The sequence below is a fragment of the Bubalus kerabau genome, chromosome 10 (assembly GCF_029407905.1).
Source record: "Bubalus kerabau isolate K-KA32 ecotype Philippines breed swamp buffalo chromosome 10, PCC_UOA_SB_1v2, whole genome shotgun sequence".
Taxonomy (NCBI): Eukaryota; Metazoa; Chordata; class Mammalia; order Artiodactyla; family Bovidae; genus Bubalus; species Bubalus kerabau.
Genome location: NC_073633.1, coordinates 87241767 through 87370654, shown reverse-complemented (window position 1 = coordinate 87370654; position 128888 = coordinate 87241767). Strand labels below are relative to the sequence as shown.

The 128888-nt window shown below is 44.3% G+C and overlaps 3 protein-coding genes and 1 long non-coding RNA gene across 7 annotated transcripts; 1 reads left to right on the top strand and 3 right to left on the bottom strand.

Annotated features, from left to right (window-relative positions):
* Nucleotides 1–7408: 7408 nt before the first annotated feature.
* On the bottom strand, nt 7409–77281 carry TTC9 (tetratricopeptide repeat domain 9). 2 transcript variants are annotated; one of them, XR_008699653.1, is made up of 4 exons: nt 76669–77281; nt 13659–14092; nt 9504–9609; nt 7409–8170 (listed from the first exon to the last, which is right to left on the bottom strand). XR_008699653.1 is itself a non-coding variant. In XM_055538491.1 (3 exons), exons 1-3 carry the CDS (start codon nt 77087–77089, stop codon nt 45744–45746), a joined length of 684 nt encoding a protein of 227 aa, XP_055394466.1. In that variant the 5' UTR covers nt 77090–77276; the 3' UTR covers nt 42470–45743. The 2 variants fall into 2 exon arrangements, 1 of the variants encoding a protein (XP_055394466.1); XM_055538491.1 differs by lacking the exons at nt 7409–8170; nt 9504–9609; nt 13659–14092 and adding exons at nt 42470–45823; nt 47808–47990 and having other exon boundaries at nt 76669–77276.
* LOC129621745 (uncharacterized) lies at nt 18535–43515 on the top strand. 3 transcript variants are annotated; one of them, XR_008699655.1, is made up of 4 exons: nt 18535–19107; nt 34457–34579; nt 38860–38918; nt 43338–43515. It is a non-coding gene; the product is annotated as an uncharacterized LOC129621745 (long non-coding RNA). The 3 variants fall into 3 exon arrangements; XR_008699656.1 differs by lacking the exon at nt 18535–19107 and adding an exon at nt 23719–23853; XR_008699654.1 differs by lacking the exon at nt 34457–34579 and having other exon boundaries at nt 18536–19107.
* A 27566-nt stretch (nt 77282–104847) lies between the features above and the next one.
* On the bottom strand, nt 104848–114838 carry LOC129622132 (keratinocyte-associated protein 3-like). The gene is made up of 2 exons (XM_055539023.1): nt 114678–114838; nt 104848–105371 (listed from the first exon to the last, which is right to left on the bottom strand). Exons 1-2 carry the CDS (start codon nt 114836–114838, stop codon nt 104942–104944), a joined length of 591 nt encoding a protein of 196 aa, XP_055394998.1. The 3' UTR covers nt 104848–104941.
* Nucleotides 114822–121944, bottom strand: LOC129622131 (deoxyribonuclease-1-like 1). The gene is made up of 3 exons (XM_055539022.1): nt 121829–121944; nt 115080–115542; nt 114822–114992 (listed from the first exon to the last, which is right to left on the bottom strand). Exons 1-3 carry the CDS (start codon nt 121942–121944, stop codon nt 114846–114848), a joined length of 726 nt encoding a protein of 241 aa, XP_055394997.1. The 3' UTR covers nt 114822–114845.
* Between the last annotated feature and the right edge of the window lie 6944 nt (nt 121945–128888).

Below are 128888 nucleotides of genomic sequence, written 5' to 3'. Positions count from 1 at the left end.
TATAGAATAACATTGGGGTGATGATTTTAGGAGATAAGTTCTAGGCACAGGACTTTTTTTTTCCTTGACCCCATCTCTGAGCAAATAATGTTGGGCTTCAGATGGTAAAGAATCTGCCTGCAATGCAGGAGACTGGGGTTCGGTCCCTGGATCAGGAAGATCCCCTGGAGAAAGAATGTAACAGTCCCTCCTGCCTTCCTCCCACAGCCTATGGAGCAATTGTTTTCAAAGTGTGGTCCGTTGACTCCAGAGGTCTGAGATCAAAACTTTTCCCAATAATATTGAACATGCCTTTTTGCTAATTTTGTTGTTCAGTCACTCAGTCATGTCTGACTCTTTGCAACCCCCTGGACTGCAGCACGCCAGGATTCCCCGTCCATCACCATCTCCTGGAGCTTGCTCAAACTCATGTCCATTGAGTCCGTGATGCAATCCAACCATCTCATCCTCCGTTGTTCTCTTCTCCTCCTGCCTTCAATCTTCCCCAGCATCAGGGCCTTTTCTAATCAGGGCTCTTTGCATCAGGTGGCCAAAGGATTGAAGCTTCAGCTTCAGCGTCACTCCTTCCAATGACTATTCTGGACTGATTTCCTTTAGGATTGACTGGTTCGATCACCTTGCAGTCCAAGGGACTCTCAAGAGTCTTCTCCAAAATGCAAATCAAAACTGCAATGAGATATCACCTCACATCAGTCAAATGGTCATCATCAAAAAGTCTACAAACAATAAAAGCTAGAGAGGGTGTGGAGAAAATGGAACCCTCTTGCACTGTTGGTGGGAATGCAAATTGATAAAGCCACTATGGAAGACGGTATGGAGATTCCTTAAAAACTAAGAACAAAACCACCATATGACCCAGCAATCTCACGCCTATGCATATATACCCTGCTGCTACTGTTGCTGCTGCTAAGTCGCTTTAGTCGTGTCCGACTCTGTGCGATCCCATAGACAGCAGCCCACCAGGCTCCTCCATCCCTGGGATTCTCCAGGCAAGAACACTGGAGTGGGTTGCCATTTCCTTCTCCAATATATACCCTGAGGAAACCAAAATTGAAACAGACACATGTACCCCAATGTTCACTGCAGCACTATTTACAATAGCTAGAACATGGAAGCAACCTAGATATCCATCGACAGATGAATGGATAAAGAAGTTGTGGTACTGTCAACTAAAAAATGATGTACAGCTTGGGAGTTGTGAGTTAAGTTTTATTTGGGGCAAAATGAGAACTGCAGCCCAGGAGGCAGCATCTCAGACAGCTCCGAGAGACTGCTCCAAAGCAGCAGTGGGGGAAAGTCAATATATAAGGTTTGGGTGAAGGGGGAGTTCAATACCATGAAGCACTCATTTTACAAAAGGTTTTTTGTTAGTCATGAGGGTCTGATGTCACCATGAAGGGATTTAGTACTTCTCTAGATATGAGATGTAAGGATTGAGGTCATAAAATCTGCTCCTAAAAACATCCAGTTATCTAAAGACCAGTCCACCAGATTCCCACAGAGTGCCTCACTCCACCCTGAACTCCCTCAGGGATTGTTGAAGGTGAACAGCTATAGCAGCAGGGGTTCAATCTCCGCAGAGGCAGATGGCAAACGCCTTTGTTGCTGGGTCGTTGGTAATGCTCTTGGTAAGTGCCAATTTGTAGTTGACAGTACATATGCACAATGGAATATTACTCAGCCATAAAAAGGAATGCATTTGAGTCAGTTCTAATGAGGTGGATGAACCTAGAGTGAAATAAGTCAGAAAGATAAATATTGTATCAGATCAGATCAGTCGCTCAGTCGTGTCCGACTCTTTGTGACCCCATGAATCGCAGCACACCAGGCCTCCCTGTCCACCACCAACTCCCGGAGTTCACTGAGACTCATGTCCATTGAGTCAATGATGCCATCCAGCCATCTCATCCTCTGTCATCCCCTTCTCCTCCTGCCCCCATTCCCTCCCAGCATCAGAGTCTTTTCCAATGAGTCAACTCTTCGCATAAGGTGGTCAAAGTACTGGAGTTTCAGCTTTAGCATCATTCCTTCCAAAGAACACCCAGGGCTGATCTCCTTCAGAATGGACTGGTTGGATCTCCTTGCAGTCCAAGGGACTCTCAAGAGTCTTCTCCAACACCACAGTTCAAAAGCATCAATTCTTCGGCGCTCAACCTTCTTCACAGTCCAACTCTCACATCCATACATGACCACAGGAAAAACCATAGCCTTGACTAGACGAACCTTTGTTGACAAAGTAGTGTCTCTGCTTTTGAATATGCTATCTAGGTTGGTCATAACTTTCCTTCCAAGGAGTAAGTGTCTTTTAATTTCATGGCTGCACTCACCATCTGTAGTGATTTTGGAGCCCAGAAAAATAAAGTCTGACACTGTTTCCACTGTTTCCCCATCTATTTCCCATGAAGTCGTGGGACCGGATGCCATGATCTTTGTTTTCTGAATGTTGAGCTTTAAGCCAACTTTTTCACTCTCCACTTTCACTTTCATCAAGAGGCTTTTGAGTTCCTCTTCACTTTCTGCCATAAGGGTGGTGTCATCTGCATATCTAAGGTGATTGATATTTCTCCCAGAAATCTTGATTCCAGTTTGTGTTTCTTCCAGTCCAGCGTTTCTCATAATGTACTCTGCATATAAGTTAAATAAACAGGGTGACAATATACAGCCTTGACGAACCCCTTTTCCTATTTGGAACCAGTCTGTTGTTCCATGTCCAGTTCTAACCGTTGCTTCCTGACCTGCATACAAATTTCTCAAGAGGCAGGTCAGGTGGTCTGGTATTCCCATCTCTTTCAGAATTTTCCACAGTTTCTTGTGATCCACACAGTCAAAGGCTTTGGCATAGTCAATAAAGCAGAAATAGATGTTTTTCTGGAACTCTCTTGCTTTTTCTATGATCCAGCGGATGTTGGCAATTTCATCTCTGGTTCCTCTGCCTTTTCTAAAACTAGCTTGAACATCAGGAAGTTCACAGTTCACATATTGCTGAAGGCCTGGCTTGGAGTATTTTGAGCATTACTTTACTAGCATGTGAGATGAGTGCAATTGTGTGGTAGTTTGAGCATTCTTTGGCATTGCCTTTCTTTGGGCATATTGTATACTAATGCATATATGTAGAATCTAGAAAGATGGTACTGAAGAATTTATTTTCAGGGCAGCAGTGGAGAAACAGACATAGAGAACATGGTGTTATGGACATGGGGAGAGGGGAGGAGAGTGTAGGATGTATATAGAGAGTAACATGGAAACTTACATTACCATATGTAAAATAGCCAGCCAATGGGAATTTGCTATATGTCTCAGGGAACACAGAGGCTCTGTAGCAATCTAGAGGGGTGGGATGGGGTGGGAGATGGGACGGAGGTTCAGGAGGGAGGGGACATATGTATACCTATGGCTGATTCATGCTGGGGCTTGACAGAAAATAACAAAATTCTGTAAAGCAATTACCCTCCAATTAAAAAACAAAAAAAATAAATTTTTTAAAGAGTCTTCTCCAGCACCACAGTTTAAAAACATCGATTCTTCAGCACTCAGCCTCTTTATGATCCAACTCTCACATCCATATCTGACTACTGGAAAAACCATAGGCTTGACTAGAAGGACATTTGTCTGCAAAGTAATGTCTCTGCTTTTTAACACACTGTCTAGGTTGGTCATAGCTTTTCTTTCATGGCTGCAGTCACCATCTTCAGTGATTTTGGAGCCCAAGAAAATAAAGTCTGTCACTGTTGCCATTGTTTCCCCGTCTATTTTCTAGGCAGTGACGGGACCGGATGATCTTAGTTTTTTGAATGTTGACTTTAAACAGTAATGGGTAAAATTGCCAGCATCTTTTAGCACCTGTCATGGCAGTGATAGCAAACTGGACAGAACTCCCTGTATTCTTCACCACCACGTACTCACAGTAATGGGGATGTCAGGTCCACAGAAGAACGTCCGTGATAAAACCGTGGATATCACTAACTTAATGACATCCTGACTGTGAAGTCCTCTTTTTAGCGTTCTGTATGATGACATGTGAAGTTCGCATAAAGCCGTATCTGCTGCCTGTAGACACACAAGATTTGTCTCAGGGAAGGCATACACGTGACTGAGTGGCCAGCTGAGCTGGCTGCTTCCTCTTCTTTTTTCATAGGACACCAGTTTTACTCATGAGAATGATCATCAAGACAACAACAATTAATCAGGCCTGAGTATTTGGTAGATGTTTTCTTGAAAATGAAAAAAGTGAGACTGCTACTTCAAGGAAAACAACTGACAGTATTTGTTTCCAATGGTAAAATTCAAACTTTCAAGTAAAAATTAGGATTCTGGAAAATCTTGAGTCTGTCATGAGCTCGACAGCCTGCTGACACTTAGGAGATTTTTCTGATGTGATTGGTAGCAATGTTAATGAGTGTGATTTCTTTTATGTCGTATAATGAAATCTGTCAGCACTTAGAAGTTCTACATAACTCAGTGAATCAAGACGTTCCATATGACAGTGGATGAAGTTACTAAATCAAGCATTCAGAAATCCATGCAAAGCTCAAGATAGACCAATGGATTCTAATACAGCATAGTATAAAAAGTTCGTGGTTGTGGTTTCAAATTCCACATTGCAGCTGGCATTTAAGAAACTATAGCTTGTTGAGTTTTGGTATAGTATCAGAGAAGAATACCCACGATTATCTGAAAAGGCTATTAAAATAGGCCCCTTTTTTCCAAATACATATTGGTGTGAGGCAAGATTTTTTTCATATGTTTAAACCGAAACAAGATGCTGAAACAGACTGAGGCAGAAGATATAGAGTTTGGCTGCCTCTTATTAATCCATACATTAGAAACACGCAAAAATGTAAAATAATGACTCTCTTTTCATAGAATTTTTTAAAAATATGGTTATGTTCATTGATAATTTGTGTTTACAATTTAACAAGCTTATTATTGTTATTTTAAATGAATCAATAAATTAAAAAATTTTTTTTCAGTTTTATCGAATACAGTAGATATAAAGCACATACATAAACAGGCACTCTTTGGGGGCGTCAGTAATTTTTAGAAGTCCTAGAGAATTTGAAAGTGAAAGAGAGTTGGACACGACTGAAGCAATTTAGCAGCAGCAGCAGAGGATCTAAGTGACCACCAGATGGCGCTGATGAGAATAAAGAGCGGACTGTGTGTGTTTGTGTGTGTGTGAGTAATGAGAGAGAGAGTAAAAGTGGGCTTTGCAGTAGTTTTAAGGTATGAGATTTCCTAACAGCACTGATATTTGTAGACTCCGAGGTAAGTAAGTGACAGACCCAGGACTTAATCAGTGCGTTTTCACAATCTAAATTAAATAGGCAGATTTATGCCAAATAATATATTGGATTTTTTTTTTTTTTAACTTCTAACAAAAGCCAAGCACATTCCTTGGAGAAGCTCCCTGAAGTCTTGGAAACTAAGCAGATTAAACCAAAAGAGCTCAGTCTTTTTCCATTTTGTGTTGTTAATAAGATAACATTAATCTCTGGGGTTTAGGAGTGAAATGTAGGCAGATTCATTCCAGTAAGGAGTGCATTGTAGTAACCTCACAGCCAGTAGCTCCTTCCCACAGGTCCTGGCAGCCCCGGTGGGGGAGGAGGTGACTGAGTTGGAGTTGTTGGGGTGGGGGTGGAGAGCGGGTCACCTTTGAGAGAGTTAGCAGGCTTCTGGATGACAAAACAGTATAAATGTCTGGGTTTTGTGTGATGGACTACAAATAGGCGTTGGGAAAACTTCAAGCCAAATATATTTTTCCTTTAAGAGGAGTCTGAAATAGCTGACGAAGGACAGAATTCTCTTCCAGAAGGTGAAGTGCTTATTGGCAATGCTCTTTTTTAAAGGTCACCAAGAAAAGGAACTAGAGTCTAAACTGGGAGCTGGCTCTCTGAATGGGCCTACGAGCTGCTAGAGAAATGGATGCAGGGTGGTGTCAGCTCTCCCCACCCTCTAGGCTGGGAGTTTTTGTGTTCCCTCCTCTGGAATTTATTCATCCATTCACTCATTCATAAACATCATTTGGAAGCTACCGTCCATGTGCCAGGCCTTATGCAACATGCTGGGTCTACAGTGGAGCCTGAAACAGAAGTGGGTCCTACCCTTAGGTGGGCTTATTTGAAAAAAAACAAATCAATACTGAAGAAATCTGCATATCTTCGTGCCACTACCCAGCATAGACTTTTAAAAATGTTTCAAAATCCACTAAGCTTATTCTCTAGGAAACTATTAGTGCAATCGGTCAAGTTGACTGGAAGATTTTCTACATAAAGATGAAGGTGGGCATGACAATACAAGAGGCTCAGAAACAGTAGGAAGAGATGCTGTTTAATCTTGGTTGCCCTTTCTTCTTTCCTTCTTCCTTCCTGTCCTTCTTTTTCCATGAATATTTATTGAGCATCTACTAAGTGAGATGTCTTATCCAGCAACAAAACTGGACAAGACATACTTGGTCTCTAACCTGGTGGAGCATCCAAGTATGTAAACAACAAAAACGCATTGACAGACTGTGGTTAGTGATGGGAAGGACAATGGAGCTGGAACCAGCTTGAGATAAAGACGGTCAGGGCAGGCCTCTCTGAGGAAAGGCATTTAAGCCAAGATTTCTCAGCCTCAGCACCACTGACATTTTAGGCCAGACATTTCTTTGTTTTGGTGACTGTCTTGCGTGTTGTAGAATGTTTGGCAGCATCGCTGGCCTCTGCCCACTAGATGCCAATAGCTGCACCTTCCACCCCCATTTGTAAGAACAAAAAAACAAATGACTCCAGACATTATTAAATGTCCCTCAGGACCAAAATTGTTCCTGAGTGAGAGCTGCTGATTGCAGCCAAGATTTGAAAGATGAGGGACCCATCAAAAGAGGACTGCACTGGGGGTCTTTGAGGCCATAGTAAAGCATTTGTATTTCATTCTAAGTAGAAAGAAATCATTGTTTTCAATCATGGGTGACATCATCTACTCTGAATTTTGAAAAGCTTCTTTAGGCTGTGGAGTGAAGGGTGGATTAACTAGGGTAGCAGAGACAGCCTCTGGCTGTCAACAGAGGCTGTTGTAGAAGTTGTCTGCCCAACACCCAGGAAAGGATGGCAGCTAGACTAGGCCGTGGTACCTTAGGTGCCTCTTGATGAAAGTGAGAGAGGAGAGTAAAAAAGCTGGCTTAAAATTCAACATTCAGAAAACTAAGATCATGGCATCCAGTCCCATCACTTCATGGCAAATAGATGGGGAAACAATGGAAACAGTGAGAGACTTTATTTTGGGGGGCTCCAAAATCACTGCAGGTGGTGACTGCAGCCATGAAATTAAAAGACCCTTGCTCCTTGGGAGAAAAGCTATGACCAACCTAGACAGCATATTAGAAAGCAGAGACATTACTTGGCCCACCACAAACGTCTGTCTAGTCAAAGCTATGGTTTTTCCAGTGGTCATGTATGGATGTGAGAGCTGGACTATAAAGAAAGCTGAGTGCCTAAGAACTGATGCTTTTGAACTGTGGTGTTGGAGAAGACTCTTGAGAGTCCCTTGGACTGCAAGGAGATCAAACCAGTCCATCCTAAAGGAAATCTGTCCTGAATATTCACTGGAAGGACTGATGCTGAAGCTGAAACTCCAATACTTTGATCACCTGATGTGAAGAACTGACTCATTGGAAAAGACCCTGGTGCTGGGAAAGATTGAGGGCAGGAGAAGGAGATGACAGAGGATGAGATGTTTGGATGGCATCACTGACTTGATGGACATGAGTTTGAGTGAACTCTGGGAGTTGGTGATGGACAGGGAAGATTGCAAAGAGTTGGACATGACTGAGCAACTGAACTAACTAACGAACTAACCTTAGGTGAAGAAAAGGAGAACACCCAGGTCCTACTGATGGACTTGATGTGGAGATTCCATCACTAAGGGTAGCTCCATGGGGCTTGCTTTGCTCCCTGGTGAAGTGGAAGCATTGGCTGGGATGGGAGGGGGTGGGGAGGTTGGGGAAATGTTAAGTTTCAAGCCCAACCCAATAGCTGCTGGTTCATAGCTCTCACGAGAATATGTAGTTGGGGTTAACATTTGGTTGGGATGATGTCTGGAACTGTGTGTTCTGGGTTCAGAGTTCTTTGTCCCCTTTGATTCTGGCTGATGGACGGCATCTCTTTAGCACTCAAGATTTATGCTCAAAAACCTGGAAAGGGAGAAAAAACAGAGCTGCTTAATGAATGGAGGCTAATCAAAGCTGGATGCTCAAGCCTCACTTTCAAAGCCAGTGATAATGCAAAATCCACTCAGCATCCTCAACTCAGTCCAAAGATCTTGTTCCTTAATGAGGAAAAAATGGAAACACAGTGGCCTGGCAGCTGGGGCTGGGAGTAAACAAAACTACTGTTTATGGCAGTAAACCATAGCTGAGCACGGGCCTCTTGTCTAAAGTCAGAGAGTGACGGGTGGGCACTGGAGGAACAGGGCAGGGAGGCTGTTTGGTGAAAAGCATTAAGTGTTACCAGGGACGTGGGAGAACAGCAGGAACAAACTAAGGAAATACTAGGGCGCAAGGAAGGACTGTTTGTTAGTTTGTTTTTAATTGCATAGAACACCGTTGCCAGGATTTTAAATTGTAGTGCTCTGGGCATGTGATTAAGCGAGAGGGTTTTGTTGGCGCCAACTGGGATACCAGGTTGTTGTTGCAACTTATGATCTTCTGATATTAAAATTTCAGGGGCTAAGTGTGTGTGTCCCTCTCCTCTTTGCACCTTTTTCCTCTGGGCCTCCAAGCTCCACGTAAAAATAATCAGCCTGCTTCATTTGTTTTGTTTTTGCTGCCTGGATGAAAACCTCATCTAGGTCTTGGTCTGTCCCGCGGCGATAATGTCAGCTGAGGGGGCTTCCAGACTGGAAACAGAGACGGATGATCACAGCCCAGCCGCGAGACGCCCCAGCCATTACAAAAGCCCCATGCAGTTTCTTCTTCTTTTTATCATCATGGCATTTCAGAGCTGACTATGAACTTGGCAATTACCTTCTCACTTTGTATATGAGAAATCTGAGGGCCAGAATTGTGAGCTGACTTCCTGTAGGTGATTCAGTGGATGGCTGGAATCAAGAAATGCCCAGACTGGAGCCAGGGCCAGGGTCCTCTCTGTCTGAACCTTGAGGCCCCTCCTGTAGCTCCAGGTCATCTCTTCTCCACCCTCCCCTTGCCCCAGCCTCCTCTGGCATGAACTCCCACCCTCCTGAGATACTGCTGTTCTGCCAGTCTTTTGGCCTGAAGTATGGCAGCCCTGCTGCAGATGTTTCATGGAGAGGGAAGAGGAAGGTCATGGCCCAGGGCACTGAAATGCTTTATGAAACGGTAGATGATAGTTCAGTTTTCAAGTCACGAGGGAACCATTTCACCTTGGCAAAGGCAACTTACTTAGTGGACCGTAATGGCCTGGAAGAGTTCCTGCCCCTCCCCAAAGTGAGCAATTTCAGCTCTGCCAGCACAGGCCCATTACATCATAAAGACACTGCGTGTTTACCTGGCAATTATCTGGAATGGGAACCAGCCTTTTCAAGAGGTTCTCTTTGATCCTTCCTAGCAATACCCTCAGGTGTGGGGGCCAGGGGCCGATGGAGGGCTTCTTCCTAGAGGATGAAAAGGGAGGCAATGCAGAAGGTCTTGAGAGGGATTAGAAATCAGGCCTGGGTCTCTGGGGCTCCTGGCCACCCTTTCTGCGTGCTTTCTTCTTGGACCTTGCTGCTACCACAGCAGATAGAGGATTGGGAAGTTTCCCCTTTCCCCAGTTTCTCCTTCCTCGGGTCAAGTAAAGAAGTTTCTCAGGTGCTCCTTATTAGGAGTGGATAAGGGAGAAATAGCTGAGGATCTTCAGGACTGAAAAGCATTTTTGCTTGTTTATGGTGATCATGTCCCGGATGTCCTGATTTCAAATATTCTGTATTTATACTTCCCGGAATTTATATTCTGGTTTGGGGTTCTGAAGATAGAGATATTACACATATTTTCAAGTGAAATTCTTCACACCCTTCCTGGTATCTGACTTTGAACCACAGGAAGAACAGAATCAACTCTCCCCCCACCCCACAATCACAGCAGCTGATAATCGAGGGAGCCTGTGTTGCAGCCGAGCAAGGCGGAGCGTGTTTGTGAGCATGGGTTTGGCAATTAGTTCTGGGTTCAAACCCAAGCTTCCAGAACCATAGTTGACAATATTTTTCTAAGGCTGTTTCAGAGCATTAGCCTCTGGGTTATCCTCCTAATCATTGCTTCCTGTCTCAGGGCCTTTGCACGTGTGCTTTCCTTTCTCTGGAATGCTTTTCCCCTAGAGACCCACATGACTACACCCCTGCCTCCTTCAAGCCTTTGATCAGTGTGATCAGGTGGAGGCCTTTCATGATCACTTTAAAACATGATCACTTAAAAGTTGTAAGAGTAGCTTAGAGGGTAAAGCATCTGCCTGCAATGCAGGAGACCTGGGTTCGATCCCTGGGTTGGGAAGATCCCCTGGAGAAGGAAACGGCAACCCACTCCAGTACTCTTGTCTGGAAAATCCCATGGACGGAGGATCCTGGTAGGCTACAGTCCATGGGGCAGCGAAGAGTTGGACACGACTGAGCGACTTCACTCACTCACTTAAAACTGCAGTCCTCGTACAGCACAAGGAACTCTACACAATGCTCTGTGCTGACCTAAAGGGGAAGGAACTCCAAGGAAGAGGGGATATATGAATACATGTGGTGGATTCACTTTGCTGTATAGCAGAAACTAACATGACATTGTAAAGCAACTATACTTCAATTAAAAAATAATAATCAAATTAAAATAAAATTGCAGTCTTCCATGCCCTCATTCCATCCCCTTCTTTGCTGTGCTTTCCCACAGCATTTATCACCACCCTCTGGCATATTATACAATTCAACTCTATTTCTTATTGTCTGTCTTCCCCAACTACAACAGAAGCTCCATGAGGGCAGGGATTTTCATCAGCTTTGTTTATTGCTTCACCCCCAGTATTTGGAACAGTGTCTGGCTCTTGGTAGGAACTTAACAGATATAAATGGATACATAAATTTGAGCAAGTCACATCTTTTCTGATCCTATGTCCTCCCTCCCTTAGAGGTTAGAGTGAGAATTAAGACAACTGTTGTAGATGAAAATAATAGCCAACATATATTGCATGCTGGCTTAATCGGTGTCAGTTTTCAAATGTGCTAAGTGCTTAATGGGGATTATTTTGTTTCATCCTCCCCCAAATCCTATGAGGTATTCTTTTCATCTTCATTTACAGAAGAGGAACTTGAGGCTTAGAGAAGTTGACTCATCTATCCAGGGTCACACATAATTCAGATCCATATTTGTTTGAGCCCAAAGCCAGTGCTCTTAACCCTGACAGCCCCATGCACGGGGCTTGGGGTGTAGCCAGGCCTCGGCCAGTGCTAATTCCCTTCCCCAAGTCACACAGTAAGACCTTTGTGGCCGCTCTGCCCCCCTTCTATTGTGAACCTGTCCCTCCCACTGAGACCTGACACCTTGGGGGCATCCCCTGACCTCAGGAGGCAGCGAGGTGTATTTAGCAGGGAGATGGTAGGTCTGTTGGTTGGGAGACCCAGGTTCTGGCCCCTCTTTGCCACTAACCCACTGTGTGATCTTGGGCAATTGTTTCCCCTTCCTGGGCCCCAGGTTCCACTGGTTTGATGAGCACTGAGGTTTCTCTCAGCCACAGCCCTCGGGACAGTGGGAGGACACCTCTGGGTTGTGTGGTGCATGAATCACGTCGGAAGAGCCTGCCCCCAGGCTGTGGCCTTAACCCCACTCTCCCCAATAGTACAGTCTATCCTGATTTGACAATGGCTGACCTTTCCCTTCCCACACCTCTAGAGTTTGAATTTCTGGCTGCTGGATTTGAGTGGGAGGATGGAGGAAGTGAAGCATCTAGTGATTTTCTAAGCACTTTTCTAGGGGTGAGACCAAGAGGAAGAAAAGGCTTGAGAGCCCTTTGCACCGATAGGCACTGCCTGAGACAAAGCCATCGCAGGACATGGACTTCCCTTGGGGGCTCACAGCGGACATGTACCTAACCCTCTGAAAACACTGCAAAAGAACTTTGGGGCTGCTTGTAAAAGCCCATCTATCTGCCCAACAGCCCCTTACCAATTAACCACCACACCTCCTGCCAAAAGGCCCCCGTATCTCTTTATTTGCCAACCCTAAAACTTTCTCACTTTAGTTCCAAATTCTAAACTGGGATTTCTACACTGTTCTCCTTATGAAATAGAGGTGAGTTGGAGGTTGATTAAGCCGAGTTAGTCAATGTTTTAGGTTGTTTTCTTCACTGAATCATTCACTTACTCATTCATTCATTTGACATTTATGTCCTAGATTCTTTGCAAGGGATTCAAACAGGAAACTAGTCAAGTCCTGGCAAACTTAAATTGGGTAATTGGTCATGTCATTTGAGGAGAGTTAATAGAGAGATGGGGAAACAATGGAAACAGTGAGAGACTTTATTTTTTGGGCTCCAAAATCACTGCAGATGGTGACTGCAGCCATGAAATTAAAAGACCCTTGCTCCTTGGGAGAAAAGCTATGACCAACCTAGACAGCATATTAAAAAGCAGAGACATTACTTGACTCACAAAGGTCTGTCTAGTCAAAGCTATTGTTTTTCCAGTGGTCATATATGGATGTGAGAGTTGGACTATAAAGAAAGAATTTATGCTTTTGAACTGTGGTGTTGGAGAAGACTCTTGAGAGTCCCTTGGACTGCAAGGAGATCCAACCAGTCCACCCTAAAGGAAATCAGTCCTGAATATTCATTGGAAGGACTGATGCTGAAGCTGAAACTCCAATCCTTTGGCCACCTGATGTGAAGAACTGAGTCATTGGAAAAGTCCCTGATGCTGGGAAATATTGAAGGCAGGAGGAGAAGGGGATGACAGGGGATGAGATGGTTGGATGGCATCCTCGACTCGATGGACATGAGTTTGAGTAAGCTCTGGGAGTTGGTGATGGACAGGGAAGCCTCGCGTGCTGCAGTCCACGGGGTTGCAAACAGTTGGACACGACTGAGCGACTAAACTGAACTGAACTGAATATTTTCAAAGATGGATAGAGTATAGGAAAACAGGGGATACTGTAGTTCCCTGGAACTAGAAACATCAGGATGGTATTATCAACCCTGGGCTGAAGGGATAAAAGGAGAGAACGTTTCCAAAATCCAGCAGGAGAGACCCCTGTGGAGAGGAACACCTGGCAGGAGCTGTGTGTGACCTTAGGTTGAAGGACTCATCTCTCTGGTGAAAGGAAAACCTTGATCTCCCTCACTTCCCTCTGTTAGGGAAACCACTGACCCAAACCACTTGCCCTGGCCAGGCAAGTTAGTAACTGCTTGCATGAGTTATAACAGGAAGTCCTAGTAAGGAATGTGGGACTAACAAGCTACCACCAACCGAAAGAATCTGGGGGAAGATCAAAAGAAGAAAGGAGATGCCAGTCCATATGTTCTGCCAACCTCCCAGAATCCTTCTCTCTAACATCCATCTTGGCTGAGCAATGTGTGCGCCACCAGGAAGGTCCCTGAGTCAGAGTGATTGGCCAGAGACAACCTGGAAACTAACCACATCACCATAAAACCCGAGACTGCAAGCCACGTGGCAACCCTCCTGGGTGCCCTTACCGTGCTGCTCTCTGCCCGGGTGCCCCTTCCCAGTCAAGTCTTGCTTAGTCAGCATGTGTGTCTCCTTGGACAATTGATTGATGTTGTCGGTATGAATCAGCTTCTTGGGGTTCACAGCAGGGCAGAGAAGAGCAGAGTGGGGATCTGGAAGGACAAGCAAGATTTCTAGCATAGAAATCAGACACAGCCTCTGTCCTCAAGGAGCTTGCCTATGAGAAGGGGAGACAGGAGTGCAAAAATCAATTACAGTGTGATAAATGCTTTAACAAAGACGTAAACAAAGGACCAGAGGATCCCAGGGGTTAGGAAACGGAATTCGCCAGGAAGGGTGTTCTCGGGTGTGAAGGGTGAGAGAGGAGGCCGGTTCCTGGAACATGGTTTGCAGACAGAGATGTTTCTCAAATGAGGATCAGGCTTCTTGGAGGAAGAAATATCTGAAAAAATAAATAAATAAATAAATAAAAAGAAAGAAATATCTGAACTGAGACCTAAAATACAAATAAGAATTGGCCAGGAGAAGAAAAGAAAGAAAAGGAGTCCAGGCAGAGTGAAAAATGTGTCTAAAAGCTGGAGGCTGAAGCAGAGTATAGAACTCTTTGGGAAACTGTAAGTAATGTAATAGGATAATGTAATGTAATAAAGTAATGTAATCGTGTTGAGGGGGATGGGTGAGAGATGAAGCTGAATATAGAAGGGCCCAGAGCATGAAGAAATTCTTTTGCCAGACTAAGGAATTTGCAATTTTTTCTAAAACTTCTTTTTCCAGACTAAGGAATAATTTGCAGTTTTTAGGTAAGTCCCTAAAAGGTCTTAATCAGGGGAGTGGTATCATTGTATTTATGTTTTAGAAAATCACTTTGGTTGAAGAGGAGAGAGTGGATTAAGGGTAGGGAGATTGGAAAGAAGGTCATTTTCAGTCCTCCAAGTGAGAGATGACAGTGGACTGAAGTCAACTGGTAGAAAAGGTGATGATAAGAAGTATTAAGAAGGTGAAGCTTGGTGGGATTTGGGAATTGGATGTAGGAGGAGATGGTGATAAAGTTTACTTAGGTAAGGATCTTTAGAGAAGAAGGAGTGTGTGTGTGCGTGTGTGTGTGTGTGTGTGTGTGTTGGGAAGATAGTGTGTCATGGTGGAGAAGATGGAGGGAGTTGATAGCTAATCCAGTTTGGGCATATTGAGGTGACGGCACCAGTAGGAAGACCAAATATAACTTGGTGCTGAGACTAGAAGAAAGGGGGCAGGGCATGACCATCAAAGAATGACACAACCATTAAGAAGAACAGAATATGATAAAAACCGGTTAGAACCTACTAGACCCAAGATGGCAGAAGACTCAACTTCCGGTACACCTGGAGCCTGGTTACAAGTGCAATGTAACACCTTAGCATACTAAGTGACATGCCCACAGGTGCCATGACAGTTCTGAAAAAGTGAAAGTCCTTCAGTCATGTCCGACTCTTTGCAACCCCATAGAGTGCAGCCTGCCAGGCTCCTCTGTCCATGGAATTCTCCAGGCCAGAATACCGGAGTGGGTAGCCATTCCCTTCTCCAGGGGATCTTCCCAACCCAGGGATCAAACCCAGGTCTCCCACATTGCAGATGGATTCTTGATGATAAAAGGCCAAAAAGTGAATGGTGCCCCAATTCCAGAAATCCCTGCCCCTTCTCCAAGATAGAACATTCCTCCCACTCACTGGCCTATGAAATTTCTAAGACCATAAAAACTAACCACTCCCACACCTCGGTTGCTTACATTTTTAGACAATCCCATGCCCTGAGCCCGCTGCTCTCACCTTCTGCTACTGCCCACACCTGGTATATGGAGTGTTGTCCAGTCACTGAGCGTCATGTCCGACTCCTTGCTATCCCATGGACTGCTGCACTCCAGGGTCCCCTGTCCTTCACTGCCTCCCATAGTTTGCTCAAATTCATGTCCGCTGAGTCAGTGATGCTATCTAACTTCTCACCCGCTTCTCCTTTTGCCTTCAATCTTTCTCTACATCAGGGTCTTTCCAATGAGTCAACTTTTTGCATCAGGTGGCCCAAGATTTGGAGCTTAGCTTCAGTGCGTATCTCACAAAATAAACCTGCTTTCACTTTACTATGGCTCACTCTTGAATTCTTTCCTGCTCAAAGCCAAGGACCCTCACATAGTAGCCCATCCCAGGGACTCACTCGAGACCTGGGACATGACCATCCTCTTGTTCAGAAGAGGTCTTGGTGGAAGCTATGGATGTGAGAACCATCAGAATGCAAGAGATGATTATGGCAATAGAGGATCTGAGATCACCATGGAAAGAGCTTAGAGTTAGGAGAAAAGAGCACCAACAAACACTGACTAGAGGATGATAGAAGTAGAGGAACTGATAAAGGAGATGAAGAAGGAGTGGCCTGAGAAGAAGGAGACAGGAGAGAGTGCAGTCATAGAGCCAAAGAGAGTATTGAGTTCTGAGAGGAGGCAAGAGAAGTGAACATGTTGGACATTTCTGAGAGATCCTGGGCACAGGAGTTGGTTAACAGCATGACTGTCCTTTCTCCTTCGATGCCTTTTAATCTGTAGATAAAAAATACTTCCTGAGCTTCCACAGTATGGCTGTTATAGGCTGAATTGTGTCCCTCCCCAAAAGATCTGTTAGAACCCTCACCCCTCTGTACCAGAATGTGACTGTATTTGGAGATAGGGCCTTTACGGAGGAGAACAGACCAGTCACTCCTAAAGGAAATCAGCCCTGAATACTCATTGGAATGACTGATGCTGAAGCTGAAGCTGATGCTTGCCACCTAATGTGAACAGCCAACTCTTTGGAAAAGACTGTGATGCTGGGAAAGACTGAAGGCAAAAGGAGAAGAGGGCAACAGAGGGTGAGATGGCTGGATAGCATCACTGACTCGATAGACGTGAACTTGGGCAAACTCCAGGAAATAGTGAAGGACAGGGAGGCCTGGCGTGCTGCAGTCCAGGAGTCAGACATGACTTAGTGACTGAACACCAATGGGTGGGTTCTAATCCAACAGGACTGATGTCCTTATAAGAAGATGATATTAAGATACAGACAGGTGCAGAGAGAAGGCCATGAGAATATGGCAATCTGCAAGCCTCTGGAAGAAACCAACACTGCCTATGCCTTCACCTCCAACATCTAACCTCCAGAACTACAGGAAAATAGATTTCGGTTGTTTAAACCACCCAGTCTGTGGCAGCCCTAGGGAATTAATACTGTGCTTTACATAGGGATTTGAAAAAGCAGACAGCATGGGTTAAGGCTCTCAAAGAACTTAGAACTCTTTCAGAAGAGAAGCAACACAGAGATTAGCAACTGGCCCTTCTAGCCAAGGTAAATCAGGTTTTTGTAATTAGATTGGTAACAAACCCTGCTGGAGGTTAGAGAAGCAAGCACTTGCTCTATTCCGGGGAGGGGGTGGGGCAGGTCATCTGGGGAGATTTCAAGGAAGAGGTGTTATTGAGCTCAGCCTCAAAGCATATGGGGGCTTCCCAGGTGCTCTAGTGGTAAAGGATCCGCCTGCCAATGCGGGAGGCATGAGAGACGAAGGTTCGATCCCTGGGTCAGGAAGATCCCCTTGAGTAGGAAGTGGCAACCCACTCCAGTATTCTTGCCTGGAAAATCCCATGGACAAAGGAGCTTGGCAGGCTACAGTCCATCGGGTCGAAAAGAGTCAGGCACGACTGAGTGAGCACAGCTTGGAAGCATGTGCAGGATTGAAATTGGCAGGGAAAGGGAAAAGAAACCCCAGTGGATGGACAAAGCTAGCAAAGGGGTGGAGAGGAGAAAGTGGGGGCTGCTGAGGGAGACAGCCATTGTTCAGGCTGGCTGAAGGGGCAGCTCCTTCAGTAGAACTGTGGGATACGGGGTATACACAGAGACTGAGAGCTACAGGTCCTCTCAAGTTCTGTTCTCTCATCCATGCTAATAGAGGGTTTAGCCAAGCACTTGGCTGCCCAGCCAGATAGGTCCTTTGCCGCTAGGTATGGTCATGTGACCGGGTTTCGGCCAATAGAATGAATGGAAGAAGTGGAGCAAGGCGGGCTACAGTCCATGGGGTCGCAAAGAGTCTGACATAGCAATTGAACAACAAAAGCAGGGCTTTTTAACTAGGGGCAGTTTTCTGCCCCAGGAGATACTTGACAGTGCCTGGAGAAATTTTTGGTTGTCGCAAGTTGAGGCTGAGGAGATAGAGTCGTGTTACGGGGTAATGCTGCTGCTGCTGCTAAGTCACTTCAGTCGTGTCCGACTCTGTGCGACCCCATAGACAGCAGCCCATCAGGCTCCCTTGTCCCTGGAATTCTCCAGGCAAGAACACTGGAGTGGGTTGCCATTTCCTTCTCCAATCTACGGGGTAATAGGAATGCACTAAACATTCAACAATGCACAAGACAGCCCCACCCCCACCCCCACCGCCCAGTAAAGGATGCTCGGGCCCCAAACATCAATAGTGCTGAGACCAACAGCCACTGAGGTTGGTTCTACAAAAAGCCCATGTTCTTTCTATTACACCAAATTGGGTGGTGGGAGTGAAGAGGGGGTTATAAAAAAAAATGATACGGTAGGATAAGGCAGTCATGAAAAAATTAGTTTAGGAAGGGTTAGCCTAGAGGGGTGCAAGATGAGCTGGAGGAGATGGGAGAAAAACTAAGAGACTAATGGAAACCACTGACAAGGTCCAGTTGAGAGGCGGGAAGGACCTGGAGGGGTGGGTGGCGGGACCAATAAAGGGAGGAGAATTTAAGTGTCGGTGGCAAGAACTTGCTGATGGAGCGTATATAGAGGATGGGAGAGGCAGGGAAAAGTGAGACAGGCTAGTCCTTGAGGATTCCATCTCATTAACCCCTCCCCCTTCCCACCCCCTCCCACCCGTTTTTCTCTTCCTCCTCCTCCTCCCCCTCCCCTTCCTCCCTCCTCCCATCTTTCCTTTCCCATCCTTCCTTTTCCCCTGCAGCCTTCTTTCCCACTAAGCCCTTTCCGCAAAGGTCTGCTGTCTTTACCCCTGACCCTCAGTTCTAGGCAGTGGGTCTCAGTTTCCACCCGCATCAAGTGCAACTTGGAAAAATCTGTTTCCTCAGCTTTATCCCGGTGAGAAGAACCGGCAACAGCAACGGACTCTGAGGCTTTTCCATCTTACTTCCTTATCCATTTCCTGCTCACAGGGTGGATTAAAAACTTGGTTACAAAACGCGGACTGGTGGCTCCTGGAAGAGCCCTGAGGGAATTTCTGACGGGCTGGAGGAAGGAAATCCTCTGTCTCAGTTTTGCTGGTTTTTTCCTGGAGTGTTTTCCAGAGGACGCCAGCCTGTGGACATGGCCCCTGAGGGCTTTGGTGGGGGTGGCCTTCCTCCCTTTCCTCACCCCTGGCCTGGCCTGGGCTGACAGCCTGCTTCAGGGCCAAGGAACCGGCAATGCCAGGCACTCCCTGAGCCCTGCTGGCCAAAAGGTTAGTGTTTGTTTTCCATCTCTGCATCCCTGGCTCTCTCTTCCCCAAGAGCTGGGAGCCCTGTTGGGGGTCTCTGGTGTCTCCTGTTTTTGGAAAAATTTGGTCAATAAGAGGGCTGCAGTGATGAACTGATTGCTTTCATTGTTGTTTCATCGCTCAGATGTGTCTGACTCTTTGCGACCCGATGGACTACAGCACGCCAGGCTGCCTTGTCCTTCACTATGAGTTTGCTCAAACTCATGTCCATTGAATGGATGATGCCATCCAGTCATCTCATTCTCTGTCACCCCTTTCTCCTCCTGCCATCAATCTTTCCCAGCATCAGGATCTTTTCCAATGTGTCCGTTCTTTGCATCAGGCGGCCAAAGGATTGGAGCTTCAGCTTCAGCATCAGTCCTTCCAATGAATATTCAAGGTTGATTTCCTTTAAGATTGACTGGTTTGATCTCCTTGCAGTCCAAGGGACTCTCAAGAGTCTTTTCCAACACTACAGTTCAAAAGCGTCAGTTTTTGCTGCTCAGCCTTCTTTATGGTTCAACTCTCACATCTATACATGACTATTGGAAAAATCGTAGCTTTGACTATACGGACCTTTGTTGGCAAAGTAATATCTCTGCTTTTTAATACAATGTCTAGGTTTGTCATAGTTTTTCTTCCAAGGAGCAAGCTTCTTTTAATTTCATGGCTGGAATCACCGTCCGCAGTGACTTTGGAGGCCAAGAAAATAAAATCTGTCACTGCTTCCATTTCTTTGGATTGCTTTCATGGCTTACAGTTAAATCCAGGGACCGTCTGGTTCTGCCCTGGATCTAGACTGGGGGCTCAGTACTGGTTCCCCAGCTCCTCCCATCATGCTTTTCTGACGTGCTGTCCATCTGACCGCTTCCCTTGGGTCAGCCTGCCTGCATTCCTTGCCTCTAGGCCTCCTCTGCTTGCTTATCCTTTTTTTAGGTCTTTAATTTTCTCCTCACTCCCACCCCACAGCCTACCATCTGCCATGGGAGCCAGGTCTTGGGAAACAGGGGAACAAATCTCAACTCCTCTTTGGCCTTTGACTCCGATCCCTTTTCTGAGTCCTTTTCCCTCCATCTTTCAGGTATCTGCCTCCTCTTATGCTTCTCCATCCACAACATCACCACCTGTTTTGAGGAAAGAATTGGGTACCAGTCCTGTGTACTTTTGGTGGCTTTGTAGCATGATGTTTTGGAAAAGGCTTGCATTTTCTGGAGTTTAATAACCTGGACTGGAATCCAGGCTCTGTTTCTTATATGCAGCTTTGAGTATCTCAGCTAACTTCTATGCACTAGTTTCCTTAGTCCATAAATTGGGGCCAACAATAGTATAGAACTTGCAAAGTTGTAAGGATTAAATGAACAATATACGTAAACATTTGGATAGTGCCTGGTACTTGAGAAGTTCTATTTAAAAATTAGGTGTTATTATTTATATAAATATGAATTGTTATACTGTAGCTCAACAAGAATCCTTCTACATGTAGAAGAGGCTGCCGTCTCGCCATGTTAAGCTGAATCACAGGCCATGATGGGCTGACCAGGCTACGGGGGTGGCCGGGTCAGTGTCTGCTGCCACTGGGGTGGCCAAGCCAACACTGGTGATGCCCAGGAAAGGCTGAGCCAAATCCCCAAATCAGCACCATTGGCTTGAGATGCAGGGGCGGCGGTAGAGAAGAGAAGTTGGTCAGGAACTGAAAGTGGGCTCTGCAGGAGCAGAGATGATGTCATTCCAGCTCACTGGCCCGTCAGGCCAGAGGTGGGCAGGGAACAGACAGCATATGCCACTGCAAGGAGAAGGATGGCCAAAATGGAAAACACGGATGCTTCCCTAGGAACCTGCTGCAGGCAGACAGGTGGGAGGCACTGCGTAATGAAGACTGATGTGCCAGTAAAGACCTCCCCCCCACCCCGTTATTTCTTTTTAAAAACATCTTTAAATTTTTATACAATTTTAAAACTTGTATTTATTATCAGTTATTTCTGACTGCTCTGGGTCTTCATTGCTATGAGGGCTGTCTCCAGTTGCAGTGAACAGAGGCCGCTTTGCATTGTCTTGCTTGTCTTGTTGAGGAGAACAGGCTCTAGGGTACGCAGGCTTTAGTAGTTACCGTGAACAAGCTTAGCGGCTCCTCGCAGAATGTGGAATCCTCCCAACCAGGGATCGAACCCATGTCCCCTGCATTGGCAGGTGGGTTCTCATCCACTGTACCACCAAGGAAGTGCTATACAAGTTTTAAAGGGTACTTTCCATTTACGTTATTACAAACTATGGCTAGATCCCCCGTGCTGTCCAATACACCCTTGAGCCTATTCTACACCTAATAGTCTGTACTTCCTCTCCCCTACCCCTATGTTGCAGCCCCCACAGCTGGTAACCACTAGTTTGTTCTCTGTATTTGTAAGCCTGCTTCTTTTTTGTTGTATTCACTAGTTTGCTGTGTCATTTTTAGATTCTGCATATAAGTGATATTATACAGTATTTATTTTTCTCTGTTTAAATTATTTTACCTAGCATTATGTTCTCCAAGTCCATCCATGTGGCTGCAAACGGCAAAATTTAATTCTTTTTTGTGACTGAGTAGTATTCCAACATAAACCATCTTCTTTATCCATTCATCTGTTGATGGACACTTCGGTTGCTTCCATATATTGGTAATTGTAGATACTGCTGCTATGGGGTACATGTATCTTTCCAGATTAGCATTTTTCTTTTTAAAAAAATATACATCCAGGGGAGGAATTGCTGGGACATATGGAAGCTCCATTTTTAGGTTTTGAGAAAACTTCATACTGTACTAAAGACCATTTTCACTGTCACGGCCCCAGACCCTCCATTTCCTGTGGCCCTTTCTCCCTTGTTCAGGTCTCTGCCGTTCATGGGCTCTCCTTTCCCCTCCCAGAGGAGGCCCCTTGGAAAAGCCCTGAAAGTCACCATGGCTTCAGGTAAATGGTAAGATCTTTTACGTTATCCTCTAAGTTTTCTCGATGGGAAGGATGGGAGCCTCTGACCTTTTTTAAAGAAATAATATCTCCACCCAGCCGAAGGGCGGATATCAGATGTCTAGGCTCCTGAGTCAGGAAGATCACTTGGAGAAGGGAATGGCAACCCACTCCAGTATTCTTGCCCGAAGAATTCCATGGACAGAGGAGCCTGGTGAGCTACAGTCCGTGGGGTCACGAGCAGTCAGACATGACTGAGCGACTAACACATACAGGCTCCTTCCAACTGCTCCCTGGGTCAAGGATGGAGCCACTTCCCAAGGGAGGAGCAGTATGTAGCACACAGGGCTGAAAGTCAGGGATTGGGGGCCCCATCCGTCCTGGAAGACCACTGACATCTGACCTTTGGCATCACCCCTTGCACCCTGGCTGACCAGAAGCTCTGTTTCAGAATCCCTTCCTCCTTGTTCTTGATTCTCTTTTGTGAAGTGCTGGGAGTTGATGAGGTGAGTGCGGGAAGTAGGAGGAATCAGATTGAAATGCAGGACTGACAGAGGCCATTGCTTGGGGCAGGAGGAGGAAGTTACAGCAGAGGCTAGAGCAACCCTCAAGCTTCCACCTCCTTTCCTTTCCCCTCCTGTCCTGCCTGGCAGATGATGAACTGGGCGCTGGGCAGGGAGCGGGATGGGCCGACAGATCCATCTCTCCACTAGTTCATTAGGAAGAGAAATGACTAAGCCAGAGCTGCCAAAAACCAACTCTTTGAGACTGGTTTTTTTTTTTTTCTGGCACCTTCCACAGCATTACCAAGCTAATGGAGGGGTCGGGGTGTCTGCTGGGAGCAACAGGAAAGCCAGGTGACTACAAGGTGAACAGTCATGTGTGTGCCCCGTGGGGTGGGCATGCCTCACGTCCTGAGGTGGTCCTTGTGATCCTTCTGGACCCAGGAAGAAATTGTCTTGGGGTCTGTACCTCCAGACTCCAAAGAACACAGTGGCACGACTGGGTGGGGCCGCCCTGGTGACTCAGCAGGAAGAGAGTTCCAGGCAATGCTAACTCTCTCTTGCAGGGATCCCTCCTGAGGAATGTCTGAGGCCAGAGTGCAGTGGTTGGGCCTGTTTGCTTTTTCCACACTCTTCAGCAGTGGCCCTGCCCGCCTCCCCCATTCATCGATATAATGGTTGTGTTTTTCTATCCTAAGAAAAATGCAGTACAAAAGCATCTTTCAGCCAAGTCCGCTAGCCCCAGGGGTGATTTTCAAAATAGTGCCAGACATGAGTCCTCTCATAGCAGGATGTCAGGGAGGTCCAGGGGTCCCGGGGAAGGGGCAGTGTCATTCACCATCTGAAAGGAGAGTATTTGGGGAGAATATTCACATTTTTTTCCCTTTTTGTCAGAAATACATAGTACTAAATTTACTATCTTAGCCATTTTAAAGTACCGTTCAGTTGTGTTAAGTGTATTTGCATTGTTGTGCAACAGACCTCTGGAACGTTTTCATCTTGCGAAACTGAAACTCTATACTCACTAAACATGAATTCCCCCCCTTCCCTCCCCCGAGCCCCTGGCAACCACCTTTCTACTTTCTGCATCTATGGTCTGGACGGCTTCAGATACTTTACAGGAGTGGAACCTGACAGTATTTGTCCTTTTGTGACTGGCCGATTTCACTTCGCATGATGTCCTCGAGGTTCAAAGCATATTAATGTTTTAACAGCCTGTGTTTACAGTCATGGGTTGGCTGAATGTCAGCTCTGCCCAGCCCCCACCTCAAGCTTAAGCCCTGTTGTGCGTAAGTCCTGGAAATTACTCGTGTGTGTGTGTTTGTGTGTGCGTGCGCTTAATCGTGTCTGATGCTTTAGAAATCCCGTTCTTCATCCCCAAATCTCTATTATCGTTCCTTCCCCAGTGAGTTCTAGGAGACTCTTGGAGTGTCAGAATCTCTCTGCATTGGCCAGTTTTTTGATTCAAGGCTTTATTTATTTAACACCACTGTGGTTTTTTTTTTTCCCCGCCTTTCTAGCTCATTCCCAACTATTTCCTTGCATATGCCACTTACTATCTAAATGGAACTTCTTGCTATTTTTTTAAAACACACCCTAAATGGTCCTGATCTTCTTGCCTTTGCTCATGTCCCCTCCTCTACATGGGGGGCTGTTCTCTCTTTTCTCATTCTGTCCAACTCCTATCCATCTGCTAAGTCCTACTCAAATGGTACCTCCTCCCTGAAAGTCCCCAAATATTGCCCTGTTCAGAAATGATCTCTCCTTCCTCTGACACCCTAAAACACTGTCTTTTAAAGCTTTAGTATGGCACTTATGTTAATAACTGTATATCGTCGTCATAATCATTTGGTAGTATTCACTGAGAATTTATTTTTATCATGAATATATTCTGTTCCTTACAGTCTTATTTGCTTTGCTGTCTTGTTGAATAGTTATTTAGGCCATATTATCTTCCTTTTCAGATTATAATAATTAAGCAAACGGGATTTGGCCTCAAACAGACAGGTCTGGATCCTAGTTCTGTTATTGGCCATAGGACTTTGGGCAAATTAGCCTTGTTAACCGGAGAAGGCAATGGCACCCCACTCCAGTACTCTTGCCTAGAAAATCCCATGGACGGAGGAGCCTGGTAGGCTTCAGTCCATGGGGTCGCTAAGAGTCGGTCACGACTGAGTGACTTCACTTTCACTTTTCACTTTCATGCTTTGGAGAAGGAAATGGCAACCCACTCCAGTGTTCTTGCCTGGAGAATCCCAGGGACAGAGGAGCCTAGTGGGCTGCTGTCTATGGGGTCGCACAGAGTCAGACACGACTGAAGTGACTTAGCAGCAGCAGCAGCCTTGCTAACCTTTACTTTTCTTGTTGGTAAAACCCAAATAATGGTACTTTGTATCAGGTAGTTGTATTGAGTGAAATAATAATAATGGTAAACATTTGCAGAATGTTTGTTATACGTGTGGCTGTGCTCCAAGCACCTTTTCTGTATTATCTTATGTAATTTAAGTGTTTTATAATAATCCTATTAAGTAAGTTTATGGGAGGACAATAAAAGATAAAGAAGGCTTGAGCCAGTAAGTGGAAGAACCAAAATAAAAGTGCTTACTATTTTCTAATTGAAGTATAATTGATTTACTATATTATGTTAGTTTCAAGTGTACAGCAAAGTATATATTCATTATTTTTCAGTTTCTTTTCCATTATAGGCTATTGCAAGATTAGAATCCTTCCTTTTTTTTTAAAGACTTCTTCCTCTTAATCCTTACCAACACTTGCCCCCCCAGGGTGGATAATGTCCAGCACAGACTCAGTAATATCTGTGTGATACTTCGCCCATCACTGGCAGGTGGCAACTCTTATTCTCATTCTTATTACTGAGGCTGCGGTTTTCCCAGTGCAGCTTTGTGTCCCCAGAGCACTTCATGGTGGTAATAATTAATATTTCCATGAATTTACATTTGCCAGAAATTGTAGGAAGTCTCTAGCCCTAGCACAATTAGCAAGTGAGTGATTAAATAAATGGATAATGGAAAGAGAGGACAAAAACTCATGACAGGCAAAGCCTGTCTTTTTGAAAAGAGGGGTCATCCTTGCCAGATTGGTAGCCAGCTGAGGAGAGGCCTCCCAGGGATGTGACTTATGCCCAATATTCATCAGTGTTTTCATTAATGACTCAAAAGATGGAGAGCAGAGTACGCTAATCAAATTGGAGAAGCCTGGGAGGCAGGATAGAAGCTGAGCACTTAGGAGACGAGCTCAAGCTCGCAGACAGTACTTGACAAATTAGAGAAATAAACAGAGTCAATAAACGGAGCTCCAGGAGCTGCAGACTTCAAGTGGCTCCAAGGGAGCAGCTACCTCTAATGGATCTGCCTGGAGAAGCCTTTGGCCCACTTTTTTTGTGGGCTTTGCCTGGCTTGATTGCATATTTGGGGGCAAGTCTGAATGCAGTTCTGTTCATGGGGGAGGCCTCATGAACAAAGTCACCGCTCCAAACACTGCCCCCAGGACTCCTTACTGGGCTCCCGCCTCTCCTCACATTAGCCATCTGCTTAGCCAGGTCTGATGGAGGGAAGGAAATAGTTCTACCTGTTCCCCCAAAGACCCAAGACTTGGTAAAAACACCAACCCCAGGATGTCTCCTCCTAACCCACAATATGGTGCTGCTCTTTTCTACTTGCTATGCATTCTCAACATTTATTTATTTGTTGTTATTGTTGTTCAGTCGCCAAGTTGTATCTGACTCTTTGCGACCTCATGGACTGCAGCACTCCAGGTTTCCCTGTCCTTCACCATTTCCCGGAGTTTGTTCAAACTCGTGTCCATTGAGTCAGTGATACCATCCAACCATCTCATCCTCTGTCACCCCCTTCACTTACTTTTTTTGGCTATGTGGGGTCTTCATTGAGCTGCACAGGCTCTTTGCTGCTGCATGTGGGCTTCTTTAGTGATTGGGGTCTACTCTTTGGTTGCAGTGTTCAGGCTTCTTATTGCAGTGACTTCCCTTGTTGCGAAGCACAGGCTCTAAAACATGTGGGCTCTAGAGCACACGGACTCAGTAGTGCGGTGCACAGGCTTAGTTGCCCTGAGATCTAGTGGGATCTTAGTTCCCAGACCAAACCCATGTCCCCTGTATTGCCAGGCAGATTCATAACCACTGACTGCCTGGGAAGTCCCACATTCTCATCATTAACTAACTTATTTCTCCATTTGAGTCTGCCCTGGAGTGATCTCAGTTTTCCTTGGGAAAATATGGTGGGTGTGAAAGTAGGGGCAAGGAGACAGTGTGAGCTGGTAGGGACGGCCCTACAGGCTGCCCTGCCTGCCTCTGGGAAGACAGAATCTGAGTGGTTTGGCAGTTACAGAAATGCATGAGCTTTGGAGGTTCAGCTTCATCCTTCTGGGGCCACGTGCTATTAGGTAAGTTATTTAACTTCTCTGAGTCAAGCCCCTTTGGTTCAAATAATTGAAAACCATTCAGTTTATCTTAATCAGAATAGAGCACTTAGTTGGAAGAGTAAGGGAGAGTCTCAGAAAACCTGGGAGCCCGGGAAAAGCCACTGTGGACCATGGTGTGACCTCTTTCTTCCTCCTCTTCCTTCCCCACAGTTGTGCTCTGCCCTTCTGATTTTCAGCACATCTGATTCTTACCTCTTTCTTGCTTGGACTTCATGGTACCCATGGCCACACCTGAAGTTCCAGTCCTCCCTTTAGGAAGGACCTTGTAGTAATGCCACTATAGCCACATCTATATTTCTGGGAAAAAGAAACTGACCCTGCAGCACTGGGGTCAGGTTTCTACCCCAGCCTGGGGAGTGTTGCATGCTTGGTATCAGCATGTCAGCAAGGACCCATCTCTGTGGGTAGATGGCAGGATCTCAGAGAAGAGAACGAGGTGAGAAATCACTCAGTTGCGTGTTCAGGGCAGTCTCTAAGCTTTGGTTTTCTCATATGAAAATGGGAATGGTATTACCTACCTGGTGAGGATGAAATGAAATACTGTTTGTAAAATGCTTATCATTGTGCTGACCTAGTAAAGGCTGCCCTTTAAACAACTGCTCTTAACCAAGTTGAAATTCACTGAACTTGGCAGGAAGATCTCTGAGTTGGATGGGCCTGAGTAGGAAAGGAGGATCAGCCTGAGGGACGGAGTATGGAGATATGAGGACTATGCCTTTATTCACCGCGTATTGAGAGAGACAGAGTTTTAAACAGTCAGAGATGGGGATGCTCAAATATTGTTATTTCAGGAGGCCTGACTCCTCATTCCCAGCTGGAAGGCAGGTCAGAGATGCCATGTCATGGGCACCCAAACAACTCTTTGCTTCATTCATCCACAGAAAGTTTGGTCAGAGACCTGGGGAAGAACTAGTCTATTCCTGAAGAGCCAAGTTCAATTTTTTTAATTAATTAATTTATTTTAATTGTAGGCTACTTACTGTACAATATTGTAGTGGTCTGACAGAATGTGGTCCTCTGGAGAAGGGAATGGCAAACCACTTCACTAGTCTTGCCTTGAGAACCCCATGAACAGTATGAAAAGGCAAAATGATAGGATACTGAAAGAGAAACTCCCTATGTCAGTAGGTGCCCAATATGCTACTGGAGATCAGTGGAGAAATAACTCCAGAAAGAATGAAGAGATGGAGCCAAAGCAAAACCAATACCCAGTTGTGGATGTGACTGGTGATAGAAGCAAGGTCCAATGCTGTAAAGAGCAATATTGCATAGGAACCTGGAATGTTAGGTCCATGAATCAAGGAAAATTGGAAGTGGTCAAACAGGAGATGGCAAGAGTGAACATCAACATTCTGGGAATCAGCGAACTAAACTGGACTGGAATGGGTGAATTTAACTCAGATGACCATTATATCTACTACTGTGGGCAGGAATCTCTTAGAAGAAATGGAGTAGCCATCATGGTCAACAAAAGAGTCCGAAATGCGGTACTTGGATGCAATCTCAAAAATGACAGAATGATCTCTGTTCGTTTCCAAGGCAAACCATTCAATTATCATGGTAATCCAAGCCTATGCCCCAAACAGTAACGCTGAAGAAGCTGAAGTTGAACGGTTCTATGAAGACCTACAAGCCCTTTAAGAACTAACACCCAAAAAAGATGTCCTTTTCATTCTAGGGGACTGGAATGCAGAAGTAGGAAGTCAAGAAACACCTGGAGTAACAGGAAAATTTGGCCTTGGGATACGGAATGAAGCAGGGCAAAGGCTAATAGAGTTTTGCCAAGAGAACACACTGGTCATAGCAAACACCCTCTTCCAACAACACAACAGAAGACTCTACACATGGACATCACCAGATGGTCAACACCGAAATCAGATTGATTATATTCTTTGCAGCCAAAGATGGAGAAGCTCTATACAGTCAGCAAAAACAAGACCAGGAGCTGACTGTGGCTCAGATCATGAACTCCTTATTGCCAAATTCAGACTGAAATTGAAGAAAGTAGGGAAAACCCCCTGACCATTCAGGTATTACCTAAATCAAATCCCTTATGATTATACAGTGGAAGGGAGAAATAGATTTAAGGGACTAGATCTGATAGAGTATCTGATGAACTATGGACGGAGGTTCATGACATTGTACAGGAGACAGGGATCAAGACAGTCCCCAAGGAAAAGAATTGCAAAAAAGCAAAATGGCTGTCTGAGGAGGCCTTAAAAATAGCTGTGAAAAGAAGAGAAGTGAAAAGCAAAGGACAAAAGGAAAGATATTCCCATTTGAATGCAGAGTTCCAAAGAACAGCAAGGAGAGATAAGAAAGCCTTCCTCAGCGATCAGTGCAATGAAATAGAGGAAAACAACAGAATGGGAAAGACTAGAGATCTCTTCAAGAAAATTAGAGACACCAAGGAAACATTTCATGCAAAGATGGGCTCGATAAAGGACAGGAATGGTATGGACCTAACAGAAGCAGAAGATATTAAGAAGAGGTGGCAAGAATACACAGAAGAACTGTACAAAAAAGATCTTCACAACCCAGATAATCACGATGGTGTAATCACTCACCTAGAGCCAGACATCCTGGAATGTGAAGTCAAGTAGGCTTTAGAAAGCATCACTATGAACAAAGCTAGTGGAGGTGATGGAATTCCAGTTGAGCTATTTCAAATCCTGAAATACAATGCTGTGAAAGTGCTGCACTCAATATGCCAGCAAATTTGGAAAACTCAGCAGTGGCCACAGGACTGGAAAAGGTCAGTTTTCATTCCAATCCCAAAGAAAGGCAATGCCAAAGAATGCTTAAGTACTGCACAATTGCACTCATCTCACACGTTAGTAAAGTAATGGTCAAAATTCTCCAAGCCAGGCTTCAGCAATAAGTGAACCGTGAACTTCCAGATGTTCAAGCTGGTTTTAGAAAAGGCAGAGGAACCAGAGATCAAATTGCCAACATCTGCTGGATCATCGAAAAAGCAAGAGAGTTCCAGAAAAACATCTATTTCTGCTTTATTGACTATGCCAAAGCCTTTGACTGTGTGGATCACAATAAACTGTGGAAAATTCTCAAAAAGATGGGAATACCAGACCACCCAACCTGCCTCTCCAGAAACCTATATGCAGGTTAGGAAGCAACAGTTAGAACTGGACATGGAACAACAGACTGGTTCCAGATAGGAAAGGGAGTATGTCAAGGCTGTATATTGTCACCCTGCTTATTTAACTTATATGCAAAGTACATCATGAGAAACGCTGGGCTGGAAGAAACACCAGCTGGAATCAAGATTGCCGGGAGAAATATCAATAATCTCAGATATGCAGATGATACCACCCTTATGGCAGAAAGTGAAGAGAAACTAAAAAGCCTCTTGATGAAAGTGGAAGAGGAGAGTGAAAAAGTTGGCTTAAAGCTCAACATTCAGAAAACTAAGATTATGGCATCTGGCCCCATCATTTCATGGGAAATAGATGGGGAAACAGTGGAAACAGTGGCAGACTTTATTTTTCTGGGCTCCAAAATCACTGCAGATGGTGATTGCAGCCATGAAATTAAAATACGCTTACTTCTTGTAAGGAAAGTTATGACCAACGTAGACAGCATATTAAAAAGCTGAGACATTACTTTGCCAACATAGGTCCATCTAGTCAAGGCTATGGTTTTTCCAGTGGTCATGTATGGATGTGAGAGCTGGAGTGTGAAGTAAGCTGAGTGCTGAAGAATTGAAGCTTTTGAACTGTGGTGCTGGAGAAGACTCTTTAGAGTCCCTTGGACTGCAAGGAGATCCAACCAGTCCATCCTAAAGGAGACCAGTCCTGGGTGTTCATTGGAAGGACTTATGCTGAGGCTGAAACTCCAATACTTTGGCCACCTCATGCAAAGAGTTGACTCATTGGAAAAGACCCTGATGTTGGGAGGGATTGAGGGCAGGAAGAGAAGGGGATGACAGAGGATGAGATGGCTGGATGGCATCACTAACTCAATGGACATGAGTTTGGGTGAACTCCGGGAGCTGGTGATGGACAGGGAGGCCTGGCGTGCTTCGATTCATGGGGTTGCAAAGAGTCAGACATGACTGAGTGACTGAACTGAACTGAACTGAGTGGTTTTTGCCATACATTGACATGAATCACATGGGTGCACATGTGTTCCCCATCCTGAAGCCCCCTCCCACCTCCCTCCCCATCCCATCCCTGAGGGTCATCCCAGTGCTCCAACCCTGAGCACCCTGTCTCATGTATCAAACCTGGACTGGTGATCTATTTCACATAAGGTAATATACATGTTTCAGTGCTATTTTCTCCATTTTTAAAAACTCATCTCTGGCTATTCAGCGAAGCTGATCATCTAGTTATCAGTCTTTATGTTTCTGTCCCTCATTAGACACTAGGTTTTCAAGAGCAGAGACCATGCATCTTTCTCACTTCGCATCCTTGATGATAAGCATACAATAGTGCGTGTGATCCACTAGCCTTTCAGAAATTAACTGTTGTTAACTGAATGCCAATTGTGTGCTAAATACCATTCTGGTTGCTGGAGAAGCAACAGTGAACCCTCGTGGTATTTGTATTCTAGTGGGAGAGGAAGACCATAAATAAGATAAATTAACCCTCATGGTCCAGTGGTTGGGACTCCGTGCTTCCACTGCAGGGGGCACGGGTTCAGTCTGTGGCCAGGGAACTAAAACCCTTGTGCCATAAGCAAAAAAATGTTTAACAAAAACTGATCAAAGAAAGATAAGTAAAATATGTAATATGTCACTGGCAGGTGCAAAGGAGAAGAAGTAAAATGGGGAAGAGATATAGGAAATATCACCTTCTGGGACAAGTGTTAAGATTTTAGATGGGGGTAGTCAGGAGGGGCCTTATTAAGAAGGTGTCTTCTGAGTAAAGACCTTGAAAGGTAGAGCTAGTCATGTTATTGGAGTGAGGGCATGGAAGGGGGGTTCAGAGAGAATTCTAGATAGAGGAAACAGTCAATGCAAAAGCCCTGAGGTGGGAACCAGCGATGAGTCACAGGGAGACTGGAGATGCAGACAGGTGAAGAAGTCAGAGGCTATAGATCCAGATACTGTCAGATCCTGTTGTTCATAGTAAGTGGTTCATAGTTCAGCTTTTACTCTCAGTGAGAGGGAAGCCATGGAAGGTTTTGAGCAGAGGAGTTACATGATTGGAATCAAGTTTTAACAGAATCACTTTGGAACACACTGAGGAAGTCAAGCACAGGGGTAATGGATCTAGTTAGTGTTGCTAAGAGGGTAGAGATCATGTCTCTGACCAGAGAGTTAGTAGTAGGAGTGGAAAGAGGCAGTCAGATTCTAGATATATTTTGAAATAGAACTGATGGGATTTGTTCAGCTTAACTACTGCTGTGCTCTTTTAGCAGTGACATAAATTCTAATTCCAAGCCAACTGTAACTTGGTGCATGGTCTTTCTTGCCATTCAATCCTTCCCATGCCTGTCTCCATCAAATGCTCAGGGGTCACTACCTTTCCATGGTGACCTAAGACATGGAGAACTGCTAAGACCTCTATGGTCAGGGTTGGAGAGCTCTGAAGCTCAGCCGCCCAATGAGGAGGCTTGAGGGAATTTTTTATTATAGTGGCAGCTCTCTTTCAACTCAGTGGCCTGACAGTGAATCCCCAAAGTCACTTCTTCCTTCTTTTCTTAGATTTGAGGTACAAATTGAGGGGTTCCAGGATGGAATTCCTACCCTAGGAAACAAGTTGCCAACCTAGAATTGCATGGAAGGCCCAGGGTCACTGAGAAGTATGGAGCTTGGACTCTGAAAGAAATGAATTTCAGTCCCAGCTCTGTCACCATGAGCCTCCCTCTCTTTATAAAAGGTTCAATTAGATGAGCTCCTTTTAAGCTCTAGAGGCCTGTGAAGTTTATGCAATAAAAGCATTTTGTTATCTGAGATAGTTACTTCTCTGCCTATGGTTTCTTCAGAGTCCTCATTCTTTTAAGATTTAGCCTCCTACAAATCAGAGCTCAGTGAATTACATTTTTCCAAAATGGCCTGATGACAGAGGACGCCTTCAAGCTAGATTGCCAGGCTAAGGCTTGGAAAGCTCATTGCCCTGTCAACAGGCCTCGCTCAGCAGCCTGAGTGGAAGATGCTCATCTCTGAGACAAGAAGGAGTAAGTCAGCAGAAAGGAGGGATGAGAGAAGGTGACGCTTGCAGAGTTTTGATTTCTTGTAGCCAGTTGTCTTTATCCTCATGTTTCATATGAATTGTCTTTCAAAAAGCAAATGAAATCCTCTGTCAGCTCCAGGGCTATAGTAATGACTGGTTTGCTGGTGACTCTGTATGGGGTTATCGGAGGAGGAGTCACAGACCATAGAGTTGGTTTTTCCCAAATGAGATTAAGTGACTCGACTGGTTAATCGAAGCCTTTTGCTTTGGGGGGCAAAGGCTGTAAGACTAGGCGACAACATGGGTGAAATGCAGCATGAGAGCAGGAGAGGCTGAGGGAAGACCAATTTCCATTAGAGCAACTTTAGGGCCTAGGTTTTCCTTTGTCTTTTTAAAAAAATTTATGTACTATCTCATATTTTAATTAATTAATTAGGCTGCATAGGGTCTTAGTTGTGGCAGGCAAGATCTGTGTTGTTTCCTGTGGAATCTTTCATTGAGGGGCATGGACACTCTAGTTATAGTCCCCGGGCTCAGTAGTTGTAGCACCTGGGGTTAGTTGCTCCAAGGCATGTGGGCTCTTATTTCCCTGACCAGGGATCAAACTTATGTCTCCTTCATTGCAAAGCAGATTCTTAACCACTGGATTACCAGGGAAGTCCTTTCCTTTGCCTTAAGTTTCATGCGGGAGTAGGTGGTGCAGAAGTATTTCTAGCTATTCAACTTTTTTGTTGCCCTTGATCTTTATTATGAATTCTTTCCCCTGACTATTAATTGCTTGAAGGCCGGTGGATCACTATAATAGCGGATCACACTATTATATGCCTATCATCAAGGATGCAAAAGCGAGCAAGACGCGTGGTCTCTGCCCTTGAAGACCTTGTGTCTAATGGGGACAGAAACCTGGAGATTGACAACTAGATGGTCAGCTTCACTGAATAGCCAGAAATGACTTAAAAAATTCAACCTAGCTGTTCATAGAATAAACTAGTTCTTTTCTAGGTTGTTGCCCAGGTATTCTGTGGATGAGAGTCTTTCTTGGTTTTACTAGTAAGATGTTCTACTGGTTAACATCTCTTTTCCCACACTTCACAATATAAAAGCTCAGAATTTTTCTTCTAAATATCTGTGCCATTCAGCTTGCTCTGTGTTCTTACAAGTAGGCCTTTATCAGCCAAGTGTCCCTGGCTCTCAACCCAAGAGACAATCCCCATTGTTTCAGCAGATGAGAAGAAACTGACTGTTTGGATCCTTGTTCCCTGACTCATACATATGATCGATCCCCTTTTGTCCCCAGGTGCCCATTCCTCACATTTCTATCTTCCATTCTGCTGCTGCTAAGTCGCATCAGTTGTGTCTGACTCTGTGCAACCCCATAGATGGCAGCCCACCAGGCTCTGCTGTCCCTGGGATTCTCCAGGTAAGAATAGTGGAGTGGGTTGCCATTTCCTTCTCCAAGGCATGAAAGTGAAAAGTGAAAGTGTAAAGTGAAAGTGAAGTCACTCAGTCGTATCCAACTCTTTGCAACCCCATGGACTATAGCCTACCAGGCTCCTCCGTCCATGGGATTTTCCAGGCAAGAGTACTGTAGTGGGTTGCCATTGCCTTCTCCAATCTTCCATTCTAGTCTGGTCTAATACACTTCCTTTCACTGGTGTACTAGCATCAACCAATTGCAAACCCCCCAGCTGCTTGAAATTTACCCCAAAGCTGCTTTTGCTGCTGTCTTCTTGCTTGCTTCTCTCTTAGAAGAGCAGTCACAGGTCCCCATAACTCAGGCAAGCCAAGGGGTTGGAGAGTGAGGGTCAGAGAAATGAACCACACAAAGAGAATGGGCAGAGCGGCCCGATCATGCCCTGGGTTGAACTGTGGTCCTCCCAGCAAAGTTCTAGAAAATTCTAGGTTCTGGTTCTTATCCCTGACAAGACTCCAAAGGTCAGAAGCCAGATTTCAAAGGATTTTACCATGCTTCTAGAAGGAGAAACTATGTAGAGGCTTGAATAACTAAGGGAGCTAGTGAAAGGGTAAAAAGCAGGCAACTCTAACCTGTTCCATTACAACAAATACCTTTGGTTGAAAGCAAGAGATTTCCTCTTGTTTAAGTGGTACCTGGTGGAATGGTTATTTTTACTTTTAAAATACTAAATTAAAGGAAAAATCAACCTACATGGCCAATAGAGGGGGGAAAACAATATGTATGAAGCATATTTTGTCCAACTCTCTTCTCTTAGAGTAGAATAAAGGTTCAGGAAAGGAGCCGAGATTTTTTTCGGAGAGATCCCTCTCTGGTCCCAGTGGACTAAACACACCCTTTTCTTCTTTAGCGCTTTGTGAACAAACATTGAGTGACTAGGATATGCAAGCATAGGTCCTCCTGCCTAGAATGTCCTTTCTTCTCCCACTTCCCTCTCCAGCTTGAGCCTAATCAACTGCCATTTATCCTTGAGACCTAAGCTCTCCTAAACTTTTCTCTCTTGATTAAGTGGTAAGGCTTAAAATGCAAACTTCCTCAAAAAACTCATACAGGTGGAGACACTGAGAAATATTTTCAGATCTTCCTCTGAAAGCCACCTTTGATGTGGAGAGAGTAGAGAACACAGGAATACAGAGGCTCTTGAAGTGAGAGGGAGGAGGGGGCTGTCAGACGGTCCTGTGGAGGCCAGCAGAGAGGGTCAGCAAGAAGAGGCTAGGGATCTCAGACATCAATCTGGCCAACTTCTCTAGTGTTGAAGATGCGCAAAGGTTAAGCCAGACTTTTAACCATCATTGTGATTTTGATTTGCATTTCTCTGATGATTTGCGATGCTGAGCATCTTTTCGCGTGCATTTTGGCCATCTGCATGTCTTCTGTGAAAAAAATAATCTATCCAAGTCTTCTGCCCATTGAAAAAATTGTGTTCTTTGTTTTCTTTCTGATATTGAGTTGTATAAGCTGCTTATAAATTTTAGATATTACCCCCTTATCAGTCATACCATTTGCAGCTATTTTCTCCCACTCAGTAATTTGTCTGTATTTTAACAATATCTCCAGGTGATTCTTGGGCACAGAAAAGCTTGAGAAGCACTGCTGTTCACCTATCCAGGTCCCCGACTCTCCATGGGGGATGTGTGAACTGCTGGGATTTTTAAACTCTATGCCAGGATATAATGCCATCAGCTGATGCTAAGAACTAGATTACATTCTACACTGAAATTGACTTTATACTTTAGTGGACTCATCTTCGAATAAATTTCTTGTATAGAGATGAGCAGCGAAAGGGAACCACATCACCAGTATGCCTTTGCCATATCAAACGTTCCTGGCTTTGGCATATAGACACAGTTTAACATCAGCAATATTTAGTATAAGTTTTCTTTTTTAAAAATCACCAGACATAATTCTACTATTCACTAGACATTTCTTAATGCATACCTTCTATTCATAGTCTTATTCAAAATTTTCTTATTGGTACCTGCCAACAAATGCAGGAAGCCAATGGAAGCAACTTCCGACAGTCCTAAAGACAAACTCTGAGGTCTCTGTGCAGCGAATCCCAGAAATGAAGACCAGGCTAGCAGTATTCTTGCTTTCATCAGTGCTCTTTGCCTCAGTCTCTCAACTGCAAAATAAGCAACCTGATTGACAAAAAGAGTTTTCGTTTCTCTCAGCTCCCTTTCCTCTTCTGTTTTACCCTTGGTTTTTCTGGATCTTAGAACACACTTCAATTAAGACCTTGGTTTCTTTTAACTAGAGGCTGGTGCAAACCTGGGCAGGTCTAAGATTAGACCCGGGCTAAGAAAGTAGGGCTTAGTGGCTTAAAGGTAGCTGTGGCTGCAAGCAGAAGGAGAATGGAAGAAGAAAAAGAATTCAGCTCTTCTACAAGTTCAGTGATGGCTCTGATGGTACCTAAGCGGCCTAAGTAACCTCATGCGTGCTCAAAGGTTTCAGTTGGATCCACTGGGGATGAAATGTCAGTACCTTGCTTATACTAAATTATGTTTCCCTGACCAGAGATTGAACCTGGGCCATGGCAATGAAAGCCCAGAATTCTAAGCACTGGGCCACTAGGGAACTCCCCTGGCATACCTTTTTAATCTCTTCATTTCCTTATCATAGAAGTTTTCATCAAATATCAGTCTACCATGAACTTGTAACCATGCCTGATGGTTAGACACTCCATCCCCACTGTCTTTATGTCTATCCCTCCATCTTCTCTAGAGCTCTGAAAAAGGAAAGCTTTCTCACCTTTGACCAATATGCATATTTATTTATTCATGGCTGTGCTGGGTCTTCGTTGCTGCGTGGGTTTTTTCCTAGTTGTGGCAAGAAGGGGCCACTCTCTAGCTGTGATGCGATGCTGTCTCATTGTGGTGGTTTCTCTTGTTGCAGAGCACGGGCCCTAGAGTGCACGGGCTTCGGTAGTTGCAGCACGTGGGCTCAGTAGATGTGGTGCACGGGCTTAGTTGCCCTGTGGCATGTGGGATCTTCCCAGACCAGGGATCAAACCTGTCTCCTGCATTGGCAGACAAATTCTTTACCACTGAGCTACCAAGGAAGTCCCCAGTATGTATACTGATTTATGCAAATTAATGAAACAAATACATGGACCAGAAAGGATCAATTCTGTTTGTGTTAGCTAGCTTTCCTACTACATATTTATAGACTATTAGAACTGTCAGAAACCTTTCAGGGAAGCCCTTTCAACAGCTCAGCAATTCCTAAATATGACTCTATGAACCACTACCAGAATTTTCTTGTTTTTGCTCACTCAGTCGTGTCTGACTTTTTGTGACCCCACAGACTGCAGCAAGCCAGGCTCCCCTGTCTTTCACCATCTCCTGGAGTTTGCTCAAACTCATGTCCATTGAGTCAGTGATGCCATCAACCATCTCTTCCTCTGTCATCCCCTTCTCTTGCCAGAATTTCAGCTTCTTAAAAATGCTGTTTCCAGGACCCCACCGTCTGTATTTTCTAAATGCTGACTGGGTGATTACGATATCCAGACAGGATTCTGACTTACCTTTATTAACCCATTTATAAATGAAGATAAAGTCATTTTCTCTGTTTATTTTTACCTTTTTAAGGCTATTAGAAAATGTAAAATTATGCAGGTGGCCCACATTCTATTTCTTATGGATAATGCTGTTCTAGAATAAAGAGGCTGAGATCAGAGGAGGAAAAAATACTGGAATATATCAAAGGTCCACGTGACATGATGCCTCTGGGGCTACATTCATGAAACCTAGTGTAGAATTTTCACCTACTGTGGAAATCACAAGTCTTGAAGAGCTTCTGATTGAGCTCAAAGATAACCGGTGTACTTGTCCCTACTCTGCACAGAGGGGGTTTAATCAGATAGAGTCTGCAGAGTTTTCTGTGACTTCCTGGGCCCTGAGCCTATATGGGCAGTAAAGTGTCGTTACCTGAACCGAGGCATGAAACCCAGAGAAAGGGTAAGGAAAGACAGTTCATAATGACAGCCCCAAATCTTTTCATATCGTATCCAGGAAAAGGAGTAACAGAGCTTTGCCATTGACCCTGGTCTGAAGTTGACTCCTCTTTTACCACTTCTGCCCCTCCGATTGGCACTCCCTCAGGAAAATATTCCTTGATCCTCTAGGATTGCTATAGATGCCTCTTCTCCATGAGCCCTGGGTGTTTCTATAACATTTATTACGCAGTTTTGAAGTTGCCTGTTTACTCTTCCTTCTTCCCTATAGACTGAGTTTCACAAGCGGAGACAATACCTTGTTAACCACCTATACTAGTGATGGGAATGGTAAGTACTGAGTGAGAGGATGATTGCATGAGTATTATTTTCCTTCTTTCTTTAGAAGAGAGTAACATCACAGCATTATATTCAAAGAAGAAAGATGCTTTGTAAATGTATGTTGGTTCAGTGGACACAATATAAATTTGTTGTTAGAAAAATGATGTGAGTTCTAGTTCTGGCTTTGTTACTTACTAGCTATGTGACCTTGAAGAAGTCACTTACCGTCTCTGGACTTGATCCTTCATCTATAAGATGAGAGGTTGAATTATCGAGCTTTAACATTCTTTCCAGCCCTAAGATTCTGTGAGATGTTGACAGGGCAAATCTGGCTTTCAATTGTTGGCTTTTTTCCAGACAAGCAATTCAACAGAACAGCTGAGATTCCCAACCTTTTGCAGGGCCCTCTACCTTCTCCCCCTCCTCTGTGTCTTAGCAAATATTAATAGCCAAGGGCCTCGCTGAATGTGGTTTTTAATAGAATCCAATTTCAGTCCATTTAGAGGGAGACTTTTCATGCTGACTTGGTAATTTGAACTCTGTCATGCCTGATGGACTGAATGCATTTTCCCAGTCTGTGCTGCCTGCCCTGGGCTGGTGGGGAGAGCAAGTGTAGGCAGTGGGAGTGGGCAGCAGGGGCATCTTAATCTAAGCAGCTGCAGATCAGCTATTTTGGCCTTGCGGCCAGCTTTGTCTTTCCTGTTCTGAGGCATGTGATGTAGATACCAGGGCACTGGAAGGAGACTGGGCAGCGGTTATCCTCTTTCCTGACAATAGCTTTCTCCTTGCAGCCTAGAAGCTGCCAGCCTCTGGGAGCAACTGCAGCAAGAAAACTATGTTGATCTTTGGATGTGACTAGGAAACACTCGGTTCTAGGAAACACATCATAATTACTCCAACCAATTGCTGTGGAGTCTGATATGCTTGGAGAAGGTGTGCGATGGAGGATGGGGCTTCCTGTGCTCCCCTAACCCCCAAGTAGCTGTTCTATTTGATCAGAGAGTAACCCAGGGGACTGTTGAAAGTCTCCTTTCTTCTAGAGTTCAGTCTGGGAAAATACCCAAGCTAAACATACAGGTATTACTAGCCACACTGGAAATGAGGAGGACTTCCCTGGTGGCTCAGACATTGAAGAATCTGCCTACAATGCAGGAGACTTGGGTTTGATCCCTGGGTGGGGAAGATCCCCTGGAGAAAAGAGTGGCAAACCACTCCAGTATTCCTGCCCAGAGAATTTCATGGACAGAGGAGCCTGGCAGGCTACTGTCTACGGGATCGCAAAGGGTCAGACAGGACTGAGCATAAAGCCAGGAAGAAAATATAAATGAGGAAGCTGAGGCTGGGGAGGGGGAGGATATTACTGTTTGTTTCATGTTTACTCTGTGCCAAGTACTGACCTAGAAGACAGGTATTTCTTAATCCTCCCAACAGCCTTTCAAAGGAAATGACAGTATCCCATGTATAGGTCAGGAAAATGAGGATCAGAAAAGTCAAGCAACTGCCCCAAAGTCACACAGCTAGTAGACACCAAACTGGTATTGAAACAAAGCTCCATCTATCCCTGCCAAAAGACATCCATGCTGAAAGATTGCATGATTTGATAGAGTGGAGCTGGGTGTTCTGATTTTCTGCTGGTCTACTTCGGCCCTGGCTCCTTTACCTGGCTGGCCAGCAGAAACTTTTTAGGATGTTAAAAAACTTGTATCTTGAGCATCATCTCCATGATTCAATGGATCTAAGGCTGAGACTGAGATAATGTATTTTTAAAAAAGCTGCTTCAAGTGATTCTAATGTTTTGGAACGCATAGCACTGGAATATGTAGCTTCTCTTTTGAACCAAGTCTCTTAAGATTTGTTCAGTTCTTAGAAGGACCAGTCAAAGTCTGCACTTACTTCAAGTGATATTTGCCACTGAATCCATCATTCATTTCAAGTTCAACGCCCATTGTTTACTGAACATTTACTATGTTTCAGGCATTGTGCTACGCATTCTAGCTGTGAAGATGAATAAACCACAGTGCCTGCCTTGAGGAACATCCAGGTAGTGGACCAGAGAAACAGAAATAGGAAGTTCTAATTCCTATTTGTAGCAAATGCTAGGCAGAGGTAGGCTCATGTTGTTTTAGGAATGCAGACTAAGGAGTCAAGGCAGACTTTCAAGCAGCGAGCCTTGACAAATGCTATAGGAATTAACAAGGCAGAGTGGGTTGGAGGGTGAGTCATAGCCAGCTAGGTGGCTTTGGAAAGCATGGAAAGGCCAAGAGACCCCAGAACAATGGGTTCAGCGAATCACAAGAAGCTATGTAGCACTGGAATGTAGGGAACTTTGGCAAGAGGACCAGGAGGTGAGTCTGTGTGAGAAATCCTTTGAAAGACCTTGTGTTTTATGCTGAGTTTGGCCTTTGTCCTAAAAGTGATGAGGAGTCAATAAAGATTTTTAAGCTGAAGTGACATAATCGGATTGGGTTTTGGAAGGACCGTTCTGATAGAAATGAGAGAGTGAACAAACAGTAGGCAGAAGAAGCTGGCAACAGAGGAACAAATTAATTGTAGAATTAAGAATTTATGTATGTCAAAAAGCACCATAAACAAAACTTGAAAGCAAAGCACTTGGAAAGCATTTTGGCAATGTTTCTTGCCAAAAACAATATTCTTAATAAAAGTACATATTGATAATAAAGATAAACATACCAATATCAGATAAATAGAAAAATCACAAATGGCCAATAAGCACATGAAGATGCTATTCACTAATAAAGGAGTGTGAATTCGTGTAACGTTGATACACTATTCTTTTCTTATCAAGTTGGTAAAGATTTGATAAGTGATAATACCCACTAGCCGTGAGGGTGCAGGGAACAGGGCACTCTCAAGCCTGCAAAAGAAGAGGACTTTGGTACAAACTTTCTGAAGGGCAGTTGGTAACATATATCAAATTTCTTAAAGATAGCCAAATAATTTCCTTCTTGGGTTTTACCCTAAGGAAATAGTCCTAGATATGTGCAAAATTTAGCTACGAGAATGTCTGTTGCAACATTATTTACAGTAAAGATTGGGAACCGGTGAAATAATCACTATTACAAGATTGGTTACCAAATGAAGGTCCACTTACCCAATGAGGATGCTGTTGAAAAAGCTCAGGAGATGCACAAAACGTGTTATGTTCATGATATTGTGAATGAAGTACCACAAGGGGCAGAAAGTGTGTCCAAAATGCTAGCAATTGTGACACAATAATACAGACATTTGAAAATGCGCACCTGTCTCTGCAAGGAGACACAAGTAATTGAAGAACTAGAGGCTGGCAGACAGGGTGGGAAGGAGATTTACTTCTGATGCTAGAGCTTTTCGTACTTCTTGAACTTTGTACCTGTGTATGTATTACATATTCTAAAATATAAATACACATTTTGAAAAGTAGGTTATTAAGGAGTATGTACAGTATGATCCAGTTTCTGTTTAAAAAGGATGTACATGTGTACATTTATACCAAAAAGAAACATTCAAAAGGATAACAATATCTGTCTCCAATAGTAGGATTATAGGGCAGAATTTGTCTCCCCCCCCCTAATATTTCTACCATACACATCTGAGGCTCTCATAATAATTACAACAAAAGTGTAATTTTTTTCTCCAAAGTCTCTATCACCAAAGTCCCAGCAGGAGTTGACAAAGCAGGTCAAATCCAGATTGAGCACTCCAAGTTCAGCTCAGTAGTGACATTTGCAAACAAAACATGTATTAAATGATAGTCCCTGTTTGGGGGCGGGATGAGGAGAAGGAAGCTGAAGGTTTGGTGTGGTGAACAAACCTCATGTTGCTTACCAGTTGTCTGAAGTCTCTGGACAAATGCACAGAAAATTCAGTCCCACTACCTCAAACATCTCCCCAGGCAGCTTCTTCCTTTGGGATCATTGAACTGTGGGTCACAGTGATGGAGTTCCCAGCATGCATATCTACGTCACTAGATAAGCAGACAGCCTGGTTACTTGCTCTATGAGGCCCCACAAGGTTGTCCTCACCTAGTTCTGGGAAGGATGGCAACAATCTTAACATCATCTGTCCAGCCCTGCCCCAACTCTCGGTGAGGCAAGACCCTCTCTTGCTCCACATTGAGAATAGCTCCCCTGAGTCCTTCCTCACTGCGTGAAGACCAAAGAGAGACCCTGCCAATTTGAACTGGTTCTGCAGGCCACCTCTGACCTCATCTTCATTCTTCAGATCCTAACGAGCAGTCTGCCAGCTCACAAACTTTCTGGGATGGAGGCTTGGAAAGGGGGGAGGTTTGCGTGTTTGTGTGCGGTAGCATGGTTTTGAGTTTGGGTCACGTGAAACCATTTTGAGGGAAGAGAAGAGAGAGGAGGATATGGTTGAGGTTGGGGAGAGTGTGGCAGCAATGACAGCTTTTCCCCTGTTTCCCTTCTCCAGAGGCTGAGCTACAGGCAAGCAGCTGCTAGCCCCTGGATATTTCTAGCACCTTCTTGCAGACCCCATTGGAAGCCTTTGAGGAACTGTGTGAATATAACCTGTGCTGCTGGCTTCTGGACCCTGAGCAGAGATTGGATCCTGCAGTGCTGGAGCCTCTCATTAAATAAATAACCCATAATTAACGTTGCGTTTCCTTTCATTCTCTACCTATAATTGTGACTCTTTCCCAAAGCTGGGGAGGGAGTGAGGAATGCTTGGTGGATTGTTGTGATACACATTGGCCCATCAGCAAGCAGAATGAACAATATACAGAAATAACTGCTGGGTCTCAGCTGTCTTTTCCACCACTAGGGAGTCAAGTGCTAGGGACCATTTTTCAACTAGGGCTAAACAACAAAAGGTGGCCCATGTACCATCATTGGCATCATCAGGGCTTGTCACACACACTGTCCTGCTAAGATCCCCTGGAGAAGGAAATGGCAACTCACTCCAGTATTCTTGCCTGGGAAATCCCATGGACACGGGAGCCTGGCAGGCTACAATCCATATGGTCACAAAAGAATCGAACACGACTTAGTGACTAAACAATAACAACTATCCAATATAATATTGAATTGGTCAAAAATTTCATTCCATAACATCTTATGGAAAATCCCGAATGAAACCTTTGGCCAATCCAGTACTTTTTAGGGCAGCAACTAACTACAGAGTAGTCAACAGCTGAAACTCTAGAGTCAGACAGACTCAGTTCAAATCCTAGCTATGCCACTGAAGGCCATGCAACCTTGGACAAGTTTTCTGTTTTTCAGTTTCCTTATCCATCAAATGGGAATAGTAGGGTAATTACATGAAAGAAATGAGATTATACATGTAAAGATCTGAGGAGAATGCATTTAATAAATGCTCACTATTAACATTATTGCATCTGTATATATTTAATTTGTACAATATTGTCTCACTGATCACACAAAAAATACATGAAAGTGCTTTGAAAATCTTAAAGCATCATATAAATTAAAGGTGTCATTGGTAATAATCTCCTATGACTATTTCTCAACTCTTCCATCTCCTTGAAGACCGGGACTACATCCTTCGTCCCAGGGCATATTGCACAATGACAGGCAAACAACAAGCCCTCAGTAAATGTTTCTTATTTGACTGAAGCTACATGGCATCGCAAAAAGAGCATAGGTATCTGGAGACTAGGCTGGGATAAAATGAGTTTAAGGCAGGAGAACCAGTCTGCAGTCATCATTCACTCAGTCAACAAATACCTGTTGAACACATTCTACATGCTAGATACTGAGTCCAGATAATTTCATCAAAAAGGGGCTTACAGGTTCCCACCAGCCAAGTCCCTGGGCGGTCTCCACAGTCCCAGCCTACTCCAAAAGCACAAAGGCGCAGCCAGCTTTGTACACCACTGGACAAGTGGCCCACTGCTCTGGGGGAAGCCCCATTCTGCCTGGCTGTAAGCAACTCTGACTGAGGGTTGGGGGAGGGAGTAAAAGTGAGGGATTGGGCTGCTTCCAACAGAAGTGACAGGGACTGCTGCCTGTTCATTTATTTTTATTCACACTTTACTTCGTCCATAGTTCAGTCTCGCAGTCTATACAATGCTCTGTCCCCTAGACATCATCTCTCCCTTCCCCCAGCCCTACGTGGTCAGTCCTTGGCCCACTCCACCCTGACCTTCTGCAGTCACAGCTGCCTGCTGGCTGGGAGTCTGGGGGAATGGTATGTGTGGTCACCAGAGGGCATTGAGAGTGGGTTTCGATGGCATGTGAATCCTGGCGGAGTCTCAGATCCCCAAGGGGGAGAGGAGAAAGCACAGAATGAGACCACGAGGGAGGGAGGGAGGCAGGGGCTGAGGGTTCTTGGGGGTAGGGAGCGGGTGTGTGTGTGTGTGCAGAAATCCAGTGTACAAATTCTCGGACTCTGTGGGCTTAACCGATGCTTCTGGTGTCTGTCTGGCTCCTGGATTCATCACAGTTGCCGTGAGATGCTCCAGTCTGTGAAGAAGCTGTGGAAGGGTCCAGCCCGTGGGCTCCATGCCTGACACCTCTGGGAGGGTCCACCTGCCGGGCTCTGCCTCTTGTCAGGCGTGCTGGCCCAAGTCGAAGCTGTAAGGGCACTCCCAACCTGTGACAGTCCTCTCTGGCTGTTCCCGCCAAAGCCAGGTCTCTTTCAGCGGTTGCCCCTACTGAAAGGAGGCTGTCTGCACTGTCAGGGCAACCCACCAGATTCCAAATCCGCGGGTCTCCTGTGCGCACGGAGAGTAGATACAGAGGTGAGGGGTAATAGGAGGAGGAAGTGAGGAGAAAGGACCAGAACCCAGGTAGAGGCTCTCCACCACGCGGTGCTTGGATGTCCTGGGCCAGGCGCGGCTCTAGAAAGGTGTTCTGGTCACATGGCTTCCTTCTCTCTCTGGGAGCATCTGCTGAGCTTCATCTCCGTCAGCTGGATATATCGAATCACATTGGTGTCTGTGAGGAGAGAAACACACCTTAGGGAACAGCTGGGGAAGGACTGGTGGGTCTACAGGGGAACAGACCGAAGCTGCATCTGCAGATCACGGACAGGGCAGGCTCACTCAGCCGAGGTCCAGGGCGACTGAGAAGGCAACTGGAGTGCAGTTCCTCTCCTTCCCTGCCTCCATGGGGACAGGTCCCCGTGACCCAGAGGACAGATGGGAAGGAGAGGAGAGGAGCGAGAATTTCTTCCCTTATTTCTATGCAGCAGCAATCCCAGTGGTCTTCAGTCAGCTCAGTGAGTGGAGACTTTTAGTTCACAGTTAGCTACTGTTTAACCTCAGGCAACCTACCAGTCTCTTTGAATCTCCTGTCTCGTCTTGCAAGAGACAACCTTCATTTCTGAGTGTCTACTTTGGGTCATGTTTTTAACTTTCATTGTCTAAATGAGCCCTCATTAGAATCCTATAAAGTATGTCTCATCATCCTGACTGTGATGAAAATGAAAACCGGAGAGATCAAGTCAGATGCCTGAGGAGATAACACATAGTCACTGTACCTGACTCCAAACGCTGCCTCTCCCAGGGACTGTAAAACCTTCCTCATAAAACTGCTGAGAGGATCAAAATAGATGTCTAAAAGTGCTCAATCCAAATGATCAGTAAATACTGACTGATTGTAATTTTTTTTTAATTGGAGAGTTTAAAAGGACTTGTGCTTCATTGTCCAATTTTGCTCTTCTAGGCAAACACCTGACCACAAATAGAAGTATTTCCCCCAATTCCAGTCCTTAAGTTAGTGAGTGGGGAAGGACAGAGAATAGCTGTTTAGCCCTATACACTCCAGAATATAAGAGTTTCAGGGTTGCCTGAGATGTTTACTTCCAGGAGTAGAAAGGAATGCTGTATAATATTCCAAAATGCCAGGCAGGGCATTCAGAATAGTACTGACATATAGCAGGTACTCAAGAAAATTCTGTTGAATGAGTCTCATTCTTGGTCCTCGAGTTGCTTATAGTGTAGTTGGGGGAACACAAATTATATACAGGAAACAAATCAACAATGGATAAAGAATTAGTGTTCTTTAAAAAGAAAAAAACAGTATGTTGGGTATTTGTAAATTCATTCTAACAAGATTCCTTGGAAGGAGAATTGCATTTTAAAAAAATCAGCCATATGAACAACCATGGCAACAGCAAGTCAAAGTCAATGTTTAAAACATGCCTCCTCAGAGAGGGTGTTCCTGACCACCTGGTCTGCAATAGCACCCACTTTAGTCTTGATCCTTTGACTCTGCTTTATTTTCTTTATAGCACTTATTACTATTAACTATTACATTATCAATCTGTCTGTTTACTGGACATCTTCTTCCATTATAACACAAACTCCTTGAAGGCAGCATCTTTGAGCATCGTTCCCTGCTATTTGCCCAGCACCTGGAAGAGTTCTTGGCCCTGCTTCAGTATATATCTGTGGCATGAATGAATGGTGGGGCTGGTGGCCGTGACTTAAGCGAATGGTACAGATAATGCATGCTCTGTTATCTGGGATCTGCCTGGAGGAGCATTCTTCCTGGAAGAATGTTGGGCTTACCCTCCAAATTATCCATTTGTATTCTGTCTCATCAACCAGAATGTGAACTCCTCACGTTTAGGGACTGAGTCTTCTTACCTACATCCCTGGCAGCCAGCACAAATCTTAGCACATAGTAAGAATGCAATATGGATTCAATGAATAAGTAAAGAGGGCTGGATTCTGGGTTGGAAAAATGAAGAAATCCACATCCTATTTAAACAGAAGAGGTGCCCAAGCTCCCTGGAACTCAGATCCCAAAGGCACGGACTCTATGTGCTCCAAGACGCAGCACACAGCTGACCCCTCACTTGCCATTTCTACCTTTGCCTGGCCCTGCCAGCCAGAGAAAGCTGACCTTGGCGGTGAGATGGTCTGGGAGCTGCCCCAGGGGGCTGTTGGTAAGAAAAGAGCGATCGCTGCCTTACCTGTTGGCTGTCGGGTTCTTGCCTCTTTCAGGTAGTAGAGCGCTTTGTCATAGTCCCCAAGGTGGTAGAAGGCCACACCGGACCGGTAAAGGGCCTTGAAATTCTCCCCTTCTTTCTTTAGGACTTTGAGGCAGTACTCCTTGACTCTCTCATAGTTCACCAGCTCGGCCTGGAGCAGGCAGGCTACAGAGGAAGGGAGCAAAAAGGGAAGGTGCCATCAACACAACAGCAGCAGCCTCTGAACGTCTCTCTTTGGTTCTTCCTCTCGGACCAGTAAAGGTATATATACTGCAGGTGCCAGGGCTTTACAGTGGGCTTCATGCCATGGAATTTGTCATCAAATAATCCTGGGTTCTAGGACGCAGCTTCATCTTCAACAAGCCGTATATACTTCAACAAGCGAGTGACTTGGCCTTGTATTATGGGTTGAGTTGTGCCCCCCACTGAGGCTGGCCAGTGCCTATGTGGGGCCCCTTCAGTCACCTCTGAGTAAACCATCTCCCCTGGAAGCTTTCTCTAACCAGCCATCAGTCGCAGGGCCAGGGTCAGAGTGAGGAAGCCTGCACCTGGAGACTGAGCACCCCGGGGCAGGGAGGGGGCTCATTTGCCTCACCCTAATCCCAGCCCTTCTGAGCTCCCTTGGCCTCTAAAGCAACCTCTACCACTAAAGCATTTAGCAAGCATTGATGGAAGACAAAAAGATGTGTTATACACACTGGAGGAATGTTTCAAAAGGGGGTGGGTGGTGTGGGGAACAGGGTACCTTCTTCAAAGCAAATAAAAGCAGAAACTTGGGAGGTCAAACTGCTGTTTCCTGCCAAGACCTGGCTGGGGACGGGGGAGGCTGCCGATGCTTAGGTCCTTTGCACTAAGGTTTCTCCCACCACGGAAGAACCATCCTCTGGATAGAGGCAAGTCATGGATTTTAATCTTTAGGGGGTCTAACTAGAGCTGTTTTGATTCCTTAAATAACTTCCCAGGGATCTGAACTGATTAAGAGACCAGATCTTCCGTCAAGCATTTTGGACCAAAAAAAAAAAAAACCCCAAACGAGAAACATCCTTTTGCAGACTGAGTGGAAGGTATGAGAACCAGGAAATGGAAGAAAAGCAATCCAGATCGGGAAACTGCCCCACCAGGTTCCACCAGCCACAAAAGCAGAAAGTCAGACTTGTTGACGGAAGCAGCAGGCTACTAATCCTGTGGGCATGGGCGGCGTGGGTGTGGGCGGCTGTGGTCACAGAGAACATGGAGCTGCTGGCATGCTAGGGTCCATCGTGCCAAGCTGATGCCACCAGCATGCTCCCCTCTCCTCCCTCTGTCATGGAGTCGAGGCCCCTCTGCCCCCTGCCTTGCCCCCACGCTGCTGGAGTCTGCCCTGGTGCTCACACAGCTCTGCAGATGGAGAAGAGTTCTGTCAAGAGCCTTGAACCTCACTGGCTGCTGGCTATCTGTGTGGGACTTGGCTCCAACCGCTGCCCCCAGGGCTAAAGGGGTTCCTATCCGAAACTTCTCTGCGTCCCATCTCATGTCCTCTGTTCTCTGCTGAGTCTTCTTCCTGTCCAGCCCTCCATTCTCAGACAGACACTTCTGTCTGCTGACCTGAGCAGTCAAGACAAAGGACCTTTGCTTCTTTTAAAAACAGGTTTGAATGTCTAAAATTGAGGGGGAAGCAAAAAGGCCTGAAAACAGGAAGTCCTTCCCCTCCCCACCTTGGGCAAAAGAATGATAGCAATCAATTTCCAGGTCTCATTCGGTGAAAATGTCTGGAATTCCCCTGCTGATTGGGTGTGGGCTGTGAGACCTGGCTGTGGACCAGGGTCCAGACCGTGTGGGAGGTGGGACCAGGCAGGTTACAGGGGGTGGAGTCCCTACTGGCATTAGAGGCAGAGCCCAGGAAGATGGAGGAATCTGGGATTCGCTCTAATTCAAATGGGCTGCCTTTCCAAACGTCTGGATGGAGATGGGGAATCAGGTAAGAAAGAAAGGGTGGCAGGCCAGAGCTCTTAAGAAGACCCAGGGTGGAGGAGGTAAGATAGTCTGGACTGCACTCAGCCCTACCTACAGGTAATTTTTGGGCACCTCTCTTGTTTGGGTGGGGAGTTATCTGGGGTGCATATAACAAGCCCATGGGATAAGTAAGATGAGATGTTGGTAGGCACATTTTAGAGCTGAAGAAGTCGAGAAAGACAGGTTGACTAGCAATCTCTTGATGTCCCTTCCACATTCCTCTTCCCGCTACCCAGGCCCTGGGGGCTACAGGAGACCCTCAGAATAGGTCTAAGGGTCTATTGTCCCCCTGCCTTTTCTTCCTCTCAATTATTCATCTCTTACCCTATGCCAGAGGTGGTACTCATCTTTTCATCTTCACAGCAACTCTAGGAGACAGGTTCTATGTTATGCTTCTTTTACTGATGATGAAATCCAGTTCCAGAGAAATTAAGTAACCTGATGGAGGTGGCAGAATTGTGATATCCTCCCACTTCCACCTGGCTGCCAAGACCGTGCTCTTGTCCAGGTATCTGTGGGTCTGCATGTGAAGCCCTTAGAAACCATGTCACTTGGTAAAAGACAGGGCCCCTGTGTAAACTGGCCTCCTCTGTGTCCCAGGATCAACAAAACAAAAAGTGATGCCTAACTTCACCGAGTACCGCATAGGGTGCTGGGATGAGGTGATGGACCTAACACTCTGCTCCATCCTGGAGCTGGTACACTGCAGTGGAAAGCAGATGGTACATTATCTCAAATACTGCCATGTGCCAAGTGCTATGAAAGAGAAGTGATGAGTAGGAGCCTCCTGAGGGGGGAGGGGCCCTAAACCAATATCAAGTGTCATGGAAGGGCTTCTTGGAAGAAGTGGTGTTTAAGCTGGGTTCCAAAGGTTGAGTGTCTCTCAACTTCAGCACTATCAATATTTTATTTTTTGTTAGTGGGCTGGGGGTGGGAAATGTCCTGTGCATTGCTGGGTGTTTAGCTACATCCTTGTGTTCTACCAACTAGATGCCAGTTGTAACAAGCAAAAAAATAAATATCTCCAGATATCACCAAACGTCCCCTGGGAGGGGCAGGATCACCCTTGTGTGAGAACCACTGATCTAGGTGGAAAGGAGAAGAAGGGAAGCCCTGTTCCTTTCTATAGGGAACAGGGCTTCCCTGGTGACTCAGACGGTAAAGAATCTGCCTGCAATACAGGAGACCCAGGTTTGATTCCTGGGTTGGGAAAATCCCTTGGAGAAGGGAATGGCAACCCTCTCTAGCATTACTGTCTGGAAAATTTCATGGATTTTTCATGGAAAAATTCCACATAGCCTGGCAAGCTACAGTCCATGGGGTTGCAAAGAGTTGGACACTACTGAGTGATTAACACACACATATGGAAGAGAGAGGGAGAAGGCAACGGCACCCCACTCCAGTACTCTTGCCTGGAAAATCCCATGGACGGAGGAGCCTGGTAGGCTGCAGTCCATGGCGTCGATGCAAGTCAGACACGACTGAGCGGCTTTACTTTCACTTTTCACTTTCATGCATTGGTGAAGGAAATGGCAACCCACTCCAGTGTTCTTGCCTGGAGAATCCGAAGGGACGGGGGAGCCTGGTGGGCTGCCGTCTATGGGGCCGCACAGAGTTGGACACGACTGAAGTGACTTAGCAGCAGCAGCATGGAAGAGAGAGACAAAGAGAGGGGAAAGGAAAAGAATGATAGGAAGGAAGGGAGGCAGGGAGAGAGGGAGGGAGGGAGGCAGGGAGAAAGAAAGACTGATTACACCTATTTGAGGAGCTTTGAGAGGCCATGCCCAGCTGAAGCAGAGAGACTGAAGGGAAGGGTAAAAGGGAATAAAGCTAGAAAAGCAAGATGAAACCAGGACACATGGAACCTTCTGGTTCATGTTGAGGATCTGGGATTTTATTCTTAGGGCAAGAGTGTATTTGAGTGATGAAATGATGGTGACTAGGTTGACTGAAATGGAGGCAGAAAGGCAGGAGAAAGGGATTAATATAAGTGGCATCCAGGAGTTAGAAACGACTAGCAATAGGAACCCCCTGAAATATGTTTCCTCTGCTGTTACACTCATGTGCTTAGAGCCCTTTATCCCAGGAGATTTTAGACTGCCATTTTGGATTCATTGATGATCCATGAAAAGTTTTCTTCCACATTGTAGCAACTTGATCTCTGTTTGAATTAAGGTTTAAAATAACAAGTCTCTGTGCTCTACTATGGAGAAGGCAATGGCACCCCACTCCAGTACCCTTGCCTGGAAAATCCCATGGACAGAGGAGCCTGGTGGGCTGCAGTCCATGGGATCGCTACGAGTCGGACACGACTGAGCGACTTCACTTTCACTTTTCACTTTCATGCATTGGAGAAGGAAATGGCAACCCACTCCAGTGTTCTTGCCTGGAGAATCCCAGGGACAGGGGAGCCTGGTGGGCTGCCGTCTATGGGGTCGCACAGAGTTGGACATGACTGAAGCGACTTAGCAGCAGCAGCAGCAGTGCTCTACTATACATCAGGGATCAATATGCTAAAGGGTGCTGGGCTGGGAATCAGAAGAGCTGGATTCTAGAATCAGAAGAGCTGGATTCAGTTTTACCACTAGCCAACATTATGCAGATCACTTTCCCTTTCTGGGCCTCAGTTTCCTACCTGTAAAACAAGGACTCAACTTCATTGAGTAATCTCTACCATGCATCTCAATCTAACAGCTTATAAATATAAACGCTTGCCACCTAATAGAAGGATGAAACTGTCTCACTGGTTCCTCTTCCAAAGGAATTCTGTTCTGTTACTTTGGGTAGGCATCTTCTGTTGGCAATGACCATCAGAACTGGTGGGAAGTGCAAGAAAGGGCTTGTCTAACACAATTCCGCCACTTCCCTGTGGAGATTTGTTTGGGCACAGAGACTGGATGATGTTCGGATGTGGTCTTTCCAAGCCAACACTCTGGATTTTTTCCTGCAGGATTTTTCCCTGCAGGGAATGAGCGCTGCCACTGTCGGCCAGTCTCCACAGAGGAGACGGTGGACTTGGGAAGGCAGGTCTCAGGCTGGATGGAAAGGGGGCTTGTCCTTGCCTGTGACCTCGGTGCATATTTGGATCTGAAGATGCAGTTATTAGGTGGGTAGGGAGACAGGTGGAGATGGGCCTGGGCTCCCAGACCACCTTATCTATTGATAGAAGCCCTTTTGAAAGAAGTATTTTGAACTTTCTGGTTTGGGGTCTTCTGACAAGTTTGAATAAATGCTGCATCCTGGAACCAGCCAAGCAGGGGAGAATTAAGACAAGCTTCCCTTCATACCTGGAAAGGAGTGCCTTCCCTGAGCCTAACCTGGTGACAGCAATGGTGGCTGGTGCAACTTACAAGAGACAGGCACATCTGGAGGACAAAGTTGGGGCTGTGAATCCTCAGTTACGCCTCCCATGTGGAGACTCCTCTTCCACTGCCAACCTTGGGAAGTTAGGGTATGGTTTTATGAAAAGAGCTTGGCAGGCTTTCTTAGCTCCATAGAGGAGTCTGCAGTAGGAGCATGTTAGAGAATCAGGAACTTGAAGAACCCTTTTGTACAAACACTCACACACTCAGACAGAGGAAATTGTAAGTTAGATGTTGCCCAAGGCAACCACGCCGAGACCTCTGGCTAAAACATGTCAGGCTCTCTTGGCTCCAACACTTGTTTTGCTTCTGTTTTTTCTGGTGCATGCAGGGCATGGTGACAGCCTGGGCAAAATGCCACTTGTTGGCATGAGATGAAGGGAACTAGATGGGAGGCGGAAGACCAAGTTCATGGAGCCTTTGGTTTTCTTCTGACAGTTGATTCACTGCTATTTGCCCTTACCTGCTGGACAAAAGGGGAGCATGGGCTGGATGGGAGGAAAGGAAAGACCTACCAAGGGCCAGGAGTGAGGAGGAGGAGCCCGCTCCCCAAGGCTGCCTCGCCATTAGGAGTTGAATTGTGTCCTCCCCACAAGGTATTTTGGGAGTCCTAATTCTCCGCACCTTAGAATGTGATCCCTCATGGAGAGATGGTCTTTACAGAGGTGCTCAGTTGCTTTAGTCATGTCCGACTCTTTGCAACCCCATGGACTGCATCCCACCAGTCTCCTCTGTCTGTGGGATTCTCCAGGCAAGCATTCTGGAGTGGGCTGCCATTTCCTTTGGCAACCTTCTTACATAGACAGTCAAGTCAAAATGAGGTCAGCGGGATGGACCCTAATTCAATATGACTTATAAAAAGGAGAAATCTGAACACAGAGACAGACCCACACAGGAGAGATGATGTGAAGAAATATGGGGAGAAGATGGCCACCTACCAGCCAAGGAATGCTGGAGGCCACCAGGAGCTGGAAGAGAGGCCTCGAACAGATTCTCCCTCACAGCTCTCAGAAGGAACCGACCCTACCAACACCTTGGTCTTGGACGACTAGCCTCCGGAACTGTGAGACAACGCATCTCTGTTTTAAGCCACACAGTTTGCGGCCTTTTATGATGGTGGCCTTAGGAGACTAATACACCTTGCTGGTCTCTTCTTTTGGAAGCAGGCCTGAAAAGTGGCTATTACATTCCTGGGGGAAATTTTCCCCAACCAAACGATCTGAGCCATTTTCAAATTGATTTCAAGGGGCGTTGGCATAGCAGTCAAGTGGAAAGAGCTTGGATCTGGAGAGAGGTGACACTCAGGACATTTCACAGCTGGTCTAGGTCACGACCACTCTGAACAGGCTCAGGGGACTGTGCCAGTCCTGGCTGCAGATTAGGGCAGCATCTGGAGACAGAGTTCTAGGCTGGAGTCCAAACTCCAACACGGGCTAGCCCAGGCCCTTGGGCAGGTTACTTCATCTCCCTCAGCCTCCTTCTCATGCGTTAAATGAAGATAATAATACCTACTTTGCAGGAACTCCTGTGATGATAAAATGAGGTAATTAACGTATGTTATATGCCTCACACAGCGCCAGGCACAAAAACTGATTGTCATAAATGCTCGTTCTTTAGGAAATCACTGGTCAAATGTGGTTTCCCCAGCAACATGTATGTTAATCAGAGAAAATCTCCATTTCGAATCCTGCACACACAGTGCAGGAAACTATAGCTTAATTTAAAGCAAATTTTCAAGAATAGGTCAGACACATATTGGAAGGTAATTTAGAGGGTCTTCTTTAGCATCTTGATTCCTTTTTTAAAAAAGGAATTGAGGTGAAGTTGACAAAATATTTCGTTGGTTTCGGGTGTACAACCTAGTGATTTGATATTTGTATACACTGCAAAATGACAGAGGGTCTTTCTATGGCATAGCAATGGAAATTTAGTGTGTGCAGTGAAATGATGGGCATTTTTACTTATTAGACTTCATACCCAGGACTGCTACGACCCACCCAATTTCACCTTTCCATAAAAATGCTGATTTTCCTCTCAGTGTACATGAATACTTAAGAGTTCTGAAAACAACTTTCTTCTCTTGATTCTTTTTTTTCTTTTTGGACATTTATGTTGCCTCTACATTTTAGATACTGAAGTAGCTTTATGATAAATATACTCATGGAGGTTTTGTTTATGGTAAATATAACCTATAATCCCAGGGTTATAATTACTAGGTCAGGGTGTGTGACTGCGTGGCCTTTGCCACGTAACACACAGATCTTTCCTCTCGACAGTGGCTGTTTAGTTAAAGCTTTGGGCCCTCCCAAATGCCTAGGAATCTTCATTACAGAAATCATCTATGTTTGGCTTGCTTTTATTTCACTGGGTTGTGGGGAGGGCAAAGAAGACAGCTGGGAGGAGATGGGCCATCTCCAGTTTGCCCAAAGAGATGTCTACTTTCTAAGGGGCACAAAGAATTTAAAAGCAGACCTGAGTTACTAGGGTGGAATCCTGTAATCCACTTTTTTTTTTTTTTTTTTGATGCTGACTACTCTTGGCCAGTTGTGTGGCCTTAGAAAGTGACTGGCCCTCTCTGAGACTTGGTTTCCTTGTCTCTGAAATAAAGATAGTGACTCTGTCAACCTCACTGGTCTGTTCTGAGGATGCAGTGAGAAACTGTGCCACACAGCTGGGTGCAGTGCTGTGCACTCAGTCGTGCCCAACTCCTTGCAACCCTGTGGCCTGCAGCCCGCCAGGCTCCTCTGTCCACGAGATTTTCTAGGCAAATATTCTTGAGCGGGTTGCCATTTCCTACTCCTGGGGATCTTCCCGACCCAGGGGCTGAATCTCCTGCGTCTCCTGCACTGCAGGCGGCTTCTTTACCCACTGAGCCATGAAGGAAGCCTGGGCGCAGGGCCAGACCCATGGCACATACTCATGGACATGAGCTGATTCAAAGATCAGCCAAAAATGCTCCACCCACAAACCTGTGCAGCAAGGGCAGAGCCCTACCCCAATTTCTCATTTTTCGTTTCCTGGTCTTAGATGTACATAAACTCACACTTGACCCAAACGTTTCCCATATCTAGGTTTGATGCTTAATCTTACTTACCGGTTTTCTTTTTGAAAGTGTGTTTGGGGGGGAGGTGGGTGGGTATACGCAGAGAGCATAATAAAAGCAGCTTTGTAGCCAGAAAAGGAGGCTTAGGGAAAGAATGGGGAAGGATTCTGGGACTATTTTCTTTTCACTTATAGATTAGATAGCCTCTGAATCCACAGTTGGTTGTACGCTCCCCCCTCCACCCATCTACACCCTTAAACTGCAGACAGGAATCCTGCCTCCTGCCTACTCTCAGCCCTTCTCTCACCACAAGTGGATGACTGGAAACCACCGTCTGTATTTCACTGATAGCTTTACGGATGGCGTAGCAGACAGACCCAAAGTTGCTGGGCTCCCCTGGAGTCCTAACAATTTGGAAAAGCTAGGAGCTCTGAAAGCCAGATGTGGAAGAAAAATGAACAGGTCTGGTTCCTGACTCTACAGAGCATGAGATGGCCTTTGAGGGAGGAGGGAAATATTTTTAGTAGAGAAGTGGCTGGCCAGTTTCGGTGCCTCTGAGTTAGCTGATTCAAGACAATGTCCCCAGCACTGGCACTCACCCAGTGTCCTTGGGTTAAAAGAGCTCGCCTCTCAGAGATTTGGTTTTGAATTGGGTAAAAATAAAGATCAAGCAGTAAAGAATCCACCTTTTAATGTGGGAGACCTAGTTTCGATCCCTGGGTTGGGAAGATCCCTTGGAGGAGGGCATGGCAACCCACTCCAGTATTCTTGCCTGGAGAATCCCCATGGGCAGAGGAGCCTGGTGGGCTACAGTCCATAGGGTCACAAAGAGTTGGACACGACAGAGTGACTAAGCACAGCATAGCACAAAGGTAATTACAGCTGCTGTCTACTTTGAGGGGGGGCTTCCCACGTGGCGCTAGTGGTAAAGAACCTGCCTGCCAGTGCAGGGGACATAAGGAACATAGGTTCAATCCCTGGATTGGGAAGATTCCTTGGAGGAGGCCATGGCAACCCACTTCAGTATTCCTGTCTGGAGAATCCCATGGACAGAGGAGCCTGGCGGGCTACAGTCCATAGGATCACAAAGAGTTGGACTGAAGTAACTAAGCATGCAAGCATATAGGCACACACACACACGCATGCACGCACGACTTTGAAGGCTTGTGTGCAGGATGAGAAAAGTCAGGGTTTCTCAAGCGCCAGGCCCTGACATCTGATGAGTGTTACTCATTAAATCATCCATGCTAACTAATCATCATTAGTTAACATGGAGATTCTCAGGCCCCATGTCCAGCAGTGCAGATTCTAAAGGTCTAGGGAAGAACCCTGTAATTCAGTTTTTCACTTTTTTTTTTTTTTTTTTTTAAATTCTGGCGTTTTTTTTTTTTTTTTTTTTTTTTTGCCATGTTGCACCGATGTGGGATCTTACTTCCCCATGGAGGGACTGAACCTGTGCCCCCTGTGTTGAAAGTGCGGCATCTCAACCACTGGACCACCAGGGAAGTCCTTGGAATCCACATGTTTAATAAGTCCCCAGTGGGCACCTGCAGGTGGGCCACCTCACCTGAGTTAGTGCTTTACATTCTAGCATTTTCAATGTATGTTTCCTAAGGAACATCCATTGTTAAACCATGAGAGTCCAGAATAGCTACTGGGAGCCCCAGGATTACCCCAAGGGCAAACAGGTCCCAGAAGACCTTCAGTTCAGTTCAGTTCAGATCACACCTAAGCAAACAATTGTTCTTAGTCAACATATGACATTAAGGGTTATTTTCTTCTTGGTGATTACAGACTTCTGACTGGTGAACAGAAGCCCAGGTCAAGGAAATGAAGAAACAGGGAGAAGGCTGACATGCTTCATGATGAGCTCTGGAGAATCCAGCCCTGCACCAGGAGATGGTATTCATCTATCCTCCTAGAAAGGGTAATAAGAGTAAGAGCAGGTAACCTTGATCAAGCATGAATGGGCCAGGCAGTATTCTGAGCATTAACTTGTTTAATCCTGACAACACCCTGTGAGGTAGGTTCTAGTATTTTAATCATTTTCCAGATGGGGAAACTGAGGCCCAAAGACGTTCAGTCACTTGCCAAAGGTCACAAAGCTAAATAAGTGTCAGGGCTGGGATTGATTCTAAGCTACCTGTCACTTAAGACCATGCTCTTAAGCATTACCCACAGTGCTCTCCTAGAATGTTCAACTGCCTATAATGAATTTTAATTCAGTTCCTTCATTAGGCAGCTTTGAGGCTTGAGTTCTGCTTCTTGTCAGGTGTAACTGTGGAACCCTGATGGAGACTGCGTTCATTTTATTTGCATACTTTATCTGTACGCACATCATTTGGAAGCTTCCTATGTAACTCTCCAGGACCCTCTACTCCTCTTGTTTCTCTGCCTTCAAAGACAAAAACAAACAAACAAAACCAAGTGCAGAGTTTCCACCAAGGCTTCTCTCTTTTATGTCCTAAAACCACCTGCATCTCCGGTTCCATTGAGAGTCGACTGTGATACTAATAGGGTCGATGTGACACGTCTCTGGTTTCTTCCTGAAACAACATCTATCTTAGCTGCCGCTGGCAAGACTAACCCCAATGATACTATTTTTTAATTCAAATTTTTATTGAGATAGTTTTAGATTCACACAGTTTGTAAGAAATAATACAGAGATCCCTCGCACCGCTTACCCAGTTTCCCCAATGATAATATCTTAATAAAACCACAGTATAATATATTGACCATCATGTTGACACTGATACAATCCACAGATTTTATTCAGATAGTCCAACCTTGTTGTTGTTTCTCAGTCACTAAGTCAGGTCTGACTCTTTGCATCCCCATGGACTGCAGCATACCAGGCTCCTCTGTCCACTATCTCCTGAAATTTACTCCAACTCATGTCCATTGAGTCAGTGATGCTATCTAACCATCTCATCCTCTGCCTCCCCCTTCTCCTTTTGCCATCAAGCCCTCCCAGCCATCAGGGTATTCTCCAATAAGTCAGCTCTTTGCATCAGGTGGCCAAAGTCCTGCAGCTTCAGCTTCAGCTTCAGCAACAGTTCTTCCAATGAATATTCAGGGTTGATTTCCTTTAGGGCTGACTGGCACAGACTGGTGTGTGTGTATGTTAGTTCTATGCCATTGATCACAAAAATAGTTTCCTCTGTCTATCCCCAAAAGTTGTTACAGAACAGTTTCATCAAGAGTCCCTCCTGTATGCCCACCTCCTTTTTCACCCCTGACAACCAGTAATCTGTTCTCCGTTTGTAAATTTCGTCACTTCAAAGTGTTATATAAATGGAATCATATAGTATGAAGTTGTTGGAAATTAGCTTTTATTCACTCAACATAACGTGCCTTGAGATGCATCCAAGCTGTTCCAAGTATTGATAGCTCACTCCTTTTCATTGCTGAGTAGTATTCAATGGTGTGAGTGGACCAGACTTTGTTAAACTGTTAATTTGTGGAAGGACAGCTGGGTCATTTCCAGTATTGGGTTATTATCAGTGATGCTGCTACGAAGAGTCATGGACAGCACTGTCTCTCACCATTTAGTATGATGTTAGCTTTAGTTTCTTTGGTAGATGCTTTTTATCAAGATCAGGTAATTTCCCTCTTTTCACACTTGCTGAGAAATAACTAGTTTTCTAAAACCTGTAAATTATAAATCACAGCACACCCCTGCATAAGGGTAACAACTTCACAGAACACGTGTGCTTTGTGCTTAGTCGCTCAGTTGTGTCTGACTCTTTGCGCCCACATGGACTGTAGCCCGCCAGGCTCCTCTGTCCACGGGGATTCTCCAGGAAAGAATACTGGAGTGGGTAGCCTATCCCTTCTCCAGGGGAAATTCCTGGCCCAGGAATTGAAATGGGGTCTCCTGCATTGCAGGCGGATTCTTTACCAACTGAACTACCAGGGAAGCCCAAAAGTGCAAGTCGACAGAACATGTAGGGAGGCCTTTTTCTAATGAAGCCAGATCTACGGGTATGATCAACAAGTGGAACCTTTCATTTTCCAAAGAGTGAAATCATTTTTTACAGCCAGAGACTCAGCTCATGCCCATCAGTGTGGTTATTTTGACACATATCTTCTTTGCCTTCCACACAAGCATGTGTAGCATCTTTGGGGGTTTAAAGCATCTTTAAAACCCCACACAGAAAAACTAAATCATACTGGTTTACATACATTGTATTCTCAGTAAGTAGCAATACCAAACACTTGTATAGTGTTTCACGACTCATCTGACCTTGACAGTGACTCTGGGAAAACAGGCTTATGTGTCTTGCATCTAAGAGCTGAGACTGAAAGTGAAGTGATTTGTTAGGGCCATTTGATTTTTAGAAAAAGAGCTAGGATTGTCTAAGCCCAAGTCCACATTGGCTCTGGTGGGCAAAGAGACCTAGACTCACAGATCCCCAAAGGTCTTTTCCAAGTCTAAGGCACTAAGAACATATGATAATGGGAAGCTGGCTGACTCAGGGAGCCAGGACCCTTCAGGGGGCAGTATCTTCATTCTCACCATAATTGCCCTCCCTGGCACCTAGGTAGAGTTCCCCCACTACTACTGATGCTGCTCTCACAACCACAAGTCATTTGGCTTTATTTCATGGGATAAATCTCCTAGGATTCCATTCATATTAATTTCTGACCTTGTATTTTTCCAGTTCTAGCACATGCTTTGGAGAAGGCAATGGCACCCACTCCAGTACTCTTGCCTGGAAAATCCCATGGACAGAGGAGACTGGTAGGCTGTAGTCCAGGGGGTCACTAAGAGTCAGGCACGACTGAGCGACTTCACTTTCACGCACTGGAGAAGGACATGGCAACCCACTCCAGTGTTCTTGCCTGGAGAATCCCAGGGACAGAGGAGCCTGGTGGGCTGCCGTCTATGGGGTCGCACAGAGTCGGACACAACTGAAGTGACTTAGCAGCAGCAGCAGCAGCACATGCTTGCCCTGGATTCAAATAAACATTGCCAAGTGTTTCTTGCATTTTGTTTTAGCAGCATTATTCTTGGAGGTCTCTTCTTTTCACCATTCCCAAGTTGCCCTTTTCCCCCTGCACTTTGTAGTCTTCAGATGGATGCCCCCAGTGTTCAAGGGCTGCTGTACGCCTCTCATGATAATCCTGGGTACAGACTCTTCATAAACTTATTTTATGAGAACTCATTCACCACAGGCTGTGCCAGGGCTTCATAAAGAAATGGAGATATTCAAAAGATATTGATATCTTTAGGGAGTTCATATTCTTATACCCTTATAGTCTTTATACCCTTGTTGACCAGTACTTGGCTTACAAAATGGCAAGCAGAAGAACGAAGGTGAAAAGACACTCTAAAATCTTATAAGCTAAAGGCTTATGTTGACAGTCCTTTAAGGTCCCCAACCTTTTTAGCAGCAGGGACCAGATTTACAGAAGACAATTTTACCTTGGACTTCGCGGTGGGGGTGGGGTGGGGTGGGGTTGGGGGGGGATGGTTTCGGGATGATTCAAATGCATTACATTTATTGTGCACTTTATTTCTATTATGATTATATCAGCTCCACCTCAGGTCATCAGGCATTAGCAGAGGTTGGGAACCCCTGTGATGGATACTGGAATCCACTCAAGAGTTGTAATGTCAAAGTCTGAGGTCAGTTCAGCCTTCTGTTGCCTGTCACGTGCTCCTGTTCATGAAGGAAGTAGACTTGGGTGCTACGGCATCTTATCTATGAGTTATCCCATCCCCAGCCCCCTCCTCTTACATGACTTCATTGTGGTATATACGCAGAGAGGAGTGAGCAGGAGGCAGAAGGTAGGCTAGGATTATTGTTTGCCTTCATTTGCACCCTGTCGGGTTAGAAGTGGACTCTGAAAGAACCAGTTGGGCCATTTGGAATGTGATGATGGGTATATACCCAGATAGATTCAGAAGAAACCCATTACCTGAGGTTATCTTTATCTTGTCAGCTCTGGCTAGTACCCATGTCATGCCCATTGGCAGGAATTCTGAATCAGGATGGGGGAAAAGAATCTCAGAAGCCAAAATGCCATCCTGTACTCTTTTTAGACTTTAAAAAACACCTCTCCTGTTCTGATCATCTCTCCCACCATTCTTCCATGGCACCAGATATGTTTGGGGATAAGTTAGTTAATAGGCACACATGTAGCAGAAAGAACACTTCTGTGGCTTCTCTGTGGCAGCATTGTGCATATTAGCAAAGTGTTGGAAATAACTTATAGATCCACCCGTAGGAGACTGGTTAAATAAATAATGGGGGCACTGGTATAAGAACATGACATGGATATTAAAATCACGCTGTAGAAAAACAGATAATGACACTGAGAAATGTTTTTAGTGGAAAACATTGGTGAAAAAACTTGTTAACATTTGTGCAACCCAAATATTGCACAACCAAGTACAACCCAAATCTTGTGAAAAAAAAAAAAAAATGTGTACTTGTGTATCAGGGGGAAGAATTTGTACTAACAGGCATCAGAGTTCATCTTAGGGGAGAAATGATCTTTTTTTAGAATACCCTCATCAACTGTGATTTTATTTTTTTAAAGAAATCACCTCTGCCCATTATGTCTTCAAAGAGAGCAGGGGGAGACCCTGGGAGGAGAGACGCAGTGAAGGCTGTTGAAGGGTTTCCTGAGCAGAAAGCACTGACTGTTCGAGAAGTGCCCATATGGAGAGACCCAGGATCACAAGAGGACCCGAGGCATCATGGCAGAGGAGTGCCTGTAAGCTGGGATTAAAGGGAGGCTCCAAGAAACAGGGCTTCCCAGGTGGCACGAGTGGTAAAGAACCCACCTGCAATGCAGGAGACTTAAGAGACGTGGGTTTGATCCCTGGGTCGGGAAGGTCCCCTGGAGGAGGGCATGGCAACCCACTCCAGTATTCTGGACTGGAGAATCCCATGGACAGAGGAGCCTGGCAGGCTACAGTCCATGGGTCACAAAGAGTCAGATGTGGCTGAAGCAACTTAGCACACATGCCAAGAAACACCTGCGAGGGCTTTTATTCCCAGGACCCCTGATCAAGCTCAGGGGCTTTCCTCATCTGACAGTGGAAGGCAGCTCAGTAAGCTGGCTTCAGCACAGGGCACCAGAGGACAGGCAAAGCGGGCATGAGGCTGCTGGCTTAGCACCCTCTCTCCCTCTCCCAGGGGCCTCGACTTCCTCCACAGCCTCCTCTCCCCAGCCCGTCAGTCCCGCTTTCTTGCTTGAGAAGCTCCCCAGGGAACCCAGCAGATCACAGCACGAATCTTCTCTTCCTGGAACATCCTTGCTCTCTGCTCTCAGACTCTGAACTGGTCTGACTTGTGAGAGAGTCCGAGGTTCTTTCTCTGCTAGTTCAGTTCAAAGAACGGGTCAGAGCATCCTGGGGCGGAGGATGGAAAGGGGTGGAGAACAGACACCATCTATCTGAGGCTTATTCGCCCGCACAATCTCAGGCCAGAGACATGTCTGCCTAGAACCCAGCAGTTTCTAAATGTTACAAGTCAATGGCTTGACTTATACCCTGAGAAAATGGAAGCAGGCACAAACCTTAGGGGTCCCATGGCCCTTGGTCCTGCAGGAGATCAGCTGCCTTTCAGAGGAAGCCTGGTGGATTATTGTTCACCCAGCCTCGTGGGCCCAGGTAGGAAACACCCACACCAAAGGCTGTCGGTTCACATCTTGCTCACCTCCTCTGCCCTGCAGACACTTAAGAGCTGAGACTTGCCCTGATCCCTCTTTTGCTCACTTGCTTCCCATATTCCCCCAGTCTCCTTTGCTGAGTCCTTTGTCCTCCCCTCTTGCCCACTTTCCTGCCACAGCACTTACTGGAGTAGGAGTTAGATTTACACATGAAAGAGAAAGTGAAGTCGCTCAGTTGTGTCAGACTCTTTGCAACCCTATGGGCTGTAGCCTACCAGGCTCCTTCGTCCACGGGATTTTCCAGGCAAGAATACTGGAGTGGGTTGCCATTTCCTTCTCCAGGAGGTCTTCCCAACCCAGGGATTGAACCCAGGTTTCCCGCATTGTAGGCAGACGCTTTACCGCCTGAGCCACCAGGGAAGCTAGATTTACACATAGCCATCACCTATTAAGCATCAGTTATGTGCTAGGCACTGTAGTGGGCATGCGTGCATGTATCCTTTAATTTCAATCATCACAGTCCGATCTGGTGCATATTATTGCTCCCATGCTATAATGGAAACAGAAGCTTGTCAAGATTGGGACTGTACCGAGGTTAATGGAGGAGTAGATGGGAAGTCAGGGGTCAAAGCCAGACCCTCTTATGCTAAGTAAAGTTCCTTTCCATTAGGCCTCCTTGCCCTTAGGTTTTCTGGGGTCTAAGTCTGTGCCCGCCTGTTTCTCTGTGCTTCCCTGCTTCCTCTCTTCACCCCACTACCCCATTTTCACTGGCACACACAGGGACACAGCCTTTCTCTCCCTGGAGGTGTCAGAGACACAAGTTTCAATGACCAGGTGGCATCTGCAATCTGAGGTTCAGGTCCATTTGAGAAAGGAGCTAAGTTCTGACTCCGCACAAGCAATAGGCCCAGAATCACATCCTGGTCCAGATGTGCTCAGGACCTGGCCGAGACTCCTCAGGGCTCTCCAGTCTTAAGCCAAGGGTAGCAACTCTCCGAGATGCTACAGCTTAGTTAGCAACTGTTTCCTGAAATGCTTGGCCCCACCACTCCCAGCTCATTTCTTAAAAGCCTTTTACGGGCTCCATCTGAACTTCCTGGTCTAAGGTAGCTAGTTTTGCCAGATTTCCTAGGGTGAATGACAGCCTGCTAAGAATCAAAGTCTGAATTTTGGAATAATCTGAGAAGATCTAGCAGCAATAGGTAATATCTGGTGCCATCACTTTAGATTCCATCGCCCAGGTAGTATTTTAAGGAGGCTTCCAACCCCACTCTCGTTCCTCTCGGAGACCCTCTGTCTGACTCTCACTCTGCAAGACTGTGGGTTCCTTTATTTTGGTTTACCTTCATATTTGCAAGGTTACCTTGGAAATCTTGGTTGAGATCTTTCATGCCTATTTGTCAGCACGTATCAGTAAACTAGAACAAAAGGGAGCTTGTTTCCTGTTTCCTTTCTAAATCTGCTTGCTTCCAGAAGAGAGAGAGGCTAGAGGAGAGTGGGGGTGGGGTGGGGACACTAGACAGTTTTCAAAATCCTAGACGGCTCAACACTTCTGAAAGGGGACTTGGAGGGCATCTGACCCAACACCTTGCTGTTTACATATGAGGAAACTGAGGCTCGGAGTGACGTGACCTTTCCAAAATCACAGTGCAAGTGAGCAGCAGAGTCTAGATGAGAACCCTGCTCCCACAACCCCATGCCATGTTTTGAGGAGAACACAGTGGGTTTGAGATTTAACAGCCATGGCAAGCATCCAATAAGGATCTGATGAGCCAGTGAGCTTCCTTCCGGGTGCTGTTTCTGAGCTACTGACAGGGCAGGATTTCCTAGACTCAGGGGCCGAAAAGAATCTTGGTCATGGACCACCGATACAGTCCCTTCCTCTACACCAGAGGCACATCACAACTGCTCAGGACCAGTCTGTATCACAAGCTCTGACTCAACTTTCTTCCCTATCTCACCAGCAGATTCACACCATCACTCATGTGCTGCCATCCCCCTGCTGTGGGGGTACCATGCTGCCAGGACCTAGCCCTGTGTGTGCTTTGGGGTGATGGGCACTGCAGAAAGGATAAGTCATAAGATGGGATAATAAGAGAAAGTTTGGGGCCTGGGATAATTTTGCTTGACATCTTATGTGTCACATTCTGACATGATTAGACAAGACTCAGGTAATATCCAGAACAGCATTAAAAATTATGTGTATAAGGTGGGCTTTTTTTAGGGGGAAAATAAAAGAAGCAAAACTATGCATAATCTTTCCAAACAGATAATCCTGTCATCGTTTTTCGTTAAAAATAAAAATAATAATGCATATACTTAGAAAAGTCATACACTATAGAAAGATTTAGAAGAAAAAGTTAAAAAAGGAACACAGAGGAACCTTAAATGCATATGACTAAGTGAAAGAAATTAGACTGAAAAGGCTACACACTGTACGATTCCAACTATAGGACATTCTGGAAAAAGCAAACGATGGAGCCAGTAAAAAGGTCAGTGGCTGCCAGGGGTTGGGGTGGGTTAAGAGATGACGAGGAAGCACATGGAGGACGTTGAGGGCAGGGAAAGCACTCTGTATGGCACCACTGTGACAGGGGCATGTCATCATACACTTGTCTAAGTCCACAGAATGTACAACAGGAGAGAGAACCTCGAAGTAAACCATGCACTTTTGGTGATCGTGCTGGGTCAATACAGATTCACCATCTGTAACAAACATACCACTCCAGGGCAGGTTAGGCATGTATGGGAGCAGGCAGTATACGAGAAATCTCTGTTCCTTACCCTCAGTTTTGCTATAAATCTTTAGGGTTAGTCGCTCAGTCATGTCCGACTCTTTGTGACCCTATGGACTGCAGCCTGTCAGGCTCCTCTGTCCATGGGATTCTCCAGGCAAGAATACTGGAGTGCGTTGCCATTCCCTTCTCCAGGTCTATAAACCTTTAATTGCTCTAAAAACAATGAAGTCATAATCATCAAAAAGAAAAGGAAAAACGTCCAGTTCTGTATTCAAACGAACAGCTTCACTTGCATAATTTCAGATAATCTTCTTGAAAGCAAATACTGTACTAGTGTATATGCTGATGCTAGTTTATACTTTTTAAACACTATTCTGCATTCTGCCTTTTTTCAAAAAAGGTTTTTATTTATTTATTTTTGGCTGAGCTGGGTCTTCGTTGCTGCATACAGGCTTTCGCTGGTTGTGGTGAGTAAGGCTACTCTCTAGTTGTGGTGCGTGGGCTTCTCTTTGCGGTGGCTTCTCCGGCGACAGAGCACAGGCCCTAGGCGTGCAGGCTTCAACAGTTGCAGCAGGTGGGCTCAGTAATTCTGTGTCTGGGCTCAGCAGTTGCAGCTCGTGGGCTCTAGGGCACTGGCTCCGTAGTTGTGGTCCATGGGCTTAGTTGCTCCGTGGGATGTGGAATCACCTCGGGCCAGGGATCAAACCCGTGTCCCCTGCATTGGCAGATGGATTCTTAACCACTAGACCACCAGGGAAACCCCTGCCTTTTCACGTAATGATAGATTTTGGAGACTGGTTCCTATCCATCCACATAGAGCTCTCCCATTCTGGGTAATGGCCACCCAGTTTAGAAAGAATGGAGAATTATTCTTTGCAGAGCGGGAAAGGACCTCCGATATTCTGGACTCCAACCCTCGGACATCAGAAAACTTGAGGCAAGATCCTTTGATTCCAGGCAGCTGACCAGTGAGAGACAGAACTTGCTGTCTGTATCACTCCATCAAGTCACACTTCTGCTGTGTTCTCGATGGGGACGTCTGAAGACAAGTGAGGGAACTTGGCCTGCAAAGAACGGCCGTCACATTCTTCTCATCAGAAACACTTTTGTTTTATTAGCAAGTGCTTTTCTTTTTGTGGATGACCTGCATTTGGGGAACTGTTTGAGTGTGTGTGTTTGAAACAAAATGGGATAGATACTGAATGTAGAAACCATGCATCAAGAGACTTTTCCTAGTATCTACTAGGGATACTATTCAAGGATCCCTTTGAAAATTGTTAGAATTAGTGGGAATTTCCTTCACTGGGCAGTTCCCACTTCTTATTTCTTTTTATTTTATGTCTATCTATTATTTACTTGGCTGCACCAGGTCTTCACTGTGGCATGGGATCCCGTTCCCTGACCAGGGATCAAGCCTTGGTCCCCTGGCATTGGGAGCATGGAGTCTTAGACACTGGACCACCATGGTATTCCCCTCACTTCTTTTTTTAAAAAATAATTTTATTTATTTATTTTTGACTGTATGGGGGTCTTCATTTCTGCGTGGACTTTTCTCTAGTTGCAGAGAGCAGGGGATACTCTCCATTTGTGTTGCACAGGTTTCTCACTGTGGTGGAGGCTTCTCTTGGTGCAGAGCATGGGTTCTAGGGCACTTGGGCTTCAGTAGTTGTGGCACATGGGCTCATTCACTGTGGCTCCCAGGCTCTCGAACACAGGCTTAAGAGCTGTGGTGCCTGGGCCCAGTTGCTCCACCGCATGTGGGATCGTCCCAGACCAGGGGTCGAACCCGTGTCTCCCGTATTAGCAGGTGGGCTCTCCACCACTGAGCCACCAGGGAAGCCCCCCACTTCTTTTTTCTATTTTTCTGTCTTTCTCCTAAACACCCCCATTGACTTCAAAGGCTAACTTATACTTCAATACTTTATAGTTTATAAAGTACATTCATACATTATCTTCTTGCTTCTCACCCTTACCCTGTGAGTTAAGCTGGCATGATTATACCCATTTAGCAAGTGAGGAAACTCAAGACTAGAGGTCTTGTGACCAGATTAAGTTCACGTATGTAGTGAATGTGCCACCAGCTGTCACATGAGTCTCCTTCAGTTCCCGTCCCACTATACACAGAGCCAACTGGACTGCTTACTGCTGGGGGAGGGGTTGTTTTCATTTCTTGGGACACAAGGTTTTGGATCCCAAAGTTAGAACTTATCAGTCAGTCACAAAAACACAAACTTAAAAATAAATACTACTTTAGAGGCTGTTAGGAGAGCAAATGTTCCATGCCACACAGAATAATATTGTGTCCAATCTCATTTAGCACTTAAACCGGAACATATTTTTAAATGATGGGATCATTACTCTCATGACATTAAAACTGACCAGGTCTGCAGTAATGTATTTGGACAAGTCCAGATGTTACTCTTCTAGTGGGTCATTTTCCTTATTGTATCCACAAAACTGATCACTGAAAAAGTAATGGCTGAAATGAATTCCTACTCTTAACAGATCCACTTAAATTTCTCAAGACCTCTTAACTAGAATTTACACACTCTGGATAGAGGGGCATAACACGGTTCATTAGAAATTGTGACTCATCAGATTCTTATTCCTCTCTGTCCGTATAAATTCAAGTCTCCTTCCTAGTGACATAGAACCTGGTGCAGAGTACAGGACACTTTCCCCTTAACCACCCAGGATGGTCATGAAATGGGAATCCTAAACATACAAGGCACATCACGGTAAAAAAAAAAAAAAAAAAAAAAAAAGTAGTGACTTTTTTTTCATTAAAATAAAAAAAGGAATAATTTACAGACGACAAAACTGGAGGATGGGCAAGCGAGTTGCCCTAAAAATGTCAAGGGTTTCCCTTGTTACACTGATGAGATGTATTCTGTGTTGCTTCAAAAGGTAGATAGACTACGAATGGATCGATAGAAATTTCCAGGAGGCAAATTTTTGTACCTAAGAAAGAAACTTCTAAAGATGGAGGGTGTGGGGTGAGTGTTTAGAATTATAGGCTTTCAAATTAGGGACCTGGCAGATGAGAAATTCCAGTTTGCCATATACAACTATGTGACCACGGGCAAGGGACTTAACTGTTCTGAGCTTGGATTTTCTGTCTCACAAAGTTATATAGGTATATATGTAAGTTCAGTGACCTTGTCTGTGTACCCAGCTCTCAAGCCCAGTGTCTAGCGCCTATTAGTTGCTCAATTAATATTAATGAAATGATTGAATTTCTTGGATCCTTTATATGAGACACATGCTGGGATAAGCATTTTCATTCCTTTCAAACACATTCATGGAAAATCTACTGGATGCCAGAAACTGGGCCCTCACGGCAGTCTTTACTGCCATTGCTGTGACTTTCATTATCATTGTAGCTGTTGTTTTGTGGTGGTGGTTGCTAAATAAGTCACTTTAGGTAGTGGTGAGTATCCCTATTTTTGGAAGTGTCTAAGCTCATGTTGATGACAAGGTGGTGATGTTGACAAGGAAATTCACACACCACTGTAAGGGTCATATCCAAATCTGAAATCATAATTCTGATTTTACATAACACTCAAGCTAGCTAGTTGGCACTTCCTTAGCACTTTCATTTTTTACACACAGACACACTGCAGAAGGGAAACCTTTGCTCCACAGTCTTCCTCTGTGTAATGTTGTCTGTAATTTGAGTGCTGTTTTAAACTCCTTTTGGCTGAACAAGAAGAGAAGGTCCACTTGGATACATTTCAACCCAAGACTCTTCTGATTCAAGTCAACTCTCCTTGGCACTACACATCACATTCTGCTTCCTTTTTTTTTTTTTAATTGGAGTATAGTTGATTTACAAATGTTGTGTTACTTTCAGGTATATGACAAAGTGATTCAGATATATATATATATATAAAATAATTTTTCAGTATAGTTTATTATAAAATTTGGGAACTGTTGGTTTTGAGTCCTACCAGACATGGCATCATTTTGTTGCTGATATGAAAATGTGTATGCATGCATAAAAGGAAGATAATGAGCTTTACCCTGCTAATAATAATTTCAAGGCAATATGAAATCCATGAGGAAGACTGTATGTGCCTGCTAAGTGGCATCAGTCATGTCCTACTCTTTGCGACCATACGGACTGTAGTCTGCCAGAGCTTCTCTGTCCATGGGATTCTCCAGGCAAGAATACTGGAGTGAGTTGCCATGCCCTCCTCCAGGGGATCCTCCCAACACAGGGTCAAACCCATGTCTCTTTCATCTCCTGCATTGGTAGGGGTATTTTTTACCACTAGTACCACATGGGAAGCCCATAAACACTTTTAATCATATGTAGTATTATCTTTGGCCTTTTTTTTTTTTTAAAGTACCTTCCCCACTGACACACACATCTCATACCGCATGGCTTGCAGAATCTTACTTTCCCAACCAGGGATGGAACGTTGGTCCCTGGCAGTGAGAACACCACATACTAACCACTGGACAGCCAGGGAATTCCCTTAGCTTTGGCTTTTTTAACATCTGGTACATTGTCCATGCTAGAGCCGTGGCTGCTGCTATGTGATTGGGAATGGACCACAGTATCATCTTAGTGACAATCTGGTCCCAGCATGGACATCTGATTTCCCAAAGCCAAATATCTGGAAATTAGGAAATTGCTGGTTGGTTGGGTGAAACACTGGGTTTTCATCCTAGTTGTATGCAGGAGGTACAACCTGGTGATGAAAGAAAACAGCTGGCAGGAGAGAATGTTCCATCTCATGGGTCACTCCCAACCTGTGAAGCTCTGGGAACAGTTTCTGGCTGCTGTACATCTTGGCCTTCCTGTCCACCCTGCAGCAAGTCCCTGTGACTTGGATGAGGCACTCCCCTGCATTTTGGCTATAAGGACTCTTACTTCAAGATGTCCTAGAGAGTTGCTGGCTATGAGCCATCCAACTCACTACTTTCGTAGATAAACTAAGGAACTTTAGAATCCACTTTAGAAACTCAGCCTGAAGTCTACATTTGGCATATTCTTTTCTTGAAAGCATTCTACAAGTTTAAATTCTCATATTCTTTCTTGGAAGATGATCTTCAAAGCCATGTTTACAGGCCTAAGATTTATTGGTCAAGGGGATGCCCGAGGACCAGCCTCGGGTCAACAATGGCTTGGCGGGTCAAGCTCTCCCATCCAGATGGCAAGATCTTGGCTGAGCATCTTAACATGAAACCTCTCTCTTCTTTCCCCTTCCTTTGCCAGTTCTTATCCCAACAACTCATCTTCTGGTTACCAGGTTACTGCTTGTCTCTAGCTCTTGACCTCTTCTTTTAACAACTGATTCTTGCATTCGTAATTTATCCATCTTCATGCTCAGTCCTTTGGTTCCCACACCGATTTCTGTCAGGTACCTTTTGTCTTAGAATCTGCCTCAGAGTCTGTATCTAATTTTGTCCACCTTAGATGCATGTGCTCAATCATCTACTGGTGTCCCACTGTGGGGTGGCTTCAAGGGTACAGTCACACAGGACCCATGTTCAGAAGGTCCTTGTATTTGATTTAATGCTCTGCTGTTGACTTCTTGAAATTCTTATTTTATCTTTGAAACTATGTTTTGGAAGGCTTCCCTGGTGTCTCAGAGGGTAAAGTGTCTGCCTGCAATGCCGGAGACCTGGGTTTGATCCCCGGGTTGGGAAGATCCCCCGGAGAAGGAAATGGCAATCCACACCGGTACTCTTGCCTGGAAAATCCCATGGACAGAGAAGCCTGGTGGGCTACAGTCCATGGGGTTGCAAAGACTGAGCACCTTCACTCTCTTTCTTTATTTTGTAAGTGAAGCCCAGTGGGATAATGGAGCATGAACATGATCAGAAGAGAGGCACAAACACTCTTTGCAACCCCATGTAGTACCTAGCATTCACAGTGCCCCATAAGCATACAGTGGTTCCACGATGAAGGGGAGTTCAGCAAGCATAAGGTAAGGGTGCTTGGTCTATAACTAAGTAAGCACCTACACTGACAGCCCAAAGAGGCCAGGCTTTCCATTCAACCCAGAAATTGCTTCAAATGCAGAAAGGAAGCAACAGTGTTCTACAAAACACAAATAACCTAAAACCCCAGCATATCCTTTCTTGCTTAAGTTACTTTCCTGTGCTAGCCAACCACTTAGGCTGAAAATGATGACAGAGAAGGAAAGATTTGGGTGGGAGTAAGGAATAGCTCCCTTTCCTTTCCTTACTCATCAGAAAGGCAAGATTGGTAAAGAGGGCACAAAAAAAGTATGCATATAAAAAGTGAAATAAAAGCAGTTGAGTTCATTTTGTCAGCATTTCCACAGTTCCAGCAGGAATAAAGTACATATGCGTGTACCAACTGCAGAATGTGAACTGTGGAACTTATGTGATTTCACATACCAGTTAAGTGCTCTTGTATTTCCACTTAAAACTGGCACTGCACACTATAAAGGTGAATGGCTAATTCATGCCAATCCTTTAAAATTATAATTTTCTCATAATGACATTAAATAGCAGATAAAAACACCATGTCGAGAGAGATCATGAAAGGGGAAAAGCTTTATCTTTTAAGACCTTTAAGGACAATTTTCTTCTGCTTTTTGAAGGAGGAGCCCACATTTTCATTTTCCATTGGGCCCCACAAATTATGTAGCTGGCTCTGGTTCTATGGCTTGAAGATAAAACAAGTACTGATAAAACTGACTCTCATCCAGGACTTTTTCAGGTGTGACTTATTTAGGCCGTGTCATTCCCCTCTCCTGGGACTTTTAATTCAATAGAAATTACCTGCCCCTTTGGTAAAACAAATAAAACCCCTCCCAAACATAGCTCTAAATGGATAGGAAGATGGATATAAAATAATGTGATAGAGACTTATACAAAGTCACAGGGTGTGCCAGGGATAGGGCCCTAAGCTGACTCTCATCTAGCCTTCAGATTCAATGCCATGGCCTGCCAGCATTCATCTCCACTGTGAGCATCTGAGTCTTGAACATCATTTGAAAATACCCACAAAGTCATACATTACAACCTTTTGATCACATCCCAGCTGGGGCCCTCACAATCCCACAGGAACAGATGTAAAGCAAAAGGCTCTGTCCTTCAAGACCATTCCAAGGCCCCAGGGGAGCCCTGTGTCTTGTTTGAGGTCAATGGGAGTCGATCAGTTGGCCAGTATATGCCTCTTTTGTAGCCTTGGTAAGAATTACATGTCTACATCTCCCCTGGCAGGTCAGAATATCTTTTCTAATCATTGTATCAAAATCATTAGAAATTCTGAAGGAAGAAGATGCTGCCTATCTTTTCCCTTGAATTTCTTAGAGAATAAGACATGCACAATCAAATCGAGAAGTCTTGCACCACTGGCCAGATCCCTACTAATCAGAAGGAAACTCTAAGCCAGAACAGACCACAACCATAGGCACCTTGCAAATTGCCTGCATACCCTTCAAATGGTCACTTGAAGTCATCTAAATGGATTTTTAGGTGACTATCTCTTAGCAGATTCTAACTGCCCACTTGCTCTTCTCTTGGGGCCTTCCATGCAGAGTGCAAGGACCACCTGAACCTAGATTTCCTCCAGAAGCCTCACAACAGTTTTTGTTTGGTGCTGAGTTGCCCTTAGCAACATGGCCTAATCCTCCAGGTATTTCTGAGCTAGTCCATGTTGCTTCTAAACCCCAAAGCTCTTCCTCTATGCACAGTTGTGTAGAAGGACAGATTCTTGAGAGGACCAACATCTTCAGACTGTTCCTACCTGGAGCCCACTGGGTTGCTCAGCCAGCACTGCAGCCCGGATGGAAGGGCCAGTTGCCTTTTTGCCAGAACAAACTTGCAGTTGCTATCTCTTCCCTTCAATCAGGCACAGGGGGAAAGATTATCTTACAGGCCACACTGCATTGCTCTGGTCTTAACAACAATAATAGGGACCATATTTCTTCATCTTTCCATCAAATGATCATTGTAAACACGTATTTAAAATTTTTAGGTTGCCCTTGAAAATAATCTTCACAAAAAGATTTTAGTGAAATGTAAAAAATGCTCTGATAGATACAATGGCGACTGGGCATAAAAACAGGACGCAGGAGGTCCTTCACTTTGTAAACAGTTTACATTTAAGTAAAGAAAAAGATAGAGGAAGGAAATATATCACAATGGATTTCTTTAGGTTGCTGTGACCATAGGTAATTTTGCATTTTCTAAAAGAAAATACATTTGATAAGCATGCATTACCTTTGCAATCCATAAATTATGAATATTAATAAGTGGTGAGCACTGGAACAAGCAGCAGAAGGGGAAATCTGCCGTTGCTACTTTCCATTCTCTCACCACTAAAGTTTTCCAGAGTGTGTGGGGGGGTGGGCGTGGACGTGGAGGAACTGTCCAGATCTTAGCCCCACCCACTGGGCTGGCCTGACCAAGGAAGACACAGCTTCAGTTTCACCATGGAAATGTAACCACATTGGGGTAGAAGGTAGGCTGTGCTAGCCATAGGCTGGCAGCCAATAGCATGGGGTGAGGGGCAACCCTAGAATGCCCATGGAAAATACTAAATAGAAGACTCTACTGCCAGTCTGAAATCACTGCATTAGTGATTTCTCCACCCATGGCCACTCTGCCCTTTACATTCATCAGGCAGTAGTGAATATGCCAGAGACTTGTGGGAAAGGAAGGGAATCACGATGTGCCTTGTGATTGACTGAAATACATCTATGCCACATTACTACTACTTTACCTGCTGCAGTTACCAGTAGGACTGCCATCAGCAGCACCATCCCCACCGTCGCTACTACTACTATTATTATTAATCCTTTACATGTGTAAACTACTTAACGAATTCCAAAGTGCCTGGCTCTGCCTGATTAAAGTTGACCCTGGATATAGCCTTATGGAAGCAGAGGTAGGCAGGCACTAGAGACATCCAAGGGAACAGAGCGGACTGGCACTTAGAAATAGAGCACAATTATCCACACATATTTTTCATCTCCCAATTGTCTGGCCTCCAGACAAATCCATCTCCAGCCACACCCATTCTCCTCACCTAACTCTGCGCCAACTGTTCAGAGCTAAAGAGTTTGGGCAACTTCAAGGGTTAGGGACCAGGAGTGATGGCCTTTAATTTGATCAGAGGAGGTGGGTCATTCCCAAATCCTACCAGATGGGGTGGGAGAAGACCAAAGACTGCTTTTCAAATATAAGGCCTCTGCCAACCTCTTCCACCTTCTCTCAGGAAGGCCCTGGAATGACCCAGACTCCTCCGTTTTTAGAGACTTTAAAATTTCCTGTTAATTTTTAAAAATGCCCGACTTTGACCTTAATCTCCAAAGTGTACTTGGGAATTTCTTATCCCAATAAAAGGACTCCCTTTTCCTCAAAGCCTGGCAGCCAGCTGGTGTGAGAACCAGTGCTAAACGGAGTGGGGGGCGGGGTGGGGGCGAGAATGGAGCACAGCTCAAGCCCAACCTTGAACTAGTTTCCCTTTGAGATTGCTCTCTTCACCTGGCAACCGAGGCCCCAGCAGAGCTCGGAGAGAAGAAAGTGCATTTTGGAATCCATTTTGCTTGAGATGCTGAAAGCATCGTAGCAAACTGCCCTTTGCCACTGGGGCCAAAGGGACTCGGGCAAGGACTTGACTCTGAGATGCGGTCAGCTGGGGGGAAGGTGAGGGCCAGCTCTGGTGTCAACGATCCCCGAGGCCAGCAGCCACCGGGCATGCGGTGGGTGCGGGTGGCCCACCCCGGGTGCCGCTTCCCGCATTTGGACCCGGGTCCACTGGTGAGCAGTAGTAGCAGCAGTCGCCGCCAGGCCGGCTGGGTCCCCATCTGTCCGTCCAGCTATTTATAGGCGAGATTTACGAGGATGCGGGGCAGGAATGCGGGATGACCACGAGTTTCAAAAGGTTTAATCCTAAAAGTCACACTTTTTCCAAAGCGTCCCCCCCTCCTGGGTTCTCCTTCCCGGAGCGGCACGGTCCCCGCGAGGGAGTGCGGGGCGCGGCGCGGTGACCGGAGGACCGGGGCCAGAGAATAGGGACCAGCTCCGGGCTGGAGCCGGGGAGGGCAGAGGAAGGAGGGGCCGGGAGCGCGGCGCGGCGCGGTGCAGCTCACCTGCCAGGCTGTTGTAGCAGTCGATCTCGATGGCTTCCACCGTCTTGCTCTGCTCCTCCGAGAGGCGACCGGGGTTGGGGGCCCCGGCCGGGGAGGCCCCGCGCGAGTCCCGTTCCCGTTCCCCGGCGGCCGGCAGCAGCCCCTTCAGCTCCAGCAACGCCCGGTGGTATTTGCCGATGGCTTCGCGGAATTTCTTATCCTTGTAGCACTGCGCCCCTTGGCTCTTGAACTCGTGCGCGCGCCGGATGAACTCGGCGGGCTCGGCCGCCGCCCCAGCCTGGCCCCGCGCCGGGGTCGCTCCGCCGCCGCCGCCACCGCCGCCGCCCGGGACGCACAGCGGCGGCTGGGGCCGCTGCGCCTCGCCGGCCGCGGGCGGACTCGGGTTCCCCTTGGCTCCGGCCGCCGAGCCCTTCCTCTCCATTCGGCCGCCGCCCGGCGCCGCCGCGCCCTCCCGGGTTTAAACGCGGCGGGCGCCGGCCCCGCGCCTGGAGAGCTCGGCCGCGGCCGTGACACCTCGCGGCGGTCCGTCGTCCCGCACTCCCATTCTCCTCGCCAGCTGCGGGAGGCTGCTCTCTCCTCCTCCTCCTCCTCGGATTGCCTTCCCCTCCTTCCCTCCGCCCTTCCTCCCCCACTCCCGCGCCGCCCGCCCTCCGCCTCGCCCTCCTCCCCTCCCGCAACCTGCGGTCGGCGGCGACCTGGCCCCGGCGCGCTCCGGGGCTAGCGGTGCCGGGGGTCGGGGGCCCCAGGGGCTTGGCGGGGATTGTCGCTGACCCGGAAGAAGCTTGGCTCGCCTGAAGGAGGGGAGGATTAGTGACAAAGACGAGCCCTTTCTTTCCCATTCAATCCAGCCCTCGGAGGCGCGCCTAGTCTGAAAGAGACGCATGGGGGAGGGTGTGTGTGTGTGTGTCTGTGTGTGTGTGTAGGGATGTATTGTGAGTGTGTGTGTGTGCGTGTGTAGGGATGTACTGTGAGTGTGTGTATGGGGGATATATTGTGTGTGTCAGTGTGTAGGGATGTATTGTCAGTGTGTGTGTGCGTGTGTAGGGGTGTATTGTCAGTGTGTGTGTGTGGGGATGTATTGTGAGTGTGTGCGTGTGTAGGGATGTATTGTCAGTGTGTGTGTGTGGGTATGTGTGTAGGGATGTATTATGGGTGTGTGTGCATGTGTAGGGATGTATTATGAATGTGTGTGTGCATGTGTAGGGATGTATTGTGAGTGTGTGTGTGTATGTGTGTGTAGGGATGTATCATGAGTGTGTGTAGAGATGTATTGTGAGTGCGTGTGTGCATGTGTAGGGATGTATTGTGAGTGTGTGTGTGTGTATGTGTGTGTAGGGATGTATCATGAGTGTGTGTAGAGATGTATTGTGAGTGTGTGTGTGCATGTGTAGGGATGTATTGTGAGTGTGTGTGTAGGGATGTACTGTGAGTGTGTGGGGGATATATTGTGTGTGTGTGGGGGGGGGATATATTGTCTGTGTGTGTGTAGGGATGTATTATGAGTGTGTGTGCATGTGTAGGGATGTATTGTGAGTGTGTGTGTGTATGTGTGTAAGGATGTATCATGAGTGTGTGTAGAGATGTATTATGAGTGTGTGTGTGTAGGGATGTATTGTGAGTGTGTGTGTGTAGGGATGTACTGTGAGTGTGTGGGGGGGATATATTGTGAGTGTGTGTGTGTGTGTAAGGATGTATTGTCAGTGTGTGTGTGTGTGTGTGTAGGGATGTATCATGAGTGTGTGTAGGGATGTATTATGAGTGTGTATGTGTGTAGGGATGTATTGTGAGTGTGTGTGTGTGTAGGGATGTACTGTGAGTGTGTGGGGGGATATATTGTGAGTGTGTGTGTGTGTGTGTGTAAGGATGTATTGTCAGTGTGTGTGTGTGTGTGTGTAGGGATGTACTGTGAGTGTGTGTGTGTGTGTGTAAGGATGTATTGTCAGTGTGTGTGTGTGGGGGGGGTATATATTGTCTGTGTGTGTGTAGGGATGTATTATGAGTGTGTGTGTGTGTAGGGATGTATCATGAGTGTGTGTAGAGATGTATTATGAGTGTGTGTGTGTGTGTGTAGGGATGTATTGTGAGTGTGTGTGTGTGTAGGGATGTACTGTGAGTGTGTGGGGGGATATATTGTGAGTGTGTGTGTGTGTAGGGATGTATTGTCAGTGTGTGTGTGTGTGTGTAGGGATGTACTGTGAGTGTGTGTGGGGGATATATTGTGAGTGTGTGTGTGTGTGTAAGGATGTATTGTCAGTGTGTGTGTGTGTGTGTGTGTAGGGATGTATCATGAGTGTGTGTAGAGATGTATTGTGAGTGTGTGTGTGCATGTGTAGGGATGTATTGTGAGTGTGTGTGTAGGGATGTACTGTGAGTGTGTGGGGGATATATTGTGTGTGTGTGGGGGGGGATATATTGTCTGTGTGTGTGTAGGGATGTATTATGAGTGTGTGTGCATGTGTAGGGATGTATTGTGAGTGTGTGTGTGTATGTGTGTAAGGATGTATCATGAGTGTGTGTAGAGATGTATTATGAGTGTGTGTGTGTAGGGATGTATTGTGAGTGTGTGTGTGTGTGTAGGGATGTACTGTGAGTGTGTGGGGGGGATATATTGTGAGTGTGTGTGTGTGTGTAAGGATGTATTGTCAGTGTGTGTGTGTGTGCGTGTGTAGGGATGTATCATGAGTGTGTGTAGGGATGTATTATGAGTGTGTATGTGTGTAGGGATGTATTGTGAGTGTGTGTGTGTGTAGGGATGTACTGTGAGTGTGTGGGGGGATATATTGTGAGTGTGTGTGTGTGTGTGTGTAAGGATGTATTGTCAGTGTGTGTGTGTGTGTGTGTGTAGGGATGTACTGTGAGTGTGTGTGTGTGTGTGTGTAAGGATGTATTGTCAGTGTGTGTGTGTGTGGGGGGTATATATTGTCTGTGTGTGTGTAGGGATGTATTATGAGTGTGTGTGTGTGTAGGGATGTATCATGAGTGTGTGTAGAGATGTATTATGAGTGTGTGTGTGTGTGTAGGGATGTACTGTGAGTGTGTGGGGGGATATATTGTGAGTGTGTGTGTGTGTAGGGATGTATTGTCAGTGTGTGTGTGTGTGTGTGTGTGTGTAGGGATGTACTGTGAGTGTGTGTGGGGGATATATTGTGAGTGTGTGTGTGTGTGTGTGTGTGTAAGGATGTATTGTCAGTGTGTGTGTGTGTGTGTGTGTGTAGGGATGTATCATGAGTGTGTGTAGGGATGTATTATGAGTGTGTGTGCGTGTGTAGGGATGTATTATGAGTGTGTGTGTGTATGTGTTTGTAGGGATGGGGGACACATGCAGACTCACCCTCAACAGATTTCTTAAAAACTAAAAGGACAGGTGCGGCGGGAAGCAGGGGCATAGGCACAAGCTGCAGCTCCTGGTTCTCTGCGGTAAGAACCAGGAGCTGTGTTAATATTTTTGTGTTAATAATTTTAAGGTGGCAAGGCCTCTTTTTTTGTGGGTGCAGGTTGTCACTGAGATGTGTCCCCGTGTGTGGCTGCCCAGGCGCCCAGGACACAGTGGGCACTTCACCCTGCAGGGCGTTGTATATTCTGAGAGCCGCTGTGTGCTGACGCCTGGGTGTGCAGGCAGCTGTGCAGAATGAATCACAGACATCAGAGATGGAAAACACCTGTTGCTGTTGGTCATCGAGGCTGGGCACGTGTCCTAGTGTCCACTTGCAGGACAGCTCTGCCCCGCCTAGGAAGGTTCCATCCCTTACTTCATTCATTCTTTCAGACTGCCCTGGGGATGTGCTGAGCTCAAGGGGCAAAGATAGTCCAGGAAGGGACTATCCTGCTCTCTAACTAACTCCCAGTCTACTGGAGGAGATAGACCACCCATCCATATACTCACTCTGCCAGGTAGAAATTGGTAAATGTCGCCAGAGGAAAAAGAAAGTCCTATGGAGCCCCAAGGAAGGGAAGCTTTGTGCAGGAAACATTTGAGGCCTTGAAGGATGGGTAAGATCTGATCCTGAGGAAATATAAGAAAATGTCATCTCAACCAGAGTGAGGAAACAGCAGAGGTCCTGATGTTCGGAATCTTGGGGATGTTTACAGCATTAGTGGTTTGAGTTTAATGGTCTAAACAGAAGTAACTGAAAATGATTGGGTTAGATTATGGAAGCATTTGAAGGGGTTGCATATGATTTTGCAAATGGAGGAGAAGGGTGGCCTGTTTTTTTAGTGCTCCTGCCTCCTTTATGATGCTGAGAAAAGATGTATATATTTTACATCATTGGTTTTTGAAGCACGGTTTCCAGACCTGCAGCATCAGTGTCACCTGGAGAATGGGAGATGGCGTTTCCAGGGTCCCGCTCCAGGCCTACTAAAACCAGCAACCCTACGCGTGGGGTCCGGCAGTCTGCGTTTTGACCCCCACTGCCACCTTGATTCAGATTCACAGTCAAGTCTGAAGACTCCGGCTCCAAAACCTAGCTACTCAAAGTGGAGGCCTTGGGCCAGTAGCATCCGCATCACTTTGGAGCCTGTTAGAGATGAAGAATCTGCAAAATCCCAGATCTGCTGACCCAGATCTATTCTCAAGATCACCAGATGATTCATATGCTTATGAAGAGTGTGAAAAACCCTGCTCTGGAGGATTTGCAAAGTACAGAAATGTACAAAGAAACCCCCCCACTCTATACTGACACCCAGGTATCTTCTTTGTTAATATTTCGATATAATTCCTCTCTGTTTTTTTCTGAGCATCTATATTTGTACAAAGTGCTCTTTTAACAAACATGAGTGGTATGGGATGATATATACAGTTTCCTGCTCTTTTTACTTTACGTTTTATGTAATTAAATAGCTTTTTAAAGTCTTGTCTTTAATGGTTTCATAATTTTTTTTTGTGTTTGTAGCATAGTGTATTTAATCATTTTTCTGTGGTCAGATAGATTGATTCCAAGTGTTTGCTATTATAAAGAACACTGAGATAATAAAAATAACGGATACCACTTATAATAATCCAGTGAAATAGGTGTTGTTATTATCCCCATTTTAGACACCAGGTCACAGAGACTCGTCCAAGGTCACATTGCTGATAAATAGAACTGGGGGACTTCACTGGTGGTCTGGTGGCTAAGACTCCTCGCTTCCAAAGTGAGAGGCTGGGGTTGGGTCCCTGGTAAGGGAACTAGATCCCCCATGCTGCAACTAAGACCCAGCACAGACAAATAAATAAATATTTTTAAAAAAGAAGTCGAGCTGGCATTTACATCCAAGCAATCTGGCTTTAGTATCTATGCTCTTAACTAACTCTATTCGTACTTAGTTTTTGTCCTAATTTGTATTTCTTCACAAGAAATTATGTTAATATCTAAAAATGTCTTGAAACATACTTTCAATTTGCTTTTAGAAAGATTGTAGTACTTGACCTCTCACCAGCAACATGCTAGTTTCCCAACATCCTTGCCAACAAGAAGGATTAAACTTTAAAAAATATTTTCTAATTTGATACATAAGACCTATGTATTGAATGAACTGGGATATCACCAATTTCAAGGGTGAACGTTTTTCACATGTTAGTTGCCATTTATATAGTATTGAGGGTTTTTATCTGGACACAGCCTTAATGTACTAAATTATACCTTATATGTTACAGCACCTTACTTTTCTAAGTGCTTGAACATCTTTAATCTTATTTAATCCTCCTCACAGCCCCAGAGAAGGAAAATGATTCTCTACTCACAGAGTGAGTTTGTAGTAGTTTCTGATCAGTGAGAGATCATACTAGTTTAGTGGTTAAGATTTGGACTTAGACAGGTATAGATTGGAATTCTATCTTTGCTGCTTCCTGGGCAAGTTATTCAACTTCTGAAAACTTCAAATATCCTTAGTCATTAAATAGGGATTCTGATTACTTCATAGGATTGTGGTGAAGTACATTGTAAGTACTCAACAGATTATAACTTTAATTATGACTCATTAAATTCCATCATGATTAGATTCCATAATAAATGTTATGGCAGACTCAGCCCATATTTGCTGACCCCTGGCCCTTTTCACTTTGCAGTATTGTGTCAGGTAAAGCAAAGAGAAGAAATTGGGAGTTGTGTACTCTGAGTTGTTGTTTTTTAAAATTTTTTTAAATTGAAAAAATGAAAGTGTTAGTCACTCAGTCATGTCCAGCTCTTTGCGACCCCATGGACTGTAGCATGCCAGGCTCCTCTGTCCATGGGATACTCCAGGCAAGAATGCTGGAGGGGGTTGCTATTCTGTTTTCCAGATCTTTCCAACCGAGGGATTGAACCTGGGTCTTCTGCATCGCAGGCATATTCTTTACTACCAGGGAAGCCCCTTTTAAATTGAAGTACAGTTGATTTACAATGTCATGCCAATCTCTACTGTATAGCAGAGTGACTATACACATATATGCATTCTTTTTTTGGTATTCTTTCCCATGATGGTTCATCACAGGATATTGAATAAGTTCCGTGTGCTATATACATTTTAAACTTCCTACTTAGGTAGGAAGAGCTACCGAAGGCAAATATTAGATGGAGATCCAGGCCTGGGGTTTGGTTACTGTCAGGAATAAGGTGTGAATTTGATCATGATAGTCACAATATTTAAATGTGAGAAGTATGTGTCCAATTTTTGTCTGTTTTCACTGTGTCCTGGCTTAATGGCCCAACATCTCATTCTTCAATGTTGGGTTTGAGACGGAGCTGCAAGGGACATGTAATACACATGGTAACTATTCTGTGTAGGAAACAGCTCAACATAAGAGCTTCAGACTAGATTGGATGAAGGAGAGCATGAGTGAGGAAGGCAGGGAATATTATGGGCGGGGGGACAGTGTGAGAGGAAACTTACTTGGCCCATCTGTCCCGCTCTGCAGAGCTGTGTGTGTATGTCTAGAATGGTTTTGTTTGCTTGTATTTAGTATGCTTCTGTCTCTGTCTAAACTAATCCCTGATAAGTGTGTGCTGGTTTCTCAGAAATGGCCTCCTCTCTTCAAATGGAATTAAATAGGTGCCAAAGAGAATTTCTCAAACACCCTTTTCATTAACTATTGAGAGAAGGCAATGGCACCCCACTCCAGTACTCTTGCCTGGAAAATCCCATGGGTGGAGGAGCCTGGTGCTCTGTAGTCCATGGGGTCGTGAAGAGTCGGACACGACTGAGCGACTTCACTTTCACTTTTCACTTTCATGCATTGGAGAAGGAAATGGCAACCCACTCCAGTGTTCTTGCCTGGAGAATCCCAGGGATGGGGGAGCCTGGTGGGCTGCCGTCTATGGGGTCGCACAGAGTTGGACACGACTGAAGCGACTTAGCAGCAGCAGCATACACAGAGCACTGTCTTAGGAAGTGAGTGAAGATCCAAATGACAGACAATTTGGGCATGGATTTAGGATTCACAAACTCAGTGCTTCTCAAACTTTAACATGCATGTGACTCCACAGAATCTTTTTAAAAAGCAATTCCCTGATTCTACTGTTGAGGGTGGGACCCAAGAGTGTATTTCTAACAAACCACCCGGGGAAGATGATACTGATGGTCTGTGGCCCACATTTTGGGAAGCAAGTATTGAAAAGAAAGGATGTTCCATCTCTCCCCTTCTCTCCTGGCCTTTGCTTTCTCCCAGAGAAGACATATTCACTAGATTGAACATATTCCAGAAAATTAATTGGTTCACACTTCACAAGGGCAGGATTTTGAACCTCCATGTAGTTTTCTCTTCTATTTCATGCAGTGGGAATCGGTGAGCTAAGTCAGAGCCTCCTCTTGGGGGTCAGGCCATCTTGCTTTCTCTTCCTCAGATGCATAGCCAAGCATACTTTTTATTGCTTCCATTTCTGGCCCAGTATGGCAGGGCAAACAAGTTCTAGAAAAACATCTACTTCTGCTTTATTAACTGCTAAAGCCTTTGACTATGTGGATCACAATAAACTGCAAAATTCTTCAAGAGATGGAAATACCAGACCACCTGATCTGCCTCCTGAGAAATCTGTATGCAGGTCGAGAAGCAACAATTAGAACTGGACATGGAACAACAGACTGGTTCCAAATCTGGAAAGGAGTACATCAAGGCTGTATATTGTCACCCTGCTTATTTGACTTATATGCAGAGTACATTATGAGGAACGCTAGGCTGGATGAAACACAAGCTGGAATCAGGATTGCTGGGAGAAATATCAATAACCTCAGATATGCAGATGACACCACCCTTATGGCAGAAAGTGGAGAAGAACTAAAGAGCCTCTTGATGAAAGTGAAAGAAGAGAGTGAGAAAGTTGGCCTAAAGCTCAACATTCAGAAAACTAAGATCATGGAGTCCAGCCCCATCATTTCATGGTAAATAAATGGGGAAACAATGGAAACAGTGACAGACTTTATTTTTTTGGGTTCCAAAATCACTGCAGATGGTGACTGCAGCCATAAAATTAAAAGATGCTTACTCCTTGGAAGAAAAGCTATGACCAACCTAGACAGCATATTAAAAAGCAGAAACATTACCTTGCTGACAAAGGTCTGTCTAGTCAAAGCTATGGTTTTTCCAGTAGTCATGTATGGATGTGAGAGTTGGACTATAAAGAAAGCTAAGTGCCAAAGAATTGATGCTTTTGAACTGTGGTGTTGGAGAAGACTCTTGAGAGTCCCTTGGACTGCAAGGAGATCCAACCAGTCCATCCTAAAGGAAATCAGTCCTGAATATTCATTGGAAGGACTGATGCTGAAGCTGAAACTCCAATACTTTGGCTACCTGACGTGTAGAACTGACTCATTGAAAAAGACCCTGATGCTGGGAAAGATTGAAGGTGGGAGGAGAAGGGGACGACAGAGGATGAGATGGTTGGATGGCATCACCGACACAATGGATGTGAGTCTGAGTAAACTCTGGGAGTTGGTGATGGACAAGAAGGCCTGGCGTGCTGCAGTCCATGGAGTCACAAAGAGTCGGACATGACTGAGTGACTGAACTGAACTGATGGCAGGACAGGGAGCGAGATTTGGGTGTGAGATGGAGAGGGTAAGGCTCATCTAGCCTTTACTATTGGCTTTTACTTTGCTCCAATCTTGTTTTTGCAAGAGAACGCTGCACTAAGAAATTGAGCACCTATTCAGGTAAAAATAATATTTGGACTGCTCATCTGTAGGTGGTCCTTGAATGTATTGCTTGCTCATGGATTTCACAGGGGAGAATGAAGACTGAGCCACGATGTTTCTGCTACACAGTTGGCTTCATTGGTCCTTTGGCCAGCACTGGACATAGCACAGTGAATCCTATGGGTGATCTTAACACTAATGTAATAGTTCATTACTACTGAGATGCATTGCAGGATTTCTTAGATATGTTTATGGATTATTTTGATAGGAAGAATTTGGTGTGATGCACAGCAGAAGGCACAGTGCTCCTGCTGACTTTATGGGCCTCAGGCTCTGTATCTGCCCTTGGTCCTGACCTTGTTTCTATTTCTTTGTGTCTCTGCCTTTCTCACTGCCTTTTGGTCTTAGAAGACTGAAGCTTCCCTTTCTTTCCAAACTGTCTCTGGAGCTTTCATACCTCCTAAACAGATGGCATGTGCTGCTTTTTTCTCTTCCTTCAGCTCAGTTTCTTAAGCATATGTGAAAGACATATATTTGAATCTTCTTTATACTAATCTAAGCTGTTCAGGCCTTGGTCCCATGCCAACAAAACCAACGCTATTTTGGGGGATGTTTTTCTAATTGCATTCAACTTCACAATTTACCTGAGAAAATTACAACATTTTCATTACCAGCTTTTAATCCATATTCAACCTTCAAAAATCCCTCTATGGGAAAGTGGGAGATTTTTAACTATTTCATGCTCAGGTGTAGTATCAACCGTATGAGGCTAATGTGAGTTTCATATTTTCATCCCCCACTGCCACCCCAACAAGAAATTCCTCTATCACAGTCTAGTTCAGTCTGGTCTTATTTAGAAAAACAAACCCTCTCTGCCTATCCTTACCCTCTCCTACTACTCAATCCATTCTGCACCCCTCAATCTTCCCATCTCCACTATCAATTGTAGCCCTCCACAGGGGCTATGATGTCAGTTATTTGGATCTGTCAGCATGTCTTCCTTAGGGGATTCTTCCTTCCCCTGTTCCATGAGGTCCTGGTAGAGCTGTCAATCACAGTGTCTGTGATATTATGATGTATAACAAGAAATATACAGTTGATCTTTATCTCTGTTTCTGACACAGAGTTCCTACGACCCTTGAAATTTCCTGAATGAAGAGAGCAATGAAGGTGTTTTTTTTATGTTAATGAGATGACTTTTGGAACTCACTTAAGCACAGAAGAATTGATGCTTTGGAACTGTGGTGTTGGAGAGGACTCTTGAGAGTCCGTTGAATGAATATTCAGGACTGATTTCCTTTGAATATTCAGTACTGATTTCCTTTAGGATTGACTGGTTTGATCTCCTTGCAGTCCAAAGGACTCTCAAGTCCAACTCTCACATCCATACATGACTACTGGAGACACCATAGCTTTGACTAGATGGACCTTTGTCAGCAAAGTAATGTCTCTGCTCTTTAATATGCTGTCTAGGTTGGTCATAGCTTTTCTTCCAAGGAGCAAGCGTCTTTTAATTTCGTGACTGCAGTCACCATGTGCAGTGATTTTGGAGCCCAAGAAAATAAAGTCTGTCACTGTATCCATTGTTTCCTCATCTATTTGCCATGAAGTGATGGGACCGAATGCCATGATCTTCGTTTTTCAAATGTTGAGTTTTAAGCCAGCTTTTTCACTCCCCTCTTTCACTTGCATAAAGAGCCTCTTTAGTTCCTTTTCACTTTCTGCCATAAGGATGATGTCATCTGCGTATCTAAGGTTATTGATATTTCTCCTGGCAATTGCCTCCTGAGAAATCTGTATGCAGGTCAAGAAGCAACAGTTAGAAGCACACATGGAACAACAGACCGGTTCCAAATCGGGAAAGGAGTACATCAAGGCTGTATATTGTCACCTTGCTTATTTAACTTATATGCAGAGTACATCATGCGAAATGCCAGGCTGGATGAAGCACAAGCTGGAATCAAGATTGCCAGGAGAAATATCAACCATGTGATTAAGGGGTTGGAATTTTCAGTCCTCAGACCTCCAACCTCTGGGGAAAGGGAGAGGAGTTGGAGCTGGAGTCCAATCACTGATGTTACTCATTTAGTTCATCATTTCTAGGTAATGAGGCCTCCATTAAAAAAACGGGGTTCAGGGTTCAGAGAGCTTCTGGGTTGCTGAACATATGGAGATTTGGGGAGAATAGGATGCCTGAAGAGAGCATGGAAGCTCCATGCTCCTTCCCACACATCTTGCCGTACGCATCTTCACCATTTGGCTGTTCCTGAGTTGTGTCCTTTCATAATAAAGCAGTAATCTAAAGAGTAAGTGGATTTTCTGAGTTCTGTGAACCTCTCTGGCAAATTAATCAAACAGGAGGGGAAGTGGGGAGGGGGATCACAGCAACCTTTGATTTATAGCCGGTTAGCCAGAAGCACAGATATCAACCTGGAATTGTGAGTGGCATCTGAAATGGGAGGGAGGGGGTGGTGTGTGCATGTGTCAGTCTTGTAGGACCTGTAGAATCTGATGCTATCTCTGGGTAGACAGTGTCAGAATGGAGCTTAATTGTAGACACCCAGCTGGTGTCTCAAGAACTGCTTGTTGGTGTAGGGGAACTTCCCTTCCCTCATACTGGAATTGGGTGCTCAGTACACCAGAAAGAGTGTCTGAGCCTCCATCCTCTCCAGCTAGTGCCTCTTCCTCGCCTGGCCAGTCGTATTATTCCATCTCTCTACCCCATAGTGATTGGTTAGGGAGGAGCACATGACCCAAGCAGAGAGTCAGAATTTTCCCTGAGAGTTATATAGACATTAGGAGACAGTGGCTCTTTAAGTTGGGAGGATTTGAGGTGGGGGCAATTGACAGCCATCTTTCTTACAATCTAGGGAAATCCTATCTGAAAACTGAATTGGAACAGAAGCAAAAAGGATTTAAGGGAGAGACAAAGCTCTAGTGTTATCCATGAAGTTCTTAGATCTAGCAGTTTTTTTTTTCATTTAAAAATTTTTTACTGGAGTAGAGTTACTTTATAATGTTGCTTAGTTTCTTGCTGTACAGTATACATATATATTGATATACATATATCATACGTATACATATATCCACTTGTTTTTAGATTTTTTTCCCATTTAGGTCACCACAGAGCATTGAGGAGAGTTCCCTGTGCTATAGATCCAGCAGTTTTTAATGCCCAGATACTTCCCTGGACTTCCTAGTGTGTGAACCAGTAAAAATTCCCTTTCACGCTTAATCTTGAGTTGTCATTTACAATAGAAAAACTATGGACGTATGTGTTCCTTCCAAGGTGTTTACCTTTCTCACCTACCATTTGCTGCCACTCCAGTTTGGCTGCTGTTACTTGTGGCTGGTAACCAGTCATGTTCCCTTGCCTAGAAAAGCATTTTTATACTCCTCAAAAGTCCCTAGTTCCCTAGAAAACATTTTTATACTTTCCAAAAGTGGTTTGTGTGTTCAGTTATCCTTTTTTCTTCTACAAAAGTTTATTTTTAAAAAACTTTTTATTTATTTATTTTGACTGCAATGTGCGGCAGGCAGGATCTTTGCAAGATCTGAATTCCCCAACCAGGGACCAGGAGCATGGAGTCTTAACCTTTGGACCACCAGAGAAGCCCCTTATTCATTTATTCTTAGCTTTGTATTGTGAAAAAAAATTAAACATACATAGAAGAAAGAACTGGAGAAGGAAATGGCAACCCACTCCAGTGTTCTTGCCTGGAGAATCCCAGGGACGGGGGAGCCTGGTGGGCTATCATCTATGGGGTCACACAGAGTCAGACACGACTGAAGCGACTTAGCAGCAGCAGCAGCAGCAGCAGCAGCAGCAGAAGAAGAACAAGTCTTCAAGAAACCATTGCCTCACCAACATAAACAGTTAACAGGAACACATCCTTGTTGCATACGTTCCGTTTTCTCTACTGCCATTCCTTCGTATCTTTATTACCTTTGGAATTCCAGTTCCCTGTATGTCTCATCTTTCTATAGTTCTCATTTACTTGCTCTTTGGACATTAGGTCTTTCAGCCAATGTCACTCATGTTTGCTTCAAGACTTAGGACAAATGTCTCTTCTTCTATGAAGCCTTACTGACCTCCATGTATACATTTGGTGTTCCTCTGCTGTGTTCTGATAGCTTCTTCTTCATACTTTTATATTACATAACATTTATTCATTCAACATTAGTTCAACAATCATCCACTGAAAAATTTTGCCATTTCAGGCATCGGAGATCTATCAGGGAAGAAGACAGGCAAAAATTTTCACCTTCAAGGAATGGGAGAAAACTGACAAGAAATATCATAAATAAATAAATATATAGGATGTTAGAATGTGACACATGCAATGGAAAAGGAGTTTAAGGGGCGATTGGTGAGTGTGTGTGTGTGTCTTCAAGTTTTGTATAAGGAAAATCAGATAGGCCATACATTGCATTGCATAATGGTTCTCTACTTGCTTTTTTGTCACCTAGGCTAGAGCTGCTCGCAAGTAGGGATAGTGTCTTTTTTGTGTATTCCCAGCACCTAGTACTGTTGTTGTTCAGTAACTCAGTGATGTCTGACTCTTTGTGACCCCATGGACTGCAGCACACCAAGCTTCCCTGTTCTTCACTATCTCCCGGAATTTGCTCAAACTCATGTCTATTCAGTCAATGATACCATCCAACCATCTCATCCTTTGTCACCCTCTTCTCCTCTTGCCCTTAATCTTTCCCAGCATTGGGATCTTTTCCAATGAGTTGGTTCTTCACATCAGGTGGCTAAAGTATTGAAGCTTCAGCTTCAGCATCAGTCCTTCCAATGGATATTCTGGGTTGATTTCCTTTAGGATTGACTGGTTCGATCTCCTTGTTGTGTACATAGTAGGCATTGTGTAATGGTTGTGGGAAAACAGAACAAACAGAAGAATATAAGATACCAACTCAAAATACTTTTTGGTATCAAGATTATATAATAAAAATTAAAATTTCCTTTTACCCCTGAACTCACTCTTTCCAAATCCTTCCCAATGGTATCCAGTGTTATTTGTCCTTGTGAATTACTCCAGAGATAATCTATCAACCTATCTACCTATTTCCCTATCTATCTTAAATTATAAGTATTATCTGGAAATCATTGTATTTCAGATACAATGTACATATAGAACTACCACATTTTAAAATATACTTATACAGTATTTGTTTGTACCGATGTATCAGAATGTTTTTTACCAGGCATCAGTTGGTGGGTATTTAAGTAGAAACAAAGATGTTTTGATGAACCACTCAACTAATTGGGAAGTCAGGTAGCACTGTGAATCTGGTGACTACATTGTCCAGGCTTAACTAGGTCAACAGCTCCCTGTCAGGGAGGGGCCCAGTCTCCTCACCTTTGTATTTATTCTTTAATTTCACCACAACCTAATGAGTCTGTTATTATGATGCTTGTTTACAAAGAAGAAACCTGTTTTCAGAAGTTAGGTAATTTGCCCAAGGTCACACAACTTGGAAGTAAGGGAACAGGCCTGCCTGACTCCAGAGGCCACGCTTCTTGCTGCCTTTGGAGCTTTTGGTACATCAATTAGAAAAGTAAAGTTGATTTACACAGACTTCCTGGTGGACTGTCTTAAATGACCTTAAAGATTCTTTAAGAATCTAGAAATTCTCTAATAACATCAGTTAGAAAAGTAAAGATGATTTATACGGACTTCCTGGTGGACTGTCTTAGATGACATTAAAGATTCTTTAAGAATCTAGAAATTCTCTAATACTGTGCCATGCCTCACCTTCCATTTGCTGTGCTTTTCTGTCTAGCTTTGCTCTGGGAGACTGACCTCTGCACTGACTGGGCTCCTTTGCCCTCTTGTTGCTGGTCAGTTTTGCACAGAGGAGAGCCCCAACATGAGACTGGAGGATGAGGGAAGAGAAAGGAATACATTTCTTTCCCACTTTCTCCCTCCCTGAGGCACCATGGTTTGGGGGCTGGCTGTGTCCTGACAATATGCTAGTTATGATTCTGTGGCCCCTTTCCCTCGGGTCTACCTGTCAATGGACTTTGGCAGAGGAGAGTGAAAAAGCTGGCTTAAAACTCAGCATTCAAAAAACTAAGATCATGGCATCTGGTCCCACCACTTCATGGCAAATAGAAGGGGGAAAAGTGGAAGCAGTGACGAATTTCTTTTCTTGGGCTCCAAAATCACTGCGGACAGTGACTGCAGCCATGCAATTAAAAGACACTTGCTCTTTGGAAGGAAAGTTATGAGAAGCCTAGACAGTGAATTAAAAAGCAGAGACATCACTTTGCTGACAAAGGTCTTTATAGTCAAAGCTATGGTTTTTCCAGTAGTCATGTACGGATGTGAGAGTTGGACCATAAAGAAGGCTGTGCACCAAAGAAATGATGCTCTTGAATTGTACTGCTGGAGAAGACTCTCAAGAGTCCCTTGGACTGCAAGGAGATCAAACTAGTCAATCTTAAAGGTCATCAATCCCGAATATTCATTGAAAGGACTGATGCTGAAGCTGAAGTTCCAATACTTTGGCCATCTGATGCGAAGAGCCGACTCACTAGAAAAGACTCTGATGCTGAGAAAGATTGAAGGCAAAAAGAGAAGGAGGCAGCAGAGGATGAGATGATTAGATAGTATCACCGACCCAGTGGATACGAATTTGAGCAAATTACGGGAGATAGTGAGGGACAGAGGAGCCTGGCCTGCTGTAGTCCACGAGGTTGCACCAAGCTGGACTCAACGTAGTGACTGCAGAACAACAGCAAACAATTTCTGCCTTCTGCCCCGGTATCTTCCTTCTCCTGATGCTCTGTGGTAGCTTCAGCGTTCTTTCTTGGCTCTAATAATCATGCCAATACTTTTGTAAGTAGTCTCTGTTTTAAAAGTCTTTTTGGATGAACCATTAGAGTAAGATTCTGTATTCTGTCATGTGTGTGTTATTCTATCAGTCGCATCCGACTCTATGTGACCCCATGGACTGTAGCCCGCCAGGCTCCGCTGTCCATGAAACTCTCCTGGTAAGAATACTGGAATGGGTTGCTGTTCCCTTCTCCAGGGCATCTTCCCAACCCAGGGATCAAACCCAGTTCTCCCTCATTGCAGGCAGATTCTTTACCATCTGAGCTACCAGAGAAATCCATTCCGTCATGACCCTATTATAAATATTGTTTTCAGATGTTAAGTCTTTAATGGTAAAATTTCTTGTTAATTGTGGTGATCTAGAAGGCGATGGCACCCCACTCCAGTACTCCTGCCTGGAAAAGCCCATGGATGGACAAGCCTGGTAGGCTGCAGTCCATGGGGTCACGAAGAGTCAGACACGACTGAGCGACTTCACTTTCACTTTTCATTTTCATGCATTGGAGAAGGACATGGCAACCCACTCCAGTGTTCTTGCCTGGAGAATCCCAGGGTCGGCGGAGCCTGGTGGGCTGCCGTCTATGGGGTCGCACAGAGTCGGACACGAATGAAGCGACTTAGCAGCAGCAGCAGCAGTCACTAAGTCGTGTCCAACTCTTGTGATCCCATGGACTGTAGCCTGCCAGGCTCCTATATCCATGGGATTTTCCAGACAAGAATACTGGAGTGGGCTGCCATGTCCTTCTCCAGGGTATCTTCCCAACCCAGGAATAGAACCCAGGTCTCCTGTACTGCAGGCAGATTCTTTACTGACTGAGCTATGAGGGAAGCCTTGTTAATAGGGCAAGCTATTTGGAGCTATTCGCAACCTTTTTACTCTCAAATTCTATCTGCTTGGCAGTAGTCTATTCAGTCAAGTGCTGAGAGCTGCTCTGATGTTGGTGTGTGAGGCTGTGCACGTGTGGATTTTTTGTCATGCCATCTTACCCAGCTTTATGTGCACGTTCAGTGGCATTACATTCATGCAAATTGTGATGCCACCATCGCTGCCATCCATCTCCCAGACTCTTTTCATCTCACAAAACTGAAACTCTATACCCATTAAACGTGAACTTTCCCTTCATATGCATAGCCTTTTCCCTATTGTGGGAAAAGGATAAAATTTACCACCTTAATCATTTTTACGTATATTGTTCAGATGTGTTAAGTATATTCATATGGTTCTCATGCAGATCCCCAGACCTTGCTCATCTTGTAAATCTGAAATTCTATACCCATTAAACAACTTTCCTCCCCCTTTTCCAGACCCTGGTAATCACCATTCCATTTTTGGTTTTTGTGAATTTGACTAGGTACCTCACATAACATTTTCCTGTAGTTATCACTACAATTACAAAAACAACTTAAAGTGATAGCATTCTATTTGAAACTGATACAACTTCAATTGCACACAAAAATTCTGCTGTTTTACAGCCTTACCTCTCCACTTTATGTTACTGATATCACAAACTATATTTTTAGATATTATATATATATTTTAATACTGATCTATAGTTCTGTTTAAAATGTTGTTGTCATTTAAGTTCTGTGTACCTAAATTACAATAGTATAGGTTACTATTAATATATTTGTCCATGTATTTACTTTTACTGGAGAATCTTATGTTTTCATACATCTTTGTGTTGCTGTCTGTTCTCCTTTTGTTTCAACTTGAAGGACTCTTTAATAATTTTTGTGGAGCAAGTCTAGTAGCAATAAACTTCTTTAGTTTTAGTTTATCTGGGAAAGTCTTAGTTTTTCCTTAATTTTTGTGGGATAGTTTTAATGAATATGGTACTCTTGGTTGATAGATTTTTTTTTTTCCTTTCAGTACTTTGAGTATATGATGCCACTCTGTTCTGGCCTGCAAAGTATCTGCTGAGAAATCTGCTGATAATCTTACAAAAGCTCTCTTGTGTGTTACAAACTGTCTTTTGTTGCCACTTTCAAGATTCTCTCTTTATCTTTGACTTTAGGCAGTTGATCGCAATGAAGCTCAATGTGGTTTTTGTTAGATTTATCCTGACTGATTTCTTTCAGCTTCTTGAATCTGTATGTTCGCTTATTTTCTCAGATTTGGGAAGTTTTGCCATTATTTCTTCAAGTAAGGTTTCAGCCAACTTCTCTCTCTTATCCTGTGGATCCCTAATATGTATATTACTCCTGCAGACATTAAGTACCTTATCTTTGGTTTTCTTCATTTTTTTTTTCTTTTTACTCTTCTGAATCAATGGTTTCAAATGATTTATCTTCAAGTTCATTGGTTCTTTCTTCTGCCTGTAAAATATGATATTGAACTCCTCTAATGACTTTTTAGAAAAATACTTTGACTGCCTGATGTGAAGAACTGACTCATTGGAAAAGACCCTGATACTGGGAAAGATTGAAGGCAGGAAGAGAAGGGGATGACAGAGGATGAGATGGTTGGATGGCATCACCGACTTAATGGGCATGAGTTTGAGCGAGCTCCGGGAGATGGTGAAGGACAGAGAAGCCTGGCGTACTGCTGTCCATGGGGTCACAGAGTCAGACATGACTGACTGAACTGAACTGAATGAATTTTTCAGTACTTTTGCAATTTTTGAACTCCAGAATTTTTGTTTGGTTCTTCTTTTTATAGTTTCTCTTTGTTGATATTCTCATATTGTTTAGGCATCATTTCCTGATTTCATTTAGTTTTCTGCTTGTGTTCTCTTTTAACTCATTGAGAGCATCTTTATGCCAGTTAATAATAATTATGGCAGCTCATAATTCTGTGTTTCTTCAGAGTTGGTTTCTGGAGTTTTGTTTTTATTATGGAATTGGCCCATGTTTCCAATGTTCTTTATGTGCCTTATAATATTTTGCTAGGATTTAAAAAGAATAACCACCTCTCCCAGTCTTTGTGTTCTCACCAGTCAGCTCCGCTGCAAGTTGTAGGAAATCTCAAACCTTTTCTGACCTATTGCTCCCCCTAGTGCCTACCTGTGGTTCTGCAGCTCTAACACACTGCTTGCCTCTGTTTTCAGCAGTTTCCAAACTCCGGTGCAAGTGCCTTCAGTGGTCCAAGTCAGGCTAGATAGAAACCAGTCCTTCAGGTAACCCTCCAGACAAGCTAGAATGCTAGACATACGGTCCACTCTTTTGATTCCATATAAAAAGGGAGCCTTGGTCTGAGAGATTTCCCAGCTACTCAGCACTATGCGGCACAGAGGAAGGACAGGGATGGGTATGCCAGATGCTGTAAATTTACCTACCCCTGTTGTTGAAAGCTCTTTTTGTTTCACAGTGACTTGGGTGCTGTGGCTTCTGGACTAGTCCCTAGAGTTCTCACAGAGGTATTCTGGTCCATGTATTGTTAACTTGGTGTCTCTGTGGGGAAGGGGGGCCTGAAGCTTCTTAGTCCAACATCTTGCTGACATCACTCTCTTCCCGCCTTAGCCTTTCAGTTCAGTTCAGTTCAGTTGCTCAGTCATGTCCGACTCTTTGTGATCCCATGGACTGCAGCATGCCGGGCCTTCCTGTCCATCACCAACTTCCGGAGTTTGCTTAAACTCTTGTCCATTGAGTTGGTGATGCCATCCAACCATCTCATCTCCTCTTGACCCATTCTCCTCCTGCCTTCAATCTTTCCCAGCATCAGGGTCTTTTCAAATGAGTCAGTTCTTCACATAAGGTGGCCAAAAGATCGGAGTTTCAGCTTCAGCATCAGTCCTTCCAATGAATATTCAGGAATGATTTCCTTTAGAAAGGACTGGTTGGATCTCCTTGCTGTCCAAGGGACTCTCAAGAGTCTTCTACAACACCACAGTTTAAAAGCATCAATTCTTTGGTGCTCAGCTTTCTTTATAGTCCAACTCTTAGCCTTGAATCAATCCCTTTTCTATTCAAATCACTCAAATGTGAGCACCTAACTGGTACAATATGGTTGCCCTGATATTATGATGTTGAAACTGGGAAATCATCAAGGTTTGGTGAATGAATAGAACATTTCAGACCCAGTAAGAGAGCTTTTCCTGAGCAGGCAGCTATTCTCACGCAACTCCAATCACACCACTGACCACCACAAATGTTTAGACTGCATGGGACTGTCTTGTTGGCTTGTGACAACCACATGTGAAGACTGGACTAGTTAAGGAGCTACTGAAGATGGACACATTTTCTTTTCCTTCTCTTGTTCTCAAGATCTCTTCAGATCTGCAGAATTGCATCTAAACTTCTGCAGATTCTGCTTCTGTGGCAGCAATCTGTCACCAGCCAAGCTTATCATTCGTTGTTTATTTCCTCTCCTTACACTTTGTCTCAGCCTTCCCACTCACAGGCTGCAGAGGCTTTGTCAGTAAATTGAGGGCTGAGGTGTGTGCCTGGGAGGGACATATTTGGACATAAAAGTTGGTAGGGCAGAGAAAAAGGATTAGGATGAACATAAAGCTTCATTTATACTTCTTTCTCTTATGTATATCAGATAATTTTATACAGGGGTTATAAAATACCTGACCTATTAACACCAGAAATCCAGGGCTCTCTGAACTTTCCCAATAAATCAAAGTTCATGCTCACTGGTGTGGTTCAAGGAGGCTGCCTAAGGGTACTATTAAGAGAGAAACATGTGAAAGCATATATTATACCATATAGAGAAAGCTTATTAACAACTTCTCTTTTTTTCTTTACCTCTTTCCTTTTTCATCCTTCCAGTCTTTCTTTACTTCTATTTTCCAGCAACCAAGTTGTACTGTAGTTGATCCATTTATTTCATATTCGTCAAGTACTTTTCTATACTGGGAGGGTAAGGTACTATATTGTTTTGAGTTGCCTGTTATTTAATCCTCAAAAATTCTAGCATTATCAGGGACACCTTGGCATGTGGGAAAGGAGGTCTAGAGAAGAGTTCAGAATCTTCAGAATGAATAGACCTGAATGAGGGGCTTGAAGGGCAATACATAGGTACTATGAGGGCTATCATAGTATGAGGTGAGGACTACCAGACAGCTAGGGGGCAGGTACAAAAAAGCAAGCCAAGTGTTCATTTCCAAGTCTTGTGCATTAGCCTGAAGACTTTGGGTAGCACGGTGCTCAGGATGGGCTTCCTGATAGCTCAGTTGGTAAAGAATCCTCCTGCAATGCAGGAGACCCCAGTTTGATCCCTGGGTCGGGAAGATTCCCTGGAGAAGGGATAGGCTACCCACTCCAATATTCTTGGGCTTCCGTTGTGGCTCAGCTGGTAAAGAATCCGCCTGTAATGCAGGAGACCTGGGTTTGATCCCTGGGTTGGGAAGATCCCCTGGAGAAGGGAAAGGCTACCCACTCCAGTATTCTGGCCTATAAAATACTACGGACTGTGTAGTCCATGGGGTCACAAAGAGTTGGACACTACTGAGGGACTTCCACTTTTCAAGCTCAGGATATTTTTGAAAAAATCCTTAAAAAGCCAGAAAAAGATGAAATGTTACTTTATTTTGTTTTGCTGGTAAATCCAGGCTCTAGAGTTACTCCTGAGCACTGCGAAGGTAATCCAGCCAGCTTCGTGTTTCTGGAGCCAAAAATAGAGCCAAGGAGAATATTGCTTTGTGAAGCAGAGACTCCTGCTGGTAAAGGTGGCTTCTGCTTCTTGGGAAGGTACTAAGCTCTCCAAGCTGTGGAAGGAAAGCCAAGACTCAGCTCTTTCCATGTACCTTCAGGGTTGAAAAATAAATCTCTTGGCCTCACCTTTGTCCTGGGCCAACCTGTGACTGGCTCTACCTGTTTCTTCTTTCTTAGCTACTTCTAGAGCTTAAGCTAGACAAAACTTGTTAAACCAGATGAACGCAACACAACCATTCAAAACCTATAATGTTAATGACGTAACTTGTGTGAAATAAAATGTGATAAGGCTCCATGGTATAGGAACAAATACCTATTTGTTGGATCTAAATACCTATTAGATTCATTGAATAGGTGGCAGCCGGGGTTAGGTAGTGGGAGAGGGACATCAGAGGTTACCCTGACCTCTGTAATCACTGTAGTGATTACAGTGAGGACTCTGAAGCCAGGCTTTTGTGTTCAAATCCTGGCTTTGCCACTTATCACCTGTGTGCAGTCAAAAAGTGACAACTTTTATAGGCTTCAGAATCCTTAAGATTGGAGACTATAGTATTGAGGTAACCAGAAAGTTCATTCAGACATTTCCATAAGATCAACTTTTTGGCCAACCCAACACTTCATAAAATTATTGAGAGGATTAAATGCCAAAATTTATGTCAGGGGTTTCATTGAATTTCTAGGGCATAATAAATGCTTGGACGGCTGCGATGGAGCACAAGCGCAACCAAGAGGAGCTACCCCCTGCCCGAGGCCAGGGGCAGTGGCTGCGAGGAGCTACCCTATGCCCGAGGTTGGGGGCTGCGGCTGAGAGGAGCAACCCCACGTCCAAGGAGCGGTGGCTCGGGCGCAAGAGGGCCTAAAGGAGCTACTCCACGTTCAAGATCAGGAGGGGCGGCAGTGAGGAGCTACCCCTCATCCAAGGTAAGGAGCTAACCCTCATCCAAGGTAAGGAGCAGTGGCTGCGCTTTGCTGGAGCAGCCATGAAGAGATACCCCACGTCCAAGGTAAGAGAAACCCAAGTAAGACAGTAGGTGTTGCAAGAGGGCATCAGAGGGCAGACACACATACTCACAGAAAACTAGTCAATCTAATCACACTAGGACCACAGCCTTGTCTAACTCAATGAAACTAAGCCATGCCCTATGGGGCCACCCAAGACGGGTGGGTCATGGTGGAGAGGTCTGACAGAATGTGGTCCACTGGAGAAGGGCATGGCAAACCACTTCACTATTCTTGCCTTGAGAACCCCGTGAACAGTATGAAAAGGCAAAATGATAGGATACTGAAAGAGGAACTCCCCGCGTTGGTAGGTGCCCAGTATGCTACTGGAGATCAGTGGAGAAGTAACTCCAGAAAGAATGAAGGGATGGAGCCGAAGCAAAAACAATACCCAGCTGTGGATGTGACTGGTGATAGAAGCAAGGTCCGATGCTGTAAAGAGCAATATTGCATAGGAACCTGGAATGTTAGGTCCATGAATCAAGGAAAATTGGAGGTGGTCAAACAGGAGATGGCAAGAGTGGACGTCGACATTCTAGGAATCAGCAAACTAAACTGGACTGGAATGGGTGAATTTAACTCAGATGACCATTATAACTACTACTGCAGGCAGGAATCCCTTAGAAGAAATGGAGTAGCCATCATGGTCAACAAAAGAGTCCGAAATGCAGTATTTGGATGCAATCTCAAAAACGACAGAATGATCTCTGTTTGTTTCCAAGGCAAACCATTCAGTATCACAGTAATCCAAGTCTATGCCCCAACCAGTAATGCTGAAGAAGCTGAACGGTTCTATGAAGACCTACAAGACGTTTTAGAACTAACACCCAAAAAAGATGTCCATTTCATTCTAGGGGACTGGAATGCAAAAGTAGGAAGTCAAGAAACACCTGGAGTAACAGGAAAATTTAGCCTTGGAATACGGAATGAAACAGGGCAAAGGCTAATAGAGTTTTCCTAAGAGAACACACTGGTCATAGCAAACACCCTCTTCCAACAACACAACAGAAGACTCTACACATGGACATTACCAGATGGTCAACACCAAAATCAGATTGATTATATTCTTTGCTGCCAAAGATGGAGAAGCTCTATACAGTCAGCAAAAACAAGACCAGGAGCTGACTGTGGCTCAGACCATGAACTCCTTATTGCCAAATTCAGACTTAAATTGAAGAAAGTAGGGAAAACCACTAGACCATTCAGGTGTGACCTAAATCAAATCCCTTATGATTATACAGTGGAAGTGAGAAATAGATTTAAGGGCCTAGATCTGATAGATAGAGTGCCTGATGAACTTTGGACGGAGGTTCATGACATTGTACAGGAGACAGGGATCAAGACAATCCCCATGGAAAAGAAATGCAAACAAGCAAAATGGCTGTCTGGGGAGGCCTTACAAATAGCTGTGAAAAGAAGAGAAGCAAAAAGGAAAGATATAAACATCTGAATGCAGAGTTCCAAAGAATAGCAAGGAGAGATAAGAAATCCTTCCTCAGCGATCAATGCAAAGAAATAGAGGAAAACAACAGAATGGGAAAGACTAGAGATCTCTTCAAGAAAATTAGAGATACCGAGGGAACGTTTCATGAAAAGATGAGCTCGATAAAGGACAGAAATGGTATGGACCTAACAGAAGCAGAAGATATTAAGAGGTGGCAAGAATACACAGAAGAACTGTACAAAAAAGATCTTCACGACCAAGATAATCAAGATGGTGTGATCATTCACCTAGAGCCAGACATCCTGAAATGTGAAGTCAAGTGGGCCTTAGGAAGCATCACTACGAACAAAGCTAGTGGAGGTGATGGAATTCCAGTTGAGCTATTCCAAATCCTGAAAGATGATGCTGTGAAAGTGCTTCACTCAGTATGCCAGCAAATTTGGAAAACTCAGCAGTGGCCACAGGACTGGAAAAGGTCAGTCTTCATTCCAATCCCAAAGAAAGGCAATGCTAAAGAATGCTCAAACTACCACACAATTGCACTCATCTCACACTCTAGTAAAGTAATGCTCAAAATTCTCCAAGCCGGGCTTCAGCAACATGTGAACCGTGAACTTTCAGATGTTCAAGCTGGTTTTCGAAAAGGCAGAGGAACCAGAGATCAAATTGCTAACATCTGCTGGATCATCGAAAAAGCAAGAGAGTTCCAGAAAAACATCTATTTCTGCTTTATTGACTATGCCAAAGCCTTTGACTGTGTGGATCACAATAAACTGTGGAAAATTCTGAAAGAGATGGGAATACCAGACCACCTGATCTGCCTCCTGAGAAACCTATATGCAGGTCAGGAAGCAACAGTTAGAACTGGACATGGAACAACAGACTGGTTCCAAATAGGAAAAGGAGTACGTCAAAGCTGTGTACTGTCACCCTGCTTATTTAACTTATATGCAGAGTGCATCATGAGAAACGCTGGGCTGGAAGAAGCACAGGCTGGAATCAAGATTGCCAGGAGAAATATCAATAACCTCAGGTTTGCAGATGACACCACCCTTATGGCAGAAAGTGAAGAGGAACTAAAAAGCCTCTTGATGAAAGTGAAAGAGGAGAGTGAAAAAGTTGGCTTAAAGCTCAACATTCAGAAAATGAAGATTATGGCATCTGGTCCCATCACTTCATGGGAAATAGATGAGGAAACAGTGGAAACAGTGTCAGACTTTATTTTTCTGGGCTCCAAAATCACTGCAGATGGTGACTTCAGCCATGAAATTAAAAGATGCTTACTCCTTGGAAGGAAAGTTTTGACCAACCCAGACAGCATATGAAAAAGCAGAGACATTACTTTGCCAACAAAGTTTCGTCTAGTCAAGGCTATGGTTTTTCCTGTGGTCATGTATGGATGTGAGAGTTGGACTGTGAAGAAAGCTGAGCACCAAAGAATTGATGCTTTTGAACTGTGGTGTTGGAGAAGACTCTTGAGAGTCCCTTGGACTGCAAGGAGATCCAGCCAGTCTGTTCTAAAGGATATCAGCCCTGGGATTTCTTTGGAAGGAATGATGCTAAAGCTGAAACTCCAGTACTTTGGCCACCTCATGCAAAGAGTTGACTCATTGGAAAAGACTCTGATGCTGGGAGGGATTGGGGGCAGGAGGAGAAGGGGACGACAGAGGATGAGATGGATGGATGGCATCACTGACTCGATGGACCTGAGTTTGAGTGAACTCCGGGAGTTGGTGATGGACAGGGAGGCCTGGTGTGCTGCGATTCATGGGGTCACAAAGAGTTGGACATGACTGAGCGACTGAAATGAACTGAACTGAACTGATATATTAATTGGGCTTCCCTGGTGGCTCAGCGGTAACCAATCTGCCTGCAATGCAGGAATCTTGGGTTCAGTCCCTGGGTTGGGAAGGTGCACTGGAGGAGGGCATGGCAACCCACTCCAGTATTCTTGCCTGGAAAATTCCATGGACAGAGGAGCCTGACGGGCTGCAGTTCATAGGGTCACATAGAGCTGGACATGACTCAAGTTACTACGCAGCAGCAACATGTTAATTGTCTTTGTGGTAATTATTGTTACCATTAAGATTAAGATAATAGAAAATGGGAGCCACTATAGCTAAAGAATGTGGGCTCCATGAGCTTGGGAAAGCTATTTAACTTCTTAAAACCCCAGTATCCTTTCTAGGATCATTGTGAGGTTTACATGAAAAAAAATGTTGTCTGTACTTAACTCAATATCTGAGTAACTGAGATATAAACTGAAATATAGAGAGGTTTGGTGCCAAACTAGAAAACCATTTTAGTGCTTTCTAAAAGTGAGGGGATATAGAGGAGTTTGGGGCTTCCCTGGAGGCTCAGTGGTAAAGAATATGCCAACAATGCAGGAAACACAGGAGATGCAGATTCAACCCCTGGGTCAGAAGGATCCCCTAGAGGAGAAAATGGCAACCCACTCCAGCATTCTTGCAGGGAAAATTCCATGGACAGAGGAGCCTGGTGGGTTACAGTCCATAGGGTTGCAAAGAGTTGGGCAGGACTCAGTATGCCCATGCATGCAGAGGAGTTTGGAGTTGAAAGAAGCTTACTAAAGTTTGAATTTGATGGTCTAACATGGAGGTCAACCTAACTTATGTTCAGACAGAGGTACCATCCTTCTAGTCAAGGCTGGGCTCGTCCCTAGGAGAACACCTGAAGGTTTTCACAAGGATGAATTAGGATCAGAAGAGGGGGTTATGAGGCTGTGTCTGTGGCAGCAGTAAAAGGTGTTTAGGCGTCACCCTGCTCCAAACACTTCACACATTAGTTGTCTGTGTTGTTTCTAGCAAACAATGTGGGCTTCAGCGCCACCCTCATTCTTCTCACATGTAGCCCTGGTAACTGCCTGGAATGAAAAGGACGTAGAAGAGTTTAGCAGCTAGAATCTGCTTCAGAATAAACACCAACCTTTGGAGAGGGCTGTATAAATACAGCAAGTTAAGGGCAGGAAGCCAGAATAGAATATTAAATCAACTCAAGCTCATGATGGAACAATAAAAAGTATCCATCGTACCTGTTTCTTTTAATATCTTTGATACAGCTGCAGTGTTCTACTTTATACTTAATGATTACCAGGGCTCCTAAATTTATACATGGGATCCATGGATTTTACTTGGCTTTAACTGCCCAGTAGATGTATTTCCTTGGACAATTCAGTGGTACTTGAAATACAACTAAAACAAAACCCACCTATTCTACTTCCTTCATTTCTTACTGTTACTTCTTCAGTGGAGGCCATTGTCTTTTCAGGCTTAGTTTAGGTAACACACTTCCTAATTCAAGCCTGATCTTGTCACTCACTTCCTTAACATCTTCCTTTAGTGCCCTACTGCTCTCAGTTCCTTGATGTGGTTTACAGTAATCTTGCACCTGATTCCTGTTCGAGCCTTGTCCCTCCTGATCTTCACATATTCTATGTTCCAGTCATTCTGAACATTCACTTTCTTGTTCTCTCCTGCCTCTTAGCTCTAGTTCATGCTCCTTCTTCTATCTTGCATTTTCTTTTTTTTTTTTTTCTTTATTGGCCACACCAAGTGGCTTGTGGGATCTTAGTTCCCCAACCAAGGATTGAACCCAGGCCCTTGGCAGGGAAAGCATGGAGTCTTAACCACTGGAACTCCCAAGGAATTCCCTGCCTTGCAGTTTCCTACCTCTCCTGTTCAGCTGGTGAATTCCTAGTCTTCTTTCCTGTCTCTGCTTAGACATCCTTTCCTCCCAGCAGTCTTCCTCATCTCCCTCCTTTGTTTTGCACCCTCTTTTTATGCTTTCTGATTGCTCTGCTTCCTCCATCATAGCTCCAATTACAATGGAATTTAATTCTTATTTTTTGTCCATATATCTCCGCAGCCTGAAATATTGAGACTATGTCTATCTTATTCTCTGTATTTCTCTGTCACTGGCATAGTGGTTGGCACAAGAGGTTACAAATAATTATTTTTTAAATAAATTATGAATAATAACACAAAAATATTTTTCAAGTATTACTGCTCTCTTAAGGTAAAATCAGCCACACTTAGAGATATCCACATATAACCAGAAATTGAATGATCTTGTACTTCTCTCTTGATCTGCATCTCTGACAAGTCTACCACTGAGGCTTGTCATCTCATCACACGCTCAGTCCAGTGCAAGTAACTGAAGAAAGTTTTTTTGTTTTTTTTTTAGAAGAGATGTCCTTTTATTACAGCTGTTATTATATAAACATATCCTAGGGGTTAGTGGAAAACCCTTGTGGACGGAGCCTTCGGACCTGCACCTGGCCCTAAACCCAACTTTTCTGTGAGGTCCGGATTTCTCGCGTTTGGTCCAGTAGCTGCACATTTTCCTGCCATTTACGTTTAGGAAATTCAAACTCTGTCAGCTCCTCCAGCTGCTCCTGTAGCCCATCCTTCCTACAGGGCCCTACCCCACGCAGGGTGAGTGTAGCCACACAGCAGTAACCAGAGAGAGCAGCCTCGGCTGCAGACATGAACACAGAAGGGATCCAGAGAGCCAAGGCTGTGTCATAGATTTTCGTGGGGTCAGAGGGGCAGTCAGCATGTCCAGACCCCTGGTCCAGCGGTACCAAAGGATCCAGCAGTCCTGAGTGGCAGTCGGCAATAAGATGGCTGCCACCATTGGCCACAGTGAGGGACACAGCGAGGAGGAGGCCCAGGGAGCAGGCAGCAGACAAGAGAAGAAGAGTGAGCCAACTGTTTGATGCAGGAGCACTGAAATGCTGACTATGGCAATGGCTTGAGATGTCAAGTTTCCATCCCTTACAGATTCAAGAATCTATAAACTTATTGGGCTTCTCATTGAAATGGTTAGAAATGACATTTGACACATATGCTTGCATTGTACAACCCACAAATATTCATTGAGCATCTACTATGTGCTGGACCCTATTCTGAACATCCAACAAAAATCCTTTGAGGAGCTTTCATTCTTATGACTTAGTTAATCCTCTAACAAACCAAACCTCTTAAACCCTTCATTACTAATCATAAAATAACATCTGTGGGAAAGACTTTACTAGACTTGTATATTTTTGTCACTATGTAGATTTGGTTTTTTATAACATGAAAAGTGGAAAATTCTTCCTGTGTCTGGGACAAGTTTTCCTGTGTAGCACAACTAAACTGATAGGGAATATCTTTCCAGGAAATTTCTGTTTACTGATCTTCCCTCCCCCCGCCCCCTCATTTCTTCTGAGAACTCTGCTGAATTAGTTTCAGAAAATACTCATCTCATAGACTTGTTATGTCAGTGAAATGAGATTATTTATGTAGTATTTGGTGAATTGCTGATACATAAAAGACCAAAATACAATGCCATTTGGGGGGGGGGGTGGTGCGGGCTTTGGTTATATAATTTACCAGGCCCAGTGGATTTCTCTCTAGAGCCAGACCTGGAATATATGTAAATAAAGACCCAATCATTTTGGACAGTCATGTCAACAGCTCTAGGGAGCTTCTTGAATATATTAGAGATGGATCCAGTTGGGATATGTCCACTGTTAGGCAGTGAATGTTAACAAATATCTTCAGCCAAGTGGTACCTGTTTAAGAGAAATATTTTTTCAGGGGAACTCAGAGTGTGTTATAAAATGGTCCTCGGTGGACACTCTGAAGAAATGAGGGAATTATTCTAGTTCATAACATGATGGAAAACACAATACCAAGTGAATATAAGAACACAGGATAAATAACATTATAGAAGATGAAATGATTAATAAACTCAAAAGGATGGACCCACTTGAGAATCTGATGAAGTTATGGACACTTGTCCTCAAAAAACGTACATAGGTGAAGAACAAATTTTGCATTTAATTCTACAGAGTTCACCATGTTCTAGAAGCCCTTCTATAAACTCTCTGAATTCTTTATGTCTTCTAAATAGACAGTTTTCAACAGAGAGAGTAATAAGGGACCAGGAAGACATAGTAGCAGCACAGCATGGAAGGCTTATGGATGGGAGTGGCTTTTGGTAAGAGCAAGGTTTCCCAGAACTATGTTTGACAGAACATGGGAAATCTTAATACATTCTTTTTTTTTTAATTGAAGTATATTTGTTGTACAATATTATATGTTACAGGTATATGATATAATGATTCACAGTTTTTAAAGGTTACATTCCATTTATGGTTATTGAAAATATTTTCTGTAGAAAAGCTATGACAAACCTAGTCAGAGTATTAAAGAGGAGAGACATCACTTTGCCTACAAAGGTCCGTATAGTCAAAGCTATGGTTTTTTCCAGTAGTCATGTACATATGTGAGAGTTGGACCATTAAGAAGGTTGAGTGCTGAAGAACTGATGCTTTCAAACTGTGGTGTTGGAGAAGACTCTTTTGAGAGTCTCTTGGACTGCAAGGAGATCAAACCAGTCAATCCGAAAGGACATCAACCCTGAATATTCATTGGAATGACTGATGCTGGAGCTGCAGCTCAGTACTTTGGCCACCTGATGTGAAGAGCCAGCTCATTGGAAAAGACCGTGATGCTGGGAAAGATTTAGGGCAAGAGGAGAAGCGGGTGGCGGAGAATGAGATGGTTAGATAACATCATTGACTCAACGGACATGAGTTTGAGCAAACCCTGGGAGATAGTAAAGGACAGGGAAGCCTGGCATGCTGCAGTCCAGACACAGCTTAGTGACCGAACAACAACAATATTCCCCATGCTATACAATATGTCTTTGCATCTTATTTTATACCTAATAGTTTGTACTTCCTAATCCACTACCTCTTTATTGCTTCTTTCCCCTTTGCTTTTCCTACTAGTAACCACTAACTTGTTCTCTATGAGTTTGCTTTTTTTTTTGTTTGTTATATTCACTGGTTTGTTTTAGTTTTTGCATTCCACATGTAAGTGATGTCATACAGTATGTGTTTTTCTCTGTCAGACTTACTTCACTTAGCATAATGCCCGCCAAGTCCATCCATGTTGCTGCAACATTATTATTTATATATGAAAAAACTGAATATATTTGTATAGCTTTTTATATTATATGTGGCAATATGTCTTAGTGTATATCATACCCAACATATTGCACGCCAGATAACACAACACATGCACATAGATGCATGGTATTAAAATGTACATTATTGGTGGTATTTATGAACTATTTGTACATTGATGGATGTGGCTTCCTTGGTGGCTGGGTCATCTATTTTGTCATAATATCAATGTAAATTTGTGATATTAGCTAATGTTAGTTGCATATTCCTTGTGATGCTATACAAATTCATCCTCTGTGGTTCTGTGACTGAAAGGATGAATTCATCTGGGAGGTCACTTCCTGCTGTCAACTTTAGTTACAGCAACCAAGATACTCAATGAGCTTGTTAGTGTTCTTTAACACTCCACTTCTGCCCCTTGTGAGATGCTGAGTGGGACGAATGCTGTGATGCACCACTCAGACATCCCTTCAGAAGTGAAGGTCTTATGCTCAGTTGTTGGGACAACTCGGAAGGGCTATCCCAGCGATGGTGCTTCTCTTGAGGCTGGTTAAAACCATTGTCAGGCCTGCATCACAGCTCAACTTTTCGCCAGCTGATTCCTGCTCTTTTCCACAGAAGTTAATCCCCAGAGTATTCCCTAAGAAAAGCCATGCTTGTTAACCACCTCAGAGTCTATCTGCCTGAGAACTTACCCTCTGACTTTGAGTTAGACAGTTAAGTGCTCAAAGACCCTCTAGCAATGGCAAGCAACCTAAGCAACCTAGTTTTTAGGAGACAGTTTCTAATATGACTCCGGCAGGGCAGCCATGATTCCTCAAGTCCTTTTCTCAGCCCCACCATTCTTATAGACCAAGTGCTGGGCAGCAAAACTAATTCCAGACTCCACCTACTGGTAGAGATGAGGCCCAGAGGACATTGCTGGCTTGGGGAGGATTAACCCAGGAACTGTTCAAGCTAAGTGAACTGTATCATCATGGATGTTTGAAGTGGGAATACAGAGATTTAAAATGAAATTCATTTTTTTTTGGTCCAAGGCAGTGTTTCTCTTTTTTTTTTTTCCCATTACTGACTCATCAAAGAACCTTTTTAGAGGCTTTCTCCTAATTGCCACCCTACCTCCCTCCCCCTCTTGAGGGAAGTTTTGTGTGCTTTTTTATTTTAACAATTTCATTCAGCTGTAATTTACGTACCATAAAATTTGTCTGTTTAAGGTGTCCAAATCAATGACTTTTAGTATATTCACAGAGTTGTACAATTATTACCACAATAATTTAAGAACATTTTCATCAACCCCCAAATAAACCCTGTACCCATTAATTATCACCCCAGGTCCCTACCTTCATTCCCACTCTCTATTTTCATAGATCTACCTTTCTGAATTTCATATGAAAGGAATTATATAATATGTGGTCTTATGACAGATATACTATATATTTATTTATGCACTGCATATATATCTGTGCTTTATACATAAAGAGAGTGAGCTTTTTTTTAATACTTCCCCAAGAGCCAGTTTTCATTGCCCACATTGAGAATGTATGATCCAATGTGCACTTACTTTTTTGCTAACCGACTGCAGATATCAAAACTATGAGTCATTTGTTGACAATACATGATTATCAAAATGAGGGTTTTGTGTAATCGGTTCTAATTACAACCACCACCCCCAGAAATTGGCTACAAGTGAGCTCTTCATTAGCTTAAATAGAAGTGGGTGCACTTTTTCTGACGAAAGCCAAATATGCCTTTATAAATGGAAAAACCTTATCCTTAGAAGTAGCAACCTGGACTCCATCTTTTACTTGCATCTGCCTTTGACTGGACACCTGGAGTTGCCATCAGGGTGACAAAGCACATAAGTCAAAATCATTCAACAGAGTAGGTACTTAATACATTTTTTAACTCAGGGGATGAATCATGTAGGATTAGAAAGCCTGGGTTTTACTTCCAATCCTGTTACTAATTAGCTGCGCAAGTCGCTTCTCCTTCCTATGCCCTAATTTACTCATTTACAAAGTAAGGAAAATGGGCCTCATGATATCTAAGACTTTTTCTCATTCCAACTTTCTGTGGTTTATACTAATTGTTTGTATTTTAAAGCTACAAATGGAACTTAAACTTTTGTAGGATTTTTTACATCAGATAAATAAACTGGAAAAATAGTGCCATTATTCTTTTTTGGTTAATTAATTTTCACTGAACTATTCAAGAAAGAAATTTATCAGATATATTTTTACTAGTATCATTTTCTAAATTAAAAAAATATTTTTAAGTCCTCTATTACTCCTTTAATTTTCATTTATACAACCTATTATTACCTTGCAAAAAAAAAAGACCCTATTTTAAAAGCAAGCTTCATATATATGTATTTATAATTATTGTGACTTTGTTTTGTTTTTTTAATATTGTATTTTTGAGAATCTAACCTCTACTCTAGATTTTTAATCTTTGCTTTTTGGTATTTGTTATCAATTTTGTACCTTTAAGAACCCAATCTTCAGTATGCATTTTTACTTGGGAGTGAGATTACTGGCTTGACTGATCTCTCTCTCTTTGGACTCTCCTTTTTCTCCACCACATCGCTTCTATCTCCTCCCTCCCCCTTCTCTTCTCTACCCAACTCTGTGAATCTCTTTGTCTGTTCTGGACTGTGGAGAACATTTAGGGAACTGATTACTGGGTGGATCTGTCTCTCTCTTTCCTTTTGATTCCCCCCTTTATCCTTCTGGCCACCTCTGTCTCCTTCCCCCCTCTTCTCTTCTCTGTGTAACTATGTGAACATTTCTGAGCAGTCCAGACTGTGGAGAGCACATAGGGAAGTGATTACTGGCTAGCTTGCTTTCTCCCCTTTTGATTCCCCCTCTTCTCCTCCTGGTCACCTCTATCTCCCTCCTCCCTCTTCTCTTCTCCATGTAACTCTGGGTACCTCTCTGGGTGTCCCTCTCTGTGGGGAAACTTTTCATCATTAATCTAGATGTTTTATCATCAGTGCTGTATAGATGGAGAAATCTTGAGGCTACTGTAAGAATAAGACTGAAAACCAGAGGCAGGAGGCTTAAGTCCAAATCCTGAGAACACCAGAGAACTCCTGACTCCAGGGAACATTAATCAACAGGAGCTCATCAAACACCTCCATACCTACACTGAAACCAAGCACCACCCAAGGGCCAACAAGTAGCAGAGCAAGACAAACCATGCAAATTCTCCAGCAACACAAGAACATAGCCCTGAGCTTCAATATACAGGCTTCCCAAAGTCACACCAAACCCACTGACATCTCAAAACTCACTACTGGATACTTCATTGCACTCCAGAGAGAAGAAATCCAGCTCCACCCACCAGAACACCGACACAAGCTTCCCTAACCAGGAACCCTTGACAAGCCACCGTCCAACCCCACCCACAGTGAGGAACCTCCACAATAAAGAGGAAACACAAACTGTCAGAATACGAAAAGGCCACCTCAAACACAGCAATATAAACAAGATGAAAAGGAAGAGAAATACTCAGCAGGTAAAGGAACAGGATAAATGCCCACCAAACCAAACAAAAGAGGAAGAGATAGGGAATATACCTGATAAAGAATTCTGAATAATGATAGTGAAAATGATCCAAAATCTTGAAAACAAAATGGAGTTACAGATAATTAGCCTGGAAACAAGGATTGAGAAGATGCAAGAAATGTTTAACAAGGACCTAGAAGAAATAAAAAAGAGTCAATATATAATGAATAATGCAATAAATGAGATAAAAAATACTCTGGAGGGAACCAACAGTAGAATAACAGAGGCAGAAGATAGGATAAGTGAGGTAGAAGATAGAATGGTAGAAATAAAAGAAATGAGGACCACCTCAGAGACCTCTGGGACAATGTTAAACACCCCAACATTCGAATCATAGGAGTCCCAGAAGAAGAAGACACAAAGAAAGACCATGAGAAAATACTTGAGGAGATAATAGTTGAAAACTTCCCTAAAATGGGGAAGGAAATAATCAGCAAAGTCCAAGAAACCCAGAGAGCCCCAAACAGGATAGGCCCAAGGTGAAACACACCAAGACACATATTAATCAAATTAACAAAGATCAAACAAAAAGAACAAATATTAAAAGCAGCAAGGGAAAAACAACAGATAACACACAAGGGGATTCCCATAAGGATAACAGCTGATCTTTCAATAGAAACTCTTCAGGCCAGAAGGGAATGGCAGGACATACTTAAAGTGATGAAGAAAAAAAAAAAAAAACCTACAGCCCAGATTACTGTACCCAGCAAGGATCTCATTCAAATATGAAGGAGAAATCAAAAGCTTTACAGACTAGCAAAAGGTGAGAGAATTCAGCACCACTAAACCAGCTCTCAAACAAATGCTAAAGATCTTCTTTAGACAGGAAACAAAGAAAGGGTGTATAAAATTGAACCCAAAACAACAAAGTAAATGGCAACAGGATCATCAGTTCAGTTCAGTTCAGTCACTCAGTTGTGTTTGACTCTTTGCGACCCCATGAATCGCAGCACGCCAGGCCTCCCTGTCCATCACCAACTCCCGGAGTTCACTCAAACTCATGTCCATCGAGTCGGTGATGCCATCCATACATCTCATGCTCTGTCGCCACCTTCTCCTCCTGCCCCTAATCCCTCCCAGCATCAGAGTCTTTTCCAATGAGTCAACTCTTTGCATGACGTGGCCAAACTATTGGAGTTTCAGCTTTAGCATCAGTCCCTCCAATGAACACCCAGGACTGAACTCCTTTAGGATGGACTGGTTGGATCTCCTTGCAGTCGAAGGGACTCTCAAGAGTCTTCTCCAGCACCACAGTTCAAAAGCATCAATTCTTTGGCACTCAGCTTTCTTCACAGTCCAACTCTCACATCAATACATGACCACAGGAAAAACCATAGCCTTGACCAGATGGACCTTTGTTGGCAAACTAATGTCTCTGCTTTTGAATATGCTATCTAGGTTGGTCATAAATTTCCTTTCAAGGAGTAAGCATCTTTTAATGTCATGGCTGCAATCACCATCTGCAGTGATTTTGGAGCCCCCCCCCCAAATAAAGTCTGACACTGTTTCCACTGTTTCCCCATCTATTTGCCATGAAGGGATGGGACCAGTTGCCATGATCTTAGTTTTCTGAATGTTGAGCTTTAAGCCACCTTTTTCACTCTCCTCTTTCACTTTCATCAAGAGGCTTTTTAGTTCCTCTTTACTTTCTGCCATAATGGTGGTGTCATCTGCATATCTGAGGTTATTGATATTTTTCCCAGCAATCTTGATTCCAGCTTGTGCTTCATCCAGCCTAGCATTTCTCATAATGTATTCTGCATATAAGTCAAATAAGCAGGGTGACAATATACAGCCTTGATGTACTCCTTTTCCTATTTGGAACCAGTCTGTTGTTCCATGTCCAGTTCTAACTGTTGCTTCCTGACCTGCATACAGATTTCTCAAGAGGCAGGTCAGGTGGTCTGGTATTCCCATCTCTTTCAGAATTTTCCACAGTTTACTGTGATCCACACAGTCAAAGGCTTTGGCATAGTCAATAAAGCAGAAATAGATGTTTTTCTGGAACTCTCTTGCTTTTTCCATGATCCAATGGATGTTGGCAATTTGATCTCTGGTTCCTCTGTCTTTTCTAAAACCAGCTTGAATATCTGGAAGTTCATGGTTCACGTATTGCTGAAGCCTGGATTGGAGAATTTTCAGCATTAATTTACTAGTGTGTGAGACGAGTGCAATTGTGTGGTAGTTTGAACATTCTTTGGCATTGGCTTTCTTTGGGATTGGAATGAAAACTGACCTTTTCCAGTCCTGTGGCCACTGCTGAGTTTTCCAAATTTGCTGGCATATTGAGTGCAGCACTTTCACAGTATCATCTTTCAGGATTTGGAATAGCTCCACTGGAATTCCATCACCTCCACTAGCTTTGTTCATAGTGATGCTTCCTAAGGCCCACTTGACTTCATATTCCAGGATGTCTGGCTCTAGGTGAGTGATCACACCATCGTGATTATCTTGGTCATGAAGATTTTTTGGACAGTTTTTCTGTGCATTCTTGCCACCTGTTCTTTTTTTTTTTTTTTTTCCTGATGTCCAGATTTTTAATGAGGTCTGTTTTCTGGAAAAGGAAGGTGGGGAAGAGCTCCGTGCTGACAACACAGTAAATGGGGTCATTTAGTTAACTTTTGCTGTGTGTGCTTTTACCCCGTGAAGTGAAGTGAAGTTGCTCAGTCGTGTCCAACTCTTTGTGACCCCATGGACTATAGCCTACCAGGTTCCTCCATGGGATTTTCCAGGCAAGAATACTGGAGTGGGTTGTCATTTCCTTCTCCAGGAGATAGTCCCAACCCAGGGATTGAACCCAGGTCTCCCACATTGTAGGCAGCTTTACCATCTGAGCCACCAGGGAAGTCTTTACCCCCATAGGACCACACATTTACAAAATATCTATAATGGTTGCATGATAACTGGTTTCTGTAGATTCTTTGTGTGCATCTATAGCCTTGGCGATTTCTAGGCAGTGCTTGACCATACCCTGAGTGGTAGGGGCCAAATTGCACTGTGGTTCTGAACATGGACTTGATCAGTGGTGTTACGGGATCTGGTTAAGTTACAATGAGTTTGACTGCTTGCTGTTTTCTTATGTGTGTATGTCTGTGTATAAACTGCTGATCTCTACCTTTGTATCTCCTGTTGTTTCCTAGTTTGTGTGTGTGTGTGTGTGCGTGTGTGTGTGTGTATAAACTGCTGATCTCTACCCTTGTATCTCCTGGGGTCTTAATACTGTTTCCTAGGAGTCTTGTGTATGTTAAAGATGGCCTTTTGGCATGTCTGCTACACACATGTAATGTCTGTATCATTTGGCTTTCTGTTCTTGGAGTGGATGGTTTTGTCAGGATAAAATCCTTTGATCTGTTGTGATTCCCTTCTCTGAGCCCTGCCCTTGAGCCAAGATCACCTCTACTCAGCCCCCTCACCCCCTAACCCAGCCTTTTGTCCTCATTCTTGACACTACCTGGGGGACGAGTGGCATGGGTCCAGCCCCAGGGCCCCACCTGCCTTTTCCACCTTTTGATGCCAGGCAGGCACAGGCCTGACCAGAGGACAAACCCAAAGCGAAGGCACACAGAGGGGTGGCACCAGGGCAGGCTGGGAGCAGGGCAGGGCTTTGAGTCCAGAAGACAGGACAGTGTTCACTTTGGGGCAGCAGGTACATGGTGGTTTCAGGCCACCAGGCCCAGCTGGGGGGCTAGGAGGGGCAGCAGCAGTGACAGCCACAGAGTGGCCAGGCAGGGGGGCTGGACCCCGTGCACTGCCCGGCTCAGCACCAGGTCCACCTCCACAGGGTAGTGGTCACTGATGTTGAGAGCCTGGGGGCGGGCAGGGGGGAGACAAAGCATCAGTCTCAGGCCTGAGGGGTTCCCGGGGAGCCCACTGCGGCCTCACCACTGCTTTACCTCCTGCTCAGTGAGCCCAAAGCTCTGGGGGAAGTCGAAGGCGGCCGCGCCACGCAGCAGGCTCTGGAGGTGCTCCCCGTGGAGCACGATGCGGTCATAGGTGCAGTGGGTGCTGGCCCGCACCGTAGTGTCCACGCCGTCGGCGATGGCCCAGTGGAAGCCAGCCTGAGTCCGAAGAACTAGGTTATCCAGGCGCTTTTTGGTCAGTGATGCGCAGTCAGCATTGAAGTCCCCGAGCAGGATCACATCCTTGGTCTGCCAGCGCCCGGAAGCATCCAGAAACACGTCATACAGGGCATTCAGCTCCGTCTCCACAGCCTTCGGAGTGGTGTGCAGTGGGACCAGCACGAGGCTGGGAAGAACCTTGCTGCGTAAAGAGAACCAGCACACAAAGAGCTCCAGGGTAAAGAGATCATCCTGATCATCGTACATGTAGGAGTCCTGGACCTCTGCCTCATGTGACCTGCGCAGACCAGGTCGTCTCTACACCTTTCTGTGCTGTGGGCTGATCGCGACAGCCCCCAGGGAATCGCAGCGCCGGCCTAGACGGAAGGAGACAGCAGAGGAAGATGCCGCCAACAGGCTGACCGCCCAGTCGAGGCCGGTTCGCCGGCCTCACCCTTCCGGCGGGCGGGCGCGGCCCTGGCTCCGCCTCGGCGGCGGAAGGGAGGGCAGCCCCTTGCCACCTGTTCTTAATGTCTTCTGCTTCTATTATGTCCATACCATTTCTGTCCTTTATCGAGCCCATCTTTGCACGAAATGTTCCCTCAGTATCTCTAATTTTCTTGAAGCGATCTTAGTCTTTCCGATTCTGTTGTTTTCCTCTATTTCTTTGCATTGATCGCTGAGGAAGGCTTTCTTATCTCTCCTTGCTATTCTTTGGAACTCTGCATTCAGATGCTTATATCTTTCCTTTTCTCCTTTGCTTTTCATTTCTCTTCTTTTCACAGCTATTTGTAAGGCCTCCCCAGACAGCCATTTTGCTTTTTTGCATTTCTTTTCCATGGGGATGGTCTTGATCCCTGTCTCCTGTACAATGTCACGAACTTCCGTCCATAGTTCATCAGGCACTCTATTTATCAGATCTGGTCCCTTAAGTCTATTTCTCAATTCCACTGTATAATCATAAGGGATTTGATTTAGGTCATACCTGAATGGTCTAGTGGTTTCCCCTACTTTCTTCAATTTAAGTCTGAATTTGGCAATAAGGAGTTCATGATCTGAGCCACAGTCAGCTCCCAGTCTTGTTTTTGCTGACTGTATAGAGCTTCTCCATCTTTGGCTGCAAAGAATATAATCAATCTGATTTTGGTGTTGACCATCTGGTGATGTCCATGTGTAGAGTCTTCTGTTGTGTTGTTGGAAGAGGGTGTTTGCTATGACCAGTGCGTTCTCTTGGCAAAACTCTATTAGCCTTTGCCCTGCTTCATTCTATACTCCAAGGCCAAATTTTCCAGTTACTCCAGGTGTTTCTTGACTTCCTACTTTTGCATTCCAGTCCCCTATAATGAAAAGGACATCTTTTTTGGGTGTTAGTTCTAAGAGATCTTGTAGGTCTTCATAGAACCAATCAACTTAAGCTTCTTCAGAGTTGGGGCATAGGCTTGGATTACTGTGAAGAAGATATAACAATTATAAATATATGTGCACCCAACATAGGAGCACCGCAATATGTAAGACAAATGCTAACAAGTATGAAAGGGGAAATTAACAATAACACAATAATAGTGGGAGATTTTAATACCCCACTCATACCTATGGATAGATCAACCAAACAGAAAATTAACAAGGAAACATGATACAATAGAACAGTTAGTCCTAATTGATATCAATGGGACATTTCACCACAAAACAATGAATTTCACCTTTTTCTCAAGTGCATATGGAACCTTCTCCAGGATAGATCATATCCTGGGCCATAAATCTAGCCCTGGTAAATTCCAAAATATTGAAATCATTCCAAGCATCTTTTCTGACCACAATGCAGTAAGATTAGATCTCAATTACAGGAAAAAATACTATTAAAAATTCCAACATATGGAGGCTGAACAACACGCTGCTGAGTAACCAACAAATCACAGAAGAAATCAAAATAGAAATCAAAATATGCATAGAAATGAATGAAAATGAAAACACAACAACCCAAAACCTATGGGACACTGTAAAAGCAGTACTAAGGGGAAGGTTCATAGCAATACAGGCTTACCTCAAGAAACAAGAAAAAAGTCAAATAAATAACCTAACTCTACACCTAAAGCAACTAGAAAAGGAAGAAATGAAGAACCCCAGGGTTAGTAGAAGGAAAGAAATCTTAAAAATTAAGGCAGAAATAAATGTAAAAGAAACAAAAGAGACCATAGCAAAAATCAACAAAGCCAAAAGCTGGTTCTTTGAGAAGATAAATAAAATTGACAAACCATTAGCCAGACTCATCAAGAAACAAAGGGAGAAGAATCAAATCAACAAAATTAGAAATGAAAATGGAGAAATCACAACAGACAACACAGAAATACAAAGGATCATAAGTGACTACTATCAGCAATTATTTGCCAATAAAATGGACAACTTGGAAGAAATGGACAAATTCTTAGAAAAGTACAACTTTCCAAAACTGGACCAGGAAGAAATAGAAAATCTTAACAAACCCATAACAAGCATGGAAATTGAAACTGTAATTAGAAGTCTTCCAGCAAACAAAAGCCCAGGACCAGACGGCTTCACAGCTAAATTCTAGGAAAAATTTAGAGAAGAGCTAACATCTATCCTACTCAAATTCTTTCAGAAAATTGCAAAGTAAATTTCAAAACTCATTCTATGAGGCCACCATCACCCTAATACCAAAACCAGACAAAGATGCCACAAAAAAAGAAAACTACAGGCCAATATCACTGATGAACATAGATGCAAAAATCCTTAACAAAATTCTAGCAAACAGAATCCAACAACATATTAAAAACATCATACATCATGACCAAGTGTGCTTTATCCCAGGGATGCAAGGATTCTTCAATATCCGCAAATCAATGTAATACACCACATTAACAAATTGAAAGATAAAAACCATATGATTATTTCAATACATGCAGAGAAAGCCTTTGACAAAATTCAACATCCATTTATGAAAAAACCCTCCAGAAAGCAGGAATAGAAGGAACATACCTCAACATAATAAAAGCTACATATGACAAACCCACAGCAAACATTATCCTCAGTGGTGAAAAATTGAAAGCATTTCCCCTAAAATCAGGAACAAGACAAGGGTTCCCACTCTCACCACTACTATTCAACAAAGTTTTGGAAGTTTTGGCCACAGCAATTAGAGCAGAAAAAGAAATAAAAGAAATCCATATTGGAAAAGAAAAAGTAAAACTCTCACTGTTTGCAGGTGACGTGATCCTCTACATAGAAAACCCTAAAGACTCCACCAGAAAATTACTAGAGCTAATCAATGAATATAGTAAAGTTGCAGGATATAAAATTAACACACAGAAATCCCTTGCATTCCTATACACTAACAATGAGAAAACAGAAAGAGAAATTAAGGAAACAATTCCATTCACCATTGCAATGAAAAGAATAAAATACTTAGGAATATATATACCTAAAGAAACAAAAATCCTATATATAGAAAACTATAAGACACTGGTGTAAGAAATCAAAGAGGACACAAATAGATGGAGAAATATACCATGTTCATGGATTGGAAGAATCAATCTAGTGAAAATGAGTATACTACCCAAAGCAATCTATAGATTCAATGCAATCCTTATCAAGCTACCAATGGTATTTTTCACAGAACTAGGACAAATAATTTCCCAATTTGTATGGAAATACAAAAAACCTCGAACATCCAAAGCAATCTTGAGAAAGAAGAATGGAACTGGAGGAATCAACCTGCTTGACTTCAGGCTCTACTACAAAACCACAGTCATCAAGACAGTATGGTACTGGCACAAAGACAGAAATATTGATCAATGGAACAAAATAGAAAGCCCAGAGATAAATCCATGCACCTATGGACACCTTATCTTTGACAAAGGAGGCAAGAATATACAATGGAGAAAAGACAATCTCTTTAACAAGTGGTGCTGGGAAAACTGGTCAACCACTTGTAAAAGAATGAAACTAGAACACTTTCTAACACCATACACAAAAATAAACTCAAAATGGATTAAAGATCTAAATGTAAGACCAGAAACTATACAACTCCTAGAGGAAAACATAGGCAAAACACTCTCCGACATAAATCACAGCAGGATCCTCTACGACCCACCTCCCAGAGTAATGGAAATAAAAGCAAAAATAAACAAATGGGACCTAATTAAATTTAAAATCTTTTGCACAACGAAGAAAACTATAAGCAAAGTGAAAAGACAGCCTTCAGAATGGGAGAAAATAATAGCAAACGAAGCAACTGACAAAGAATTAATCTCAAAAATATAAAAGCAACTCCTGCAGCTCAATTCCAGGAAAATAAACAACCCAATCAAAAAATGGGCCAAAGAACTAAACAGACATTTCTCCAAAGAAGACATACAGATGGCTAACAAATACATGAACAGATGCTCAACATCACTCATTATCAGAGGAATGCAAATCAAAACCATGATAAGGTACCATTTCATGCCAGTCAGAATGGCTGCTATCCAAAAGTGTACAAGCAATAAATGCTAGAGAAGGTGTGGAGAAAAGGGAACCCTCTTACACTGTTGCTGCTGCTGCTGCTGCTAAGTCACTTCAGTCGTGTCCGACTCTATGCGACCCCATAGACGGCCTCCTACCAGGCTCCCCCGTCCCTGGGATTCTCCAGGCAAGACACTGGATTGGGTTGCCATTTCCTTCTCCAATGCATGAAAGTGAAAAGTGAAAATGAAGTCGCTCAGTTGTGTCCGACTCTTCGAGATCCCATGGACTGCAGCCTACCAGGGTCCTCCGTCCATGGGATTTTCCAGGCAAGAGTACTGGAGTGGGGTGCCATTGCCTTCTTGGGGGAATGCAAACTAGTATAGCCACTATGGAGAACAGTGTGGAGATTCCTTAAAAAACTGGAAATAGAACTGCCATATGACCCAGCAATCCCACTACTGGGAATACACACCAAGGAAACCAGAATTGAAAGAGACCATGTACCCCAATGTTCATCGCAGCACTATTTATAATAGCCAGGACATGGAAGCAACCTAGATGTCCATCAGCAGATGAATGGGTAAGAAAGCTGTGGTACATACACATGGTGGAATATTACTCAGCCATTAAAAAGAATACATTTGAATCAGTTCTAATGAGGTGGATGAAACTGGAGCTGATTATACAGAGTGAAGTAAGCCAGAAAGAAAAATACCAATACAGTATATGAATGCATATATATGGAATTTAGAAAGATGGTAACAATAACCCTATATGTGAGATAGCAAAAGAGACACAGATGTATAGAACAGTCTTTTGGACTCTGTGGGAGAGGGCAAGGGTGGGATGATTTGGGAGAATGGTATTGAAACATGTATATTATCATATATGAAACGAATCACCAGTCCAGTTTCGGTGCATGAGAAGGGTGCTTGGGGCTGGTGCACTGGGATGACCCAGAGGGATGGGATGGGGAGGGAGGTGGGAGGGGAGTTCAGGATGGGGAACACATGTACACCTGTGGCAGATTCATGTCAATGTATGGCAAAACCACTACAATATTGTAAAGTAATTTGCCTCCAATTAAAATAAATAAATTTATATTATATAAAAAGAAATTTACCAACGAATTACTAGGTGCCAGACATTGAACAAAACTAATATCATTTCTTCCCACATGGAACTTGGAATCTGTTGGAGAGAACACAGCTTGGGGTAGGGGCTGAGGACAGACATGAACCAACAAACAGAAATATTCAGAAGCCATGATAGATGCCATAAAATAAAACGAATCCAGTGAGAGCTCATAAGAATTAAAGGCGGAGGGAGGCTGCCCTTAACATGAGGCAAGAATGAAGGATACAGTCAAACAGAGACCTGACAGGAGGTCTTAATTCACTCAGTTCAGTTCAATTCAGTCGCTCAGTCATGTCCGACTCTTTGTGACCCCATGAATTGCAGCACGCCAGCACTCAACAAACAACTATTGAGCTCTTCGTATGGGCCAGGCACTACTCTTGGTGTTAGAAATAGAGCAGTGGGGGATGGGGAAAACAAAGAACTGGCCTCAAGGAGCTTGCATTCTGGAAGTGAAAAAGGGGCAGAAATGGTCTACAGTCTCTGAGGGTGTGGGAGTGGCGTGTGGGATGGAGCTGTATCTCAGGCCAAGGAACTAGTTGGTGGGAAGATCCTACAGAGGTCAGCTGGCTATTTCGGGAACCAAAAACAGGCTAATGTGGTGGGAGCATAGGAAGTGTAGTGAAACTTGGTTGGAGAGGTGAACTGGAAGTTGGTCATAAACAGTTTCACAAGTCATGAAAATGAATTTAAAAGGTTAAATGAATGTGGCTTATGGAAAACACTTAGCATGGATTTGAATTGAAGTTGCTAAATCTAGGTTTAAAATTACTGAGTATGTGTGCTCAGTCATGTCCAACTCTTTGAGACTGCTTGGACTGTAGTCCACCAGGCTTCTCTGTCCATGGGATTTTCCCCAGCAAGAATACTGGAATGGGTTGCCATTTCCTCCTCCAGAGGATCTTCCTGGCTTAGGGACCAAACCTGCATCTGCTGCATTGGCAGATTCTTTACCACTGAGTCACCCGGGAATCCCTTAAAATTACTGTGCTGGGTAGTCATTTACCTGATGATTGAGCTCCACATCCACCACCATCTTCCACATCCATGAGCCATCTTCTTGAATCTGGAAATGTAAGAACTTGTGCAATGTCATGTGCATTGTTTGCCCACAGGGCTGCTATGATACCAGTGACTTGGCAGGATCATGGCAGTGGTGAATATGGGTGCATCCTGGGATGAAGGGATGGGCTATAGCTTGTCTGGATCCCTAAAGGTCAGAGATCCACAAATCATAAAAGAAGAGGTCTAATCAAAGGATTTGGGCCAATAGAGATCTACAGTAGCATCAAGAAACTTGGTCATTTATCCACTTATTAATTCTGCACTGGACAAATTGAAAGCTCATGCCCACAACAGTTTCCTCAAAGAAGACATGGACAATTGTACTAATAGAATGTAATGTGATAAGCGTTATGGAGAGAAATGTGCTATGGATGCTATGGGAATGTTTAAGAGAGCTACCTAACTCACAGTAGTATGGGGGACGCTCTGGGAAGAATTCCAACTCAACTAACTTGAGTTGTCTCAACTAAGTTTTCAAAGACTTCTAGGAGTTGGCAGGGTATAGAAAAGGAAGGATATTCTAGGTAGAGAGAACTCCATGGGAAAAGGGATCAAGATGAGCATGCATTGCAAGGGACAAAAGTTAGAGAGAGAAGTTGGAGAGGAAAATAGAGGTCAAGGCATAAAGGGGATTATAGTCCATGCCAAGGGGTTTGGACTTCATCTTGGAGACAATGGAAAATCAGTCCATCATTTTAAGCAAGCGAGTGACCTACTATAACTTCAATAATGAATAATAATAGTTAACACTCATTGGTTTCTAATTGTGTGCCAGGCATCCTTTTGACAATGTCACACACAATGACTCAATCTTTTCTGGAATTCTTTAAGAACTATTATTAGCACCCATTTTGTAAATGAGGAAGCTGAGGCACAGCTAATGTAGAAAAATTTCCCAAGAGGTTCAACTCTAATAGTAAGTGGCTGAACTAGAATCCAAAATCAGACTGTTGATTCCACAGTCTACTTAACTACTATATGCTGCTGTGCTGTGCTTAGTTAAGTTGAGTCCGACTCTTTGTGACCCCATGGACTGTAGCCTGCCAGGCTCCTCTGTCCATGGGGATTCTCCAGGAAAGTATACTGGAGTGGGTTGCCATGTCCTGCTCCAAGAGATCTTCCTAGGGATCGAACCCAGGTCTCCCACATTGCAGGTGGATTCTTTACTGTCTGAGCCACTAGTGAAGCCCAAGAATACTGGAGTAGGTAGCCTACCCCTTCTCCAGGGGATCTTCCCAACCCAGGAATTGAAATGGGCTCTGCTGCATTGCAGGTGGATTCTTTACCAGCTGAGCTGCCAGAGAAGCCCCTTAATTACTATCAGTTCAGTTCAGTTCAGTCGCTCAGTCGTGTCCGACTCTTTGCGACCCCATGAATCATAGCACACCAGGCTTCCCTGTCCATCACCAACTCCTGGAGTTCACTCAGACTTACCCCCATCGAGTCAGTGATACCATCCAGCCATCTCATCCTCTGTCGTCCCCTTCTCCCCCTGCCCCCAATCCCTCCCAGCATCAGAGTCTTTTCCAGTGAGTCAACTCTTTGCATGAGGTGGCCAAAGTACTGGAGTTTCAGCTTTAGCATCATTCCTTCCAAAGAAATCCCAGGGCTGATCTCCTTTAGAATGGACTGGTTGGATCTCCTTGCAGTCTAAGGGACTCTCAAGAGTCTTCTCCAACACCACAGTTCAAAAGCATCAATTCTTTGGTGCTCAGCTTTCTTCACAGTCCAACTCTCACACCCATACATGACTACTGGAAAAACCATAGCCTTGATTACTATGATACCTGCTTAATTCCTTGTTACCCAAAGTGTGGTTTCTGGACTGTGGCAGCAGAATTACCTGGAGCAAATCTCGGTCTGCGTCCCATACCTGTCAAGTCAGAAACTGAATTTTAATGAGGTTCCCCAGATGATTTTCAGGTATATTAATGACTGAGAAGCACTGGCCTAACCCCCATGAAGGAACTGGGTCAGAGGTGATGGACTGGAAGACAAATACCCCATCTTAAGAGGAATACTATTTTAGCTCCAGGTGATCATGGGATGTTAAAATGTAAAGAGCACCAGCACCCCTCTGCAAGTTCATTTTTCATGTTTTTATGAAAGGGAAGGGATAAAGATTTTACAAAGGGTATTTTGTGGGGCCTCACTGTGTTAGCTAACAAAAGATGCTTTTAAGTAGAATTTGCTGTAGCAGCTGCCAATGTGAAATCTCTAAGAGATTTACAGGGCAGGGAGAAATTTCTCTTCCCTTGGGTCATTTATTTAGTTCCTTTTTGTTATCACTAAGATGACAATATCTGAGGGTAATGGTTAGGGAATAGATCTTGGGGTAAGGGGCCAAGGAAACCCCTCCACTTGTGTTTCACCCGGAGTTTTGAGAATTGCCCATTCTGGGTGGCAATTCAAGTTCTCCAGGATAATGCATTAGGGTTTGGATTCAAAGCCATAGTTGGTAATGAAGAGCAATTATTTTCTTAATGTGTCTAAGATCTTAAGAAGACAACTGTGAAGAATATCTTAGCCATCTGATTTTGTCTTTTCAGAGGGTAATCAACATATGTATGTTTGGGAATCACTCTTCCAAGATAACCTGTGAATAACTGTAAAGTGTTAGAGCCTTATAACGGATGATATAAAAATAAATGTCTTTAGTGAGGCTGCTCTATTCTCTAAAAGCCAAAGCAAGAAGTATGGATTTTTCTGCTGCAGACTTGTAGGGAGCCATGAGGAGTTTTAAATGGCAGAGTATATAATTGTATTTTAGAAATATAACTCTGATGGAAATGTGAAGAATGAACTGGAAAGGGTAGAGACTGAAGATCAATGAGGAGGCTATGAGAGATGATGAGGTCATGAACAAAGTCACAGGCCCGGCTACAGAGAGGAAATATGAGATCTCTTTGCTTTAAACATTACCCAGGTACAGCTTTCCTCTGACCTCTAGCTCTTATTCCAACTGCCATCTGGACCACACTATTTTACATGTTCTATAATAATCTCAAGCTTAATATGTTAAAAAGTTCCTTTTTCCTCATTTATTCCCTTTCTCAGCAAATGATATCTATCCATTCACCCAAGCCAAATAACTGGGGAATCACCCTGGACTTTTCTCACTTCCACATCCATTAAATCACTAAGATCTTTAAATTCTACTTTCTTGATGCCCATCACATCCATTCCTTCCTCCTCATTCCATTGCTATTTTCCCTACTCAGGTCCATATTCTTTTTCACTTATACTTACTGGCAGTAATCTCTTCAGTCACTTATATCCTTCAACTCATCTTTCATACAGTTGCCAGACGGGCTTTCTAAAATAAAAATCTGACCTTATTATTTCTCTAGGTAAAAAATTCTCCAATGGTTCCTCAATTGCCTACTGGATAAAACCCAAATTACTTATCATGGGCTGCAAGCCCTCCAGTTATGGGGCTTCGATTTGCCTCCTATTGTATCTTATGCTCACTCATCTCACTCAAAATCTACCTTATCCAGACATAGAGAAATGTTTGCAAGACTTTGAATATTCCAGGATGCTTCATGTCTAAATATTTGTTTCCCTTCCTTCCTCCTTCCTACTCCTCTCTTTCCTCCCATTCCTACCGTATCTGGAAAAAAACCTTTTTCATCTTTCATGTCAGTTCAAATGTCATACAAAGCCTTTGCTGAAAACTCCAGCCTATTGTCCTCCTTACTTCCTGGATAGGATTTCTTAATCTTTAGTGGTGTAATGGTATAAATAAATATTCATAATAATTATCTATTGAGTAAGTGGAAAAAATGGATGTGTCCTCTCTCCCTAGTTCGTTAGTGGAAGAGTTTGGTTATTGTTGTTTTTTAATACTATATCACTATCTAGGAAAGCTTACTCATTCCTGTGAGCTTCAATTACCAACTCTACATAACTAACTTCCAGAGAAGCTCTGGTTCTATGTCTTTTAAGGCTTATCAAATGGTCCAGTGGGGAAAATAAACCAGATGCAGAGACTGTAATCCATGTCTATTATAATAACTTAAGCGAGAGGCAGTGAGAATGGAAATTAGGAAACAAATTGAAGAGATGTTAGTGAAACAAGTTGCATCAGGCCAGATGAAGAACCTTCTGCCACTGCTCTGAAATTATGCTGTATGTGCTGATGCTACTTCCCAAGTGGTGAAGACTGACCCAGTGTGTGCTCACCGGACTGAGAAGGTCAAATATTTTCAGAGCACCACCCCTTCTCTCCTTCCTTCTCTTCTCAAAGTCTAATGTACAGAACGCTGAGAAATCAGCAAAGTTGGGAAACAGGAGGGAAAATCCCAGTTTCTCCTTTCACTACCCAAGCCCTGGGCCTAAACTCTGTACTTGGGCTTCTTAGATAAAAAGCACAAAATCAAGATGGCAACCTTTAGTAGTTGCATAACATTAGACCAAAAAATTTCCTTCATGCTCTCTATTCACAATTTATGGCTTTTGGCAGATTGGCACACTGGACACATGAATCTACTTCAACTTATTATCAGGTCTGGTTTCTCCTGGATTCATATTGAGTAGTGCGGCTCTAAGACAGAATCCTGTGTATGGTCAGGCCTGGCAGGCCTCATAGGAGAAGCTACCCTCCCCACATCATACTTGGTGCACAGCCAGTGCTTTGTAGTTTTCTGGAGGGAGTTGCAGCCAATGAACTCAAGCCTCATTGGGCTTCCATGCTCATATCTGCATCCCCAGCCCACTACCTCCATTCAGACCAAGTCTCTTTATCCGGGGCTTTGGCTGAGATAGTAGCTTTCCCTTGTAGCTCAGTTGGTAAAGAATCTGCCTCCAATGCAGGAGATCTGGGTTCGATCCTTGGGTTGGGAAGGAAACCCAGGGAGAGCCTGGGTTCTGCATATCCCCTGGAGAAGGAAACGACAGCCCACTCCAGTATTTTTGCCTGGAGAATCCCATGGACAGAGGAACCTGGCCAACTATAGTCTACAGGGTCACACAGAGTTGGACACGACTTAACATCTAAATCACTAAACCACCTTGGCTGAGATGTTTTCCAAGGCCCTCTACCGAGACCCGGGACCCTTGGTTGAGCCCGTTTTTCTCACTTTGACTCAGTACTTTTCACACCCAGCTCTTTCCTTTTTTCCTGTAGCCACACAGGTCCATTAAAAAGCAGGAGCTTTTGGTTCAGGGCTCCTTGACAGTGAGATTGAATCTCCCATCTGTGCTTCCATTGATCCCTGCCTGGGGCCATTCCATGGGGGAAGTGAGCCAATGCCTTTCTCTTTCACCTCTCACTTGCACTGTTGCAGGAGATGAATAAAGAGGTTTGATTGTTACTTTCATCTTGGCTTATAATCCTAATTGAACAGCTCAACACCTGGCAGCTTGGCACACATCTGCCTGTTTTCCCTGTCCCCTGACCTTTAAATAGATACAAGAATGTTCCATCCTAACTTTGTGTTATTAAGGACTCTGGGCTCTTGAAACAAGAGCTTTGTCTTATACATGCCATATATTCTATTTTTTTCTTTTCACTCTAGCAAGATTCAAATATTCTGAGAAAAGGAGAATGGATACTCTATATGCACATTAAACTACACTGGAGAGGATATTGAAAAATCCTCTTTAAAATATTTAAAAAAATTTTTTTGCTTGGCCTACAGCATAATGTAATTTTTTTGGCCAGATGAAGCATGATTATGGATTAGCTACATGTAGACTAGATTGGAGACATAAACAATGACCCACTGCATAGCTTTAAATTATACAGATGAGGCTCTTGGCCCACAGTGGTTTAATTATTTTCTTGGAAGACATTGCACTTCTTCACTCAGGAAGTCTAATGAATTTTTTAATTACCTTTTCCTCTGAAGTCTACAAGTAATAATTTCCCATCTGGATTGGTAAAGAAGAGCCCACAGCAGGAAATATTGTTGTGTGGAAAAACTCAGCACTTTTTTGCTGACCATTCCCATTTTTGCACATATTCAACAGCCAGTTGAAGTATTTGTATCTGCAGGCTTGGGGGAAGAGGAAAGCAAATTTCTTTGACCCTTCCAAGGTCTGTATCTCCCTTACTTTGGTAGTTCCTGCCTTAGTTTTGTCCATCATCAGCTTTTGTCTGGACTGTTAGGAACTATCGCTCAGGTTCCATCTAAATCCATTGTGAATTCCATCTAATTCACAGTGACACGAGTTCCCATGATCAATTAACAATCTCCATTGACTAGCCAATGCCTTTAGGATCAAGTCAAAACTCTTAAGCAAATAAGGTCTGAAACAAATGGGGCCCAAGGATCTTATCTTTCATCATCATCTTCCAGGATTATCATATTGTTCACTCAATGCACAACATACTTGCTCTCTTTTGAACAAAATCTTGTCCACTTCTGTGGCTTTGTGCCAACTCTTCTCCCAGTCAAAGTGCCTGTTGTTTTTTCTCTTCTAGGAAAAAATCATAATCATCTTTTCATACTAGTTCTAATTTTGGTTGTTGTGTTCAATATGTTAAAAGCAGAATAGCAAAATGGGAAAGAGTAGGGAGGCTTCCCTGGTGGCTCAGACAGTGAAGAATCTGCCTGCAATGCAGGGAGACTCAGCTTCAATCCCTGAGTTGGGAAGATCCCCTAGAGAAGGGCATGGCAACCCACTCCAATATTCTTGCTTGGAGAATCCCAAGCAAGAGGACAGACAGAGGAGCCTGTTGGGCTACAGTCCATGGGGTCACAAAGAGTTGGACATGACTGAGTGACTAACAGGAGACTGGAGACCTAGGTCGGAAAAGGCAATGGCACCCCACTCCAGTACTCTTGCCTGGAGAATCCCATGGATGGGGGATCCTGGTGGGCTGCAGTCCATGGGGTTGCACAGAGTCGGACTCGACTGAGCGACTTCGCTTTCACTTTTCACTTTCACACATTGGAGAAGGAAATGGCAACCCACTCCAGTATTCTTGCCTGGAGAGTCCCAGGGACGGGGGAGCCTGGTGGGCTGCCGTCTATG

What these genes read in the sequence shown, in the direction of transcription:
- TTC9 (XM_055538491.1), bottom strand. Translation starts at nt 77,089, where the DNA reads ATGGAGAGGAAGGGCTCGGCGGCCGGAGCCAAGGGGAACCCGAGTCCG. An exon ending in CTGCTACAACAGCCTGGCAG is followed by an intron (nt 47,991 to 76,668) that starts GTGAGCTGCACC and finishes CTTCCTCTGTAG; the next exon opens with CCTGCCTGCTCCAGGCCGAG. An exon ending in AAGAACCCGACAGCCAACAG is followed by an intron (nt 45,824 to 47,807) that starts GTAAGGCAGCGA and finishes CTCTCCTCACAG; the next exon opens with ACACCAATGTGATTCGATAT.
- LOC129622132 (XM_055539023.1), bottom strand. Translation starts at nt 114,838, where the DNA reads ATGTACCTGCTGCCCCAAAGTGAACACTGTCCTGTCTTCTGGACTCAA. An exon ending in TCAAAAGGTGGAAAAGGCAG is followed by an intron (nt 105,372 to 114,677) that starts GTGGGGCCCTGG and finishes TGCATCAAACAG; the next exon opens with TTGGCTCACTCTTCTTCTCT.
- LOC129622131 (XM_055539022.1), bottom strand. Translation starts at nt 121,944, where the DNA reads ATGCACATGACATTGCACAAGTTCTTACATTTCCAGATTCAAGAAGAT. An exon ending in GTAAATGACTACCCAGCACA is followed by an intron (nt 115,543 to 121,828) that starts GTAATTTTAAGG and finishes TGGTCTGCGCAG; the next exon opens with GTCACATGAGGCAGAGGTCC. An exon ending in TTGGGCTCACTGAGCAGGAG is followed by an intron (nt 114,993 to 115,079) that starts GTAAAGCAGTGG and finishes GCCCGCCCCCAG; the next exon opens with GCTCTCAACATCAGTGACCA.